This window comes from Nuphar pumila, chromosome 13 (assembly GCF_984573655.1).
Source record: "Nuphar pumila chromosome 13, dmNupPumi1.hap1.1, whole genome shotgun sequence".
NCBI lineage: Eukaryota > Viridiplantae > Streptophyta > Magnoliopsida > Nymphaeales > Nymphaeaceae > Nuphar > Nuphar pumila.
Window position 1 is genome coordinate 15,621,444 of NC_143261.1, and position 118,256 is coordinate 15,739,699.

At 37.2% G+C, this 118,256-nt stretch overlaps 5 protein-coding genes and 1 pseudogene across 7 annotated transcripts; 4 read left to right on the plus strand and 2 right to left on the minus strand.

The window, feature by feature from the left end:
* Nucleotides 1-244: 244 nt before the first annotated feature.
* LOC149817894 (type III polyketide synthase B pseudogene) lies at nt 245-1,212 on the minus strand (annotated as a pseudogene).
* A 26,985-nt stretch (nt 1,213-28,197) lies between these two features.
* Nucleotides 28,198-28,953, plus strand: LOC149817895 (uncharacterized). Its single transcript, XM_089986108.1, has one exon. It carries the CDS (start codon nt 28,198-28,200, stop codon nt 28,951-28,953), a length of 756 nt encoding a protein of 251 aa, XP_089842234.1.
* Nucleotides 28,954-49,754: 20,801 nt separating this feature from the next.
* On the plus strand, nt 49,755-68,904 carry DJ1D (Class I glutamine amidotransferase-like superfamily protein). The gene is made up of 5 exons (XM_089984232.1): nt 49,755-49,870; nt 50,046-50,162; nt 64,942-65,382; nt 66,355-66,717; nt 68,358-68,904. The coding sequence occupies exons 1-5, from the start codon at nt 49,814-49,816 to the stop codon at nt 68,544-68,546; spliced, it is 1,167 nt and encodes a 388-aa protein (XP_089840358.1). The 5' UTR covers nt 49,755-49,813; the 3' UTR covers nt 68,547-68,904.
* A 7,175-nt stretch (nt 68,905-76,079) lies between these two features.
* LOC149817897 (arginine--tRNA ligase, cytoplasmic-like) lies at nt 76,080-106,516 on the plus strand. Of its 3 annotated transcripts, XR_016427033.1 has the most exons (19): nt 76,082-76,177; nt 76,335-76,427; nt 79,023-79,165; nt 79,366-79,441; nt 86,910-87,011; nt 87,126-87,341; nt 90,058-90,138; nt 90,999-91,082; nt 91,177-91,281; nt 92,408-92,586; nt 92,891-92,975; nt 93,139-93,322; nt 93,527-93,596; nt 95,989-96,058; nt 103,752-103,841; nt 103,991-104,059; nt 104,270-104,368; nt 104,505-104,701; nt 106,424-106,516. XR_016427033.1 is itself a non-coding variant. In XM_089984234.1 (18 exons), exons 2-18 carry the CDS (start codon nt 76,392-76,394, stop codon nt 104,613-104,615), a joined length of 1,800 nt encoding a protein of 599 aa, XP_089840360.1. In that variant the 5' UTR covers nt 76,080-76,245; nt 76,335-76,391; the 3' UTR covers nt 104,616-104,788. The 3 variants fall into 3 exon arrangements, 2 of the variants coding, with proteins under 2 accessions (XP_089840360.1, XP_089840359.1); XM_089984234.1 differs by lacking the exon at nt 106,424-106,516 and having other exon boundaries at nt 76,080-76,245; nt 104,505-104,788; XM_089984233.1 differs by lacking the exon at nt 106,424-106,516 and having other exon boundaries at nt 104,505-104,788.
* On the plus strand, nt 105,504-108,507 carry LOC149817898 (protein DJ-1 homolog D-like). Its single transcript, XM_089986109.1, has 4 exons — nt 105,504-105,641; nt 106,424-106,864; nt 107,834-108,187; nt 108,353-108,507. The coding sequence occupies exons 1-4, from the start codon at nt 105,504-105,506 to the stop codon at nt 108,419-108,421; spliced, it is 1,002 nt and encodes a 333-aa protein (XP_089842235.1). The 3' UTR covers nt 108,422-108,507.
* Nucleotides 108,508-111,920: 3,413 nt separating this feature from the next.
* Nucleotides 111,921-115,425, minus strand: LOC149817899 (peroxidase 4-like). Its single transcript, XM_089984235.1, has 4 exons — nt 115,118-115,425; nt 113,731-113,922; nt 113,287-113,452; nt 111,921-112,529 (listed from the first exon to the last, which is right to left on the minus strand). The coding sequence occupies exons 1-4, from the start codon at nt 115,358-115,360 to the stop codon at nt 112,144-112,146; spliced, it is 987 nt and encodes a 328-aa protein (XP_089840361.1). The 5' UTR covers nt 115,361-115,425; the 3' UTR covers nt 111,921-112,143.
* Between the last annotated feature and the right edge of the window lie 2,831 nt (nt 115,426-118,256).

A 118,256-nucleotide genomic window follows, 5' to 3' on the forward strand; every position in this document is an offset into this window, starting at 1 on the left:
CCGGGTGGGGTCACTGACACCCAAGTATGGAGGCCAATATTTTTCAGAGATTTTCTCAAGAAAACATAAAATTTTAATCAATCACGAGACTTTTTCCTTGCGCATGCACACGTACCCAAACACACATACACACAGAGAGAGAGAGAGAGAGAGAGAGGATATATTTTTGTAATTTTTCTCGAATTGTAATAGAGAGAAGAGCATAGGATGCATATAGCAAGAAAACAGTAGAATTCAGGACAACTCACACAAGTTTCCTAGCAAGGATGCCTTCAAAGGTGATTCCCGGGCCAAAGGCCAGAATGAGTCCCCACTCACTATCCTCCTCCCCTTTCTCCCTCAACTTCAAGCTTTCTTGTATCATGTACTCCATCACATAGACAATAGTGTTGCTGCTTGCATTCCCATAGTCCCTCAACGCCCTCCTACAACTCAACTTTTCAGGCAACAGGTCAAGACTCTTCTCCAACCTGTTCAGTATGGCTGGCCCACCTGGATGAACTGCCCAAAACATCCCATTGTATTGATGATCCCCTTCAAGTAACCCTGTCTTCTTCATCAACTTCCTGCAGAAGTCCTCCACATGGTCCTCAATTATCTCTGGGAGGTCCCTTCCTCTGTCAACCTCGCATCGATGGTCTTCTCTGTGTTTGGTAAGAAGCTTTGGACTGCATAATGCAGCTCAAAAGATGGGCTCTCATTGCCTGGAATTGGATAGGTACCTAAGATCATCGCACCCGCACCATCCCCGAACAATGCTGCACCAACAGGGTCGTACGGGCAATCGACGCTTGGCAGTCGGAAGCCAAGAATGGTTGTTTCCGATGTCGCAAGGAGGACACAGCTTCCGGGATTGTTCTCGGCGATGGCCTTGGCTACCCTTAATTAGGCCAGCAACCCCACCAGAGCTGCGCCCATGAAGTAAAGGAGGACCCTGCATACTTGAGGGTTTAGGCCGAGGCCCCTGGCTAGGTGAAGGTCACCACCAGGGAGACTGGCTTCACTTGAGGAGACATACACAAGGTGTGTTATGTCTGATGTGGGTCTTCCCCATTGCCTTGTGCCTTAGATGCCTTCAATTGCCATCTGAGTTACTGCTTCATTGGATATGTCTAGCCTTTGTCTTACTGTTGGTAGCTCCTCTAGTTCCAGCTCTGGGTACTTCTTCAAGATCTCATCCGACATCACCACGTATCTTGTTTTCACTGTGGTAGATTTGCCTGGTGAAAGTGAATACATACTATATGTGAACAACACTGATAATTTCCTTAAGAAAATGGAGTGGAACTGAGTGGAGCCTGGTGAAAAATTTGGATCCTAAGAATCCTCCCACAGTATCCTAAGGGCATGTTTGTTACATGCCCTAGGGATGTCAACTGATCGGATTTTTTCAAATATCCGACAGAATCCTACTTCAATTAATTAGGTAAGCCAAAAACCTATCTTATTATAATTGAATTCAGATATGGTTTTGAATTTTGCTACATGGATATCCGGATTTGATGGACATCAGTATCTGATTACATGCAAAAGATATGATATGAGCTTTTCTCTGTCCAAACTCAAATCTGATTCCGACTGATCAGCCTCTATCCGATAAGTTTAATACAGTTTAGGCCCTATCCGACCTGAATCCGAACTGTTTACATCCCTATACAAGCCCCCCACCCTGAGATGCATGTTTCACGCAAAAGGTTTCCCTAACTGGATACATTGTGCTTTCATTATTATTATTTTTAATTAGATATTCATTTTTTTCCTGTTTACCTGTGGCTTTTTTATATTGCTCCTGTTTATAGAAAAGTCACCCGAGGGTCTGTTTGGATGCTGGAGATGAGAAGGGAGAATGGGAGTTAATAAATGCTACCTATCCCATTTACTCCTTGATGTTTTGAAGTCAGGTTTTGGGATATGGGACGGGTGATGAGAGTCCAGATGGGCCTTTTTCAACATCCGACTCTCATCATCCTTTTCAGTCCCATCTTGACATTCATCCTCTTATCTCCTCCTCCCCCCAACACTAGCTCCCAAACATAGAGTAAAACCCTGAAATGAACCATCTAAAAGAAAACAAATTTTAACGGTACTCCACTCAACAAATCATGTGTGGAGTTTTTGACTATTTAAAAAGATTACATTGTTATCAACGTTTGTCAATTTTTTTAGATTCTTCTTTTCAATAACATTGTTACATTTGCTACCTTAACCTCTCTTCATTTTAACCGTTGATAATGATAATCTTGATATTCTTGGTATTAGCTTCACACTTGATATTGTCAATATTCTTGATCTTTATCTCATCATAACTGTTTGAGTCTTATTATTGATAGTCTTGATCATGTTAGCTTCACGTGTAGCCTTATCAAAACTTCTTACGAGAGACTCATTATTGTGTCCGATATTATTAGACGGACTGATTTCACATTTGGCCTTATCAACATCTCTTGTGAGAGTCCCACTATCATGATTGAGATTGTCGTGATCTCTATCATAAGTGACCCCACATTTGACCTTATCAACATTAGCATTATCGTATCCGATATTCTTGACGCCATTATAGCATTATCGTGCCCACATTTGACCTTAGCATTTTCGTGCCCGATATGCTCGTCCTCGTCACTAGCTCTTCTGTTAACACCATCTTCTCACCTCCTTGAATGGTTCTGAGCACTTTTTGCCAAACAACCATTGCCATGGACCGACTCCCAAAAGATAGTTTATGCTTGATGATCCAGTTTGCTCATCTTAAACATACACAAGCCAATAGTTAAACCTTGTTTTTTCAATGAGCTCATTTTTCAAAATTGAATTAGCCCGATAATGACCTGTACGGCAAAAAATGAAAATTGACCCATGTCCGAATTCATATATGTTCAACTTTTTTAGGATCATTTTATCCTTTGCACGAGCGAACCTCATGAAGTTCATGCGATATATTAGTACACTCTTCAAGTATCACAAACTCTCACTAACCGGTAGACTTATACATTTTTTTGTATCTTACAAAATCTGCATAACCAAATTTATAAACTTTATATAATTGAACCTGGCGAAACTTCGCAAATATTTTACTAAATTCACATAATCAAATCTGCAAACTTCTTGTGACTGAAACATATCGAAATTTCATAAATATTTTATTAAATTCACATATATAGTATGAAGTTCATATAATTAAATTTGAAAACTTTTTGTTACTGAAAATGCCGAAACTTCATAAATATTCTATTAAATTCACATATATAGTACAAAGTTCACATAATTACTAAATTTGTGAACTTTCTATAACTGAAACCTATCAAAACTTCATAAATATTTTATTAAATTCGCATATATAGTACAAAGTTCACATAACCAAATCTATGAACTTTTTATAACTAAAACTTGTCTTAACTTTTCAAATATTTTATTAAATTTAAATATATAATATAAAGTTTGCATAACTAAATTTGCAAACTTTTTGTAACTGAAACCTTTTGTAACTTTATAAATATTACATGAAGTGCCCAAATTGGTTATGCAAACTTCGTACTATATATGCAAATTTAGTTAAATATTTGTAAAGTTTTGACAGGTTTCAGATACAAAAAGCTCATTAATTTTATTATGCGGATTTTGTCAAGTACACAAAAAAACATGTGAATCTACCTTTTAATGAAAGTTTGAGATACTCAAAGAGTGTACCAATATATCATGTGAACTTCAAGATGTTTGCTTGTGCAAAGAGTAACATGATCCTAAAAAAGTTACACATTTGTGAATTTAAACATTGGGTGGATTTTGAAAATTATAAAGCATTTCAAGAAGCTTGTCATTTTTTCCCTACAAAAAAGTCATTTTTCAAAAGTCAAAATGAAAAACAAAGGCATTTTTATATAAGTGTTAAATTATGAGAAAACACTTTAATGATAATGAACAAGACACCTTTTTTTTTGTTTTTCACAATAAACGAGCTCAGGGATTCAAACCAGCGACCCCTTGTTATGATAGTGTTCTAACCATCCTGGTATCTCATTTGTCCTCAATGAACAAAGCAATTTATGAATGGAAAACTTTTTTCTACCTATCCAGATATCTGATTTGACCTCAATGAACAAGGCAACTTATGAATGGAAAACTTTGTTTTTCACAAGAGAAGAAAATTTTGGTGGTTAGTGTTTTGGCGGTTTTGGGTTTTAGAAGGCTTTATTTTGAGTGATATTGGCTTAGAAAGTATCAGAAATCAAAAGTTTTAATAAGGTTAAAGTCAAATAATTTTTTTTGGTCAAAAATTTAGAAAAACAGAAAGAAAATTAGAATCTCAAAATTGCTTGACTAATTCCCAGCAAAGCGGTGGTTCTCTTTTGTTCAAGTATTTATGGAAGGCTTTGTTTGGGAGTCACTGAATGGAGGTCTTGGTACAGTTTCTCCAAATCTCCTCGTGCTCTCAGCTGTTTGGAAGGAGTGATCTTGCCAAAAACACTGCATTGGGAATGGAGTTGACAGCCTCAAAACCACATTTCAACACCATTCACAAGAGGATGTTTATGACAACTCCATCCTGAATGGCACGTTTTGGGAAAACCATATTTTGGCAACACATGGAAATGGTGTTTCCATCTCAATGCAAAGTGAGCTAAGTGCATCCAAAAGGGGAGTTGAAAACTACCTCCTCCGTGGCATTAGCCATTCCAGCCACTTGGTGCCTTCGGTTATTCCAATTTCTCAATTCCCTCCAACTCCCAGTTCTCAAACAGACAAACGAAACAGCATGGTATGCAATGGGGATCTACATTTCGTTGGAAAACATCAGCAAGAGGAGCCAAACCCTATTTCTTTGATTCTGAAGACAATATAACTATCTCATTCATCATACATGAGGATGGTCTCATCGTGCTTGAAGAATGAAAATGCAATTCTCTAGAAAACTGACTACTAAATATACTCTAACCAACAGCCTTAAAAAGGCAAATTGATCCAAGGAAAGCAAAAGATCAAGTTTGCTGGTACAGACTTGGCAAAAAACTGACCATCAGCAAAATCATGCTTCTACTCCTTCCCTCTTGGGGAGCCTGTTTCCGGGAAATGCGTTGCAGGAAATGTCAACGAGAGCCTTAAATCTGTAGGGCTCATGCATGGATATTTCCGGGGAGGGTGTTGTGTGTTCTCCCCTGAAGACGCAATGTTTGCTACAGTGCATGTCCAGGGGTTCGAATGAGGGGCCAAGTATATAAGCACATGGGGCTCGTATTCCCGTGTGTGTCGGCATCACTTAGCATCGGAGTCCAGTGTGATTGCAAAGACTTAAGTACCCTTTCTTGTTATTCTCGCCTTGAAACGACGGTTCGAGAAAATGACAAAAATATCCTCCATTCAAAAAAAAGAAAACGACGGTTTGAAAAAACGACAAAATTATCCTTCATCCAGAAAGTCGAGGATGATGTTAACTCTTCAAAGTCCAAACAGCGAAACAAACATGAAACACTCGCTCTTTCTTTTCCGTTTGAACTTTTTGTCGTCATCTTCTTTTTCTTCCTTCTTCGTGAAACACTGTAAAACTCTCTCTCTCTCTCTCTCTAGAGAGAGAGAGAGAAAAAAAAAATTAAGGGAGGCAAAGAGCTGACGATCCGATGGTAATTATCATCCCCTTTCTGCTAGCAGTGGCCGAAATACTGCCCTCGTTCAACGGGCAAAACCACCCCCCCCCCCCCCCCGCCGCCTTCGAGGGACACCTACAACTGAATCTTCCTCCAATACCCCTACAACGAAGTCTTTCAAAGCACAATCCGTCTACCCCTACGTCGACAATACTTTCGATCAGGGATGTGCCTTTTAAGCCACCCTGACGCTGCTCAACACAGGCGTTCGCACCCTCAAGTCTTGGCGGGTATTCATCGAGTTCTGGCACCGCGAGGTCCTCATCTCGACCTCCAGCGTCGTGCTCTCCGATAGGACCTACCTCCCCACCAACGTCGGGAATGGCACATTCCTCTCCGGCTTCCCCATCACAGACCTCAAGACTGCCATCGAGACGGCTGACGACTACAGCCTGATCACGGCGAAGATTGTGCTCAAGGGGGCGGAGTTCGGCATCGCGATTTACAATTTACAACAGTAACGATTTATGAAAATCGCGTAGCAAAAAAAATGGCAAATCTCTAAATCGAGTAGCGATTTATGAAAATCGCGTAGTAAAAAAAATGGCAAATCGCTATGTGATTTTCATAAATCGCTATATCGAGTAGCGATTTACGAAAATCGTGTAGCGAAAAAAAAAACAGAAAATCACAGAAAAGGGTGTTACGAAAACCGCGAGCAAGAAACAACCAGAGGAAACAATAAACAAGAACAATCAAACAAAACACTTTATTGTTCTTTTTCGACAGTTACAATAGGAAAAGAAAAGAAAAAATTTATACAAGGCCCCAAAAAAAATCTTCTGGGGGGCGCTGCCCCCCTACGACCCTCCGCCAGAAGCAGCCCCCTAGACCCTCGTCCGCTGACCGCGCAGCGAGACCCATGCTGAGGGAGCCCCCAGACCCCCCCCCCCTCCTGTAAGAGCAAAAACTCTAAATCAAGCTCCATAACTCATCAAGTTAAACCATGCTACAGTCAGTGTGAAGGTCAATCGGTGCTTGATGGAACAATGTATGATCGTTTGCTGGATGTGCAAAGAGGCAGAAAGAGAAGGGAGAGAGAGAGAGGGAGAGAGAGAGAGAGAGAGAGAAATGGTTGATATTCATGGTCTTCTTCAGGGGGATTCCTTTCTCGGATAATCATGCAGTCCAAATACTGGGTCTTAAATGACCATCTTCAGGGTACTTAAGTCTTTGCAACCGCTTTTTTCTATAATCATCGTTTTATGGCACCAATGGCGAAAAGGGTACTTAAGTCTTTGCAACCGCACCGGACTCCAACGCTAACTGATGCTGACAAACATGGGGATACAAGCTCCACGAGCTTATATAGGTGGCGCTCATTGGGACCCCCAAACACGCACTGTGGCTAACGGCCATCTTCGGGGGGGGGGGGGGGGGGGGGGGGCATATAACCTGCTTCGATATTTCCGACAGAACCTTCATGTTGAGCTGGATGTTCTCCTTCATCAACCCATGGATGAAAGTACTATAATTCACCTGCATATAAAAGATGATCATTAACATTAATAGCAATCTCTCTCTCACCAACGGGGCTCTGCTTGTCTGGTAGGAGCAATGAGTGCAAATAACCTTGTATCCCAATGGTATGGTTGTATATCTGGTGGGTTCTGCCTAACCCCAGCTCTCTCTCTCTCTCTCTCTCTCTCTCTCTCTCTCTCTCATGCCAGACCCTTAAGGTGAATAAATTAATTTTTCTTTTCTTTTGTCTTCTTCTTTCATGCTTTTCTCTAATGATTCTTTTGTAAAAAAATCAAATTCACTGTATCTAGCCTTATGTTTATCATTAATCTCAAAGTGGGTTTGTCAGGCAAGGTCAGATGTTGGCCTCAGTATACCCATGTCATTTGTTATCTATATCTCCCAATGTACATAAAAACATAGAAGCACATATACTATGTGCTTGTGTCATCAACAAGAAAGGATGGGGGAATGAGATGTCGGCCTCAGTAGACCCATACGTCAAATTTGTTATACCTCCCAATGTGCATAAGAACATAGAAGCAGACACACACTGTGCTTGTGTCATTAACAAGAGGGGAACGGAGGGAATGAGATGTTGACCTTACACTTGCATCATTATGTAAACCATGCAAATGCTAGACAACAACTCACTGCATTAGTTGTTTAGGGCTATGCCAGCAAATAAGGCTAAAAAAATGCACAGGCGGTTGGCTCCCTGCACATTTATTAAAAATTAAAGAAGGTCAACCACAAGATGGACTGTGAAAACCAAAAAAGGTCTTTACCTTCTCAAGAAGGTAACCAGAACCCATGAGGGTTGTAATCAGCCATTCTTGGTGGTACCTCCTAGTAATGATGCAATCTTGAGCTATGAACTATCAACTTTGGAAAGTGGCATACGGGGATTTAAACAAGCCTTTATCTACAACTAAACACACACCTACTTTTCTCAGCAATCGTGCCTTGCACACTAACACAAGGACTCAATAAACAAAAATCAAGAATGATTGAATTGATGCTCCAATTCAACTAAACACTTTGAGAAAGAGCTAAAACCAGAAAACAATAAGCATTCTTGCAAGCCAGTCAAGAAACTCAAGCATGATACACAAAGAGGGCAATTTGTTCATATCCTAATAAGGGTTTAAACTTTAAACATCACAGCGCTGCTGCAGTAATTAGATGCAGGTTCAAGTGGGAAAAAGGAAGACCATTCTTCCAAAACTTAACAGAAGTTAACTAGAGGTGGTATATCAATGTGGCTATGTGCTTATCCCTAAAAAGTGAATAAAGAATTGGAATTCACAAGGCAACCTCATGCAGATGAGATGTGTTCTGATAATGATGATACAAGGGTTAGGCAGTGAACATGTGCAACATGGAGGAGGTAGAAGTATGGAGACTTACACAAAAACCTTATGTTAACCAGGAGTTAACCAGGAACCAAAATACTTTTTTAATTGATAGAATAGTTTTGAAGCATCAACGCCACCAGAAACCCAAATACACTGATAGAATGTTTTTAAGGCATTGATTCTCGAAGTTGAAAACATCAAATACATTCAAACACTAAGTGGTCCTCAAGAACAGGTGTTCATTATGTGGGAGTTTAATCTCCAAAGGTCCCTTAAGTGGTCCTCAAGAACAGCCAAGGAAGAAATCTTAAAACACCAGTCACAGAGATTGCTATTAGTTCAGCATGCTGATTAAATGCTGGTTTAGTTATAGAAGTGCTCTTGAAGCATCAAAAACAGCAATTTCAGATAAGAGGCACATTTAAAATGCATAAGCAGGAGAATATTAATAACAGCATTTATCAATTTTATATAGGAAATCCTAACAGCATGTGTCTGATACATATTCACTGGAAGCATTTTGCTTTATGGGGAAACTTGTTTCACCGGAACCTAGCTTCAGATGTGGGAAACTCCTAACTTCCCCGAAAGGAGGGGAAGCTTTGGGAAACCTGCTTCTAAAATATGGGAAATTTGATTCCCTTTAGTGGGAAGCCTGCTTCCTCTTCGTTCCACAAATCGACTCCCTTTCGCTTCCTTAAAGTTTTGCTCACGCTTCTTGTCACTTCCCACTGGCTTCCCCCTCACTTCCTCTGTTTTTCATATTAAAAAATTAGATTTCTTTATAACAAGCTTGCACTCTTGTTTTTATTGCACGGAACCCAAGAACATTCCAAATCATAGTCCAAATGCCAATCGAAATCTATTTGAATACTAACAACATGCAAAACTTGATATAAGTTAATGAATAAATGATTTCATTCATACAACAACAACAACAACTACGCCTTCATCCCAAAATAATTGGGGTCGGCGATATGAACCAAAAAAGAAAATCATTATGGGTCTTCCACATGAATCCTTCTCCTCCAATCATTTCTATCCAATGTCATATCCTTGGTGAGGTTCAAAGCATTCATATCCTTTCCTATCACCTCCATCCATGTCTTCCTAGGCCTACCCCGACCTCTTTTAACTAATATATTTTCCCATTTCTCCATCCTTCTAACTGGAGCATCATTAGGCCTTCGCCGAATATGTCCAAACCACCGTAAACGATTCTCTCTCATCTTATTTTCAATGGGTGCAACGCCTACCTTCTTACGTATCTCCTCGTTCTGAATCTTATCTTTTATTGTATTTCCACACATCCATCTCAGCATACGCATCTCAGCTACACTCATTTTTTGAATATGGTGTCTCTTGGCAGCCCAACATTCTGTACTATATAGTAAAGCAGGCTTAATAGTCGTCCTATAAAACTTTCCCTTCAACCGCAATGGCATTCTACGATCGCACAACACTCCAGTTGCACTTTTCCATTTCATCCACCCAACCTTTATCCTATGATTTACATCTCCATCAATTTCTCCATACTTTTGAATGATAGATCCCAAATATTTGAAACAATCATCCACCGGTATTTCATTCATAATGAACAAAAATACATAAAAGAAATAAATATTAAATACATAAGAGTCTCACTACAATATACTCAAAACACACACAAAAGAACCTAAAACTACCCATCACTCTATCACCCACAATAGACACACACCCCATATATAGACAGAAAAGAAAGAGATAGAGTAAAGAGAGGAGATAGAGAGTGCTCTCTAGCCATTGGACTAGAAATCTAGCTGTTGGGCTTAGTTCCCAACACAAATCTAGCTGTTGGGGCTGAGTTCTCAACATAAATCTAGTTGTTGGCCTGAGTTCCCAACTCAATGAATATATATATATATATATATACAAAAAGGATAGAGTAATTTTAACACCGCCCTCAAACTTACGGTGACTCATTATGAGTTTGCAATTACAAAGAAAGAACCCATTACATAAAATGTCTTCATTTACTTTATCAAGTTCTTTCATTTGTTGCTTCCTTAAAGGATTCTCTTGATCTTCAATCATATGCTTCATTATACAAAGGGTCTTCATGATCTTCAATATCAGCAATATTTAAGAACTTGTAAATAGAGCTAATAAAACATCCCAACTATATACATATATATCATAAAGCATAAAAGATTTCAAAAATAAACTATATCAGTTATATATTATGGAGAAAGGATGGCCAAATGCACCAAAAATATAATATATAGAAAATATTTAATTAAACAATTTAACATTTTTAAATTTATTTTAAAAAATCAAAATTTTCAAATATGATGGTCATTGAGTGACTCACTTCAATAGATCATTTTAAGAAATCATAGTTCTTAATTCATAAGAGAACATAATTGCATATTATCAAAAGGATAAATGTTGTATAAAATATCTCAAAGATAAGCTCATAAATCATTAATTACTTCATAAATTCATGAAAACATGCATTATTCAAAGTCAATACTCATCTATCACGATCAAAGGGCATGGATTTTCAACCAACATCAATACCATGAAGAAATAACTCACAAAAGAATTTAAATCCCACAAAGGAGAGTAAATTACTTATAGATTTTCTTCCAAGAACAAATTATTTTTACACAGTGAAAAATATAAGAAATGATTCAAGTTATTCAATAAAGATTTAAGAAGATACAAATAATCATGGATCAATTAACTATTACATTTTAGAAGCTCTATTACATTGAAGCAATATTAACCATATAACTAATACATATATGAATAAATTATGCAATAGTTTCGAATCAATGAGAGCAAAGAGAGACGAGAGACGAGAGAGCAGAGAGTAGGGAGCAAGGAGAAACGAGAGAGCAGGGAGAGACAAGACAGAAAAAAGAGGGAGGTCCCCGACCCTAATTATGGTTGAGGCCTCCGTATTTGCCCCAAAAATTGGTCATATAGGGGCTTTGACCCCCATTTGACCATTTAAAAAACTGGGTGTTGAAGCGTATGCCTCAAGGCGTATGAGGCGTACACCTCAAGGGCTTTGCGCTTTTTACATGTGCCCCAAGGCACAAGAGGCCTTGCCTTGAGGTGAGGTGCACTTTTTGCACCTTGAGGCGCATTTATAACAACATTCATAGTATTTAAGATTTTACGAAACCATATATTCTTGCAAAATATAATTTTCATTACGATATTTTTCAAAAAAATATATATTCATAATTGAAATATATACTTCAAGTAAACATGTTTATCCAAAAACATGTCAAAAGACAATAATTTCCACAAATTCTAATTTTAATTAATTTAAAAACATATTCATTTTTAATAAATAGCCACAATATTTCAAATACATTTTTAAATATATACCATAAAGTCTAAAGTAGATAAACCAAAGAAAAATACATACGGAATACAAGAGTCTTGAGTCCAAGCCATACATCATTTCAAATCTTTATTTTGAAGCACAAACACAAACAAAATGCCAAGACCAAGATGCCTTGCTCTGATACCATGTCACAAAATAGCATGGAACCCAAGACATTCTAAATCGTACTCCAAAATGCCAATCAAAATGTATTTGAATACTAACAATATGCAAAACTTGATACAAGTTGTATGAATAAATTATTTCATTCATAATGAACAAAAATACATAAAAGAAATAAATACATAAGGGCCTAACTACAATAAACACAAAAGAACCTAAAACTACCCATCACTCTCTCACCCAGAATAGGCACACACAACCCATATATAGAGAAAGAAAAGATAGGAAGAGATAGAGTAAAGAGAGGAGAGAGAAAGTCATCTCTAACCACTGGACTAGAAATCTAGTTGTTGGGCTTAGTTTCCAACACAAATCTAGTTGTTCGGTTGAGATCCCAACAACTAGACTATTGGGCTTAGTTCCCAACACAAATCTAGTTGTTGGGCTGAGTTCCCAACAACTAGTATAAAGACAACTTTAGTTGACTTTACAATGAATATATATGTATATAAATATATATATATATGCATATATATAATATATAATATAAATATTATATTTATATATATATAAATATATATATATATATACATATGTACATATATTATATACATACAAAAAGGATAGAGTAATCTTAACATTTATATCACTTTATATTTGTCTTCATGTCATTTCTTATTTGCTTCCGTATGCGCTTCATATTACTTTCCATGGGTTTCATTTTCATTTTTCACACACTTGCATAATCGCATCCTGCTTCCCGTTTCAGACTACTTTTTAGCACTTATTTCCATGCTTCCGCTTCATGAATCACTTCTTGTATCCATTTTTTTTCCTGGTAACCATGGTCTGATATAGGTCATATGTTGGACCAACTATTCAATAAATAGTTACACAATTCTGACACAAAGAAGAAACTTATGAAAGCCATCAAATTTATATCAAATCCATTTCATAGTCAGGAGGTCTAATGAAAATGCAGAAATTGTTCATGTGGCAGAAGAGAAAGATGAATCAGCCAGAGTCCAGATTTGAGCTCGTGTTAGGTCATGTCATGAGTTGTAGAACTTAACCTATTGTAACAGTTCCCTTCAACTCCCAAGTCTGTTTCACGCTACTTAAAGAGTACAGAATTATCTTTTGATGACGATATGGCTGAAATTGCCTATTCATGGATCCCTAGTTGTTTGAACCTCTTAGATTCTCTACTGTGTCACATTCGTCATGCATTCACTAGAACTGATGCTAGTATACATGCAGATGGCAGAGAGAGAGAGAGAGAGATGACATTTCATACATCCATTTTGCATATGTGATTATTTGTTCAATGCATTTAAAACACAAGCCTTTGGTTGAAGAAAGAACCCAGTCAGCTAGTCTAATGCAATCTAAATCAAGAATTGAGATAAGCCATTGACCAAACGAGCTTCATTCAACAATGTCACGAGGAGCCTTTGCTTAGCTTCGCATAACAGTGTCAACATGGCACAACACATCATGGACACATCTAAACAAAAGTTGAACATAGTCAAAGACATGTCCAAGTCTGTGTTTGAGCTTTCTTAATGATACTGCATCTTAACCTTGTTGAAGACTGATATCTTTTTAGTAACTAATCTCACCAAAATATACAACTATAATACAAGCTCCTTGTGAAAGCATTAGATATAAACAAAAGCCACATGAAGCTGCCAAAAGCTATTAGCAACCATTCACAAACTGTATAAACTTCAAAACGGATAGCATAAGATAAGTTATTGGAGTTAAACCCATAACGACTTCCCATAACTTGGGAGTCCCCAAAACTAAATCGAGGCCGAATCCCAAAAGCTTCAAATAACCAAGGGAGTGGTAATGTTTCATCTGATTGGATCTTAGCTCACTGAGACACGCTTCTCGGTTAGCCCAGTTATTGAATTACTTTCATCAATTTACAAGAAAAATAGTCTCTTAAAAGAGATAGATAATCTATTATTTTGGACTTCCACAAGCATCATCAGCATATCCAATTAAGCAATCAAATCAATTGTTTAACTAGACGATATGTGGTCCCATTCAAATAGCAATCATTACTAACTGCATTGGGTATCTAAAAGGACTTGTAAGATTGACCTTCCAAAACTAAGAACTATCTTCCCATAGTCAACAATACGCTACACCACAAAAATTTCAAATTCTTCGAATCGACAAACAACATCTAGAATTTTTTTATCAGACTCGAACCCATAACAGATAAGCAATCTAAATAAACATTAAAAGACAACCCATTACCTTTCCACACCCTAATCACACAAAAACCAAAAAGATAAAAATGAGCAAATCAGATTTTACACCAAGAAAACTGAAATTTCTTAAGACAAGCAGAAACCCATGATTTTCCTAATCACCGTCAAACTAGTACCAAGATTACCAATCCAGGAACAGATAGTTAAACATAGACCAAAATGGAAGAACCCAATACGTAAAATCCCAAAAGAAAAGGAACCAACGAATGTAGAGAGATCATATTGAAAGCAAATAGAAGAAGGAGGGAGTGGTGTACACATACCCCATGCAGGCGGGTGTCGGTGTTGATCCTCTTAATCCGTAGGGAGCGCATGTCCCTCTTCTTGTTCCTGCGGTCCCTGTAGGAATACTAAAGCGCCTTCCCAACGCGCTCCCTCGCTATGCGTATGCAGTTCTTTGCCCTCCCTCTGAACCCTTTGGCGAGCTTGAAGATCTTGTCCTTGTTCATCCTTTTCTCTCTCTCTCTCTCTCTCAACCCCAAAGGGTTTTGGAAACTTTTATCAGGCAGGGGGAACACCGAAGGGTCGAATCCAGACCCAATTAGCTTTAACCAAGTCCCACGATCCATGGCTGATAAACGAGCCGAACGAACAGGGTTGTTCAACTGGGCTCGTTCACGTCAAGCCACTACTCAGCTCTGCTCGTCTGGCTCGAGCGAGTCGAGTCGAGCTCAAGCTCATACGAAACTGAGCCGAGTCACAAGCTGGCTTGTTAACTAAAAAAACAATTTTTTTAATAAGGTCCATAGTGAAAATGAAAACCCTAACCACTTGGTCGCCTACGTACCCAACTAAATCAATTGAGCTTCCATGTTTTTTTTTAACATGTATCACGCATAAATCCTATATAAGTTTATCTAAACGAGCAATACCACCGAGTTGGTATCCCATATGGTAAGCGGGGTTCTGGGTCAAGCTGAAGGCCCAGGTTCGAAGCCCTCTATCACATGGGGTTTAAGAGATATCTGGTGTAGGGTCTGCCTAACCCCAGCTTGCCTTTCAAAAAAAAAACTTAAACGAGCAGCTTATGGCTTGTCTTGCTGAGCCAACTTGACAATCACGAACGAGCTCTAGGTGAGCCAAACTAAGCCCAGCCATGAGCTGATCAGTTCTTTACCTGCTCTATCCAATGTTATCAGTATCGGTGCTTATCAGCCTGTATCGACCAAAAATTGATAAGCTTCACCCTTGAATCGGCTATTTTTTAACAAAACATAAAATAATACTTAAAAATAAATTTTTTTATATTATTTTAATAGTTTTAACATGTCATGTTATGATTGATACATAATAACTTTTTATTGTTTTGGGGCCCATACAAAATGATTAAGTTGAGTATCGGTATCAGCCGATACATCAGAATGGGTGGCCAAACGATTCAGGGCCGAAACAGATACTGACAACATTGGCCATACCGATGGTGGCTCTATTGGATCGGGGCTCTGATTGGGATTTGGCCCACTTCATAGCCCAAAATAAAATCCAATAATACACAATGTGTAAAAATATCATGATTAAGAAATCAATCAAAAGTGCATTCCCTAGTAAAAAGGCCATGTTGAATATATCCACCGGCTCAAATTGCTGAAATAAAAACTCGCACCCATGAGTATGGGTGTCAACAAGTTGGGTTTGGTTCAGACCCTAGTGGAACTAATCTTATACCTGATTTGAGATAATGGTATCACGTCCAAACCCGGTCCAATCGGTTGCACCATAAGAGAAACCATACCTGGATTCCATAAGGATTACATGAACCAAACCCCGAACCATACCGGATAAAATAATATTTTTTATCTTTTTTACATTGAAAATTTATGGTTCTTAGATAGAACTTGGGTCAGGCCTGGGTTTGGTATGAAATTTCATAAACCATACCCGGCTCCATATATTAATTGGACCCTTCTGGTCTGACCCGGATTCTAATTGGACCTTCTTATTAATTTATCACCAAACCCTGACCCTATAGTGTTTGATACAGGTCGGGTCTGGGTCAAACCTGACCCATTGACACCCCTATACCTATGAGCCTTAGATTGAGTGTAGCCAATATTCTTCCAATTAATTACAAGCCCAAAAAGTATCAGGTTGTTAACCTCTTAAAAACATTCTAACAACCCTAAACCTCAATTATTCAATAAATTTCAGTGTATTATAAAAACTTGATGCAAAACAAATATATAGAAGAAATAATCTCACTCCCTAGTATTCTTATGACACTAAATCACTATATAAAATGATCAGTAAGACCACAGGTCAATTGTCCACAGAAAATCACATAGAAATTCATGTACAACAAGGAATTAAAATCGGTTGCTTCTTTAATGGTTCAAATAATTAATTTTCACCCTTTAGACTTAAATGAAATATTCAATTTCAATACAGCATGCACATCTTAATTTTTATTAAAGAATACCTATAAATACGAAAATTAACCGCAAAGTATAGAGAAAAAAATGTCAAAAGATAGGTTCAAGTAAACTTACAAATGTTGCTATTACTAAATGTGAGAGGGAAAGGAAATAAGAAAAAAAAAACAGAAATAGAGAGGCAGTGTTTTTTCTAACAATGGAACACCAGAAATTCTCTATTCAAATTCCATTGATTTGTTTGAAAAAGTTTATCTTTCTATCTTTTTTTTAGAAGAAACACGGGAGACTATGCTCCAAAATCTATTAATAATATCAAACTTTATATACGATGATAGGACAAGATCTAAAAAATAACCTATAAACTTTATAAATTTCAAATATTACAATGAATATTATTAAATCGAATATGGCATATCCACGTATGATTGCAATTAAGTATAAAATTTTATTATTTTGTTTTTTGAGAAACAATCACATCCCTTTTTTATTTTTTATTTATTTAAAATAATCATAGTATGAGATTAGCTTTACACTTCTATACATGATCCATATGATATGACAATTAAAAAATGTAAATGAAATCTTCATGACCTAATCAATGTTCTAAATTATAATTTTTGACAATAAATAATTGATTAAAATACCTAAGCTTATCCAAATGGACAGTTGCAACTATAAACAAACATGTAATCATAATCAACAATCATAAATATAATTTTAATTAATATCATAAATAAGATCAAGCTTATTTAAATAAGCAACTGAATCTGCCAAAACAAAAATAGTTTGATTATCATAAAATTTTGGACATGAAATGAGAAAAATTTGTTTTTGGCAAGGAAAACAGAATTTAGAAAATTAAATAAGCTTTCCAATGCATCAAAATTCATTAAATTATAATATACGGTTGCAAAGTTATTGATTTTACAAGTTGACCATGTCAAGTGTTATCTGATTTTGAGTATGATCTGACCCAAGTATACGTACAAGATTTAAGCATGAATTTGAATAAATAATATATATAAATAAATAATGATATTAAAAAATGAGAAAAAGAAAATGTATATTTCACCTATCAAAGTTCTTAAATCCATGTTGATTGAAAAATAAAAAAAATAAGGCACAAGGCTATATCAACTTACTTTAACTTGAATCACCATCAAAATAGAATTGGGAGAAAACTTTTGTGTTTACCCTAGGTTTAGGAGCACACTGAAGGAGGTGAACCTCGACCTGTTTCTTGAATACATGGTACAAGGTTACCCAGAACGATTTCTCTATTACTCCTGCCTAGAGTGAGACCCTCTATTTATAAAGTATGGGGATTTCAGTCTCCGATTAAAAAAAAAAGTTTTAGTTGATGCCAACTTTCAACTACACTTTCTTAATTGATAAGGACATCCCTCATTAAGTAATAATTTTAATTAAAATAAAATTTTAAAAGTTGTAGAGATTTTAGGGATACCAAAAATAAAATTTAACAAATATAATAATTACAAACATGTCTCTAAAATAATATTTACAAAATTCTTGTCTACCAAATCATGACTTTTACTCAATATATGCATATTTGCTAGCATACTAACTAGGACCACGTTGAAAGATGTACTAGAGGTTTGGCCTTAATATAATGAGCTAACATCAGTTACCATTACGAATTAACATAAAAAAAAACTTTGCTCGCCTAGTACATAAACATACAGTACCATTATAGAACACATAGATTGTCAAATACCAGAGTTCATATAGTCAATCATATCTCGAAGGCTACTAATAAGTGTGGTTATTATTGTTTCTTTTCAATAAGGCTATCTGCTCCTAAGTATATCAAAATTCTTAATTGACAGAGAGATAATGTTGGGTCTACTGCAAGCATGTGTGTTGCATGCTCCACTATCTCTGTTGGGTTCTCAAGTAATTTTTCCATACTAGCATCGTGAGTAGGTATATCTCTTGAATGCATCATCTTCAAGAGACCCTATTGCAGAAAAATAATAAAATACACTGCATCACCCCTACTCACTCGGGCTTATACCCCTAACCTGATTTGTGATATATCAAAAGGAATGTATTCAAAGTTTTAAGGCTGACATTTTTTTGTCAAAATTGACATAACTTATATAAGTTTTCAAATGAGTTCATCCTGCAAACCAAAACTAGTAAAACTATGATAAGGTCTTCCACAAGTCATAATTGCATGCAATATAAAAACAACAATTCATGAATCTAGTCATGGTCATATTTGAATATCCGTAAATTTTATCAAAAGTTATGCAAGGCAATATAAAATATTCAACATCTTCCACTTGACCTAAATAACTTTTTGAAGATAATATAATTTCACTTTATCAATTTTTACAGTTAACAAAATTATAAGCATTGCTTTTGTGCTAAAAAAAATAGGGCAACTTGTTTCTCATAAATTTAATTAACGAATAGCAAGTTGTCATATGTTTTGACATGAAATCACAATTTTTCATAAATATTATCTTGCCCATTCACAACCTTATGAGAGAAAAATTATGTTCATTTTTTATATAAGGAGCATGTCAAACTTTAGTGTTTATAACAAGGAACATGTCAAACTTTAGTGTTTACAACCAGGCGCATGCATATGTAAGTTTTAAACTTGTGACTTGAACTTGATGATATTCACATATTTTTCTATTGGGAAAAAATTCTACATGAATCATCACAAAAGAATGATGCATATAAATACATCTCATAGATATTCATGTCAATCATATGGTTCTCAATTCATGCAAGTAGATGTGTTCATAATTTAAAAAATGCATGATTATTTACTCTTATAGTGGATAAAACAATATTAGATTGCAAGAGTACATCCACTACAGAAATATACATAATGAATAAAAGGGTAAAAGACAATGAATTTAATACTAGCATTTATATAACCATGCAATAAAAGATTTCAGACCTTATGTACAAAACATGTGATATGATATCTTTTATGTATTGCTACTTGATTGCAATCAAATGTTATAATTTTGTCTTACTTAAATATTGATTGATGATCTTACACAGACTTTTTTTCATAAAAAAAATTTCACGTGTGACATATATTGAACCTATCGAGTTAGCCTAACTGACTTAGTCCACTGACATTCTTTTTCCTTCTAGGTGGAACCGACTAAAGGTCTTTGATACCCTTTTTGGTGTGTTGTACATATAGGTGTCAACGGGTCAAGTTTACTCAAACCCGACCTATACCAAACCCTATACAGTCTGGGTATGGTGATAAATAAGAAGACCTTATTAAGACCTAGGTCCTGACCCAAAGGTCCAATTAATACATGACTTCAAGTATAGTTCATGAAATTTTATATTGGAGTCAATATAAAATTCAAGAATTTTTTATAAATTTTTCATGATTATTCAGAAATAAAAGTGGAATTTTACCAAAATATGGTGTGCAACTTTAACTGAGATTTAAATTGCATTTAAGTTTTTATTTGGCATTTAATTATTGATTTTAAATTAAATATGCATTTAATTACTGATTTAAATTGAATTAATATGTAGTTAGAATTATATTTAAATTAATAATTAATTTAGAAGGCATTTAAATAATATTTTATAATTAACCAATGAGGGCATCCCATATGAAAAGAAGGGAGAAGCTTCTTCTCCTCTCTTTCCCCTATTTGGAGTGTGGTGGTGGGGACACCCATTAGGGAAACCCTAGTAGATGAGTGGAAAAGCTTGTAAAAGTTTCTCCCTTTCTCTCTCCAACCCCCCATCCCCCCCCCCCCCTAGCCGCCACCCCTAGCTCTCTCCCTCTTTACAAAAGTTGACCTCCCTTCTATCTTTTTTCCTCATACTACAAACCCTAACCCTAGCTAATTTCCTCATTATTTGTAACCCCTCATCTCACCCTCAATTTCACTGATCTCTGAATCTCAAGATCAAGGCATGCACTCTTCCCTAGTTCATGATTTTTTGAGCTCTCTCTTTCATTGCTCTCTCTCACTCACATCTTGAAGAAGAAGATATTCACTCACCCATCTCTCCCTATCATTGGCATTTTGGAGGAGACGATTATCTCTCAACTCACTAATTTGGAGAGAGGCTATCTTTTTTCTCCCATTCACGTTTTGAAGAAGGAGGCCCTCACACCCTCTCATTCATGAATTTGGTAGAGGGGATTTTCTCTTTCACAAGTTTGAGAATTCTCACTTGGTCTTTTTGAGAATTCAATTTCTACACAAGATTTAAAAAATACTCTAACTTTATATAGTTGTAAAGATCTAAAGCATGTTAAATCTGAATTCTAAATGCACGTTAGAATTAGGTTTTTGTGTAAATCTATGTTTTAAATGCATGTTAGAATCAAATTCTAAAGAAATTATAAGTAATTCATGTATTAGAATTAGATATTTTCTCAATTTTGATTTTTATATGCATGTTAGAATTAGGGATTTTGTTAATCCTAATTTTAAATGCATATTAGAATGATGTTTCATGCAAATTAGAATTAATTTATGCATTAGAATTAAGGATTTTTCTTAATTTGATTTCTATATGCATGTTAGAATTAAGGATTTTAATAATCATAATTTTAAATGCATATTGAAATTATATTTCATGAAAATTAGAATCAATTCATGTATTAGAATTGGGGATTCTCTCAAATTGAGATTTTATATGTATGTTAGAATGAAGGATTATGTTAATATTAATTTTAAATGCATATTGGAATGATATCTTATGCAAATTAGAATAAACTAATGTGTTATGATTGGTTTTTTCTCAAATATGAATCATATATGCATGTTAGAGCTAAGTTTTATATAAATTTTAATTTATTCATGTGTTACAATCATGTTTATATGAGATGAATTTATTCATATGTTAGAATAATAGTTATATGCAAATCTGAACTTATACATGCATTAAAAATATATTTTTATGCAAATCTAAATGTATACATGCATTATAAATGTGTTTTTATGCATAACTGAATTTATACATAGATTAAAACCATGTTGTTATGCAAGTATGAAATTATTGAAGCATTAAAATGATGTCTCATGCAAATCTAAATTTAATTATATGATTGGATTTTTAATTCATGCAAATATAAATTTAACATGGTGTTTAATTTCATATTTGGTGATGTGCATATGTGTATAGAAATTTTAGATTTGATGAAATGCATATGACAATTAAAATTCAATTTTGATAATATATTCATGTGCATAAAAATTTTATATTTGATAGAATTCATGTATATGATAAAATTCAGTTTTGATAGTATGCACATATGCACATATGTTTCAGATTTGATAGAATAAATGTTTGTAAGGAATTTTCAAATTTGAATATGAGAAGTGTGCACAGAATTTTTAAATTTGAATATGTGCAAGTATGCATAGAATTTTTATATTTGAATATGTGCAAGAATGCACAAAAATTTTAGATTTGAATATGTATAAGAGTGCATCAAAATTTCAGATTTTATTATGTGTAAGTGTGCACAAAATTTTCAAACTTTAATATGTGCAAGTGTGCATAGAATTTTCAGATTTGAATACGTGCAAGTGAGCACAAAATTTTCAGATTTGAATATGTGAAACCATGTACAAAAATTCCATATTTAAGAGTGCACCAAATTTTCAAAATTGAATTAGTATTCATGTGTACATAAATTGCATATTTGAATTGGTGCTTGTATGCACAATTTTTTTTGAATTTATATGGTGCTCATGTATACAGAAATTTTTAGATTTGTTGTGATGTTTATATACAAAAAAAAATTAAATTTGGTAAGTATGTTGGTGCTATGGTTATATGCACAAAAATTCAAATATTATATATGAATTCATGCAATAATTATATGCACATAAAATCTGATTTGTTGTAGGTAATTGTGCAATGTTTATATGTACATGATAAAATCATATTTGAAATGTATGGATTGTGTCATGCCTATGTGTACCAAAAATTAGAATTTATATGTATGGTTGTGCAAAACTTGTGTGCATAGAAAATCAGATTTATTGTATGCGACTGTGCAATGTGTATGCGCACATAAAATCATATTTGATATGTGAGAAATTATACCATGTATATGTGTATCAAAAATCAGATTTTTATATATGTAATTGTGTAAGATCAGCGAATTTTCTAAATTTATAAAAATTATATTGTTGAATAAAAAGCTTTATTCTTAATTTTAATAGAAATTGACATGCATGTTAACTCTTGGTGTAATTATCATTTTAGATTTGTTATGATATAATTAACCTTAAAAATTAATTGTTATGTGTTTTTGCATATTGAACGAATATTTAGTTAATTTTTGAGTTTTAACTAGTTAGTTAATTGATTGAAAATAATTAATCTTTGCAAAAAGATCTTAAGTTTCCTACATGTTATGATTTGTTGTGAGAATTAAAGATTATTACAAAATTTATTTGATAGTAAAAATAAAATTTTTATTGAGAAATAAATTAGCTAAATTAAATTACTGTATTGTAAGCTTGGAGCATATCTAATTAGTTGGATCCAATGGGGAACCTAATAAGAGATTAGCCTATTATTATTGAAGTTCACAATATAACCAAGTTATATTTATTAAATATATATCAAAAAAATATTTGGGCATTTTTTTATTTAACATTTTTGGACTTGTGGCAATTTTTAGAGTTGGCGATTTAGGCCAATCCAACCATATAATGGGTCAAACCCCAACCCATTTTAAGGGTTCCTATGGTTATTAAGGATTGAAGAGATGTGGAGACCCCACCACCCTATTGGTTCTTTTTGAATTTTTGTAAGAGTTGTAAAAGGAGAGAAGAGTCATGCACATTTTCATGTATAAGTCATGCAAAGAGTTTTCTTGGGATAGAGGATTTTCCTTTTCTGTGATAGAGTTGTAAGCATGAGGTAAGAGTGTACCTTTGTGAAGGGTTTGACTAGGCTTAGCCCTTCATCTCCCCACAAAGCCTCTCCATTGTTCATTTTAAGCTCAAAAACTTCTATTTAAGCATTAGTGTCTGATGATACATGAAATGCATATCATTTTCATACATTATTCATGCATTTTTATGTAAATTAAAAGATAAAAACCCATGTATTAGTGGATTTAGGTGCAAGAAAGCCATGGTTCGAAATTCACTAGAATCTGAGCCAAAATAGAGAAAATATAGCACTTTCAAGGTAATTAGAGTGAACTTTAAGGTAAATTAGTTCCAGATCTGATCCAAAGAATTAATCTTGGATCATGGGCAAGATCCAAACTCAAAAGATCCATAAACCCATGTGATCCAATGCATATTCCATGATTTTTTACAAAAAACCCCTCATAGTAAGTAGTTAGGTAGTTTTTGTAATATTAAATAGTTATAGTAAGTAATTAGAAATAAAGTTTGTTTAAGGTAGTTATTAGAATTAGGAATAAGTTTAGTAACTTAAATAGTCTAGAAAACCCTAGTCAACACGTTTTTGGTCTTTTGGAAAAAGTTGCCCCCCCTCCCTCTCTCTCTCTCTCTCTCTCCTTTTGATGTTTTTCTTTCTTTTGCTTCTTCTATTTATTTGTTTTTGTTTATTCTTGGTGTATGTGCTGCCATTTTATTTTCATAGGTGTTGCAGATTGTGTGGGAGTTCTACTCGGATTCGGCTTGCCATCTACCATCACCGAGGATCGGTCGTGTTCTCCCTTCAACTGGTCCTCGTTCTTCTCTTCACCACAAACCTTCCCCTTCGTAGCTCGACTCTTGGATGATTACAGCAACTTGGAGCGTATTGCTGCCCATTTAAAATATAAAGGTGTGCTTTCCAATCATGTTAACTGCTCTTTCTTCCCCCAAATCGTCGCACAACCTTTGAGGTGAGTCTTCTCATCCCTTCCATCTAGTTAGAGTTGTGTCGAGTTGTATCATGTTCGGGCGTGGGTCTATGTTTGATTGTGTTCTTGCATGAGCAAGAACCGACCCTTTTTCTATTCAGCCAATTGGATCGAGCAACATCGATTTCAACCTTAAATGATGCAGTCGAATGAATAGTGTACATAGAATTGTTTTCCATTTTTTTTAATTTTGTTTTTAGTTAATCAAATGAGGATTTTATATTGTTTTAGAAGTCTGGTCGTGTTCTAGATGCAGCTATATCCAACTTGTAACAATCTGATCCCCAGAGTTTGTCAGTTAGAGTTAATCGATTAGGGTTGGATGTCCTTAAGCTAGTGATTCGGTTAGGGCTAATCATTAGCATTAATTTTACTAATTCTAATTCTGGATTTTAACAGCAAGTTAACATTAGTTAATTAGGTGGCATATTCTTTTATTAATTGTTGAAATCAATTGTAGTCAATTAGTTAGGATATTATTACATATTCGGTTTTGGGGTTAGTCGAGTAGTATAGCTTGTTTTACAATTTTTTATTTATGTCATTAATTTTTATTTGATCAAATTCGGTTAATTTAGGTTAATTAAATTTAGGATAGTGTATTTTAATAAGGTAATTAGTAATTAGGTTAGCATATTGTTTTTTAGTATGCTTTGACTTTTAATTAGGGTTTCTAGAAATCGGCATTTAGGTTAATTTAGGTAAGTAATTTGGTTGATTTTTTTAGACTTAGGGAGTTTCTTATTTTGAATTCATTAAAATAGTTGCTATATTTTATTTGATTTGCTTTTATTAAAGTAAGTGCTCTTTTTAGTAATTAATTTAGGAAGTCTTTAGTGTAGATAGACGTTTTTATTTCTTACCTTTTTAAACCTTGCCTTTCTTGTTCACTAGATTAATTTTAGTAATTTATTTAAGTGCTTTCTTTACTTATTAATTCAAATTAATCTTTTATTTTTAGTAATTCGAATTAGCCATAGTGGGGTCCACTAAGGGGCACCAAAATTTCTGTTTGACTGCATTGCTATCTAGGGGCAATTTCGTAACTTTAAAATTCATTTTCTGTGAATTTTGGTAGAATTTTTAGATTCTGTAAATTGGGTCTGGTAACTAAGTGTTTAAAGAGTGTTTTTGCAAAATTCTACGACTATCTGACCTCGTTTACCCATCTAAACTTCTGATTTTCCATAGTTTGTCTTAATGTGTCCTACTTGACTAGTAGTTAAATAGTTTAGTCATTTCCTTTAGAATTAGGTTTTGCTTTTTAATTCTGTTATTTTTTTGAATGTTTTTAGATTAGAGTAGGGTCTAGTTTTTTTTAGAAGTTAGAAAATTAGAATAGAGAAATTTAGTTAATTAATTAGTTATTTATTTAATTGTTTGCTTTACTTGTTTTGTAGTTTTGTAAATAGTTAGTCACTTAATGTAGTGTAGTTGTAATTTTATTAGTGTTAGTATAAGTATTAGTATTAGTATTAGTTTATTTGCTTGTTAGTGATCTGAATTCTATTAGTTACTGCTTTCTTAGTTAGGTACTTAGTTGTTAATTGTTTTATTAAAATTACATAGTGCTTTCTTCTATTCTTGTTTTAATTAAGTTAGATAATTTAGATACTAACATTATTGCTTGAGTTTGCATAGATTAGGTTATTTTGTAGGTTTTTCATGTATATGTAGGAGGCCGAGTATTGAAGATCAATATTTGGCTTCTGTAGCTTACACTGGAGTCCTAGAATTTAGATTAGGATTCTATTATTTTTATTTATTCATCAGAAGTGTACTTATGAATATTGTAATTTCTTTCATTTTTGAGATATTAATAAAGTGAGGAATCAAAGTGAATTATGCATTTCCCTTATTCCTATTCCCTGAGTTTGACTCGGTCTTGCCACTAGTGTGAGCCGATTTCTTATTATTTGGTGTATAGTTTGCACGAGTTTTTATTGAAAATATTGTTTTGAAATTTGTTTTACAAGAAAAATTACACCAAATTTTTGGTGCCATTGCCAGAAAAGAGCGAAAGGAAAATAGTTCACTTCCTTGCTTTATTAATGTTTGTGTAGTTAGTTTCTAACATAGTTAGATAGATTCAGGTTTTAACATACTAAGTACATATAGGTTCACTTTCATTTGTTTAGTATAGTTTGTTCATAGAGTTAGGTTTGTGTGCATACCTGGTCCAAGCACCAGTGTATGCAAGGGCAAAGGACTTTAGGTAACTCGTTGCATCCCTTTGTCGACAATCCTGAGAGAATTATTCATTATCCTCGAGGTCCAAGAAAAATGGATGAAATAGAGCCTGCTCTTCTCTTACGCACCCTTTGAGGGAGTACTTCCTACCCACGGAGTACACCCAAGCGTCTTGTATTAGAAGACCCAATGTAGGGGCGCCACAGTATAAGATTAAGGCCCGTGTGATACAAATGCTTCCTTCCTTTTATAGCCTTAGTCATGAAGATCCCTATAGGCATTTAGACGAGTTCCTCAAAATTTGGTCTACCGTGAAGATCCAAAACTTTGGGGACGATGCATTGAAGTTGACCCTTTTTTCGTTTTCATTAAAGGATAAGGCCAAATACTGGCTAAAATCCTTAGACACCATTGAAATAGGGTCATGGGATCAGTTACTAAAGGAGTTCTTAAAGAAATATTTTCCCATTGGTAGGACCAACCAGTTTAGGCGAGCCATCATAAGTTTTTCTGAACTAGATAGTGAGCAATTTCATGAGACCTAGAAAATAATAAAGGATCTTCTTAGAAAATGTCTCCATCATCAGGTGCCGAAATAGCAACTGGTGCAGAGTTTTTAGGATAGATTGCCCGACAGGAATCATCAGATGATCGACTCTTCATGTGGGAGGGCATTCATGTTGAAGAGTGAGGATGTGGCATGGAGATTGTTTAATACTCTGGCAAAAAATTATTTACATCATGTCTCTACTTCTCGTGCTGAGAAAGATACACCCAGCAGGACAAAGCGGGGTGGTGTCTTAGAAATTGGTCTGACTGTTGAGTTGCAGAGAAAAGTGGACATGCTTTCTCAAAAGCTGGATCAACTTCTTGTCGGCCCATCCCAAACACATACGGTGTGTGCTCTGTATGCCATTCTGGTATATATTGTCACTGATTGTCCTTCGGCAACTCAGTATCCTGAATTTATGAAGGAGCAAGTTCAAGTTGCTCAAGGATTCGCCAAACCCTTGAACAACCCATTTTCATCTATAGATAATTCCGGTTGGCGTAATCATCCTAATTTTTTATGGAATAATCTGCAGGCTTCCACTCTGATCTCTCCACCACAACAGGCTCGACCTCATTCATTCACTCAAACATATCAGAGGCCTAGCTATCCTCAAGCTTCTACTTATCTCTCCATTGCCCTACGGGAGCCTTCACAACAGACATCTTTTTTGGAGAGACTTCTTCAGGCATTTTAGGAAGTAAAAGTTTCTAACCAAAATGCCTTCAAGAAGTGCAATCAAATGTTAAACTCACATACGCAATTCATTGCAAAGTTAGAGACACAAATGTGTTAGTTAGCATAGGATCTGAACATAAGAATAGAGGGTAGTTTGTTGAGCCAAGTTGTCATGAATCCTAAGGGCAAGGAACATATGTCTGGTGGCCTGTATATGACAGTTACAGAGCAGTAACATGCCAAATCAGGTATGGCCCTTAGGAGTGGACGTGAGTATCATGTTGAGTCGAGATAGATGACAGATGATCCAGGCATGACCAAGCCTTCTACTTCAGCTCAGTCATCTCCCCGAGTTGAGGATAAGGATAGAAGTGAGTCTCCTCAGAAGGAGAAGGATCTCTCGACAAATATTCTCAAACCACCCTATCCAAAGGCCTTAGAATCCCCAACAGTCATAGGAAGGCAAGAAACCAAGGTACAGGACATGCTTGAGATCTTCAAGCATGTACGAATCAACTTATCCTTGCTTGATGCCATTCAGCAGGTGCCGACATATGCCAAATTCCTCAAGGAACTGTGTACCCAAAAGAAAAAATCCAGAGGAAAAGTTTCTACCATGGTTCTTCTAACCGAGCAGGTGAGTTCGGTGCTTCAGCATCAGACTTCATCAAAGCTCAAGGACCCTAGCATCCTTATTATTTCTTGTGTCATAGGAAATATCCAGATAGAGCGTGCATTGTTAGATCTTGAGGGAAGTGTGAATATCTTGTCAGGATATTTCTATGATTCATTTGGGCTAGGAGAGATGAAACCGACCCTAATGACACTCCAACTAGCAGATCGTTTCATTAAAGTGTTGAGAGGTATCTTGGTGGATGTGCTGGTGAAAGTGAAGGATTTCTATTTCTTGATCAATTTCATTATCTTGGATAAGGAGGGTGTGGATAGCCAGTGCCAGACTCTGATCATTTTAGGCAAGCCATTCTTGGTGACTGTCAATGCATGCATTAATTGTAGGACCGAAGCCATGGACCTATCATTCTACAACTGAAAGGTCAGATTAAACATATTCAATGCCGCTATGGGTCCAGCTGGAGATGAGGCATGCTTTCAGATTGATATTGTTCAGGAGATAGTGGAGGCACATCCTGAGGTGTACATGACATGTGATCCCTTGGAATTGTATTGTACCATAAAAGATAACCTAGCGATAGCATAGATGTGTATTCTGTTACATTTTGTACCCTTTCTTGGAGAGGGAATGTTGAACCTTTCCCACCACTTGTTGAGACACCAGCTAGATCTTCAATTGAGTCTCCTCCAAAGCTTGAGTTGAAGCCCTTACCGGATTCGCTCAAGTATGCATATCTAGGAGTCAAAGAGACATTGCCTGTAATCATTTTTGTGCACCTCACTGAAGAGCAGGAGTCTAGACCGATTGAGGTATTGAGAGAGTACAAGGCAGTAATCTGCTGGGCAATACCAGAACTTAGAGGGATAGACCCTTCCTTCTGCATGCACAATATATATTGTGATGAGGATTTCAAGCCAGTGTGAGATATGCAGAGGAGATTGAATCCCAATATGAAAGAAGTGGTGAAGAAGGAGGTGGTCAAGTGGTTAGATGTTGAGATAATCTATCTCATTTCAAATAGCCAGTGGGTTAGTCCAGTTCAGGTGGTTTCTAAGAAGTCTGGACTCACTGTTGTGGAGAATGAGAAAGGGGAGAGTATTCCTATGAGGACCACCACAGGGTGGCGAGTGTGTATAGATTATAGAAAGTTGAATGCTGCAACACGAAAGGATCACTTCTTGTTGTCATTCATCGACCAGATTTTTATGAGACTCGTCAGACAGAGCTACTATTGCTTCTTAGATGAATATTTTGGATATAATCAAGTAGTTGTTTATCCTAATGATCAAGAGAAGACCACATTCACCTGTCTGTATGACACTTTTGCATTTAGACGCATGTCGTTTGGGCTATGTAATGCTCTGACAACATTTCAGTGGTGCATGATGGCTATTTTCTCTGACATGGTGGATGATGTCATGGAGATTTTTATGGATGATTTTTCAGTGTATGGATCTTCATTTGAAGATTGTTTCTACAAATTGACAAGAGTACTCAAGCGATGTATGAAGACCAATCCCATGCTCAGTTGGGAGAAGAGCCACTTTATGGTCTAGGAGGGGATAGTTCTCAGACATATTGTGTCCAGAAGGGAGATATAAGTGGATAGAGCTAAGGTAGAGTCAATTTCACGATTGACTCCACTTACCACAGTGAGACATGTGTGTTCATTCTTAGGGCATGCAGGATTTTGTCGATAGTTCATTAAGAATTTTAGCAAAATCTCTTGACCGTTGTATGCTTTATTGTCTAAGGATCAACCCTTTGATTTTGATGTAGATTGTAGGAAGGCATTCAAGACACTCAAGGATACCTTGACCACTGCCCTGATTTTGAGATCTTCTGATTAGACGTTACCATTTGAGTTTATGTGTGATGTGTCCGATTATGCCATAGGAGCTATTTTAGGACAGAGAATTGATAGAAAGCCGTATGTGATATACTATGCAAGCAAGACTCTGTCAGATGCTCAAATGAATTACACGATGGCAGAGAAGGAATTGCTTGTGGTAGTATTTGCATTGAACAAGTTCAGGTTCTATCTTCTTGGCTCCAAGGTGATTGTCTATTCTGATCATGCTGTATTGAAATATCTTTTCAGCAAGAAAGACACCAAACCTAGACTCATTCGGTGAGTCTTGCTACTATAAGAGTTTGATCTCAAGATTCGAGACACAAAAAGTAGTGAGAACGTAGTAGCAGACCATCTTTCTAGGCTGGTATGGATTCTATAGAGGATCAGAGATCGATCAATGATTCTTTTCTGAATGAGTGGATCAGAGCAGTAGGGGCATCACAATTGCCTTGGTTTGCTGATATTGTAAACTATCTGGTGACCAGTCAGGTTCCCGTGTATTAGACTAAGAATGAGAGAGATCAATTTCTTGCGCAGGTGAGACATTACTACTAGAATGAACCAGAATTATTCAAATATTATGCAGACCAAATTGTCATGAGGTGAATCCCAGAGGAGAAGTATGAGTTTGTCTTGTATTTTTTGTCATTCCCTAGCTTGTGGAGGTCATTTTAGTAGTAGGAAGACTGCCGCCAAGGTGTTGCAATCTGGATTTTATTGGCCGACACTCCACAAAGATGCATATGAGTTTTGTAGGAAATGCATTTTATGTCAGTAGACAGGGAACATGATGCAATACTACGATGGACTCGGTACACACCGATCTACGATCCAGGATCCAAATGCGCGCGAAAGCTTATACGATGTAGAGTCCAAATAAAACTTTGAAAAACAGATTTTTGGGACATGTGCACTATGTTTCAACAAAGGCGGTTCAAATGAAAGTTGTGCATGATTTGCACAGATTTCCAACGAATCCAGAAACACTAGATTCAGAGTAAGAATGTTTGATCCACGGACTCAACACCGGGACTGCTAAACGAGTCCAACATAGATTATCAACTTTCAGAAGCAGACAATTTGAAGGGATTTTGACCCTTCAAACGTTAGAGTTTAAAAAAACTCACAACTGACGAAATGAAGGTCAAATTCAGACATTTCCAAAACACTAAAGATCATAATTTTTCGATGTTTCTACAATCCTCTACAAAATTTTGAATATCCAGAATGATATAGAAATATTATTGCAGGAATAAAAATTCAAATATTGGATAACAGCAGGAATTGATATTTTTGGAGCACAACGACAATGAGTCAACAAAATCTTCAAACATGAAAGTTGCAGGATTCGATCTTAGCTTTTCATAGAATAAAAAAATTCTAAGTTTCATGCAGGAAAACTTCAGATAACTGCAAAATACCAAATATTATTTCAAATATTCTGTAACAGAAATGAAATAATGGGCTTCTGTCATTTCGATGCCTTGACAGATTGTAATGGTGTATTGATTTTTTTCAACATGTTCGAAGAGCTAATTACAAACTTTTCCCATTCAAGCTATTTGTCGAAAGTGATGCTTATTGATTTTTACAAGGAATTTTGGTATCATGGTAAATATATTTTGCGAAAGTATTCGACATTTGAATTTTTGGAGGTTCAGGATTTGTAGTTTGGCTTGACTGCGACCATGGTGTATTCTATTCAATTAACACACGATCGAGTCTCTCCCATTCAAAAATATAAATCGACTAGGGTGCCTAGATGTTTTCTAAGGTGCTAGTACTTTAATAGTTGGTTGTCTAGTTCATGTTTTTTATTGATCAATATTGAGGATATGGCATTTATTGATCCAAGGAGGTACAATTGTGCTTAGTCGCATGAGTGTTGGTGTCTCTCTAACCACTATGCCAAGGTTCTATGTTGATGCTCGGTCATTTTGAACCTTTGATAGTTGTGATTGCTCGATAATCATGAACTTCAATGGGACGATCCTTTAATAAAATAATTATTTTGCCAATTTAGAAATGATGATAAGGTGAGTTGTTGTTCGATAGTTTTGAACTTTTGATAGTCACGATTCCTCAATAATCATAAGCTTCGATAGTTGGTTCTCTCAATAAAAATAATTTTGATAACTTTTATAATGTGAGTTGTTGTTCGTTAGTTTTGAACTTTCAATATTCACAATTCTTCGATAATCATGAGCTTTGATAGTTGGTTCTTGCGATGGAAATAATTTTTGATAGTCTATATTGATAACTCTTGAATCTTGTCAAGAGTGCAGCTTAAATCTTAATCTATGTAGAGTCTCAACGAGCTTGAGAATGCTCAGGCATTTTGTCCAAAATTTTGAAGTTGATGAATTAAGCAGCATAGCATTGTGATTTCATGCATTGACGAGCTTACAAGCTCGATGAATTCAAAAATGTTGACTTGTGTGATACACGAGTATTGAAAGCATGAAAATGATATTTGTTGCTTTATTGTTAAAGAATAATTGTTGAGCTTGGCATAATCCTATTGAATATTCCTTCGCATTATACTAGCATGTCTCGTAGCTTTGACATGGTACGTAGAAGAAAATGCTATGATGATAGATACGTTATTGCATGTGTAAGCATGATGATATGTTTCCTTGCAAAGTATGCCCTGCAATTTATTTAAGAAAACTTGTGAAATTAATATGTATCTGAATTGCGTGTGTGGTATAAAAAATTATATTCTTGTACTAATAATCCATGAAAATGCATTCATATTTATTATTAAATTCATGCATTTATGTGTCTATTATTGTTTTGATGCCCATGTTTCAGATGTTTCAGGTGTCAAGGAGCCATGATTCGAATTCTGTCTAATTCATAGTTAAAATAACAAAGTTATAGTCATTTTATGGTTTTAGATCGAATTTCAAGGAGCACTGATTTCATATCCAGCCTAAAATGCCATCTTATGGATCTTGGATCTGATCCACACGTGTTTAGTTGTCCACTCAACCCAAATTCATTGTGAAAAATTCTAAAATGTCCCTCCTCTTAGGCGCCACCTTTGTTTGTGTAAATTAGGATAGATTTAGGTATTAGTTTGAAATAATTTTAACTTAAATTGATTTTTGGTAATTTTTGTTTTAACCTAGAAAGCTATTATAAATAATATCAAGAGAAGGGCGTGAAAGCAGATTGGCCCTCTCAACAGCCCGCCCCCCTCTTCTTTTCCCCTTCTTTCTTCCTCATGTGAAACCCCTCTTCTCTTCTTCTTCTTCCCAACATCATCTTTTTCTTTTTCTTTATTCTTTTTTTTTCTTTTTCTCCCTCCTCCTTTTCTTCTTCTTCTTATCTAATTTTTTTTATTTTTTGCAGGACCAGCATGTGTGGCAGCGAATCTAGCACCTTGGATTGGTCATCCAAGGGATCGACCTCCTTCTAGCCTCCCTGATCGATTTATATCTCTTCTTCACCATCGATCATTGCCCCAACCACGTTCCAACCATGCAACGTGATGTCCAGCAGTAAGAGCACATGAGAAACACCTTTGAAAGGTGGCTGCATGCTTCACGAGACCAAACCTCACTCTCTCCTCAACCCAATACACCGAGAGACGCCAGATTGGACAGTTCAGTATCTTCTTCCTCTCTTCCTCTATCGTTAGATCTAGTTTTTAATTTTGGTTATTTTTCTGATTTTTTTTACTGATTAGATTAGATTTAATTAATTCTTATTCTTCCAGCATATATTCTGAATTTTTATTTGTGATTTTTTTTGAGAAAAAAAAAACCGATGACTAGAGTTGGCCATCGCTCAACCCAAGCCATCGGGTAGATCTAGTTAGTCTTCTTTTAAGTTTTTCATTTTATTTTTAATTTTTATTTTCTCTATTATTTAGGAGATTAATTCATTTTCTTTTCCTTTAATTCTATTAGTTAGATTTTTTTTTTCAGAAAAATAAATAATGAGAGCATTTATCAAGTTTTTGCAAGATCGTTAGTTTTGAATTTCTAGTTTTATTTTTTTTATATTGTTTTGCATATATCTAGAGATTTCAAACATATTTTTTGATTATGTCACTTGGGTTAAGTTTCTGGATGAGTCTAGTATATTTCTGCATTTTTTTGTCAGAATCCGAATCCATTTGGTTGTCTGTCGCTTTGTTTTCCCGAAATCTGTCTAGAAATATTCTGTTTATCAGTTTTGTATTCTTCAGTTTGTCGTTGTCATTTTATATAACTATTTATAGAGTTTTTTTATTTCATAAATTGCGTTGGATTCTTGAGCGTACCAGAAACATTTCTGCAAAATTTCATTAGAATCTGATACTGTTTACTTGCCTGTCTTTCTGTTTTACAAGAATTTATTTAGAACGGAGGATTTTCTAATCACGTATGGCAAAATTATAATTTTTGTAGTTTTTAAGTTTCATTTTATGAATTTTTCAGTTGGTGTCATGTCTTGAAACAGAGGACACTCTGTTTTAGATAAAAAACCAACATGGTCACATTGGGATATGTGTTTAGATTCTTTTAGTTCTTTTATTTTATGTTTAATGCTCTTATTTCTTCGTTATTAACTAACATAGTTGTGTGTAGTTCGTTGTTTTGTTTGTGTATCTTTGTTTGTGCAGGTAGCTGTCATGAGCTAGAAGCGAGGTTAGATGGTGGGCATTAAGGTGGACTCACCAAGATTCCCGACACCCGTATATAAGGATCGTGGTTCATGAGTAGAGGCATTTTTCTTTTTTCTTTTTTCTTTTTTCTTTTTTCTTTTTTCAATTTTCTTTTTTCTTTTTTCTTCTTAGTTAAGTAGGGCCTTAGGCAAATTTTATTCAGGTTGTATTAATTTTCATTTATGTTTGAACATCTTGTAATAGGTTTTCGTGCTTGTTTGCTACATTTTATTTTTGTTTTTAAGGCAATAAAGGTGTGATTTTGTGTGAAATATTTTGATTTTGTTCCCGTTCCCTGAGTTCGACCCAGACTTCACCATTAGTGTGAACCATTTTTTATTATTTGGTATTCGGTTTGCACAAAAGTTTTTATTAAAAATATTCTTTTAAAAATATCTTTTATAAAACTTACACCATATAGTATAAGCCATTCAGCATGCTTGTACTATTGAATTGTGCGAGCTTGGGTTCGGTGAGAACCCTAGAGTGCTTAAGAAGCATTGTGTTTGGAATAAACACTCATACACTTAAAATCTTTATCGCCTTTACTAGCAGAGTTCTCACATGGGCTTAAGGCACCAGAGCTCATATTGGAATGGGTCTTGTACACTAAACTGTGTCCTTTTTTGTGATTATCCCCTAAGCGGGTACATGGGCTACAAAGCCCTATTTGGCCTCATGGTGAGGCGTAAAGAAAGAATGAATCACTTAATAAGATGAACCTGATGAGTTGTGGAGCCTGATTCATTGTTTTTGCCCTTGTAGGAAGGGGGGTTCGGGGGCTCCCCCCAGCGCGGTTCCCCCTGCGCGGTCAGTGGGCGGGGGTCTAGGGGGGGCCGCCCCTAGCGGAGAGTTATAGAAGGGAAGCGCCCCCCAAGAAGATTTTTTTTTGGACTTATGTTTGGGACCCGGTTTCCAGTGGATCAGACCCTATTTGGTTAGGGTTAGGGTTGTTGCCCTTGCCTTGTTTATATTCTCGATTTTTTTTTCCTATCTTGTAACTGTTGGATAAGAGTAATAAGATTTCTCTCTGGGCGGCCGTGGTTTTTTACTCTCTCTCGGATTTGAGGAGAGGTTTTTCTACGTAAATCTGTGTTCTTCTTGTGTTTTGTTTGATCGTTCTTGTTCTTTGTTTTCTTTTGGTTGTTTCTTGCTCATGGTTTTCCTAACAACTGGTATCAAAGCAAGGTTCGTTGAAGCAAGAATGAAAGAGGAAAAGATAAAGATCGATCGGTTCGATGACAAGGATTTTGGTTTTTGGAAGATGTAGATTGGGGATCTGCTGTATCAAAAGAAATTGTATCAGCCTCTATCGAGAAAGAAACTGGAGACGATGGGGGAAGAAGAATGGCTATTGTTGGATCGACAAGCCTTAGGTGTGATTCGTTTCACCCTGTCTCGCAATGTTGCGTTTAACATTGCAAATGAGAAGACAACGACATATTTGATGGCGGCATTGTCAAATATGTATGAGAAGCCATCCGCCTCTAACAAAGTGTATATGATGTGGCGACTATTCAATCTGAAGATGGTTGAGGGTGCCTCTGTGACAAATCATATCAATGAGTTCAACACCATCACGAGTCAGTTGAGTTCAGTGAGCATCGATTTCGATGATGAGGTACAAGCCCTTATTCTACTCTCCTCTTTACCCGAGAGTTGGGGTACGACGGTAACTGCGGTGAGCAGTTCGTCTGGCCAAAAGAAGTTGAAACTCTTAGAAATTCGAGATATGATTCTCAGTGAGGATATTCAGAGAAAGGAGTCAGGAAAATCCTCAGGCGCTCCCTTGAGTTTTGAAGGCAGAGGGAGGAACTTCCAACAGGGCCAAAGTTCAAACTGTGGTAAGTCAAGGTCAAAGGGAAAGAGTAATTTGAGACCTCGTAGTGACCTTGAGTGTTGGAACTGCGATAAGAAGGGTCATCTAAAGCGGGATTGCAAAGCCCCTAAGAAGAAGAAGAACCAGGACAACGCTCAGTCTGTGAATGCAACAGTTGAAGAAACTACCTGTTTTGAGGATGTTTTGATCTTGAGCGTGGACAGTCCGATCGAGTCGTGGATTCTAGACTTAGGTGCCTCTTTTCATTCCACTCCGACAGTCCGATCGAGTCGTGGACAGTCCGATCGAGTGATGTGCATATTAGGACTGCTTGTGGGTCCAAATGAACATTACATAATGTTCGTTATATACCTGGTTTAAAGAGAAATCTGATCTCAATAGGTCAGTTGGATAGTGCCGGGTATAAAACGGTATTTGGACATGGTTTTTGGAAAATTGTGAAAGGAATCTTGGTTATTGCACAAAGAAGAAAATTGGGGACCCTGTACATGCTTGATAATGACCGGGATATTATTGCTTCAGTGAATTCAGAAGCAGATGCTAAGTTGTGGCATTGTAGACTCAGGCACATGAGCGAGAAATGGATGAAGGTGTTAGCATCAAAGGGACTATTGCCAGACTTGAAGTCTGTACACACTGGTTTTTGTGAGGATTGCGTGTTAGGCAAACAGAAACAGGTCAGTTTCTCGAAGATCGAAAGAGAACTGAGGGCAGAGAAATTGGAATTAGTACACACTGATGTTTGGGGGCTAGCCTCTGTTTGTTCCCTTGGAGGCTCACGATACTATGTAACCTTCATTGATGATTCCACCAGAAAGGTATGAGTTTACTTTTTGAAGAATAAATCTGATGTTTTTGCCACTTTTAAGAAGTTGAAAATAGAGGTAGAAAATGAGACCGGGTTGAAAGTGAAGGGCCTACGGTCTGATAATGGAGGGGAGTATGACAATGCAGAGTTTAAAGCATTTTGTGCGGGGAACAAAATTAAAATGAGTCAGACGGTTCTGAACCGACCACAACAAAATGGAGTTGTTGAGAGGATGAATAGAACTCTTAATGAGCGTGCAAGGAGCATGAGACTGCATGCAGGCTTGCTCAAGGCATTTTGGGCTGATGCTATCAATACTGCAGCCTATCTGATCAATCGGGGTCCCTCAGTCCCATTGGATATGAAACTGCCAGAAGAAGAATGGACAGGGAAGAAGGTAAATCTATCTCATTTAAGAATTTTTTGTTATATTTCTTATGTACACATTGATTCTGAGAATAAGGATAAGCTATATGCTAAGGCCCGAAAATGTTACTTTATTAGATATGGCTCTAATTACTTTGGTTATCGTTTCTGGAATGAAGAAAACCGAAAAGTAATAATAACTATTGATATAACATTTAATGAGAATGTGTTTTACAAAGACTGACCCAGTGTAGAATCAGAGGGGACAAAGAAACAAGGAGATGTGACGAGAGAGATTGACTTAGAGGAAATCTCAACAAATACCCCTGTTGAGCATTCTGAGACAGTCGAGGTAGACTCTAATACAGAGCCAACCACTCCTGCACCTGAGTTGAGGAGATCTGTTAGAGTACATAAACCTTTGACTCAGTATTCTCCATCTTTACACTACTTACTGTTGACTGACTCTAGTGAGCCAGAATATTTTTCTAAGGCAATGCAGGTGAAAGATTCGGTTAAGTGGGAGTTAGCAATGCAAGATGAAATCAAGTCTTTGCAAAAGAATGAGACTTGGGTATTAACCAAATTACCAAAGGGAAAGAAAACATTGCTGAACAAATGGGTGTACAGAGTGAAAGATGAGTCTGATGGCAGCAAGAGGTACAAGGCAATATTGGTAGTCAAGGGATTCTTGCAAAAGGAGGAGATTGACTACATTGAGATATTCTCTTCCGTGGTGAAGTTGACTACCATAAGGACAATTCTTGGTATTGTGGCTGCAGAAAACTTATACCTAGAGCAGTTGGATGTAAAATTGCTTTTCTTCATGGAGATTTGGAGGAGAAAATTTATATGGTGCAACCTAAAGGCTTCAAAAGCTAGGGTAAAGGAGACTTGGTGTGTAAACTGCAAAAAAAGCCTACATGGCCTAAAGCAAGCTCCAAGGCAATGGTATAAAAGGTTTGACACTTTTATGTGTAACTGTGGACTCCGAAAATCCGAGTTGGACCATTGTTGTTAGTACAAGAACTTTGGTGAGTCTTACATTATTTTGCTTTTGTATGTAGATGACATGCTTGTTGCAGATTCTAGCATGCAGGAAATAAACATACTTAAGCAGAAATTGTCAAAATAGTTTAAGATGAAGGACTTGGGCCCAACAAACCAGATTCTTGGTATGCGGATCACTCGGGATAGAGAGAAGGGAACTCTAAACCTATCACAGAAAAAATATATTAGAAAAGTGTTAGAAAGGTTCAGAGTTTAAGATGCAAAGCCTAGGAGCACCCCACTGGAAAGTCACTTCAAACTCTCGAAGGAGCAATCACCAAAGACAGACGAGAAACGAGAGAAAATGGCTAAGGTTCCATATGCCTCAGCCGTTGGCAGTCTCATGTATGCCATGGTGTGCACCAGACCGGATATTGCTTATGCAGTGGAAATTGTGAGCCGTTATATGACGGATCCCGGACCATAGCATTGGGAAGTTGTGAAGTGGATATTGAGATATCTAAAGGGGACATCAGGTATGACACTTTGTTTCAGTGGGAGAAGTGCAAACTTGCAAGGTTTTGTAGATGCAGACCTTGGTGGAGACATGGACGGATGAAAGAGCACTTCTAGATATGTGTTTACATTTGGTAACACCGCGATCAGTTGGATGTCAAGACTTCAAAAATGTGTTGCCCTCTCAAACACAGAAGCTAAATATATTGCTATTTCTGAGGCTGGAAAGGAGATGGTGTGGTTGAAGAATTTTCTGAAGAAGATTGGTAAGGAACAAGACAAAAGATTTCTCTTCAGTGACAGTCAGAGTGCTTTGTGCCTTGCAAAGAATCCAGTATTTCATTTAAGGACAAAGCACATTCAATTAAAGTATCATTACATTCGAGAGAAGATAAATGATGGGACATTGTCATTAGAGAAGATCCTTGGTGTCGAGAATCCAGCAGATATGTTGACAAAAGGTGTGACCACGGAGAAACTGAGGTTGTGCATTGCCTCAGTTGGACTCCTTCATTGAACATGAGGGAGGGATGCCGTTCCAGAGATTTAGAGAAGAGTTTGGGAAGAAAGATAGTTGGAGAATTTTTTCTTTGTATCAGTCTCCAAGTGGGAGATTGATGAGTTGTGGAGCATGATTCATTGTTTTTGCCCTTGCAGGAAGGGGGGTCCGGGGACTCCCCTCGACAAGGATCCTGATGCACGATCAGCGTGCGGAGGTCTAGGGGGGGCCTCCCTTGGCAGGGGGTTATAGGGGGGCAGCGCCCCCCCCCCCCCCCCCCCCCCCCTAGAAGAATTTTTTTTGGACTTATGTTTGGGACCCGGTTTTCAGTGGATCATACCCGATTTGGTTAGGGTTAGGGTTGTCGCCCTTGCCTTGTTTATATTCTCGCTTTTCTTTCCCCATCTTGTAACTGTTGGATAAGAGTAATAAGATTTCTCTCTGAGCGGACGTGGTTTTTTACTCTTTCTCGGATTTGAGGAGAGGTTTTTCCACTTAAATTTATGTTCTTCTTGTGTTTTGTTTGATCGCTCTTGTTTTTTGTTTCCTTTTGGTTGTTTCTTGCTCGTGGTTTTCCTAACAGAACCTTGTAACCCATTCACATGGTTTACTTGGAGAAGTAGACGGTACAACCTCGAGTGGCATTAGTGCCCGTAGGTTCACCAACGGGTCATATAAATCTTTTGGATGGATCGACGTTCCTCTGGTTTCCAATCACTCAGAGTTAGGAAGGCTAGAATTATCAGTGTATCCTAGGTGATATACCCCATATACTGCAATCTAAATTTTCATATATCCATTGTTGCTAGACCTTTGCAGATCTTCCCTCGGCAATGGGTCATCTGCTTAGGAGTCTATGTTCGTGTTGACACTTCTGATATTTAAAATGCTTGGAATAATGTACATTGAAGTGATCACCACCAACGATAAAGAACCCCACGTACTCGGGACAATAAATGTATGAAAAAAAGACTTATGGACACACATTATGAATTATCTTTGATTTTAGATTTCTATACTTGAGATAATCATTTGTGTAAAGCATGATTATATTTGTTGTTTGATGAAGCTGATATATATGTTTTAAATCATGATGTCTATATCAAATGATGATGATTGCAAAATTAATTGAATATGTTGAGCCTGTAAAACCCTTATGTTTGGTATTACCTCACTTGCTTGAAAGAGTTTGATCTCATTTCATGAGGATACAGGTGATGAGTGATTTGATGGTGTGATGACAGGATATGGAGGCGGAGCCAGAGAACCATACTTATATATTGTTCTGATTCTAGGATATCTTGAGTTTTAGTTAGATTGAGCCTGTACTCTGTTAATTAAATTTTTGTGATACAATGTTTTCTAGGAAATGTCCCATTTGAATTATTGCTACCTTATTTCTATGTGATGAACGATAATTTTGAATTTTTGTTATATTGGATTTCATGATGAAAATTATGTATATGCAGATCTAGATTCGAGTCTTAAGAAGAATTAGATCCAATCTCAAATAGTTGTTTTATTGTAACCCACCCAGAATGTATAACTTTATTTAAAAAAAAGAAATTCGTAAATTTTTTAGTTAGAATGTTGGGGCATTACAGATTGTGCAATGCTTATATGCACAAAAAATCTGATTTGTATTATACTATTGTGTAATGATTATGTGCACAAAAAATCTAATTCGATGAATATAAATCATAACATGCTTATGTGCACTAAAAATCAGATTTAATGCCATGTGATTTGTGCCTTGTTGAGGTACATAGAAAATCAAATTTTGATGCTTATGTTGATGTTATGTTTATGTACACAATAAATGTGTTTAAATATCATGTTTGTGATGAATACATGTTAAGCATGTTGTTATATGTCATTATATTAGAATGATTCATGATGTTTTTATGTCACATGATATGTTGAGATGCAACATAATATTATGTAAATGCTATGCAGTATGAAACACATGCATGCACTTGTGATGCTCATAAATGAGGTTGAGTTCAAGGGAACCAACGTGATGCAGTATTGCACATATGAATGTGGCATATAATTATTGTATTGTAAGGCATGAAAAAACATACATATACAATGCTCGTGAATGGGAGTAAGTTCAAAAGAACCAATGTGGTGCAGATTTCCACATATGTGTATGACATATAATTCTTGTAATGTAAGGCATGCATGTACAATGCTCATGATTGAGCTTGAGTTCAAAGGAACCAATGTGGTATAGATTTGCACATATATGTGGCATATGATTTTATCATACTGTATGGCATGAAAAAAATGCATATACGTAGTTTCTCTCTAGAACGAGCAAGGAGTTGATGAGAAACCATGGGGTGTGATAAATGCATCAAGCTATGAACAATATAAATACATGCATACATGATTTGATGATCGCCATTATAGGCAATATGCTCATATGGGTTTAAATCAATTTAAACCTACGAAAATGAATAACAGATTACCCTGGATAGGTACTTGGGTTATTTTAGCCTTGAGCTGCCTAAAGAAATAAGACACATGTAATATAAATTGACTCATAATAATGAATAGGACCCAAAGACTCATTCATTTTCATGCTTACCTTAGAGAGGATGGGTGATACAACCCCATGTGTGACCTATTTTTGATATTTTGTAAGAGTGAGGTGTCTCACTTGGTCTCCAGTCCTTTGGGATATAGGAGATCAGACTACCAATGTGTTATAGGTGGTAGATCCATACCTTCTATAAAAGTTCAGATTGCATCCTAATTGTTGCACGCCTAGCAAAGTTCTCCTGGTCATAGACCTCCCCCCGCTTAGCTTACTAAGTAGTTAGATATACAGGAAATGAAATAACATAGCATAATAAAAAATCGTTGTGGTCTCTTTTGTCTCGGGGTGTCCCACGAGTACCTGATTGGAGTGTTAAGCAAAAGAAACAAAGACCTTGTAATCACAATTACCTTGTATTGAAAATATGCCTTAATTATGTTATAAATAATTATGAATATTGGTATGATATGAGATGGCAAGGTAAGATAGTCATTGGTGAGATTATGAAATAGTTTTGGTGAAAACTATTTTATTATCTTATGTTGAATTTTGATATTTAAAGCATTCAATTGATGTATCATGCTAACTTGTATCCTGAATGAATGAAGGTTATGTATGCTTAAGTTATGTGCAACTTGCATTGTTATTGTACTTACCATACTCGAGGAATCTGACCCTATATAAATCATTCAGGTGATGAGTAGTGACTTTGCGAGTGATGGCAGGATGTGATGGAGGAGCCAAGAACCATACTTTCTTTAGCATCTCGGGGAAACACTTGACTTAGATTTTTTCTAAGTCATCAACAATTTATTTTAAGTTGATGTATTAAGACTATTACATTTTTAATTTGAATTAGATAGTTTGTTTACTTATAGGAATAGTTTGAAATTTTGATTATGGATCATATGTTATGTTTCAATTTCAAATTCTTTTTAGTAGAATTGAATTACGAAAGTGGGCGTGGACCCAAGTCCAAGGGACTAGGATCCAGTCTCACGAGGTTAAAAATAATTGTGACCCACCAAGATTTATAACTAAAGACCAATTAGAATTATTCTATTGTATTTGATGTTTTGTCATTGGGTAGTCTCTTTCTAGAGTTGGATTCTATGGAGCTATTAAATGCCAACACACAAACTGACTCTCTAGAACTTAGTTTTGTAGAGCAATGTCTTATGGACTTGTCATTGGTTGTCGTTTCTTGAACATGTTGTAAATAACTATTAAACGATAGCCCTTACGCATAAGCTGACTCTTTAAATCTTAGATCGGTTAAGTCAATGCTATAGATGAGACCTCACATTAAATTATACATTAAAAAATGCTAAATATTTGGGTTAAAATTTTGGGGCATTACGCTCAAACCCAACCCGAGTTTCGATTAAGACTCATAATTTTTCATTATAAAATGATAAAAAAGTAGTATTTTACCATGTATGGCCCAAGTATGGTTTATGCAATTCTTATTGGGTTCAGGTATGATTTCTCTTGTTGTGGGTCCCATTAGACCCATGTCCATACCCAATATCATATCCAAAAATCAGAGCTAAGTATGGTTTCAGCTAAACCCAAACCAAACCAAAACAAACCAAACCAAACCTGTTGACACCCCTAGTTGTACTTGTCTTAGTCGCCCAACATAGATGCATCACATTATATTTCATTGTTCGTACCTAGCTCATTATGTCAGGGTCTCGTTGTGTTCTATTGAGACATCATCTTAGTCATGCCACTTGGGTAAAGTGGGCATATGCTCATTACAAATGTCATGTCGACTACAAGGTAATCTATTGGTTAACAACAATTAATCTCGTTGAAAAATATGACGTACACAAGTTAACATATAATATTGACATATAAAATTCATGCTCATAGTTTTCTTTTATCCTGTTTTTTAATCTTATATCATCATTAGGATTAAGACCTTTATTGTTATTATATTATGAGATTTTCAAAATTATCATGTTTTGTATATTAATTCTCAACCTAAGTAGTTTGTCTCAGATAAAGGTAAAGAACTCGGTAATTACAACATAGGGAAACAATAAGCTCTATCAAAGTAAACAATGATTAAAAAATCTTTTTTTATTAATAGAGATCAAATGACTAATCACAATTTACCTATATAAAGATGAAGATAGATGATATTGCTCCAAATTAACATTGTGGTATATATAATATTAACATTGATTTATATAATGATTCACACAAAACATGTCAATTTTTGTCTTGTATAAAAGAATTAAGTAAGTTGAATACATTGTGGGCTTGTTGAATAGTTTCAATGACTTTTAGTTTTAGCATGCTTTATATGCAACTTGAAATCATTGAAACCATAAAATTTAAAGACATAAATTTTACATTTGAAGAATGTCACATCATAATCATTGGCTTACTAAACAAGTATTTTATATTTTTTAATATAATAATTATTTTTATGATGCGTGGTGACTCCCTGGGGAAAAGGGTAAGCCTACAAAGTTTTATGTTGCCAGAACAACGGCCATAAGTATGACTAGCATAGTCAGTGCGGCTAGATATTCAACTTTGCGTGGTGACACCCTGGGGAAAAGGGTAAGCCTACAAAGTTTTATGTTGCCAGAACAACGACCATAAGTATGACTAGCATAGTCAGTGCGGCTAGATATTCAACTTTGCGTGTGGTTTCTTCATGTAATTATCAAAAAAATAATTGCTTTTATGTTTCAACACAAGTTAAAGTGTATCTTTCTTATACATCAAATAATCATTCATTATTATATTGACGTTGTTATGGACGATAAAACAAAAGTTATGATTTTATGAGCCAAGAAAATATCCATATTATGAAACGTTGATTTGAAGTCGCATAATATCCAACATATGTATCAAAATCAAAGGATTCAAGAGGGGATTCCACTAACTAAACAATATAAATCACATGGTTAGTTTTATAATAAAAACAACAAAAAAGTATAAAAGTGAAAGAAAAAACTACATTTGAACATCATGAAGACCTAACCAAATGTTATCCCTTTAATTTTGTGTGACAACCTAATTGTATATAAAGATGCAACCCAGTACAAAGCACATGAGTCATTTTGTTGGTTATAATCCAAATTTGATCAAAGTCATATTCAATGATATATACAAATTTTGTAGTGATTACTTGTGATGATGAATGGATTACAGGGCACAAGTGTAATCCCTAAATGAGTTATGAGTGGGCAATCATTTTGTGAGTATTTCAATTAACAACCAAATGAAAGTCAATATATGCATCTCTCTCTCCACATACACGTACACACATGCATGAGTGATGCAAATTTTTTTTTTTTTTGATATTTACACGGAGAAACCGCCCCCAGGAAAAGATGTGATGATAGCAGGACCATATCCAAATTGTCCAACATGAATTAAGAAGTCTTCTATGGGCTTCCAAAGTTTCCAGAAGAATCAAGTCCCACCAGATTAATAAGTCCCTAACTAAAAAGAAGTCTCATGTTGATCAAGAGTCCAAAGTTGTTAATGTAGCTCTTAATGAGATAACCCTAATTAATGAGGACACTCAAAAACATGTTCAAGAATGTATGGACTCTAAGCTCATGATTCATGAAGAATTATAGAGTCCAAAACCATAATATCCTTTTTATATAAACACAGCACAACCTCTTCTATCTGCATCTTCATCGTGGATGTAGGTCAATCCAGACCGAACCACGTTACAGTGTGGGCTTGTGAGTTTCAATATTTTTCTGTGTTCTTTGCATTTTCAAAAGAGACCTAGCCATGCTGGCCCGATCTGCCATACTTATGGTACAATGTAAAACTCCATGAGCTTACCACTTGCCCCTATAGGGAGTTGCGTGTGATGAGAATATGTGAACTGGCTTTTTAGTTTTTTTTTTCCTCTGTAATTTTGATCTGCTTGATTTGATTTTATAAGGATTGACTCTTTAATTGTTGGCTTTGGACACCCCCCCCCCCCTGAGTAGTATTAATATTTTATATAGTTTGAAAATCAACGATCCAACATTTACATAAATATTTAAGGTTAAAAACGTCATGTTTTTTATTAAACATGATACACATCAATTCTTAGCAAATCAATCATGTTGAATACATATACAAGATTGGTTTGGCAAAAAACAAATGCTAAAGAACTCCCAAAAACCTAGTTTGTTTCTCTTTGAAACATTGCATGTTTTATCTAATTCTAACTATAAAGATGGGATTTACATGCATGATTTTATAGGAATCAGTTCTTAAATCATTTGGTTCTGCCCCCAAATGGGTTTGACATAGTGGGATGGGGCCTAGGCTGCTAGGCAGACGAACTAGGTTCAAATCTGATGGATGTCACAATCACTCTTTGCATAAGCCAAAGAGTGATGACTCTTTCGGGGCAAAGGGTATGCCGATAGAGTTATGTTGTCAGGACAGTGATCGTAAGTAGCCAACACAGCTATGTCTTTGTTTCTCGGACCGGTTTCTTTGTGTAAATAGGAAAAAAAAATTATTTGGTTCTCATACATGGGTAAGGTTTTATACCCTACAAAATCAACTGTCTAAAATGTTGAATATGACTAAAAAAAAATCGTATTTTTTTATGAGAAACAATGTTTTTCGGGTGTTGATTTCTAGCAAACCACCTGACTCACCTAATTTTATTTATTTATTTATTTATTTATTTAACTTTAAACATTTTGTTTTATAAGGTGTTATAGAGGGTTGTTTAACTGCCATGTAAGAAAAATTGTCAAATTGTAAAAGCAAGGTACGAACGTGCAACCGTACAAGAAAACTTGGCTCACGATAACTTGGAAGAGGTAAGGTTAAGCCTGGACACAACACCCAGAGTTTATTCACAAATTACTTTTCGGCCATCAATCTTTGGGATTTATACCGTACGTGATTTGAAGCCTAAAGCCAATTTCGAATTCGGATTTTGAATCAAATGAAAAAAAAGTAATACCTGATCCAAGTCCACTGACCTCTTAGCCTCATTTTCTCATCGGTCCATAGAGACAAAACCTAGGACTGGTAACAACAGTTCAATCTCAAATTAAATCCATATTGATAGAAAGTATTTCAGCGATCTCTACAATCCGAGTCCGAGCGGTTCGTAATAGGTTCGACATTTAGCATTGTATGTAATTAGGGATGGGCTTCAGCCCAGCCCGGCCTGCTAATGGACTAGGCCGACCGGGCCCTGCCTGCTTACTAACGGGCTGGGTTTTGGTCCGGTTATTAACGGGCTCAGGTTTAAAGAGAAACCCATGGCCCGGCCCATTAGCCCATCGGACCAATGTAAAGCCCCCGGCCTGACCCAATCTTAAATGCTGACTGAAATTATAGGTTGACGAGAGGATAGCAAGTTTTCATGCAACTAATTTCTAATTAGTACAATTAATTAGGTAAATAGTAATAATTAACAAATAGAAAGTTTTCATGCAACTAATTAGATAAATAATAATAGCTATCCAAATTACTATGTAACAAATTACTACGTAAATAGTTTATTTTTAAAAAATTTATATTATTAAAAAATTAATAAATAATTCAGGCCCATAGAGACAGCCCAGTAGCACGCGGGACTGCTCGAACCCAACCCATACATATAACGGGCCGGGTCGACTTGACCCATCGGGTGGACTGGCCGGTTGCTCGCCCCTATATGTAATGGAGGTGGATCATCCATTCCATGCAGATGGAAAGCTGTATGCCACATCTGAATCCAATTATTAATTGGATGGGTATCCCACTAATCATATTCTAATGTCAAATCGATATCTGATCAGCTGACCTCTTTATCTAGGGAAGCAAATGGTTCTGGAACAACTAAATACATGAAGAATAAGATCAAAATCAGATCTGAAACAACTAAAAATTGTTCAACTCCCACCCTCAATCCGACCCATTTGCATTCCTATCCTTATGGATCCTTGCCAGCCCCGCTACAAATATTTGCAACTTTGCTGCACAGTGGAATCGGTGTTTCAGAAAGAAATGGACTTAGGACCTAAGGATCCCAACATTGTGTGGCTGATTCAAACGGCAACTTGATCAGAATCTGAAAAGCTCCTATATGTGCAAACAAGGCCCACTATCTATGCTTCATGTAGTTGGATCTGATCCTTTTCCACTTCACATTTGAATTTTGTTGGGATAGTCTATATTCTCATTGAAAGGGTAGGGTGTATTGCTAGAGACTAACAATTATTTTAGCATGGAGGTATTTGATGATGCATTAATTACTCGTAAATATAATATATTTTTATTATATAAATGCATCATTTATAAGTTTAGAACCCACACTTAGATGCATATAGATGTCATTGAGTTACGGTTCGAATTTCGTTCGAATCGGACTTAAAATGAGAGAAATATCACATTTTTAGTGAAACGGGTCAGACCTCGAGGCAAACCGGAACATTTCGGATCCAAAAAAGCCATTTGGGCCTCGGATCTGAAGCAAAATGTAACTCATTTCAACCCATATTAGCCTCATCCACGATTTTGCAAAATAATTGCTAAAACCCTCCTAAAAAAACGCCTAACAATATTTTTTATTTTTAATTTTTAATTTAAAAATAGCGAAAACTTGAGTTTTTGATATAAAAGATAACAAAAACCCTAAGCAAATTATTTTTGCTTAGGAATTTGTGCCCCTAAACCTGAATTGCAGACCATCATCTTCTTCCTCCTTGGCTCATATGGCCCACCTTCTTTCCCTTTGAGTTTTGGGTGGTTTTGCTCAAACCCATCCCATCAGGTCTTAACTTATTTGCTATCAGGGCTTTATATTGTGCACAAGCTATCTATAACAGTATCAGCTTTACAGGAATAAGATCCTTGTCGCAAACCCGATCCAGTGAACCTGCACTGTGTCAATATTCAACCTTGGGTCCACTTCTGGGTCTTCTCGACCGGATATCCAAGCCCCATCAAGTATCCAACTCGACGCCCACTCATACACACTGTCCCCAGTAACCCAGTTGTCAGTAGTCGGGTCTTATGGAGTTGAACACATGTCAAGATCCAACCCATTAAGAGAAAAAATCAGCAAGAGTGGCATTTTAGAAAATTCCTAATTATCAAGTGGTATTTCTCCGGAGGTCATCCTACAAATATTTTCACCAACCTCTCCCACTGTGAAGGACTAGCTCAAGCTAGAGAGAGAGAGAGAGAGAGAGAGAGAGAGAGAGAGAGAGAGAGAATGGCGACCCAGAAATCCGTTCTAATTCTCTGCGGAGATTTCATGGAGGATTACGAGGTTGGTTTGTCTCTATTTTGTGGGATTTCGGTTGTTTTCTGGTGAATTTTTTCTTCTTTCACAAATCATGTCTTCTTGAATTCATTGCCTCTGTTTTTCTCTTCTCTTCATTCTTAATACAATATTTTTTTTCTCTTTGCCGCTTGTGTTTCTTACTTTCTTTTCAATGTTGAAGGTGATGGTGCCGTTTCAAGCATTACTGGCATACGGGGTCTCCGTCGACGCCGTCTGTCCGGGGAAGAAGAAGGGCGACAAATGCCCGACGGCCGTTCATCAATTATTTGGCCATCAGGTCATCGTTTGCTCGGTTGCCCATCAATTTATTTCTTGTGTTCTTCATATGTGCATGCGTGCATGTGTGTGTTGTTGGGGGAAAACCAAGAATAGCGAAAGCACTTCGCCTCTATGTGAGTCTCATAGAAAATTCAACAAATACTTGTTAGGAACAATCACATAAACCTCAGGTATGGCAGGCTGAACCAGCGCGAACAGGTCTTCGACCCCAGATGTGGTTTCTTCGAGTAACAAATCTATAAAAAAAAAGAAACCCCAACTACACCAGATCTCATGCAACCGCCTCCATCAAGACAAACATATACAATTCAATGGCAATTCGTCTATGTGTATTATGGTTTGTGATCGAGTTTCGAGACGTTTGTATTGGTCTCTGCCTCTCTGATTTGTATGTTGTTAGGAATGCATGCATCCATGGGCGGTCTTTTAACTGTAAAGACTGTTCATTGTTTATTTAATTTGTACTTTCTCTCGCTAGTTGCATATAGTATTCATGGTTAGATATTTCTGGTGTTGTTTGAGAATCACCGTTCTCGGAGAAATTCAGTTATTGTTGTTTCATGATTCTTGAATTCGCGAGGCAGTGACTGTTGTTGAGAAGTTAGTTGAAATCATTAGTATCCTTGCGGGTACCATCATAACGGACGGTTCCAGGTGGCCACAACACTATTTGACATTCGAATTTATGTTTGATTTCCTGGAGGATTTCCTTGACAATTTTGGATTCCTTGAATGTAAAAGGGAATTTGATCTCAAATTCATTGGAAAGATGAGAGAAATGATTTGGTTTGCGGTGATGTACCTAAGAAAGTAACAAAATAGCTGCCCCGTGATTAAACGTATTGGTTAGATGCTAATTTTACTCACTCATTTTTGGGCTACAGGTGATGTTATGCTTTTGAGAATTTTTTTTTCTTTCATAGCATGATCTGCTTACAACTGAACGAGTCCAAATGTGCACATGTTCATGGGAATTGTGCTTGCACTATATTTTGAACATGGCAAGCTGAAATGATCTTTGTTAGGTAGATGGGTTTAGAAATCGACTTGCTGGGAATCGGTGGGAAGTTAAGGTGAATTAGGTGTTGGATGTAAGAAGAGATGATGAATTAATTCAAAGGAGAAAACAATTTGGGGACTATTCCTTTACGGAGTACTTTTGGACTTTGATGATGTGGAATAGTCTCATATTGAAGAATCTTAAAAAGGTTGTGGGGTTTATAACCTACATGGAGATTCTATCACTTGTTCGAAAGAACAAGGGGATGGGATGGTTACGCCGCGCCGTGTCGGGTTTGAGTTCGGGTAATTGGCTCTTTAGGTCCATATCCATTATCTAAGTCTAATGTTCTTTTTGTCCCGCATTAATTGTTTTATTTTTAACTCTTTGGATTAAATAAAGATGATCGTTTTGTTATAACGTCACGTCTGTTCGAAACCAGTGACTCATCAGAGTCCTGTTACCGAGTTACGTCTATTCGTAATGGGCAACTCATCTAGAGTCGCGTCTATTTGAACGGTTCTCTTCCACGTCTTTTCAGAGAATATAAAACGTGGTTAAAGGGGTTCAAAGAGACGAACAATTCTACAGTGAATGTTCTCCCTTCTTCTCTCTTTGCTTTCCTGTAAATGGGAGTTTTGCAACATTTGTTTACAGAGGTTGTTTTCGAAGGGCGATCTACTATCGGAGTGCACCGATCCATATCGCTGAGGCTATTGTATTCTCGGGGAAGGACACTAGACCCTTCTTGCATCGTATGTGGAGGCGAATCTTCTCAAGTATTTTTATACGTCTTAGCCTATTGCAGGATATTAACATGTTTTTATTGTTGTTCTTATTCTGTTCTTTACATATGTTTGATCTATTGTCCTCGTCTGAATTTTGGTTTAAAACAGAACATGACATGCTTGAACCTTGTTATGGTTTGAATCAATTGTTTTATATACATATCATGTTGTATTGTAATCTGATTTGCATTATGATACTGTTTTTTAATCCAACAGTCTTATAGAAGATTCTAAGCATGTCGATTTCATCTAGTTTTATACTGAAAGTAGACATGTCCAGTATGCCTGAAAAGTTAGTCGGTTAGAATTTCAAGCGCTGGCAAAAACGCATGAAAATCTGGTTCACGACTATAGGCTTGATTTTTTTTCTATAGTTCGAATGCCCTACGGTTTCTGATACTGATCCTTATCCCGCCACTGTTACTGCGGCTGTAGAGTGGAAAAAGAAGGATAATATATGTCGTAGTTGCATTCTGTTGGCTCTGTCCAACACTTTTTGTGACGTATACAGTTCCTCTTCTACCACTGCTAAAGCTCCATGGGATCAACTTGACAAAAAGTACAATACCGAAGACCAAGGTCTTGAAAAATGCTCTGTTGCCAAGTTTCTGAAGTATCAGATGGTTGAGGGCAAATCGGTAACTGAACAGGCACATGACTTTCTGCTATTGCTTCATAGTTTGGCTGAGGCAGATATGAAACTTCCTGAGAAGTTTTAAGTCATGACCATCGTGGAAAAATTTTCTAAGTCTTGAGTAGACTTTGGCATGTCTCTCAAGCACCGTAGAGAAAATATTTCTCTGGATGATCTAATGGTAGCCATAGCCATTGAGGAAGAGCATAAGAGTAAAAAACAAGTTGTGATGTCAACTGAATAACCTAAAGTTAATATGATGACCAGATCATTTAAAGGCAAGGCCAAAAAGCTAAACCTGCAATGAAAAACCAATTCAAACCCAATTTATGTCCTTCCAAAAAGGCCAAAGCTCATGGGACCACAGATGGTACTCCTCAAGTCAAGATGGTGACTGAGGATGTTGGGACCAGCGCTGGGTATGTTTCTGTTAACCCTCAAATCTATCATGTTTATGAGCCAACTGAGTGGCTGGTTGACACTGGGGCTAATGTGCACGTTTGTGCTGATAAGTCTGTCTTTGGCTATTATCAGGTTGCTGCAGGTAGATCTGTAACTATGGGCAACTCTACGACTGCAAAGGTGTTGGGGATTGGACGCATGAACCTGAAGTTTCTTTAAGGACGAGTTCTATCTCTACACAGAGTACACCATGTGCCTGTAGTTAGAAGAAATATTTTAAGTGGTACGTGTCTAGGTAGGGAGGATTATGAATTTAACTTTAAATGTAATAAAGTTGTTATTTTACATTCTACAACATTTATTGGCAATGGGTATTTAGATGATGGTTTGTTTAAACTTCATGTTGAGCATGTTTGCAGTAATAAATTAGAGAATGATATTTCTTTTGATTCATTGTTTAATGTTGCTTACAATATAGAATCATCTAATTTGTGGCATAATAGATTAGGTCATGTGAATTTCAATTCTGTAAAACGCATGATGAACTTGAAGATGATTCCTGAACATTTCATAGATAAAACTAAAAAATGTGAAATTTGTGTAGGAAAACAATGTAGGAAACCATTCCATACGATTGTTTGAGATTCTGAAATATTGGATTTGGTTTCCACAAATATCTATGAGTTTAATAGAGTGTTAACTAGAAATCATAAAAAGTACTTTATCACTTTTATAGATGATTGCACTAAATATACTTATGTGTATTTGCTTAAATCAAAAGATGAAGCTTTTGATAAGTTTCTTATTTTTAAGAATGAAGCAGAAACACAAACTTGTAGAAAACTTAAAAGATTGAGGTCTGATAGAGGAGGAGAATATACGTCTAACAAACTTGATGAATATTGCAAATCCGTTGGCATAGTTCATGAGTTTACCGCTCCATATTCTCCTCAATCTAATGGGATTGCAGAAAGAAAGAATAGAACCCTAACTGACATGATAAATTCTCTACTTGGGAGTTCTAGATTACCTATCTATATATGGGGAGATGCTCTATATACGGCTTGTCATATTCTGAATAGAGTTCCCCAGAAGCATAAGGATAGTAGCCCATTTGAACTCTAGAGAAATAAGAAATCTAGCTTAAAATACCTCAAATTGTGGGTGTGCCTTGCAAAGGTACTAGTTCTAGAGCACAACAGGAAGAAGTTGGGTCCTAAAACCGTAGATGCTGTCTTCTGAGGTTATGTAGAGAAGAGCTATGCCTATAAGTTCTTAGTAATTAAGTCTGAGATATTTGGCATAGATATAAACTCTATTGTTGAGCTTCGAGAAGCTACATTATTTGAGGATGTATTTTTCATGAAAGTTGGTGTACCTCATAATCTTTCTTCTTTAGATTTACCTTCAACTTCTAGTTCCATTCCCGAACATGTGGAAATGATGACAGATGCGAGGGTTGAGCCATCTTGTTCTCACTCTTGACCAAATGAGTCTGAGGAAGTGGTTGAACCAAGAAGATGCAAGAGACCACAAATTACCAAGGATTTGAAAAATGATTATATCACTTACCTTATCGACGATGATCGTCCCACTTTCCGAGATGTAATGGCTTCATCTGAAGCAAGACATTGAAAAGAAGTCATAAAGAGTGAAATTGACTGCATCGTCTCTAATAGCACTTGAGAACTGGTTGACCTCCCTCGTGGTAGCTCTACTATTACGTGCGAATGGATCTTTAAGAAGAAGTTAAAACCAGATGGATTCATTGATAAGTACAAGGCTAGACTGGTTGCCAAGAGGTTCAAACAAAAGGAAGAATAAATTATTTTGACACCTATTCTCCGGTTACACGGATGACCATAATTAGGGTGCTTATTGCACTGACTTCTATTTATGATCTCTCGATTCATCAATTGGACGTGAAGACTGCCTTTTTGCATGGCGATCTTGAATAAGAGATCTATATGGATCAACCTGAAGGTTTTGTGGCTCCTGGTGATGAAAATAAATTTTATACACTTGTTAAGTTATTATATGGACTAAAACTAACCCCTAAATAATGGCACGAGAAATTTGCTAAAGTTATTTTATCTTTTGACTTTATTGTCAATGAATCTGATAAATGTGTTTATTGCAAAGTTAAAAGTGATGCATGTATCATTTTATGCCTGTATGTAGATGACATTCTATTGTTTGGTTTCAATATGAGAATTGTGAATGAGACGAAGTCGTTTCTTAGTGGTAAATTTGATATGAAGGATATGGGTATTGTAAATGTGATCTTAGGCTTAAAGCTGACTCGTTCAACTGATGGAATAACTATTTCTCAATCTCATTATGTTGAGAAAGTACTTGAGAAATTTGGCTATAATAAAGGAAGATCTGTAGCAACTCCGTATGACCCTTCTACTCCTCTTTATAAGAATACGACTGGTGTTCATGTGTCTTAATTAAGGTATTCACAAATTATTGAAAGTTTGATGTATCTTGCAAATTGCACGAGACTGAATATAGCATTTTCTGTGACAAAATTAAGTAGATACACAAGTTGTCTAAATCGCACTCATTGGAAGGCATTGGACAAGGTACTTAGGTACCTAAAAAGAACTATTTTCTTGAGTTTGCATTACAAGAGATTTTCTGTCACACTTGAGGGATATAGTGATGGGAGCTGGATAACCATGAACTCTGAAAGTTATGGCGTAACAGGGCATGTATTTACCTTAGCTAGCGACACAATCGCCTGGAGGTCAGTAAAGCAAATCATCTTGTCACAGTCTACTTTTGAGGTTGAACTTTGTGATTTAGATATCACAAGAATGAAAGCTGAATGGTTAAAGGGACTTCTAGAAGAACTTCTTTTAATGAGCAAACCAATTCCTGTGATATCTGTGCATTGTGATAATATGACCACAATTGCAAAGATTAAAAGCACAAAATACAATAAAAAATAAAGAAGACACATCGAAGTCAGAATAAAATCTGTAAGGGAACTGGTGTCTCAGCTAGTGGTTGTTGTGGACTATGTTGGATCCAAAGAGAACACAACTGATCCATTAACGAAAGGACTAGATAATTCATTAGTCCTAAAATCCAGAGAGGGGATGAGACTGAAACTCATCAGTAGTTCATATACAGTGGCAACCCAACCTATCTGAGTGGAGATCACACAAAGTAGGTTCAATGTGGTAATAAAAGTTGTAGGGTGAACTGGATAGCACATTTTTAATGTGATACTATGTATCCATGTCTTTTTTCCTGATTACTCTGAAAAGGTAATGTAGCTGTAAGTAAAGGAAGAGTGAAAACTCTGAATGGGTTCAAAGTCTTCTAGGTGAGATGTTAACAGTGCATCTCTAGAGAAGCCCAACTATATGAGTGTGATTGTGTGACCGCAGTTTAAGGAATTGGGTTATTCCTGAAATTACTCATGAAACAGGATTCGGGCGCATGGCCAATAACGCATCGCCCCTAAAGATTACAACCAGAACCTTTATCATGTTGTTGCTAATGGATACTTTTACACCAAATGTTTAAGTTAAAGACTTTAGTTCACTTCGCTCTTGTGGGAGTAAAGTTAGTCAACTGAGGTAGTGGTTAAAACCGAAAGGTACCATTACTGAAAGCATGATATGTTCTGCTGAAGATTACTCCATCTTGCATCTTTGTTTTCTCCTGTTTTCATTCTTTGAATTTGTGGGGGAATGTTGGATGTAAGAAGAGATCAGGAATTAATTCAAAGGAGAAAACAATTTGGGGACCACTCCTTTATGGAGTACTTTTGGACTTTGATGACGTGGAATAGTCCCATATTGAAGAATCTCAAAAAGGTTGTGGGGTTTATAACCTACATGAAGATTCTATCACTTGTTTAAAAGAACAAGGGGATGGGATGGTTACCACACTCGCACGCGTGCGCGCCCGTCGCGCAGCGTCGTGCCAGACTCGGCTCAGGCTCAGGTTCGGGTTCGGATAATTGGCCCTTTAGAGCCATATCCATTATGTAAGTCCAATGTTTTTTTTGTCCTACATTAATTGTTTTATTTTTAATTCTTTGGATTAAATAAAGGGATCGTTCCATTATAGCGTTGCATCTGTTCGGAACAGGTGCCTCATCAGATTTGCATAATGGTTTGCATTACATAAAAACATCTACAATGAACAGAATAAGAACAACACTGAAAACATGTTAACCTTCTGTAATAGGTTAAGGCGTATAAAAATACTCCTCTTAAAGAAGATTAACCCCCACATACGGTGTAAGAAAGGTCCAGCGTCCTTTCCCTCGGATACAATAGCCTCATCGATCTGGATCGGTACACTCCGATAGTAGATCGCCCTTCGAAAACAACCTTTGTGAACAAATGTTGCAGAACTCCCGTTTACAGGAAAGTAAAGAGAGAAGAAGGAAGAACATTCACTGTAGGATTGTTCGTCTCTTTGAACCCCTCTAACTACGTTTTATAGTCTCTGAAAAGACGTGGAAGAGAACCGTTCGAACAGACATGACTCTAGATGAGTTGCCTGTTACGAATAGATGTAACTCTGTAACGGGACTCTGATGAGTCAACCGTTCTGAACAGACGTGACTATGTAACGAAATGATCCCCTTTATTTAATCCAAAGAATTAAAAATAAAACAATTAATGCGGGACAAAAAAAACATTGGACTTTGATAATGGATATGGCCCTAAAAGGCCAATTACCCGAACCCGAACCCGAACCCGAATCCGAATCCGAATCCGAATCCGAACCCGAGCCTGAGCTCGGTTCGGCTCGACTCGGTACGGAACGATGGGGCAGACGTGTGTGCGCGTGTGTGGTAACCATCCCATCTCCTTGTTCTTTGGAACAAGTGATAGAAGCTCCATGTAGGTTATAAACCCCACAACCTTTTTGAGATTCTTCAATATGAGACTATTCCACATCATTAAAGTCCAAAAGTACTCCATAAAGGAGTGATCCCCAAATTGTTTTCTCCTTTGAATTAATTCCTCATCTCTTCTTACATTCAACATTCCCCTACAAATTCAAAGAATGAAAACAGGAGAAAACAAAGATACAAGATGGAGTAATCTGCAGCAGAACATATCATGCTTTCAGTAATGGTACCTTTCGGTTTTAACCACTACCTCAGTTGACTAACTTTACTCCCACAGGAGCGAAGTGAACTAAAGTCTTTAACTTAAACATTTGGTGTAAAAGTATCCATTAGCAACAACATGATAAAGGTTCTGGTTGTAATATTTAGGGGCGATGCGTTACGGGCCATGCGCCCGAATCCTGTTTCATGAGTAATTTCAGGAATGACCCAATTCCTTAAACTGCGGCCACACAATCACACTCACATAGTTGGGCTTCTTTAGAGATGCACTGCTAACATCTCACCTAGAAGACTTTGAACCCATTCAGAGTTTTCACTCTTCCTTTACTTACAGCTACATTACCTTTTCAGAGTAATCAGGAAAAAAGACACAGATACATAGTATCACATTAAAAATGTGCTATCCAGTTCACCCTACAACTTTTATTACCACATTGAACCTACTTTGTGTGATCTCCACTCAGATAAGTTGGGTTGCCACTGTATATGAACTACTGATGAGTTTCAGTCTCATCCCCTCTCTGGATTTTAGGACTAATGAATTATCTAGTCCTTTCGTTAATGGATCAGCTGTGTTCTCTTTGGATCCAACATAGTCCACAACAACCACTAGCTGAGACACCAGTTCCCTTACAGATTTTATTCTGACTTGGATGTGTCTTCTTTATTTTTTATTGTATTTTGTGCTTTTAATCTTTGCAATTGTGGTCATATTATCACAATGCACAGATATCACAGGAATTGGTTTGCTCATTAAAAGAAGTTCTTCTAGAAGTCCCTTTAACCATTCAGCTTTCATTCTTGTGATATCTAAATCACAAAGTTCAACCTCAAAAGTAGACTGTGACAAGATGATTTGCTTTACTGACCTCCAGGCGATTGTGTCGCTAGCTAAGGTAAATACATGCCCTGTTACGCCATAACTTTCAGAGTTCATGGCTATCCAGCTCCCATCACTATATCCCTCAAGTGTGACAGAAAATCTCTTATAATGCAAACTCAAGAAAATAGTTCTTTTTAGGTACCTAAGTACCTTGTCCAATGCCTTCCAATGAGTGCGATTTAGACAACTTGTGTATCTACTTAATTTTGTCACAGAGAATGCTATATTCGGTCTCGTGCAATTTGCAAGATACATCAAACTTTCAATAATCTGTGAATACCTTAATTGAGACACATGAACACCAGTCGTATTCTTATAAAGAGGAGTAGAAGGGTCATACGGAGTTGCTACAGATCTTCCTTTATTATAGCCAAATTTCTCAAGTACTTTCTCAACATAATGAGATTGAGAAATAGTTATTCCATCAGTTGAATGAGTAATCGTTAAGCCTAAGATCACATTTGCAATACTCATATCCTTCATATCAAATTTATTATTAAGAAACAATTTCGTCTCATTCACAATTCTCATATTGGAACCAAACAATAGGATGCCATCTATATACAGATATAAAATGATACATGCATCATTTTTAACTTTGCAATAAATACATTTATCAGATTCATTGACAACAAAGCTAAATGATAAAATAACTTTATCAAATTTCTCATGCCATGGTTTAGGAGCTTGTTTTAGTCCATATAATGACTTAACAAGTCTACAAACTTTATTTTCTTTACCAGGAGCTACAAAACCATAAATTTGATCTATATAGATCTTTTCTTCAATATCGCCATGCAAAAAGACGGTCTTCACGTCCATTTGATGGACCCAGAGATCATAAATGGAAGTCAGTGCAACAAACACCCTAATTGTGGTCATTCATGTAACCGGAGAAGTGTCAAAATAATCTATTCATTCCTTTTGTTTGAACCCCTTGGCAACCAGTCTAGCCTTGTACTTATCAATGGATCTATCTGATTTTAACTTCTTCTTAAAGATCCATTTGCACCCAATAGTAGAGCTATCACGAGAGAAGTCAACCAGTTCTCAAGTGTCATTAGAGACAATGAATTCCATTTCACTCTTTATGGCTTCTTTCCAATGCCTTGCTTCAGGTGAAGCCATTGTATCTCGGAAAGTGAGAGGATCATCCTCGATAAGGTAAGTGATATAATCACTTCCCAAATCCTTGGTAATCCGTTGTCTCTTGCTCCTTCTTGGTTCAACCACTTCTTCGGTCTCATTTGGTCAATAGTGAAAACAAGATGACTCAACCCCCACATCTGTCATCATTTCCATATGTTCGGGAATGAAACTAGAAGTTGAAGGTACATTTAAAGAAGAAAGATTTTGAGGTACACCAACTTCATGAAAAATACATCCTAAAAAAATGTAGCTTCTCAAAGCCCAACAATAGAGTTTACATATGTGCCAGATATTTCAGAATTAATTACTAAGAACTTATATGCATTGCTCTTTTCTACATAATCCAAAAAGACAACATCTACGGTTTTAAGACCCAACTTCTTCGTGTTGTGCTTTGGGACAAGTACCTTTGCAAGATACTCCTACACTTTGAGGTATTTTAGGCTAGATTTCTTATTTTTTCAGAGTTCAAATGAGCTACTATCCTTATGCTTATGGGGAACTCTATTCAGAATATAACAAGCTGTATTCAGAGCATCTCTTCACATATAGGTAAGTAATCAAGAACTCTCAAGCATTTATCATGTGGAGCGGTAATTTTAGGCTTCTATTCTTTCTTTCTGCAATCCCGGTAGATTGAGGAGAATATGGAGCGGTAAACTCATGAACTATACCAACGGATTGACAATATTCATCTAATTTGTTAGACGTATATTCTCCTCCTCTATTAGACCTCAATCTTTTAAGTTTTTTACCAGTTTGTGTTTTTGCTTCATTCTTAAAAATAAGAAACATATCAAAAGCTTTATGTTTTGATTTTAGTAGATACACGTAACAATATTTAGTGCAATCATCTATAAAAGTGATAAAATACTTTTTATGATTTCTAGTTAACACTTCATTAAACTCACAAATATCTGTGTGCACCAAATCCAATATTTCAGAATCTCTAACAATCGTATGGAATGGTTTCTTATATTGTTTTGCTTGCACATAAATTTCACATTTTTTAGTTTTATCTATAGAATGTTCATGAATCATCTTCAAGTTCATCATGCATTTTATAGAATTAAAATTCACATTACCCAATCTATTATGCCACCAATCAGATGATTCTATATTATATCAACATTAAACAATGAATCAAAAGAAATATCATTATGGAAGCAGAAGTTGAAGGTACATCTAAAGAAGAAAGATTCTGAGGTACACCAACTTTCGGAAATACACTCTTAAAGAATGTAGCTTCTCGAAGCTCAACAATAGAGTTTACATCTATGCCAGATATCTCTGACTTAATTACTAAGAACTTATAGGCATAGTTGTTCTTTACATAACCTCAAAAGACAACATCTATAGTTTTAGGACCCAGCTTCTTCTTATTGTGTTCTAGACAAGTACCTATGCAAGGCACCCCCACACTTTGAGGTATTTTAAGCTAGATTTTCTATTTCCTTAAAGTTCAAATGAGTTACTATCCTTATGCTTCTAGGGAACTCTATTCAGAATATGGTAAGCTATATTTAGAACATCCCCCCACATACAGGTAGGTAATCCAGAACTCTCAAGTAGTGCATTTATCATACTAGTTAGGGTTCTATTCTTTCTTTTTGTAATTCCATTAAATTGCGAAGAATATGGAGCGGTAAACTCATGAACTATGCCAACGGATTTGCAATATTCATCAAGTTTGTTAGACGTATATTCTCCTCTTCTATTAGACCTCAATCTTTTAAATTTTTTACCAGTTTGTGTTTCTGCTTCATTCTTAAAAATAAGAAACTTATCAAAGGCTTCATCTTTTGATTTAAGCAGATACACATAACAATATTTAGTGTATCATCTATAAAAGTGATAAAGTACTTTTTATGATTTCTAGTTAATACTCCATTAAACTCACAGATATCTGTGTGCACCAAATCCAATTTTTCAGAATCTCTAACAATCGTATGGAATGGTTTCCTATATTGTTTTGCTTGCACACAAATTTCACACTTTTTAGTTTTATCTATAGAATGTTTAGGAATCATCTTCAAGTTCATCATGCGTTTTACAGAATTGAAATTCACATGACTCAATCTATTATGCCACAAATCAGATGATTCTATATTGTGAGCAACATTAGACAATGAATAAAAAAGAATATCATTCTCTAATTTATTACTACAAACATGTTCAACACACGAAGTTTAAACAAACCATCATCTAAATACCCCTTGCCAATAAATGTTGTAGAATGTAAAATTACAACTTTATTACATTTAAAGTTAAATTCATAACCCTCTTTAACTAGACATGAACCACTTAAAATATTTCTTCTAACTACAGGCACATGGTGCACTCTGTGTAGAGATAAAATTCATCCTGAAGGAAACTTAAGGTCCACGCGTCCAATCCCCAACACCTTTATAGTCGTGGAGTTGCCCATAGTCACGGATCTACCTGCAACAACCTGGTAATAGACAAAGACAGACTTATCAGTACAAACGTGCACATTAGCCCCAATGTCAACCAGCCACTCAGTTGAGTCATAAATATGATAGATTTGAGGGTTAATAGAAACATACCCAACGCTGGTCCCACAGTCCTCAGTCACCATCTTGACTTGAGGAGTACCATATGTGGTCCCATGAGCTTTGGCCTTTTTGGAAGGACATTCCTTGGGTTTGAATTGGTTTTTCATTGCAGGTTTAGCTTTTTGGCCCTTGCCTTTAAATGATCCGATCATCATATTAATTTTAGGCTGTTCAGTTGGCATCACAACTTATTTCTGACTTCTATGCTTTTCCTCAATAGCTATGGCTACCATTAGATCATCCAGAAAAATATTTCTTCTACGGTCTTTGAGAGACATGCCAAAGTCTACCCAAGACTTAGAAAATTTTCCACGGTGGTCATGCCTTGTAACTTCTCAGGAAGTTTCATATCTGCCTCAGCCAAACTATGAAGCAATAGCAGAAAGTCATGTGTCTGTTCAGTGACCGACTTGCCCTCAACCATCTGATACTTTAGAAACTTGGCAACAAAGTACTTTTCAAGACCTTGGTATTCGTTATTGTACTTTTTATCAAGTTGATCCTATAGGACTTTAGCAGTGGTAGAGGAACTGTATACGTCGAACAAAGTGTTGGACAGAGCCAACAGAATGCAACCACGACATATACTATCCTTCTCTTTTCACTCTACAACTGCAGTAACAGTGGCGGGATCAGGATCAATATCAGAAATCGTAGGGCATTCGAACTCCAGAACAGAAATCAAGCCTATAGTCGTGAACCAGATTTTCATGCGTTGTTGCTAGCATTTGAAATTCTGACCGACAAACTTTTCAGGCATACCGGACATGTCTACTTTCAGTATAAAACTAGATGACATCGACATGCTTAGAATCTTCTTTAAGACTGTTGGATTAAAAATCAGTATCATAATGCAAATCAGATTACAATACAACATGATATGCATGTAAAACAATTGATTCAAACCGTAACAGGGTTCAAGCATGTCATGTTTTGTTTTAAACCAAAATCCAGACAAGAACAACAGATCAAACATATGCAAAGAGCAGAATAAGAACAACACTGAAAACATGTTAATATTTTGCAATAGGCTAAGGCGTATAAAAATACTCTCTTTAGAGAAGATTCGCCCCCACATACGGTGCAAGAAGGGTCTAGCGTCCTTCCCTCAGGATACAATAGCCTCAGTGATCTGGATCGGTGCACTCTCATAGTAGATCGCCCTTCGAAAATAACCTTTGTGAACAAATGTTGCAGAACTCCCGTTTACAGGAAAGCAAAGAGAGAAGAAGGGGGAACATTCACTGTAGGATTGTTCGTCTCTTTGAACCCCTCTAACCACGTTTTATAGTCTCTGAAAAGACGTGGAAGAGAATCGTTCGAACAAACGTGACTCTAGGTGAGTTGCCCATTACGAATAGACGTAACTCTGTAACGAGACTTTGATGAGTCACTCATTCCGAACAGACGCGACTCTGTAACGGAACGATCCTCTTTATTTAATCCAAAGAATTAAAAATAAAACAATTAATGCGGGACAAAAAGAACATTGGACTTAAATAATGGATATGGCCGTGGCGGCCGGGCGCATGCGTGTGTGTGTGGTAACCATCCCATCCCCTTGTTCTTTGGAACAAATGATAGAATCTCCATGTAAGTTATAAACCCCACAACCTTTTTGAGATTCTTCAATATGGGACTATTCCACGTCATCAAAGTCCAAAAGTACTCCATAAAGGAGTGGTCCCCAAATTGTTTTCTCCTTTGAATTAATTCCTCATCTTTTCTTACATCCAACACCCTTTTTGTTCAGTTTGAATTTATGATGTCGATAGTGGTTCTGCTTTGTATAGCTGTTGAATTCAGAAACCCCATGGTAGTCTTTTCAACTGGTTACCAATTAAGTTGGGGTTTCTGCTGCTTGGTTCAATTACTAGTCTCCAGCAATGTTTTTCGGATGGATTATATATATGCATTATACATGACACACCTGGCAGAGCAGATACGGAGAAAAAAAATCAGTTACTGTATCCTTGGGAAGTGTCTAGAAGATGTTGTATAGCGCTTAACCTCAAAAATCCGTATGACCAAAATCCCTTGTACATCCTTAGTTATTCATTATTGGTTGTAGTGATGGATTGATAAAAGCATCCCCTCATTTAAGTACAAACAGTTGGTATCACCACTGGCATGGAATGATAATATATATTTTCTTTGGTTGGTTGCAAGAATGTTTATGGTTTTTCTCAATTCCTTTTTATATCTTTTCTTTGACTCCTCCGTTTTCTTGAGCTGCAGACATACTCTGAAACAAGAGGTCATAATTTCACTTTGACAGCGACTTTTGATGAGATTGAAGAAAGCAAATATGATGGCATAATTATCCCAGGAGGAAGGGCACCAGAATATCTTGCCATGAATGAATCTGTTCTGAGTTTAGTTGGAAAATTTTCCAATGCGAGAAAGCCAATTGCATCTATCTGCCATGGACAGTTGATTTTGGCAGCTGCTGGACTGATCAAAGGGCGGAAATGCACTGCATACCCTGCTGTAAAACCTGTTTTGATTGCTGCTGGTGCTGAATGGGTGGAACCCAAGTCAATGTCAGAATGTGTTGTTGATGGCAATCTCATAACTGGAGCAACATATAAAGGACATCCCGAGTTCATACGTCTTCTTGTCAATGCATTAGGTGGCACTATATCCAACTCAGAAAAGAATATTCTGTTCCTCTGCGGGGTATGCATGACCAGAACCTGTTTCTTTAAGAATCGTTTACAAATTAATATAATTTTGTGTATTTCTAGAACTGTGAAGAAGATGTATGGTATGTTTATAATGTTTTACATGCTTAATATGCAAGGTAACATGGTCATTCTTGTTGCATTTGTTGATTTCTAGTGTGAGCATTTAACTCATTGCCTATGAGATGCGCTAAAGGATTTAAGTAGGTGATATGATTTGGACAGTATGTCTTCAAGGGCTTTTTGGTCTTTAATCTCTTGTTTTCTTCTTCTTCCCTTGTCCCTCTAATTACCTCATCTGGAAAGGACAGTTGTTACCTGAGCCACCGGTGACCCCTCCAGAATCTGCAGGTATGGTATTCTAGCACCTCAAGGACCATGACTCTTGCATCTCAAGGTTGCGACCCATCATTATTTTCAGGACAGCTGCACCTGATAGTCTTCTTTCTTGTCATTTCCTTTCATATTCATATCTTCACATACCTTTCTCTTCACCTTCCTATATTCTAGCAGTAGCAAGTGAAGTAACTGGAGGGAGAAAGGAAGAAAAAGAAACAAAGAGGATAAAAGTTTACATGGTTGTGATGAAGTGTTTTTCTTTCTATCCTAAATAAAGTAAATTTACAGCCTTTAGAGCATTTTCAATGCAGTTGACCATGACTGCTCTCCTACTAATAATCAGTAACTATGCAACTTAAAGTACCAGAATCCATTGTTGGTAATACCTTTCTGCAACAAGCATAATGTGTAAAGTTGTTGTTTTGCAATAGGTTTTATCAACAAGCATAATGCATAAAGGTATCATCCTAGGTAATATTCAAAAGCATGTCAATCTGATTAAGATTTTTTTATTAGTGTTGGTTTGTGGAAAACATCTGCTTCTACTGACTGGCTTAGTTTACATCTTTGTGTGCATGTACTTCACCTTTTTATTATCTCAAATGACATAATTGTTCTCATCCTATAGGATTTTATGGAAGATTATGAGGTTATGGTTCCGCTTCAATCTCTCCAAGCTCTTGGTTGCCGGGCAGACACTGTCTGTCCCCAAAAGAAAGCAGGTGAATCGTGTCCGACTGCTGTCCACGATTTTGAAGGTGATCAAACTTACACTGAGAAGCCAGGGCATGATTTCGTGCTCAATTCTAGCTTTGAAAGTGTAGACTTTGATGACTATCATGGGCTTGTGATTCCTGGAGGGAGAGCACCTGAATACCTTGCACTGAATGACAAAGTAATAGACCTGGTGAAGAAATTCATGAACGCTGGTAAGCCAGTTGCATCGATTTGCCATGGTCAGCAAATATTATCATCTGCAGGTGTGCTAAAGGTATTGTTGTTACTTATCTAATCCATGTAACTTTTATGCTTTCCAGATTGTGTCTATGCCAATTTATTGATGTTGATAGCTATTAATTTCACTTCACTCCTTTTTGGTCTTCTGCTTCTTGCTCATCTCTTTGCCAATTTTTCTAATTGGTTGCATGAATGTTTAGGTGCATCTTACTTCCAGACTCCCTCATTTATTTGAAAAGAAATATACCTCTTCTGCTTCTACTGTAGGGTATACATTCTTTGTTAGTGGCAATCAGAATGACCTGCATGATAATGAAAAATCCTCCTAGGGAGATAAACTTCAGATCGGGGTTGGGTGATGGGCCAGCCTGTTGATAGGCTGTGGTCCGGTTCAGGCAATGTCAGAGCTCGATCCCAGTCTAGGCAGGCAGGGACAGAAGCTGGCCCAGCCCTGGTCTGTTTTGTACTGGGATGATCAACGGGCTCATGGCATGCTGGGTCTAAGCCCCATCCAGGCTGGGCCAGGGTCCAAAATACTTGCTCAAGCTCAGCCTGATGTCCACCCCTAGATGCAGCTACTTTAAGCCTGCAACCCTTATCAACCATAATGTGCAAAGACAGAGTAGAAGAATAACTAGACTGTGCAAGAAGCATGGTTTATCACAGAACAGACTATATCATCACATATGCTAGCAGCAAGGATGTATAAAGTAGGTTGGAGTCTTAGAAGCTATTCACGATTATATTTTCATTTGAAACCTTGTCAGTTAACAAACTGCACAAAGACTACCAAAGAAAAGTGAAAGAAAAAGAACAGAAAAATCCTCCAAGTCTGTTGTGAAGGAGTTAAAGTTTTAAATGTACTTTTATACCAGTAGTGATCTTTGCTCACGTCATGATCATGAACTTCTTGTGCTCTGACCCTTTTTATGCGATTATAATAGTGAGATATAGTTTCCATAAATGCATTAAATACAGGTTTGTGTCTTACATGTGAAAATATTTCTAAAAGGACAGTTCTTGACTACACGTATTTTCTAACTGTCTAGCTGGCTTTCAGTGCTGTTACCATGCCAGACGGTGGTAAATTGAGGCTTGAGTAAAAATTAAAATCTATTGGATAGTTCTTGTTCACTGCATGGTATGACTTGCATAATGGCATATCACTTATAAAAGAAAAAAAAAAGATGATGGTGTATGATATTTAACAATAATGTACTGGTTTGAGAGCTATTTGCAAATAGCTTTGTTTTGGACATCCATCCTGACCATGGAAGATGCCTCAATAAAGAGGCTGTGGCACTTGGAAAGGTATCTACACTTTTTTTTTCTCAATTTCTCCGAGTGTCTACTCTTTCATTATCATGCCAAACATGCTGCTTAAGATGCTCATAACTGGTGAGCAGACCAAGTTGCTGGGTAGCCAGGAGCTTCAGCTATAAGAAATTCTCATTTTTAACTTGCTCACAATCAATCAGAGAGTTCGATCTTCACCATGCAAAAGATGACATTTCCTCCCAATTCTGTGTTTATATATACTAAACTTTAAAAACATTGAATTCTTTGAGTAGCTGAGTCATATGGATTTCAATAGCGGACAGACCTTTTCCATTGCCATTTCTCGAGCTATCAGTGACAAATTTTATCATGGCAATTCTGCCGTCTTCATTGCAGGGAAGGAAGTGCACTGCATACCCTGCTGTAAAGCTCAATGTGGTGCTCGCGGGAGCTTCCTGGTTGGAGCCCAATCCAATACACCGGGCCTTCACGGACTCTAATTTGGTGACAGCAGCTGCTTGGCCTGCGCATCCGGAGTTCGTTTCTCAGTTCATGAAATTGCTGGGCATACATGTGAGCTTCTAATGTGAAACTGCCTTTGTGCTCTACTGAACGCAGTTTGTACCTGTGATTTCCTACGTACGGTGATGCGATGTTGGTTTTAGTAGCATCATGTAAGAATAAAGCTTCTGGTCTGTGCCCTCTTTGGTACAAAATGTCTATAGCTGTTAATGGGATATCTTTAGATTTCTGAAATCCTTTAATATCCTATGTAGTTCCTATTTGCCAATCTTGATGGGATACTGTTTGTGTTTTTGCCAGAGGCAGAGCTTGTGTATAGTTAGATGTGTTATTCGATCTTAGAAGGATCGATCTTCTCTCCATCTGTTTGTTGTGATATACTTCTTTCTGTGAATACTAATAAACATGTTCATGTGTTTCAGTTTGTGGTTCCATGTGTCCAAGTTCATGAACTTTGTCAATTTTCGGGAATTCATTAACCAGTCATTTGATTTACTGTCTTTGAGTCACTGAGTAAACTCAATTAGGCCTTGACTGAATCCATGGCAGACTTCATATTCATACAGAATTTTGTCATCTCTTCTCCACTTGCAGCTCATCTGCTAGGAGTGACTTGTGAATGTCACAAGTTTGAAACCTACAGGTGGCATCCTTTGCCGCAAGGTCACATAAGGGTGTCACTCTATCCGGCTTTTGCTGGACTCGAGAGGGTATGGACTGGATCCAATTGTGAGTTGTGAGCCGTGAATGGAGCACTAAAGGACCGTGAATGGAGAGTTTAAATTTGGGTACACACAATACAAAATCAAAATAATATGGGAGAGTTTAAATATGTCGGTTGTTACAAACATTGGAAACATGGCACACAGTTTCTTGTACAGTCCAAACAAACATTGGCCTTTAGTACAGTTGTTACAGAACATACGTTGTCTGTGATGTTCGTTATATCCAATCTTGGACGAGGCATCAAACAAGCCCTAATGGACCGTGAATGGAGTGGCTGGAGCATAATCCCATCCAATTTGAGTGAGTGGTGATGTCAAGGTGGTAATCAAAAGTCCAGTAGTGGACTTAGTGCACAGCATTCGAGCTTTTTTTTGGAAGGGAGAGGTAAAAGCAACACAGTTCCAAAGCATTGTTTTGTAAATTCGATGGGACATAGATTAAAAAGATTACCTGTCAATCATATTTTTTTACCAGAGATCCATCTAAATTAGCTAGATCAGGAGTGACTTGTGATTGTATTCAATTTTGGGGTAATTTGAGAAAAATAAGAATTCATATTCTTAGATGCAAATGCAAAAACATAAATAAATCATAAAACCCTACATGCAAGAAGATAAATAATCAATAAACCATAAGTAAGCCAAAGAACCTTAAATTACAAGAATTAAGAAGATCAAAGAAAAACTGGCCTAAACAAATACAAGAAAAATCCTAATCAAATTAGGTATAAGAAGCCCACAAAATTTTAAGCTGCCAGGACAATGATCGTAAGTACGACAACCAGAGCTAATACAATTAGGTCTCTGTTCATGTGGCACTTTCTTTGTGTAAATAAAAAAAAAAAAGTATAAAAAGCCCTAATTAACGAAATTTGATTCAAACCCATAATCAAAGAAATTCAAAGAAAAAAAAAACCTTAATCAAATTAAACATCTACAACTCTAATTCAAAATATTTGATTCAAAGCCCTAATCAAAGAAAATAAAATAAAAGACTCTAACAAAATTAAATAACAAAAGCCCTAATCAATGATAATAAAAAAAATTATAATCAATGAAAATTAAAGAAAAACACTAAATTAAAAAAAAAAACTAATCAATAAGAAAAAATCTAATCAATGAAAAAAACACGATTAATGAAAATAAAAAACCTAATCAAAGAAAAAGGGAGGGGGGATGAGCGAAGGTCAGGTTAGACCCCCTCCGTTTTTTTTAAAGTCGCCTGCCTTGTTCTCAATGTAAAAGGGAGGGGGAGGGTTGGAACGGTGTTTCACCCTGCATCCGGCGTTTGATTGCCGCAGCATCCCGCGCGAAGAAAGACCCCCTTAGGATAAATAGTTAATCAGATTTTGGGCTTGGTATTCCTCAACTAATTCGGAGTCCCATTCAAACAAGCAACATCGAATTATACATCCCACCCAGGTCCAACCTGTTATACTCTGAGCCGTGACCAAGAGAGTTTTTTTACCGGCTTGGTATTAAACCATGAGTCAAATCCTTCTCACCCAGTACACGTCTCCCTGGGGTGGGACGTTGCAGGTTCAAAACCCTTTGGTAAGTTGAATAATAACTGGTGGCGATCTTCCCAACCCCTGCTTGCCTTTAAAAAATAATAAAAAGAATGCGTGACCTGTGAATGTCACCAAGTTGACAGGAGGTTACAAGTTCGAAATCCACAGGTGGTATTTTTAAGGTCAGAACTGGGTGTACTCTTGAGTGGGTGGAGACAAACGCCAAAAAATGATATAAAATTATTATATTACCTTTGTTTCCATCACATTGCTGGGCTTTTTATTGTGAATATTGCACAAATATTTGTGCATTAAGCACCTGATCACTCTCTTTCTTGGAGACAGACCTGTCAGTTGTGGGGCTCAAGGCCTGATGGAGGGCTATCATGTGCTTAATACACAAAATTAGTGCCATGTGATTGCACCGGATCCAGACTCGTTTTTTATCACTCAAAAACACGTTACCAAAGTAGAGGATGCAGACTTGTTTTTCTCTTCCAACAATGGCAGTCTACAAGCTTCTAAAATGACAAGAATTTTCCATATAGTTGACCCAAGTTGGTAGCTTACCAGACCCACAGGGCAGTTAACTTGGTCCAGCCGGGGCATGTCCAAGTCGGACCCAGATCCACATCCGTTTCATGAACTTTGTTCGGATGGTTTTCATGTCTGTCGGGCCAGGTCCAATCCAAGACTCTAACCTTATCCTGGTCCAATCACCAACGCTAACGAGAACCGCGCCTACAGAGGATACAATAGTCAATTAAATGAATAGAAAAGGCTGAATATGTCATTTAAAGAAAACCGGCTAAGCAGGGACGCTGACAGTTTGATTCTTGGCACGGTGTCATCCTTATCTCTACAATTTTTTTTAAATCCGAGAAATAAGCGAAAATTCATTTCAGCTCCTGCCTCTTGCCTTAATCTCAAAAGAACGATCCCCACTATTCTAAAATTACTGTTATAGGCCACCAGTTTTATACAAGGATGCACAACAAATCAAGCTCGGGTTGTAAATGGGTTAAGTTTGTACTAACTCTAACGTTATGATCGAGCAAAAAGTCAAGTTTGATCGGCCTACCGAACTCGATAAGGCTCGATAGATTTGATAAGACTCGATTCATTTTACAGGTAGTTTGGTCCTAAAAGGTGGCAACCTTGTCCTATCTTTCCTTTTAATTTCTTATAGAAAATGAGCTAGGGTTTTCCAGACCGATCTCACCCTCGCCTTGACGTCCATCATTGTGCCTTGTTGCTTGTCAATTGTCACCGCTCCTTGCTACTTTCGGCCTCCTTAATGTAAGCCTTTCGGTCTCTCTCTTTCTCAAATTTGATCTTTTCTTTCTTTTTCTGGGTCTCTTTTTTTTTTTTTTTCTTTCTCGCTCTTAGATTTACTGTCTGAAGAAGCGGTGACAAAAAAAAAAGGAGAGAGAAGAAGCTGGTTGTCAACTAATTCACTTCACTTGGCTTGGCTAGGTTTAGGCTCAGGACAAGTTTGAGTTGAGCGTACATATGAGCCAAGCTTGTACATGCATGCCAAGCCAGGCTCGAGCCCGCGTGCATCCTTAGTTTTCTGAATAGTGATATAGCTGAATATTTGATTGAGAAGGGTATTATTGTAATTTGTCTTATCCTCGACCATTGTTTAAGAATTTCGTATCAGAAAAAACCCATTTTCGAAATTAGAAGCAAAAGGTTGGCTCCGACATGAAATTTTACCTATACGATAAGACTATAAACAGAGAGGACGCCTCCACTGTCCTTTTGTGAAAGCAGTGAGAGAGAAGAAGATGATGGAGAAGCGGATGAAGCAGCCACACACGAAGCCATCGGAAGCGGCGAGAAAAGATCGGAAGTCGGGGACGGGAATGAGCGGGGCGCCCAAGAAGGGAGGCCACGGCGGCAAGTTCACGTGGTCCGGCGACGAGGCCCAGCTCGCCGGCCAGGAACCCATCGTCGCCATCGACCCCAAAGACCCCAACTACGTTGATCCGGAAGACTAAGCCTAAGTTTGCTTTTTAGTAGCAATTTTCATCTTCTTCTTCCTTTATTTTCGTTTTTCTCAGCTTTGTTTATGTGATTGTGCGGTGTTAGCCACACAAGGAATGTGTATTTATGGTATCCTCCTCTTGTAAAAATGAGATAAAATTGGAAGGAAAAGCTAAAATCCATGCATTTACGTATCTGTTTTTTTTAAATGCTCCAAGAGATCCCTCCCCCAAATCATCACCCACGGAAAATTGGCTGGCCTCCAGTTGATAAAAGTCGTGCTTTTGTAGGACTCGAGTAGGATTATTTAAGATCTGCCGATCCGACCTGAATTTACGTGTGATTGGCTCAAATCTAGATCTCGAGCCAGATTTGGATTTCATATTCTAAAGTAAATATTGAAATTAACCCCTAATAAATGGATTCAGTATGGGATGGGATCGCTGGTCCGACGGTCTAGGTTCAAATCTCATGGGCGTCATTTAGGGATGGCAGTAGACAGAGGGGAAACGAAACCTCGCCCGTTTTGCCCAGTTTGAACCAAGGATGGAAGACATAAAATAGGGATACAGGGATGGAGGTTAAAATCAAAACCCACGTAAGGATGGAGGCGAGGATGAGCTTACTCTTTTTTCTGTCCTGTCCCGTTCTCTGCTTTGCACTTTCCCGTCCCTAATTTTTTTTTAGGAATGGTAATAGATAAAGGGAAAACGGGGATTCAGTCAGCTTCGTTCTGTTTGAATGGAGGATAGAAGACATGAAACCAGGATGAAAGTGGAGATGAAGGTTAAAATCAAAATCTGTGCAAAGATGGAGGGCAGAATTTTGAGACCGGGCGGAGTCATCTCCCGCGGCTCCGCCCTCGCCTCGGAATACTGCACGCTTAGGGACAGTGACCATGGCAAGCAGCAGAGCCAGTGCAGTTAGGTTTTTGTTTCTCAGTATAAATATCAAAAAATAAATTTAGGTTGATTGGATTTGGACCTCTGACCCAAACCCGCACTGTTTATACATCCATGACCATGGGCTGATAGCACGAAGCCTACTAATGAACGTTTTCACTTCTAGGGTTTCAAATGGATCCTGATCGGATAAACTCAACTGCATCCGGTTTCAGGTCCGATCCGAGTCGCAAGGAGCCCGGCCTCGGGTTCTGGTAAAGGATTCCATGGGGGTTTCTGGTTTTCTACAAAATCTCTCATGGTATTGTGGGTTTAGTTAGGGGAAAGGACTGCAAGGAAATGCCCTTGATTAAAGTTCGCACAAAAAAACAAAGAGGATTCCATTTGTCTGCACATAATCTCAGAAAAGGCCTCGTATTTTTTTTTAATTTCCTGATATGAGCCGCTATTTTCTAGAAACTGTCAAACACAGTCCTCCTCTTAACATCAATCGTTAACTCGGGTTAAATCTCAGATAAAGTGAGGCAAATGACGATAATACCCTCAAATGACTAAAATGCATACCGGCGAATCAATGTTGTCAAATATCGTTTCAGTGCTTGAGTCGTTTTGAAAACTCTTTGGGTGTGAATTGGCCGATTTGAACTGGGTACTGAATTAATCTGAACGGATCAAAATAATATTAAAATTCAATTAAAAGCTGACGTGTTAAAAAAAGTTAAATTAATATTAAAAATAATTAAGCTATTTTCATATTATTTATTGAAAAAGCTAGTTTAGGCCAGTTTTGTGGCCGGCAGGGTGGTTTCGAGGGTTCTGAGATGAAGGTACCAGATCAAACCCTGCTGGGGCACGGGTGTGCCCATAGCTTTTAAAGGTAGGCCACTTCAGGCAGGGTAGACGTGGGACCTCCTCTCACCTGAGATTTTCCTCGCTTGGGCAAGGATTCATCGTCACGAAAAAAAACTACTTTTCACATTTAGAAATAGTTACGTGAAAAAGTCGAAGGTGCGCCAAAATAATTTTCTTTAAAAACTTGTTAATTTTCTTTTCTTTTTTTTTTATGTTTTATGGGGTCAAATTCATTTTAAAGAGAGAGCATCAGGTCAGATGCAGTTTTAACAGTAAAATGTCATAGCTGCCTTGGATGCCGTTCATCCATGTGATGAACACAACCAAAGCATCATAGATGGATAGACTGTTAATTGGATGGCTTCCACAAAATTTTCAAGAGCCATTCATATTTTATGTTTTAGATGAACGACATCTACAACACCAAAATTCATCAGTTTTTTTTCCCATGTGAAAACCGCATCCCGCAAAACACTGTAGCAAGGACTCTCGTCCCTAGGGCCTATGCTGGGCTTCAGCTTATGCAAAGAGATAGTGCTTGTAGGAATCGAACCCTGAGTGGTGATCTGCCAGCCAAAGCGGGCTCCAACCATGCTAACCCTTTTGGGGCCACCAAAATTCAACACAGTTCAACAACAACAACAACAACTACGCCTTCATCCCAAAACAATTGGGGTCAGCGATATGAACCAAAAAAGAAATTCATTTTGGGTCTTCCACATAAATCCTTTTCCTCCAATCATTTCTATCCAATGCCATGTCCTCGGTGAGGTTCAAAGCATTCATATCCTTTCCTATCATCTCCATCCAAGCCTTCCTAGGCCTACCCGACCTCTTTTAACTAATATATTTTCCCATTTCTCCAACCTTCTAACTGGAGCATCATTAGGCCTTCGCTGAATATGTCCAAACCACCGTAAACGATTCTCTCGCATCTTATTTTCAATGGGTGCAACACCTACCTTCTTACGTATCTCCTCGTTCCGAATCTTATCTTTTATTGTATTTTCGCACATCCATCTAAGCATCCGCATCTCAGCTACACTCATTTTTTGAATATGATGTCTCTTGGCAGCCCAACATTCCGTACCATATAGTAAAGCGGGTCTAATAGTCGTCCTATAAAACTTTCCCTTCAACCGCAATGGCATTCTACGATCGCACAGCACTCCAGTTGCACTTTTCCATTTCATCCACCCAACCTTTATCCTATGATTCACAGTTCAAACAAGAAAAAAAAATAATAGTGTTTTGGCTGCCGTTCATCACATGGATGAAGGTAGATCTGACCTCATTTGCACTTTCATTTTTTAAATTCTGAAGATATTGTGTCATAATACTTCCATCACACACGAGAGAGAGAGAGAGAGAGAGAGAGAGAGAGAGAGAGAGAGAGAGAGAGAGTTTGATATCACGATCGTTTTAGATGACCAGATGGAATGGATCAGGTGGGATGCAGGGATCCGACCTACTTAATGCCCCTTATCCAAACGATTCGAACGTTCAGGTCCGAGTCGGATCGAGTCCTGGTTGTCGTCGATCGAGCCAGCCGAGGAACCGGATTGTGGAATTACTCGGCGAGGAATTGGGTTATGCTCTAAGGCAACGGTCTTGGGAGGGAAAGAAGGCCGATAAGAATGAGCGCCGTCGCCTCCTGTTCCCTTTCCACCTCTCCCTCCTTTCTCTCCATTAATCGCCGACTCCGACGCCAACCAGTTAAGCCTCCACCTCCTTTCTTCTTCTCCACGAAAACCGCTGGTTTTCTTTGCGTTCTGGGGTTTGGGTAAAGAATTCTGGTTTGATTTTTGTTTTTTTGTTTAAAAAAAAACGTGGTGAAGTGATATGGTTTTAATGCATTGGGTGAAATTTCAGAGGGGTTGCTTCAGGGAGACGGCGAAAAGGTTCGGGAGGAAGTTTAAGGTTTTGAATATGAGCTCCGAAGCTTCTAATTCTAATGCAAACCAAGTAAGCGATCCCCCTTCTTATTTGGGTGGTGTTTTTCTCCGTCTTTTTATGAGTGTTTGAGCAATAGATGGTGCTTAGTTAATTGCCTTTTTTTGTTTTGATTGCGGTGTTCTGAAATTGATTTGTGAAAAAGAAGTATGGGTTTGGCGTTTGGATACGTTTGAGTTGGGGACGAATGGCGTTGCGTCTTAGGATGTTGTTTGGATGCTGGGGGAATTTCAATGCCTTGCTTTGTAACGTCTGACATGGTGTCTTTGGAGGAGTTGCAGTTCTTAGTTTTGGCACTCGCGGCCGTGAAGCATGGCCCTTTTACTAATGTTGAATTTGCAATACCAGATTGAATAAAGGAACTTGTTGCCCACTTGCAACTTTGGAATTGGAAATCCAAGTCCCAATGTCCAGGATTTCGAACACCATGCATTCAAACGCATTTCTAAATGCCGTTTTATGCCCGGTAGTTTTTGCAGAGCTTTTGGTTGATTTGAGTTCGGGGTTGCGTTTTGTTATTCAAAATTTTTGGTGTATACAGATAGTTTTTGCTGAGTTTTTGGTTGATAAGGAATCGGGGTTACGTTTTGTTATTCTAAATTTTTGGTACTAAATGATATGCAGTGGATGTTTTGATGTTACTGCTTTTGTAGTGTGAGATAAGGCATGCATTGAAGCCTAAACGGCTTCACTAGGGATTTGGGTTCAAGCAGGATTGGCCCATTTTGGTTAAAGGCTTATCGGTGATTGGTAGGAAGCTGGATACATGGCGTTTCGTGGGGTTGTTCTGGGGTTGCTTTGTTTCATCAAATTGGTGGTTGTTTTGTTCTATTCTCCTGGATTTTTTTTGTGCATTTGATCTTCATAAATGAGTGGTAATCAAGATTTCCAAGTGTTGAGTGGAGCTGTAAATGTTGGGCAAACTAAGGTTGTTTGTTTGCCGCCTGAGAAATAAATCAAAGATGGAAAACAATATGTGTATTGAGGCAGTTGCGGTTGCTATTATTAGAAGCCTCATGTGTGTAGCGCCTAACTAGTCAAAATAGAGGATACAAAAAAATCCTCCAGCGACTAATGTTTTCCTTGCCTATGCCAATGTCTGGGCATTCCCGGTACTCCACTTCACAAGAGATGGGCAGTCCTCCACTGTAAAAAGCGTTTGTATTCTCTCCTTTTTAAGGGCAAATCTCATTTCTTGGTCAGTGTGCAATTTTGTTTTTGTTTTTTTCAAAATTCTTGGTTTCTATGTAGTTTATTTATTTTAAATTTTTGTTGATGGTCTATGTGGCATAGTTACGGCTGTGGGTACGGGTACACAGGGTATGATACCAAAATTTCTGAAACGAGGATTATGGGGGTTTCAACTATATATATGTAAATCAAAGAAAAAATCCTAACTATTATACATTATGCAAAATGCTTTACACATGAAGTTGTAAAGTGTGTATACGAACTAAAGGCCTAAAACGTATTAAAGAAATATAAGTAACAATTAACATTGGACTCATTTTACACATGAAGTTGTAAAGTGTGAATACGAACTAAAGGTCTAAAACGTGTTAAAGAAATATAAGTACACAGGGTATTATGACACAGGAATTTCTGAAAGGAGGATTATGGGGGTTTCAACTATATATATGTAAATCAAAGAAAATTTCCTAACTATTATATATTATGCAAAATGCTTTACACATGATGTTGTGAAGTGTGTATACGAACTAAAGGTCTAAAACGTATTAAAGAAATACAAGTAACAATTGACATTGGACTCATTTTACACATGAAGTTGTAAAGTGTGAATACGAACTAAAGGTCTAAAACGTGTTAAAGAAATATAAGTAACAATTAACATTGGACTCATTTGATTCTGGATGTTAACTACACGTTTGTTGGATCATTAAATGGATAAAATAGGTTGAATCAAGTTCGAAACTCATTTGACCCTACCAGTGTGGGTACAATATGGGTACGAAGGGCTGGTAGAAGTACCCATGTTACATAGTGAACAGTCTAATGAGCCATATTTTGTCCTTCACTAAAATGCTTACTAATACATTGTCTCACTCATGATGGTGTTGGTAGAGGTATTCCTCCTGAAAATTTAGAAGTGGTTATTTTAACAGAATAGTGGAAAAAATGTGGCAAAGTTAAAAAAAACTCACAGTTCTAATATGAAATAGTGAATCCAAAAGTTATTGCAAAAAAATTCTGTACCAAGATGATAGGTTAAAAATAGCAGTTACCAATTAATTAAATGATTTTCTTTTCTTTAATGTGGAACTGATCTATTTGTTCCAATATTTGTTACTATGCTAACTTGCTAAGTATCTAGGGAACTAGAACCATGATTGAGTTTGAAATTCTTTTGTCTCTGGTGGGAAATTGATTTTTGTGGACCATTTGAGATGTCTGTCATCTCATGTTTCAAGTTGTTCATTTCTATGTTGCTTAGTTGCTTTTCTGGTTATGAAGTTTGGCATTATAAGTCAAACATTCTCTTTTTCTTTTCAAAATTTCATTTGCAAGTTTGATGGTTCTAAAAGCTACATGATTCACTGTCTCGTGTGGCTTTTGGTGTTAGGTTTAATTTTTTTTCTAATGATACAGGAGCAAGTTAAAGATGAAACTGGAAGTGTCAGACAATTACTCTCTAATTTGTTTAGGGAGTCTCTTAGAAGAACAGTTCCTGATGAACCCGACATAGAGCCATTGATTGCTATTTGCACTGCCAGATTTGGTGATTATCAGTGGTAAATATGATCACGATGAGATCATTCCGAACTGCAGGGATCATTTATGATTTTCTGGTTTTAATCTCAATGGCAACAAATAAGCTATTTAGAATTCTGATTAAGGTCCTCAGGTCATGTTATAGGTGATGGGTTCTTGAGAAGCATTTAATATGTCACTATTTCTGAGGGCGCTAGTCTTAATTGCTTTTTTGATGCAGTAATAATGCTATGAGCGTGTGGTCAAGGATAAAAGGAAAATCAACCCAATTTCGTAATCCTAATGGTATTGGACAGGTAAGTGACTTGTTCTGATGAACAAATTCTTTTTCAGTCAACAATAATATGATATAATTGTTTGAGAATGCTTTGTTGTGTGGAAATATCTGTTGGCATAATTTCTTTGCCCGTTATGTTTCTAGCTTTCTTCATAAAGTGTATTCTTGAATTATATGTTATGGAACATCTTCTACATATCATGCATATGAAGATTGAAGAACGCGTGTAGAATAACTTCATTTTTGTATCCAGTAATATTTTTGAGGAGAATGACATAACCTGAATATCTGCATCTTGATATGAGGATACTTCCTGAAGGCAAGTGTTCTTTGGTAGTCGCTGGCTAGCCATGGGTTTTCTTGTTACCTTTGATGTCTAAGTAAAAACATATTGCCTAGTAAATGATAGAAGCAAAATTCATGATATGGCCATCGTATGTATCCAATCATTTAGAGAATGGAGAAGCACCATTCGAAAGATAATTTCCCTGACATTTATATCTTGCTGTGGTGGAATGCTGGCAATCTATCTGACAATAAAACTCCTTTGTAGATATCTTATTGCAAGTAGATCTTCCCTATATACATGCAGAAAAGAGAAAAAGGGAAACCTGGAACCATGGTGAAGGAAACAATACATTACTAACAGAGAAGTGATATCTTGACCCAACTTTAGGTTTGAAAAAATAAGGCTTGTTTGGATCACACTGTTGATGACAAGGTTTTATGCTGATTCAGATTCTAGAACAAGTATTCGACGGCCTATGTCACATGGGTGCGGGTGCGGGGATGCGGCACTTCCAAAAAACCCGGGTGCGGGGGTGCGGCAAAAAAAAAAAACTGGTTATAAGTCCTATATATATATAGGACTTATAACCAGTTTTTTTTTTTTGCTGGTGTGTTTGTTTGAAGACTTGTTACCCACGTTCTGCTTGTTGTGTACTTTGGCGCAACGGGACAAAATTGATGAACCAAAAGGATTGGCAATCTGATCGACTCAGTCTGCTGCGTTCTTCTGACTGTCATGATTCAATCATGTCTGAAACTCCCTGGTCTTCACGAAAAAAAATATAAGCGAAAGGTTTGATGTGGTTTGTTGGAGAGAGAGTCTTCACGAGGCCTACGACTCCACCGCCACTGCCTAGGGTTCTTCAAATTTCATTTTATATACAGTTGCACACAGATCTCCAGTCTGGACTCTGGACGACAGCTAAAAGAAATTTATTGGATTTGACATGTGGAAAAGAGAGGTCTACACCAGGCTACGGCTAGAGCACCCATCTCGTCAGGAGAAAAGTGAATACTAATAGCCACCAAGGCTACCACCACCATTATCATTTATTATGGAGAGAGAAAATCCTTGACGAAGAAAGATCTGGATGGCTGAAGGATAAAGACTTTAAAAGGCTCTTGAATTTTGGTTTTAATTTTTGAGGAAGATGGATCATCATTTCCAAGTTAACAGTATGTTTTCCAACGCTGCAAATTCATTGTTCGGAGGCAGGAATAGCATGGGATGCCAACAAAGCTCGTCAGATGTTGTGGACACAAGTGCCCCCTTTATAAAACAAGAGCAGCAGCAACAAGCAAGCATCGGCTGTTCCGTCCTTTCATTCTCTCATCACTACCTGCAGGGATCCAGCAAAGGGTGGGGAGAGGTGAAGAATCTGGAAGTCCTCGTCAGGGAATAGGCAACTCTAAAGAGACCGAAGCTATCAAGGCCAAAATCAAAATCAAAATCCAGCAAGGGGCGGGTCTCGCTGCACGGTCAACTGTCAGCAGATTTTTTTTTTTTAAATTCCACAGCCCATTTCACAGGGCAATTTAAAAAAAAATAAAAATAAAAAATTGGACCAAAATGACCCTGGGTGCGGTCAACGCACCCAGGGTCGGGTTGACCGCACGCGCACGCGCACCTGCATCGCGTCGCGTCGACGCGGGTGCGACACCTGTCTGGCCGAATCCCTGTGACATAGCTGACGGCATTTTTGGAGCTAGTTTTAATAACCTTGTTTCTTGAAAACTTGATTTAGAGCTGGTAACATCATATCATCAAATTATTTTAGGGCATTTAGTTGACAAAAAATGGTTCATATTTAAAAAGATAATTGTGATGATCTCTCTCTCTGTCATTCTATGTTTTTTCCTATTCTTTGACTTAAATGTAATCACCGTCTTCGTCATAATCATTGTGTTTTACCTTACATCCTAGAAATGATCCTGTGGATGTCCGTGTGTTTTGGTAATCTGAAAGTATTTTCTCTGGCTTTGATTGGTCATTGCTTCATATATATAATGTGAAGTTCTTGTTAAAACATATGTAATAATACCATAATACCCGATAGGGGTATTATGGTCATTTCACAAAGTACCCCATAGGGGTACTTATTTTGTTTCTCGTATTTCACTATTTTTTAATTTTCTTTTTATTTTTATTTTTGTATTTTTTGGATACCGAAAAGGGGCCCCACAATGGAGTCGTTGGGGCCCCCAACGGTCACATATGTGACCGTTGGGGGCTCCCAACGACTCTATTGGGAGCCCCTTTGGTCTCCTCTTCTTATAAATAGGGGGAACCCCCCATGTATGTTGTATTGCTCTTGAGAGCTCCTCTTCAATAATAGTGATATTATTTTTCATGTGTGTAGCCTTTTTATAAGGCCCTTTGTATATCCCTTAGTGGATTTTCTCTCTTGTGCTTGTTGCATTTGTCCGTGTGGGACATAGTGAATGCTTTAGCATTCTTGGTTTCTTCCGCTTATTTCCTTACATGGTATCAAAGCCATAAGATCTTCTAAAGGTAAAATCTTGTCTCTCTCTACTTCCTTTCTTTCTCACATCTTCTTTGTGTAGCAATGGAAGTCAAGATCGATCTATCATTCAAACTCAATGGAAAAAATTACATGATGTGGGCATCCGCAATGGAGAATAATCTCAAAGGCAAGAAGCTTTGGGGTTATGTAATGGGAACCGTTCCGGAACCCCAACTTAAGCTCACAAAGATGGAAGGAGATCAAGAGAAAGCACTTGAAGGCGATGCTCGTCTCAAGGCCATTGAAGATTATAATCATCAAATGGAAGATTGGGAGAGCAACCATGCAAAAATCCTTGCATGGTTTATAAATAATGTCGAACTTAAGGTATGTGCAAATATTGCAAAATTCCGCCGGGCAAATGAAGCTTGGTTTTTTATGAAGGGTATGTTTACCCAAAAGGATCTTGCAAGAGCTTATTTCTTGCAAGAAAAAGTAAGAACCACAAAACAAGGCGACATGAGCATACAAGATTACTATAGTGCTCTAAATCCTTTGTGGGATGAATTGGCTCTTTTAGAGCCTAAATGGGTATCTATGGAGGATGTGGTTCTAAGACAAAAACAAATGGAACAAGATAGATTGTTTCAATTTTTATTTGGACTTCGTCCCGAATTTGAACAAGTGAGATCCTCACTTCTCCATAGATCCACGTTTCCTCCCTTAGAAGAAGCTATTGCCGAGATTACTCAAGAAGAGACTAGGCATAGCATGGGTAAAAGCATAGAGGAAGTTCTTGCCGTATCTAAACCCGGCAATCATGTTAAAACATACAAACCACCTCACTTTGGTAAGCAAGGGAGTGGTGGAAGAAAAATGATTATATGTCACCATTGTTATGAGCCGGGACATATTAAACCCGTTTGCCCAAAGCTAAATGGGGCATTCAAGCCAAAGGTGGCTTCCGTTGAAGAATCCACCACCAAAGAAGATGACGGCAAGAACGGGGATCTCAAAGACACTCTTGGACAAATCTCCTTGGCTCTTCAACAAATCTTAAAGGTCACTTCTTCCACCTCCGGTGCCGCCATTGCCTCATCATCACCTCCCGGTACGTACTCTTGGATTTTAGATTCCGGAGCTTCTTTTCACATGACCCCTCATGAAAATGCATTAACCAATGTGCACATCAATTCAAAAATGTCTTGTGTCTCTACGGCCGATGGAACTTTTCTCAAAATAAATGGTGTTGGAACTCTTGATTCTAAAAATGTTCAAAATTTCCTTGTTCCAAAAGTTAGAATAGTTCCAAAATTAAATCTTAACCTCTTTTCCGTTTCTCAAATAGCCGACCATAGATGTGAAATATCTTTCTCATCCCAAGGGTGCTTTGTGCAGGATCTCCGGTCCGGGAAGCGGATTGGGCAAGGCCATAGGAAGGGAGACCTTTATTTTATGGATAATTTAATGCTTCCAAATACCTCATTTTGTACTTATGTCCAAGACAAAAATATTGAAACTTGGCATAAAAGGCTTGGACATCCAAGTTACTCTAAAATGTATCTTTTTCCTTTTGGACACAAGTTTTGTAAAGAAAAAGATATCAATTGCAAAGATTGCATTTTTGGCAAAATGAAGTCTACTCCTTTTCCTATTAGATCCTTTGTGACAACAAGACCTTTTGAATTGGTGCATTCCGATGTTTGGGGGCCATCTCCGGTTCTATCTAAAGGTGGTTATTCATATTATGTTACTTTTATTGATGATTATACTAGATATGTATGGATTTATTTTCTTAACTTTAAATCGGAAGTTTTTAACTTCTTTAAAGAATTCCATGCAAAAATTCAAAATCAATTTCAAAGTCAAATATCCATTCTTAGATCCGATTCGGGTGGAGAATACTTATCAAATGATTTTCAAGCATATCTAAAACAACATGGCATTTGTCATCAAAAATCTTGCCCAAGAACTCCTCAACAAAACGGTCTAGCGGAAAGAAAACATAGGCATATTTTGGAAACCACTAGATCCTTACTCATTTCTAAAACTATTCCTAAAAATTTTTGGGCCGAAGCCGTGTTAACCTCCACCTATTTAATCAATAGGATGCCATCTTCAAAATTGAATAATATCTCTCCTTATGAAAAACTTTTTAATATGACACCCGACTACAATCGTCTTCGGATTTTTGGGTGTAAATGCTTTGTTCTTTTACATAAAAGAGATAAATTGTCACCTAAAGCAATAGAATGTGTATTTTTAGGATATGGTGAAAATCAAAAAGGCTATAGATGCTTTGATCATAAAAACAATAAGTTATTTGTCTCCAAAGATGTAACCTTTTTAGAAGATGAAAATGGATTTGACATATTGGAAAAATCAAATGAAATTGATTATATGTTTATCAATGATCTTTTAGAAGATTCAAATGATGACTCTTTGAGTCATCCGGAAATTTTAGAAAATACTCATGATTCTCATGATGATGATGTATCACCAACTAATGGTGACAATCTCCAAGTATACACTCGGCGTGAGGAAGCCCAACCTATTAGTGCTTTAGAAAAATTCTTGCGGCTTAATGAACCCCTAGAAGAAACCTCCCTTAGGCGTTCTTCTAGAGAATCAATTCCACCTAATAGGTTTGTCTCATATGAAACTCTTTCACCAAAATATAGAGCTTGTCTAATAGCCTTGCATTCTTACTATGAACCCTCCCATTATAATCAAGCAAAAAGTATACCTCATTGGGTTGAAGCAATGAAAGTTGAACTAGATGCTTTAAATAAAGCTAAAACTTGGGAAATAGTTCACCTTCCTCCAAATAAGAAAGCTATAGGATGTCGATGGGTCTACAAAGTCAAAACAAAAAGTGATGGTTCCCTAGAGCGCTATAAAGCTAGATTAGTTGCTAATGGATACTCACAAGAATATGGCATCGATTATGAAGAGACTTTTGCTCCCGTGGCTCGCATGACAAGCGTTAGAACTTTAATTGCGGTAGCATCATCTAAGAAATGGCCTATATTCCAATTAGATGTTAAAAATGCCTTTCTTAATGGTCAGTTGAATGAAGAAGTATATATGGATCCTCCGCCGGGAATCAGTGTTAACCAAGGTCAAACCCTTCGGTTATTAAAAGCCTTATATGGTCTTAAACAAGCCCCTAAGGCTTGGTATGATAGATTTAGTGCTATCATGTTACAATTGGGATTTCGCTCATGTTATACTGACACTGCTCTTTTTGTTAAAAATGAAGGTAATAGTATCATCATCCTTCTGCTTTATGTTGATGATATGATCATCACTGGCAATGATGAAAGCGGTATTCTTAAAGTTAAAAATATGTTAAAACATAATTTTGATATGTCTGATCTGGGTTTTCTCAGGTACTTTCTTGGCATAGAAGTTGCATACTCTCCTCGAGGGTATATACTGTCACAGATGAAGCTTGCTGCAGACATATGTTCCAAATCTGGGATTTCAGATGATAAAAAGGTGGAGACTCCCGAGGTTATCAATGCTAAACTACGACTGGAGGATGGAGTTCTGCTGGACGATCCTACGCCCTACAGGCAACTCATAGGCTCCCTCACCTATCTGACTATCACCAGGCCCGATATTGCTCATGTTGTGCACTCTGCAAGCCAATTTCAGCATGCTCCTACATCTGTGCATACGAGTGCTGTGCTCCGGATCATTCGATATATTAAAAATACTTTGACTAAAGGGCTATTCCTATCCTCAATCTCTTCCTTAGATTTACTAGCTTATACTGATGCTGACTGGGGAGGAAACCCAAATGATCGAATCTCAACTACTGGCTTTTGTGTATTCCTAGGAGATTCGCTAATTACTTGGAGGTGCAAGAAACAGCAGAAAGTCTCATTGTCTTCTACTGAAGCAGAATACAGGGCTATGGCAACCACTACAATGGAGCTGGTGTGGCTTCGAAGTCTTCTTCAAGATATGGGAGTCGAAATTACCGGGGCTTCGAAGCTTTGTTGTGACAACAAAAGTGCTATCTACATTGCCAGCAACCACACTTTCCATGAGAGGACGAAACATATTGAAATGGATTGTCATTATGTACGTGATGAATATCTTCGTGGGACAGTAACACTGCCATATGTCACTTCAGAATATCAACTTGCTGATTTCTTCACCAAAGCCCTGCCTGCTCCTCGCTTCTTGTTCCTCCTTGGCAAACTTTCGGTCATTCCCCCGTAAAGTTTGAGGGGGGGTGTTAAAACATATGTAATAATACCATAATACCCGATAGGGGTATTATGGTCATTTCACAAAGTACCCCATAGGGGTACTTATTTTGTTTCTCGTATTTCACTATTTTTTAATTTTCTTTTTATTTTTATTTTTGTATTTTTTGGATACCGAAAAGGGGCCCCACAATGGAGTCGTTGGGGCCCCCAACGGTCACATATGTGACCGTTGGGGGCTCCCAACGACTCTATTGGGAGCCCCTTTGGTCTCCTCTTCTTATAAATAGGGGGAACCCCCCATGTATGTTGTATTGCTCTTGAGAGCTCCTCTTCAATAATAGTGATATTATTTTTCATGTGTGTAGCCTTTTTATAAGGCCCTTTGTATATCCCTTAGTGGATTTTCTCTCTTGTGCTTGTTGCATTTGTCCGTGTGGGACATAGTGAATGCTTTAGCATTCTTGGTTTCTTCCGCTTATTTCCTTACAGTTCTTTTTCTGCTTATTTGCAGGAAATTGTGAAGAATCTTCCTCCATCTGAAATGATTGAATCAACATTTGTTGCTGGACCTGGATTTGTAAATGTTGTGCTGTCTAATAAATGGATTGCCAAGGTGATTGGGTAATTTCTATTGCTATACAAGGAACAAGATCTTCATATCTTTGTGATTATGTGAGTGATGATATGCTTGAGCATATTTGTAAGGCTGATTGTTTGTTTCTTGCAGAGAATAGATATGATGCTGGCAAATGGAATTGATACATGGGCTCCCGTTCTCCCTGTTAAGACGGCAGTTGTAGATTTCTCCTCACCAAATATTGCAAAGGAAATGCATGTTGGTAATTTGAGATCCACCATTATTGGTGATAGTATAGCTCGGATGCTAGAATTCTCTAAAATCGAAGTCCTTAGGCGAAACCATGTTGGTGATTGGGGTACACAGGTACTTAAATATTTATGAACCATGATATGTGGATCTGTATCTGAACTACTATGATTATGGCATCTCTACTTATCTGAGTTATGAAAGGTTAATCATCTGCCTTGCCCATAAAGTGGGCATCTGGCTGTTGATTACAACTTGTTTGATTGGTGCAGGATGGTTTCTGAGACCTGCTTTGTGTTTATTGAAGTGTCAAATACTTGAAATTCTGACCAAGCAATGTACTACTAGATTTATTCATTCTTCCCTCTTGTTGAACAAAAAATGAAAATTTTCACGTGACAGCATGTGTGCATCAACAATTAGGTTTGCAATCATATGGATCCATCAAGAGTATGATATATGGAGAACAAACAATGAACCTCTGAAATTAGGCTTGCAATCATATGGATCCATCAAGAGTATGATATGTAGAGACAAAACAATGAACCTCTCACATGCAGGCCTCATATCTCTCTGTGCTCCTGTCGGGTTTATGTTTAATTTTATCTGGTGATCTTCTCACTATTTCCCAAGTTTGGCACTCATGTAAAGCCTGAATCTTCTCATTCATAGCTTCTACCCACCTTTTATTTTTAGCAGCTTGAAGAAAATACCTTGGCTTATTCTGCTTCTCTGTTTCAGTTAGAAATATGTGGTGATCTAGACTAAAACTTTCATAACCAACATACCTCTCAATGGGATGCCGAATCCTGGTGGATCTTCTCAAAGGTATTTGATTTGGCAATGAACCTTATCTGATGTCATTTCTTGAGCCACACCTTGCTGCACCCGATTCTTTTGGTCTTCGGGCAAAGCTTCCTCTTCTTGTTGTGGGAAATGATAAACAAAAGGCCTATAAATCAATTGTTCTGTTTTGCTTATTTGCATGACAATCTGTTGAAAAGACTAAGTAACTGTAAGCATCAGATGGCTGTGAGGATCTTGTAAGCAATTAATTATTAAATGTAAAGTGTAACCTACTTAATACCAATCAAAATTAGACAAGAATTAAGTAAATAGCTTGCAACTCCATTCTATTCCTAAGTCGACTCGATTTCATCTATCTTTTTGGTCCCCTGTTCTTGATCCATGTAAGTACTCCTTGACGCAACCAGTGGTACTTGTCCTTCATCTTGGCTGTATTTATGCACCCATATGACTCTGGCTTTGAACTCAGCTGACTTTTCATGCTACTTGCACCACATTTTTGTCCTTGAAATTTGGAAGTATTGTAGAAAAAGGAAGCTGTAGATATGATGAGATATTTGAGATGCACAGATAATCATTAAACTTCAATAATGTGACAAGAAATTGTAGCCCTCTGGATCTGGCATATAATCCTTGTCCACACAAGCAACTTCAATCTCCTGACTTGTTTTTGAGTTTATGTATCATATAGCAATTAGCAATGCATGTGAATGGGATCTTTTGGTAATTATGACTAGCTATGCCTTTGGATTTGCATATTTGTTATGGATATGCTGCACGTAGGCTAATCTGGAATGAGGAAGGAGTATGCAGTTGTAGACTGCATCATGCTCCCCAACTTTGAGAACATATCCTCCAGTTTTAAGCTGCTCTGACAATCCGACATTGAGTTTCTCTTCTTCCTTTCTGGAGCCTACATAAATTCTGAAAGTAAGAAAGCAATAGCAGTTCCTGGAGTTTGCTCATAAATGGCTGATGAGATCTCAAGCACGTTATAACTGTATCTTACTGATATTGATTGGTGTTGAAATAAGAATAGCTGCCATAATTCCTAAGAATTGGATCCCTTATCGACTCACTCAGCTTTCAGAATTATTACAGTTACCTGCAGTCATCTTTATACCAATCATATAGAGGAACAAGCTTGAAGATGGTTACACATATATAGATTATAGACACACACACACACACGATCATTTTATGTTTAACATATCTTCCATTTAAAAATTCCACAGAAATTTAGTAATTATAACTCTGGAGTATAAAGTAATGTAAAAGGAAAGTTGTAGGTATAAGATCATGAGTTTTTCAAGGAATCTCACCTTCACGTTAAGTTAATATTAATCCTTATGGCTATAATTGCAAATAAATGGCCTAAATCTTGATATCTAGGAACTTTAGGGATCTTAAGTTCTTAACTGTGTTATAGCAGATGGTGAGCCAACCCACATTGGGCTATATGTCGGGTATACAAAGAAAAAGGAAAAAGGCTACACATTCCGTTGTCCATGATGACCAGAGCATCTCCATCCATGTAGACCAGCGGAGAATACATGACCCCCGAATCAGAGATAAGTCTGGCTCTGGTTGAGTTTATGACCTGATGCTGCGCTGACTTCCAAAAGCCATCAGTATCTTCCTAGGTCAAAACTCAATGGGATATTGTGTGTTTGATACAACTTCTTCATGAGTTTTTGTCGTGTATATATATCCCCTATGCGTATCTGATATATCTGTTTGTTTCATTGCTTCATCTGCTTTGTGTTTGATTGCTGTCATGTGATCTGTTTATTAACTGGATTAAACAGTTGTCATTACTTGTTTATTATCTAAGGAGAAAGAGAAAGAACAAAGTTGCCATTGTTTTTTGTGAAAATGGATGGTTATTTTCTTTTTCACTTTGTTGGCTGTTACCAATTCCCAATAAAAAGTAATTACCTGCCAGAGCTGGGCATAATCTGTACTCGATCGAAGCTTCAATATTGTGATCATTTTACAATATTCCCTATATCTCATTTTCTTGCAGTTTGGCATGTTGATTGAGTATTTGTTTGAGGAGTTTCCAAACTGGGAGGATGCTGGTGAGCAAGCCATCGGTGATCTCCAGGTAAGAGTTAACCATGATACTTCGAATGTTTCCTTTTCTGTTTTTTGGTCTTGACATTTGATAACGTGCATTCTACTATTCACTTCATTTTATTGAAATTGTGTGAAAAATGCACACTAATTGCTACTTTTACATTCAAGTAGAGTTGGGACTGTTAAAACCTTTGGTTTGTACTTTTAATGTGCTTTTGTTTGTGTCTTTTTAGGTTGAGTTTTGTCACCTTTTTTTGCCTTGAAATTTTCTTTTTTCTTAAACAACCATTTAGTTTTGAACTTTTACTAATTATGAAGACATCAGTGTTTGGTAAACAGAAAGCCCATCATGGATTGTTATGTTTTAGCTTCAGCCTGTATGTAAAGAATAACGAGACCTAAGTTATTTTTCTTTTCCATTTTTTTATTTGCCAAAGATTAGCTTCAGTAAAAAGAGTTGAGACGATAAAACATTATTGTCAGGCAGCAGTAAGCTCTGTGCTTCTTGTGAACCAGCTCAAAGTAAGACTTGATTTACTTTCGAACTATATTAAAAATAGTTTTCAAACTAATAAAGAAAATGGATATTCTAGAACAGTGATGATGATCATTGCATTTTATCTTTCACATTTTAGGGGATAGATACCTTTATTTGAACATGAAAAAAACAGCATCTTCTATATCCATATTCTGAAATGTAGTTATCATGTTTAGGGAAACCAACTTTATGCTCGGTGGTGTTTATGTTTTAACATAGTTCCATAAAGTTACTCTTCCTTTGTGATTCATTCAAGTTATTGTGCAATATTTGTTCTTTTTCCCCCTCTTCAATTCTGAAAGTCTACTTTAAGCTTTATTTCATATCAGCTATAACCAGCAATTTTACAGGAATTTTACAAGGCTTCAAAGAAGAAATTTGATGATGATACAACATTTAAGGAAAGAGCACAACAAGCTGTGGTTCAACTCCAGGTGGGCATTTGATAAATAAATAAATAAAGCCACACACACACACAATCGTTCTGCCATAGAATTTACCATATTCTCTTATGATTTTGTGTTGCAGGGGGGGGAATCTAAGTATAGGCAGGCATGGCAGCAGATATGTGAAATCAGCCGTCGGGAATTTGATCAGGTCTATCAACGTCTAAGGGTTCGCTTGGAGGAAAAGGTAAATATGCTTTGAGATTCTAGATTGGAGGCCATGCTTTTTGGTTTTGTTTGATTGCTCGTGTTGCAGTAACTATTTTTAACATGTCATATGTCCTAAAGCACATGCACATGCTGCTGATTCATGACAGGGCCTATCTTTGGTTGAAGAACCAGACTTAAAAAGTGTCTGATAGTGTGTCCTTTTTTTTTCTTTGTTTAGTACATGTTTTTGAGTGGCATTTTATCAATTCATCGTTGTACATCTATTTATCATTAATAAGTTTCTTTACTTCTCGAGAATGAAAGCTCTCAAATCATAACTAGTTATCATTAAGAAATATTTATGAAGTTATGTCTGTTGACAAATTCTAAAATTAAGAATATGTATGAAGTTATGTCTATGAAGCTTACAGTAGAAGATGTAAAAGGCAGTGAACTTTATAAACGACAAAGTAATGAACATGGTGTGAGTTGTCTTAAACATGTTTGACTCTGTTTATAACTTGTGTTGGCATGGGTATGTCAAGCTCAGGTTCACGTATACATATTTATTTTACATGATTTTTGTTACATAGGTGGCAGCAGTGGCCAACCTTTTATGCATTGCCCACCTAGAAAATTTTACATGATTTGTTGGTTGGCATATCAAAAAGTTGCAAGTACAAGACTGGATGAACTCTTTGCGGCAGATTTCATGAATCACAGTGGTCTAGGGCACAAAAGAATCATACTAATGTCACACCTTGTCATAAGATATTCAATAAATAAAAATAGAAAATGGAGAAACTTTGTGAAAAGAAATGAAACTTTAGAAAATTGAATAGGAATAAACAAGTTATAAATCATATCTAAATAAAGAGGAAAACATAAATACGAAAGCAATTGAGTAACAGGTGAAATCAACATGGTAACTGGAACTCATAACATGTCCAACAAACAACTTGCATGAATTCAATTCAAATACAAGGACTTTGCGGTCCAAGGTAACTGTAATATGACTGCATGGTTCACTGATTTGTATGAACAAGGACTAAACCAATTACTACGTAGCTTCACCCCCATTGATATTAGACGTTCACCCTTCATCTGTTTGCATGAAGTAAAATAGCAGATTCATTCTTGGAAATGTGGAAATGTTTGTTTAGGGTGAGAGCTTCTATAATCCCTATATACCTGGCGTTCTTGAAGAATTAAATGAGAAAGGACTGATTGAGGAAAGTGAAGGTGCAAAAGTGATCTTCATTGAGGGTCAAAATATTCCATTGATTGTAGTAAAGAGAGATGGTGGCTACAACTATGCCTCTACTGATCTTGCAGCTCTCTGGTGAGTTCTATCTATTGCAGTTGATGTCATTATTTGTTTTGATTTACAAACCTATGCTGTTGGTTGGAAAACTTATGAATTTTTATTTGGTATTAATATTTATGAATTACAGGGCAAAATATTTTCCAGAATATCTTTTTCATTTGCTGTAGTTTTTTGGCATAATTATCTTTGGGAGGACTTTTAAGTTTGAATGTCACCTATGTTGCATCTGTTTTATTGCATAGCTGAAATTTTTTGCACGATTTTCTTCCTAGTTACAATGGTGAATGCTTTTGTTTTACACTGCTACTTTGATGTGTAGGTACCGCCTCAATGTAGAGAAAGCTGAATGGATAATATATGTTACTGATGTGGGTCAATCACAGCATTTTGAAATGTTTTTTGCTGTATGTGCTCATCCAGAAATCAGCTGTATATTAGTACTGAACTTCTGTAGAATGTTTTATATTGAACTGGACTGTGTTGTTTCAATGAATTTCTCGAGTTTAACAGTATACATTGTTGAATAATAAGTTGGAAAACTCTTGCATTCTCTGTCATTGATTACAGGCTGCAAAACGTGCTGGTTGGCTCCCTGATGGTGCTTCATTCCCTAGAATGAACCATGTTGGCTTTGGCCTGGTGCTTGGTTCAGATGGAAAACGTTTTAGGACCCGTAGTTCTGAAGTTGTTCGATTAGCCGAGTTACTCGATGAAGCCAAAAACCAAAGTAAAGATGGACTTGTTACACGTGGTGAGCGCTTAAGACTCTTTGAGCCACTTTAGATCATTATATTCAAGTTTCCATACATTATCTGCAATATTTTCCTGATTATACGAGATCATTATTTAGCCAACCATGGTCAAAGTGATGTTTTCAGATAGCTTTGTAGAAAAAAATTCATGTTTCAATTTGTTTATGGATCACAAGTTCACAACTGTACAACCTTTTGGTCAGGTAGAGAAGAACAATGGACTGCTGAAGAGCTGGAGGAAGCTGCTGAAGCTATTGGTTATGGTGCTATAAAGTATATATCCTTGCTTCCATGTTGGACTCCTTGGTTTAACTGCTATTGCTACTGTACCACTACTATTACTAGTGTTTATGCGTGCATGTACTTGCACAGTCATCTGTGTGCATCATAGTCACTGATATCAGCGATATTTTCAAAATACCATGATATTATCAATGTATTTTCAGCAAACGATATTATAGGTAAAATATCACGATATTTTGAAAATATCACCAATTTGATAATATCACGATATTATCAATTATTGTTACTGTTTTCATTTATTTTCTACATCTTAAATGTGTTTTTCTTTTTTCTTTTGCATTTTTACTTATTTTTTATTATATTTGTATTTTATTATCTAAACATGATATTTTCTTGCTTGTTTTTGTTATTATTATATATATATTTTTATTTTTTAAGCCCTTAGATTTTACTGAGTTTTTTTTCTGAGATTTATCTCCAAACCTATAATATCGCAAGAAATAGCCTCGCCGAGATATAGCCGATACCGATATTTTTGACTATGGTGTGCATATGGGTGTAGGGGTGGGCATCGGGCTGGCCCAGCCCCATTTAGAGCTTGGTTCATCGGGTTTTAAGCAGAGTTACCGGAAGCGCCTAGTCGCATGGGGAAGCGAACTTCCCCGAAGCGCGAAACGTCACGCTTCCGAAACACGCTTCCCCATTTTTTTTTTAATTTTTTTTTTCACTTCCCCCTCGCTTCCGGTTCGCTTCCTAGGTCGCTTCCGAGACGGTTCGTAATTTTCTTCTAAGTCATCCCCCGCTTCCCGGTCCCGCTTCCCGGTCCCGCTCCCGCTTCCCGCTCCTGCTTCCCCGACTGGTAACTCTGGTTTTAAGTGCAGACCGGTTCTTAACGGGCTCGGGTTTGAAGAGCAGCTTTGAGAGAACCAGTCTACCATAAGGAAGTACCTACCTTCTTGGCATACCTTGTAGTGAGGTGGCACTTGGTGTTCTTTACTATGGAGGCATCTTTCCCTCGTCGGCAATAGTCTCCTTCAAGACCATGTCCTCGGAATCAGCTTCTGACCTTGTCTATTACTCATTTTTTGGAACAGTGTTGGTAAAGTGGCCTTGAGTACCTTAGATACAATATCTATATTGTCTTATGACTTGTCAGCAATCTTGGATACATTTGTTCGTCGTGAGTAGGGAAAGTGCTACATTTTGTAAGTTTGGTAAGTGTGCCAATTAATGCATCACAAACCATGGTATATTTACAAAATTTCAGGTTTGAGAACATGATGAACTTGTTTTCTATACACACAGACGCCCATGTATGTGTGTGTATTTGTGTAACTGTGAGTGGGGAAAATAAAAAAAATCTTCTTAAAAGAGTTAGGTCTACATTTTATAGATTTACCAGACTGCCAACCAGCACGAGGCAAAGCATGGTACTACAGTAATTATGAATGGAAGAATAAATTAACTTATTTTATGTGTGTGTGGCTGTGTGGGCATGTGTGCAAGTCGGGGACTTTTCAATAGATGTAACTGAGATGGTTTGAATTTGACCATTTTGCTGCATGGATATTGTTTACAAGATTGCTTGATAAATCATTTGGATCTATTTTTTAATAATATCTCTATGTTTTCTCTCTCAAAAAAATCATTTGGATCTTATAATCTATTTTATGCTTCTTTGATTCTTAGTAGACATTGCATTTCTTTTATGGGATTCCCAATATGTGCTCAAATAAAATTAAACTATCTGCATAAATAAATATTGTCAATAAGTTATTCTTGATTTTTGGAGTCATGGAATTTGATAGGTATTGCAATTCCATTACTCATATTCATTTTAAAATGGGCCATACACTGTGATCTTGTATCAGGAGTGTTAACGAGGGGTGACCGCAGATGGCCCTAACCTTCTGCCTTCTACATGAAGTTGCGGCTATTAATGATTCATACCCACAAACCCTTACCATTGCATCAAGAATTGACCCTCAATATGTTTAATTTGTTTAATGCTGTTTAAATGTAGCTGCCCGTGGCTCTAGTTGTCTGATGCTTGCCTTAGTAGATATACATCTAAAAAGCTAGTTTTTGTGTTCTTTGCTTTTGGTTCATATATATTCTTGCAAGTTCAAAGGATGCCACTTCATAGAGAAGGGAAAAATCATGGCATAAATTTATTTCCCATGGACTGGGAAAGGTCCTTATCTCATCATGCATTGATAGTCTTCAGAAGGTCATATATGTTGAGCGGATAGCTTGACTAGTATATGCTTAATTCAATGAGCTGAATATGTTGTAGGCAACACCTGTTTTTCATCTCTAGCTGTTGGCATGTACGTATGGAAAAGCTACAAGCCTACAATTCATATTTCCAGTTCTTGATGTGCAAAATTTTTCTTTTGATCACAGAGTATTCGTGTTACAGGTACGCTGACTTGAAGAATAATAGGCTGACTAATTACACATTTAGTTTTAGCCAAATGTTGGATGTTCGAGTAAGTCACTGTTCTTTTTCTTGTATTTGTTCCCTTCTATCTTTTCATATTTAACTAGTAGAAAACACACAAATGAGATACTATCCTGTTTCGTCTTATCTCCTAACTCTTCCAGCTGCTAGTTTAGATAAATGTTACATTCACAGAGCATAAGCATGAGTGGACACTCCAATGAAACTAGAGCCATGAAAACCTTCATTGTCTAGACACGTAAAGTGTCACTTTTGGACATATTGAGGCTTTGGCATTTATACATACGTGCATGCATATGTGCATCCAATGCATGCATTCTTACTCATATAAATATACGTAAAGCTAGATAAATGAACACAAATAAGGCATTTCTGAACTTTACAAAGAGTAAAGCATGTTTGAACATTGATTGACAGAGAGAAGGTACCGATTAATAATGTAATTGATGAAAGTAGAAGTCAATAAAAGATTAGTTTTTTATTTCTAATTTTTCCTTTGGTTAATCCAATAAAACCATGAAGATATGGCCGATCCCAAGTCATCGAAATGTTTGAAATTTTAGACAAATAACCATGGAAGGCATAAGCAAAGCCTGTGGTCCACATATGTTGGTTTTGTTGTTTATGTCACAAACTAACAGATTTGAATACAGTTCCCCAGCAGGATTGCCTAGGTAACATGGAGGAAAATGATCAGACAGTTGCAAAAGAACTAGATAGCTTTATAATTAGAGTAATTTAAAAGTTTTTTTTTGTTTATCATTGAAGTAATTTAAGTTATACACTGCCGGTCCCAAGCCCGGATAAAGGAGGAGGGTTGCGGTAGGCCTGTGACAGCCAGCATAAAAACTTGGTCATACCCTATGAAAATGAACCAATATGAGAATTTCGTTGGGGCGTTCCCTACTAAGCGACGCGCTGTACTCTCTAGGCCCGGAGGCAGTGATAAATGGGCAAGGGTTGCTAGGTCGTCGCCCAGAAGCAACGCGTCACACCGGCGCCCGGGTGTGGTGTCAAATAGGCAAGGGTTCCCTCACTTTGTTGGACGGGTGGGGGTAAAGAAGTTAGTCCAAGACCATAAAATTAGGTTAGCCACTTGGAACATAGGGTCTTTAGCTGGTAAGTTGGTAGAGTTAGTAGATGTTATGTGTAGGAGAAAGATTGATATTTTATGTCTCCAAGAGACCAAATGGGTAGGTGAGAAAGCAAAAGTAATAGAACCTTGGGGATATAAGATTTGGTATACAGGAATAAATAGGAATAGGAATGGAGTAGGGATTGTTATGAGTCGTCAGTTTATAGATAATGTAGTTGAGGTCCGTAGGAAGGGTGATAGAATTTTACTTATTAAATTAGTATTAGGTACGGATATTATTAATATTATTAGTGTTTATGCACCTCAAGTAGGTTTAGATGATTCTATTAAGCATCAATTTTGGGAAGATTTAGATGGAGTAGTACAAGGGATATCTTATGGAGAAAAGCTTTTCATCGGCGGTGACCTTAATGGACATGTAGGCATTAGTAGGGATGAATTTGAGAGTATCCATGGAGGCTATGGTATAGGAGAAAGAAATGAAAGTGGAGATAGGATTTTAGATTTTTGTTTGTCTTATGATATGATCTTAGCAAACACTTGGTTTAGGAAGAGGGAGTCTCACCTAGTAACATTTAAAAGTGGGGTTAATACGAGTCAGATAGATTTTTTCCTACTTAGAAAGAGAGATAGGGGTTGTTGCATCGATTGTAAGGTTATACCGGGAGAAAGTGTAGCTACACAACATAGAGTCTTAATTTTAGATCTTAGAATTAGACAATGTCGCAAAAGGGATAGACATAGGATAAATCCTAGAATTAAGTGGTGGGCATTGAAAGGAGCTAAACAAGGAATGTTTGTAGAGCAGGTAGTTAAGGAAGTTGATTGGTGTCTCAAGGAGGATTCAGAATCAATGTGGAATAAGATAGCGGGTGGCATGAGAAAAGTGTCTAAGGAGGTATTGGGTGAGTCTAAAGGCGGTGCACCACTAGGTAAGGATACATCATGGTGGAACGAGGATGTCAAATTAGCTATTAAGGTTAAAAGAGAGTGTTATAGAAATCTAAGTAAGAGTCGTGATAATGAGAATTTGGAGAAGTATATGATAGCAAAGAAGGAAGCTAAAAAAGTAGTTCGAAACGCGAGGGCTAAGGTATATAAGGAGGTTTATGACAAGTTGGATACCAAAGAAGGCGAGAAGGATATTTATAGGCTTGCAAAGATGAGAGATAGGAAATCGAGGGATTTGGGTATGGTTAGATGTATCAAAGATGAAACACAAAGGGTTTTAGTCAAAGATGAGGAGATTAAGGAGAGATGGAAAGATTATTTTGATAAGCTATTTAATGATAGTCATGCTCAAGATCTTGGAGACTTCTCCATTCCTTTTCATGAGATAAATCGTGACTTCATGCGCAAGATTCAAAAGAAAGAAATTGCAGAGGCTTTGAAGAAAATGAAATCAAGAAGGGCAGTTGGCCCAGATGGTATACCTATCGAGGCTTGGAAATGCTTGGGAGAGAAAGGTTTAGAATGGTTGACAAATCTTTTTAACTTGATTTGGCGAACAAATAAGATGCCTAATGAGTGGAGGAAGAGTACTTTGGTGCCTTTATATAAGAATAAGGGTGATATACAAGATTGCACAAACTATCGTGGTATACAACTCATGAGTCATACTATGAAACTTTGGGAGAGGGTGATTGAGTCTAGGTTGAGGAAGGTTGTCATGATATCGGAGAATCAATTTGGTTTTATGCCTGAAAGGTCAACTATGGAAGCTATACATCTTCTTAGACAACTTATTGAAAGATATAGAGAGAGAAACAAAGATTTGCATATGGTTTTTATTGATTTAGAGAAGGCATACGATAGAGTACCTAGGGACATTCTCTGGTGGACAATCATGAAGAAAGGTGTTTCTCTCAAGTACATTAGTATAATTAAAGATATGTATGAAGGAGTAGTAACCAATGTCCGCACTTGTGGAGGGGTGACAACCAATTTTCCGATAACAGTTGGGTTACATCAAGGATCTGCTTTAAGCCCTTTTCTATTTGCGATAGTGATGGATGAGCTTACGAGATCAATTCATGAAAATGTACCGTGGTGTATGTTGTTTGCTGATGATATTGTTTTGATTGATGAGTCTAGAGCTGGGGTTAATGCTAAGTTAGAATTATGGAGACAGACATTAGAAGCTAGAGGTTTTAAGTTGAGTAAGAGTAAGACTGAATATATGAAATGTCGGTTTAGTAAGCAACGAAGTAGTGATGGGAGTATAGTGAAGCTTGGTGAGCAAGAAATACCGGTGAATGATTATTTCAAATATTTGGGATCCATCATTCAAAAGTATGGAGAAATTGATGGAGATGTAAATCATAGGATAAAGGTTGGGTGGATGAAATGAAAAAGTGCAACTGGAGTGCTGTGCGATCGTAGAATGCCATTGCGGTTGAAGGGAAAGTTTTATAGGACGACTATTAGGCCCGCTTTATTATATGGTACGGAATGTTGGGCTGCTAAGAGACATCATATTCAAAAAATGAGTGTAACTGAGATGCGGATGCTTAGATGGATGTGTGGAAATACAATAAAATATAAGATTCGGAACGAGGAGATACGTAAGAAGGTAGGTGTTGCACCCATTGAAAATAAGATGCGAGAGAATCGTTTACGGTGGTTTGGACATATTCAACGAAGGCCTAATGATGCTCCAGTTAGAAGGTTGGAGAAATGGGAAAATATATTAGTCAAAAGAGGTCGGGGTAGGCCTAGGAAGACTTGGATGGAGATGATAGGAAAGGATATGAATGCTTTGAACCTCACCGAGGACATGGCATTGGATAGAAATGATTGGAGGAAAAGTATTCATGTGGAAGACCCAAAATGAATTTCTTTTTTTGGTTCATATCGCTGACCCCAATTGTTTTGGGATGAAGGCGTAGTTGTTGTTGTTGTTGTTTGTATTGAAGTAATTTAAAAGTTATCATGCCGTTTGACCTAAGGGACAAATATGTTTTTTTTAAAACAAACCTGAGTGATGAATCAAAACTTTTATTTGTTTCTTGTTAGTATGTAGGTCTAATTTGATTTTTGGGCCATTATGTAATCCATTATCCTAGATCTTAGAAAGCAGTTTATTTGATTATAGAGAAAAAATAGTTTAAAAACTTGGTGGATATACTTAGTGATGTTGGACAGATGTGATATGGGTGCTTCAGAGGCTTGACACACCTGTGTTGATGCGGTGCGATACAGGTGTGGCAGCCAGTGCAATCAGCTGGGGTCAGCTATGGCCAACATGCACCTGGCCCTTGTTCATCAATCTTTTTTACTTGGCCAATGAAGATCGAATCCATTTCCATCAAATTTTTGTCATAATAGAAAAGGGGGTTGAGGGTCCCATTTTTTCTTCATATCCATTTCCTCTAGTGGTCTAGCAGTGCTTGACTTTTGGAGAGCCCCTCCCTTGTGGATGGTCGGCCTTCTGGCGAACCCCTTCCTATTAGTGGGGACCTCTCTCACTCTCTCTGTGCAATCTCTCATGCCACTTTTAGCAACCTTGTTGCCAGAAGGAGGGCAACCCCAGTCACTTCACTCTCCCTCTTTCTCAGTGGGTTCATGAACCTCGGATTGGGATCTCTCTCTCATGAGGCCCAGGCCCCGGTTTGTTTGGACCTGAGTCTCTTGTCCAGGGTTCAGGGTCTCATCAGATTTCTATCTGATTGTGGTTTATATATACATATATATATATATATATATATATATATATATATATATATATATATATAGAGAGAGAGAGAGAGAGAGAGAGAGAGAGAGAGAGAGAGAGAAACCCTGGTTTGTTCAGGTCTGATCAGACTTCTGTCTGATCATGGTTACACACACACACACCTGCACCCATCATTTTAAAATTTCCTGTGTTATACCCAGTGCACCGGTGCTGCACCAATGTGACATAGGTTGCAAATATGCTGATGGCATACTTGTTAGTAGAATATTGCATTAATGTTAATTAAGGGCATATTTGTAATTTTTTCCATTCAAATATAGATTATCAATGAAAGGACGTTCAGTTGTATCTTCTCAGCAGGCTGCATGATTATTGCCCTAATTCCTCTCTTATTCTTCTCTGCTTCTCCTCTTATTCCTTACATGGTAGTGGTATTAAAGCTCTCTCAACTCCAATGAGGTCATGCTGCCACCTGTAAAAAGGTGTTGCTTTTGTGATAATGCAAGGTAAATGACATTTTGGGGAGAACTTCCATAACATTAAAAGTGGCAGCAAGCTGTAAGGACTTACTTTTTTTCACACATTCAGCTTGGTAAAAAAAAATCCTATTCCATTGTGATGAATCACGAGAGGTATTACCCAAGTATCATATCATTACCCGTATCGGTCGGGCCCAAAGTAACATTGTATCGTATCATATCGTAAAATTTTAAATAAAAAATCCAAAAAAATCAAGAAAAATCAGAAAATTATCAAAAATTTTAAAAAAATCATAGCACATTAAACAATGATAAATTGCACAAAATACAACCATAAATTACATATGAAGCATTTATGTCTCCACGAGCTGCTATGAATGCCATGCATATCTCATAAGAAAAATGTAAATTGTGAAATAATAAACAACACTAAGCTAACAAATCATAAGATCCATAATGGTGCATGTTTATATCAACAAAAACAAAATCCCCAAGTGTTTCTCGATACTTAAAAATTTTACATGACCAATTTTTTTTAAGTTAAAAAAAATGATGACTTCTTCTTGCAAGAATTCAAGCCCTAAATTACTCTCAAGTTCTTTAGGAGTGAACACAAGCTCACCTTAAGGAGTTTTCTTATATATTAAAAAAAAAGAATTGAATGCAACATAAAATACACTAATTGTGTATCGTAAGATACACCCTTTATTGGGCTGTTACGATATACCCGATACGGGTAGGATACACACCAGTATCTCGATACGGGTGTGTATCGTATTGATTAGGCCCAAAGTAATAATACATATCATACCGTATTGTACAATCCGATACTTACAACACTAGTATTACCTTAAATTTGGTCAATGTACTGTAGTGATGTTGTACTTGCTAGAAAGAAATTAGTCGTGTTACCATGTTACCTTCATTCTATTAGGTAAGCCTAAAAAGAAAAAAACTTTGTTTGTGCCTCGATGGCAGCCCTTCTGTCTTGATTCTCATTTCAAGGCAGATATCTCATTTCTTGAGTTTCTGGCTGTGCCAAAATATATGTTGTGTTGTGGGTATCCTTGTTCAAATAAACATACTCAGGTTTTTTATATCAAAGTATATTTAATTTCTTAAAGGCGCCCTTTTTGTAGAATACCATTGGTCAATTTATTGATATCCTATGAACTCTTGCCTAGCTGCATCATGGGGGTAATTCTTCATCTTGATTGCATTGTTTGCTTTTGTTTCTTAACTTACTTCTATAGTTGCAAATTTTGTTCTCAGGGAATTTCTCAGCAATGGAAATTCTCGGGAGATTTTGAAAAAAAATTGTTTTTTTCCGAAAAATCTTGGTTACTTAAAAAAATTAAAATGGCAAAAATAAGATGAAATAAAAAAATAAATTATTTTACACTTCTAAACACTACAAAAAAATTAACAATACATACAACTAAGAACTAATAACTTGTTAATAACAATTACCAAATAATAAATAACAACTGACAAACAAAACATCAACTATACCAAGTAACAATCTAAAATGTTCAAATTTAAATTACAATCATACATTAAACAATTCATTCACAAAGTTTTCAAATGCAAACTACAAAAATGTAATTTTCAATCATCATTAGAAAAAGTTAAATATAATATTCCATCTGTCATTGTCCTCTAAAAGCTCCACACAAAGCTTTGAGCTAACTCTCAATTGGAGATACCATATCATTTTCATTTTCCAAGTTTCCAACGAAATATGAAATCTGCTGAACAAGCATGTGGCGGAAATCCTTTGCAATGAAATCCTGCACAAATGGTGAAATAAAAAGAAATACACAATGTATTTGTGTTTTTCTCAAAAAAGAGAAGAAAAGAAATACACAATGTGTGTGTGTGTGAGAGAGAGAGAGAGAGAGAGAGAGAGAGAGAGAGAGAGAGTTGCTGCAGTTGTGGCTTGTTGAAGGTTCAGGCAGGGCCCTTTCTCCACCTCCAAAGCTGTTCATTAGTTGGAGGAGATGGGAGAGGCTTTCAGTTCAAGACGCCGTTCAGGCAGGCCTTCAGGGGACGTGGATGGACTGATCTTTTTTACCTTTTCTAGGTATAGCTATTTACTTATTTAGGGTCAATGGTTTGTTTAGGCTTTGGATATGGAAATTTAGTCCCATATCAATGAGACACGAAGAGCGGCCCTCCCTCCCCTTCTATAAAATCCCCCTCGGAGCGTGACATGTTCTCATGCTGTAAAAGCGAGCCTGCGTTCCTATGAGAGCTTGATACATTTGGTGTTAAAACCAAAGCATTTATATCACTTGATATTAAAAAAATGCGATATAAATGTAAGATATTAAATCTGAGCGATATTTTGTAAATATCACGTATAATACAGGAAAAATGTGGAAAAGATATTTACCACATTTTTTTGCACGAAATTGAAAAAATTGACGATATTTATGACTATGCTTATTTCTGCCTTTCAATTATGCAGGGAAATACTGCTGTATACCTTCTTTATGCACATGCTCGTATTTGTTCTATTATAAGGAAGTCTGGTAAAGACATAGAGGAGCTGAAGAGTGTAAGTCGTGTTCTCTAATTGATGCAGTTGCTCCTCGGATAGCTGTAGCAAGATTTTGCTGGTTAATTTATTTTTCTTGATTTCTGTTCCTAATCTTAAATATTACCCTTAACTTTGTTGACACCTGTCATTTTTTTCTTTGATTGAAGGGAGGAAAGATCCATATTGTGCATGATAATGAACGGATCTTAAGCATTCATTTGATCCAATTTTCTGAGGTAGGAGTTATGATTAGGTGTTTATGAATGTACTATATTAGCTTCATTTAAAACTTGTGCTTCATTAAGGCATGTTCCGGTTCCCTTTCTCTTTTTTTTTTCTTTTGTAGTTTAATTTACTTTTTTTTATGGCTATGAGTTTTTTTTTTCTTTTGCAGTCTAATTTACTTTTTTTTATGGCTATGGGTTTAACAGTTTGTGCATTTTCAGATAGTTGAGGATGCTCTCACCAATCTCCTCCCAAACACATTATGCGAGTACCTGTACAACTTGTCAGAAATTTTCACAAAATTTTATTCCACATGCAGGGTATCACTTCAATATTTTACCTCCTTGTAGCAATTATTTGGCATGCACTCTATATTACTTTTTTGTGAGATAAACATGAGATTGTCTCATTGAAGGAACTTTTATTTATTTATTTATTTGATGTCATACCTTGCAGGTGGTGGGATCTGAGGAGGAGACGAGTAGATTATTGTTATGTGAGGCCACTGCAGTAGTCATTAGAATATGCTTCCATCTCCTTGGAATTGTGCCTCTCTATAAATTGTAGAGAAAAATTCTCAGCATTCTTTCAGTTGAGTTGCCAATGCCAATTGCGAATGAAAGTTTTTGTTTCTCGAAGTTAGTCACATTCAGGTGATATGCACTGTCATTTGTCCCAGCATCTACCTTTTTGTTTGATGCACAAAAACATGGGAAAAATATACTTCAAGAAATTTAGCACCCTATTCATCCTGCTCTTGCTGCTCCAAGGCCACATAGAGAGGCCAATTTCTGGTCTCAAGCCAAATTGTCTTAACACCATTAAATATGGTCAAAGAGAAACCATACCCAAATCTTATAAGGATTACATGAACCACACCCAGACCATACCTAATAAAATAATATTTTTATCATTTTTACATTGAAAAATTGCAGATCTTAGTTGGAACTCGGGTGAGTCCGGGTCTGTTATGAAATTTCACAAACCATAACTGGCTCTATATATTAATTAGATCCTTTGGGCCTGACCCAGATTGTAATCGGACCTTCTTATTTATCACCAATCCCTGACCCTATAGGGTTTGCTACGGGTCAGGTCCGGGCCAAATCTGACCCATTGACTCCCCTAATTGGAAATAACTCGAATCTGTAGATATTGTTACGAACCTTGTCCCTGCTATCTACAGCTTGGAGTTATTTTATTTCCATCTTGATGGCTGCACAAGTTGTCATGAGCTGAATGTAGCAACTCGTGCAGCATCTGGAGTGCGGACTAGACAAGCCTTCAAGCAAAGGTTTAAGAGGTGGATGAGCACGATCTATGCAGCAGAAGACTCGCAAAACGTGTCGCTAGCAGGGCAGCGAGTAAGGGGCAGCCAAGGGACAAGGCTACCACTGAGAAGTGGATGCCTGATATATGCAAAATGCACTTAGGAGAGCCTGAGGCAAGTAGCTCATGGGTGAGGCGGCAATCGAGTTTCTCGGGAGAGAATCAACAGACAAGTCACATGCAAGATTAGGTTTATCACAGCGTGGTGCAAGGCCCAGCAACAGGAGATGCACACCGGACAATCCAGTGTTCAACAAACAAATTGTATTAATAGGAATGGCACATACAAAGCATCCAAGGGAAGGTCCTGAAGTGTACAAATGATTGAATGCTTGTTTAAGACTTCAAAGGTTTTCTTGGTTCTGGCTGTGACTGCAAGATATCTAGGTGATTTAGATTGGACACAAAGCAGGGACAGCTGGAGAGTAGCAGAGGGGAAGGATAGATGAGAGTATAGAAACCTCCAGGAGGGTTTTGTAGTGTAAGCAATGAAAGAAAGAGAAAATCTTGTTTTCTCCTTTGAATTAATTCCTCATCTCTTCTTACATCCAACACCCTTTTTGTTCAGTTTGAATTTATGATGTGGGTAGTGGTTCTGCTTTGTATAGCTGTTGAATTCAGAAACCCCATGGTAGTCTTTTCAACTGGTTACCAATTAAGTTGGGGTTTTTGCTTCTTGGTTCAATTACTTGTCTCCAGCACTGTTTTTCGGATGGATTATACGCAATATACATGACACACCTGGCAGAGCAGATACGGAGAAAAAAAATCAGTTACTGTGTCCTTGGGAAGTGTCTAGAAGATGTTGTATAGCGCTTAACCTCAAAAATCCGTATGACCAAAATCCCTTGTACATCTGTAGTTATTCATTATTGGTTGTAGTGATGGATTGATATAAGCATCCCCTCATTTAGGCACAAACAGTTGGTATCACCACTGGCATGGAATGATAATATATATTTTCTTTGGTTGGTGGCAAGAATGTTTATGGGTTTTCTCAATTCCTTTTTATATCTTTTCCTTGACTCCACTTTCTTGAGCTGCAGACATACTCTGAAACAAGAGGTCATAATTTCACTTTGACAGCGACTTTTGATGAGATTGAAGAAAGCAAATATGATGGCATAATTATCCCAGGAGGAAGGGCACCAGAATATCTTGCCATGAATGAATCTGTTCTGAGTTTAGTTGGAAAATTTTCCAATGCGAGAAAGCCAATTGCATCTATCTGCCATGGACAGTTGATTCTGGCAGCTGCTGGACTGGTCAAAGGGCGGAAATGCACTGCATACCCTGCTGTAAAACCTGTTTTGATTGCTGCTGGTGCTGAATGGGTGGAACCCAAGTCAATGTCAGAATGTGTTGTTGATGGCAATCTCATAACTGGAGCAACATATAAAGGACATCCGGAGTTCATACATCTTCTTGTCAATGCATTAGGTGGCACTATATCCAACTCAGAAAAGAATATTCTGTTCCTCTGCGGGGTATGCATGACCAGAACCTGTTTCTTTAAGAATCGTTTACAAATTAATATAATTTTGTGTATTTCTAGAACTGTGAAGAAGATGTATGGTATGTTTATAATGTTTTACATGCTTAATATGCAAGGTAACATGGTCATTCTTGTTGCATTTGTTGATTTCTAGTGTGAGCATTTAACTCATTGCCTATGAGATGCGCTAAAGGATTTAAGTAGGTGATATGATTTGGACAGTATGTCTTCAAGGGCTTTTTGGTCTTTAATCTCTTGTTTTCTTCTTCTTCCCTTGTCCCTCTAATTACCTCATCTGGAAAGGACAGTTGTTACCTGAGCCACCGGTGACCCCTCCAGAATCTCCAGGTATGGTATTCTAGCACCTCAAGGACCATGACTCTTGCATCTCAAGGTTGCGACCCATCATTATTTTCAGGACAGCTGCACCTGATAGTCTTCTTTGTCATTTCCTTTCATATTCATATCTTCACATACCTTTCTCTTCACCTTCCTATATTCTAGCAGTAGCAAGTGAGGTAACTGGAGGGAGAAAGGAAGAAAAAGAAACAAAGAGGATAAAAGTTTACATGGTTGTGAGGAAGTGTATTTCTTTCTATCCAAAATAGAGTAAATTTACAGCCTTTAGAGCATTTTCAATGCAGTTCACCATGACTGCTCTCCTACTAATAATCAGTAACTATGCAACTTAAAGTACCAGAATCCATTGTTGGTAATACCTTTCTGCAACAAGCATAATGTGTAAAGTTGTTTTTTTGCAATAGGTTTTATCAACAAGCATAATGCATAAAGGTATCATCCTAGGTAATATTCAAAAGCATGTCAATCTGATTAAGATTTTTTTATTACTGTTGCTTTGTGGAAAACATCTGCTTCTACTGACTGGCTTAGTTTACACCTTTGTGTGCATGTACTTCACCTTTTTATTATCTCAAATGACATAATTGTTCTCATCCTATAGGATTTTATGGAAGATTATGAGGTTATGGTTCCACTTCAATCTCTTGGTTGCCGGGCAGACACTGTCTGTCCACAAAAGAAAGCAGGTGAATCGTGCCCGACTGCTGTCCACGATTTTGAAGGTGATCAAACTTACACTGAGAAGCCAGGGCATGATTTCGTGCTCAATTCTAGCTTTGAAAGTGTCGACTTTGATGACTATCATGGGCTTGTGATTCCTGGAGGGAGAGCACCTGAATACCTTGCACTGAATGACAAAGTAATAGACCTGGTGAAGAAATTCATGAACGCTGGTAAGCCAGTTGCATCGATTTGCCATGGTCAACAAATATTATCATCTGCAGGTGTGCTAAAGGTATTGTTGTTACTTATCTAATCCTTGTAACTTTTATGCTTTCCAGATTGTGTCTATGCCAATTTATTGATGTTGATAGCTATTAATTTCACTTACTCCTTTTTGGTCTTCTGCTTCTTCCTCATCTCTTTGCTAATTTTTCTAATTGGTTGCATGAATGTTTAGGTGCATCTTACTTCGAGACTCCCTCATTTATTTGAAAAGAAATATACCTCTCTGAAGCAACCCCTCTGAAATTTCACCCAATGCATTAAAACCATATCACTTCACCACATTTTTTTTTAAACAAAAAAACAAAAATCAAACCAGAATTCTTTACCCTAACCCCAGAACGCAAAGAAAACCAGCGGTTTTCGTGGAGAAGAAGGAGGTGGAGGCTTAACTGGTTGGTGTCGGAGTTGGCGATAATGGAGAGAAAGGAGGGAGAGGTGGAGAGGGAACAGGAGGCGACGGCGCTCATTCTTATGGGACTTCTTTCCTTCCCAAGACCGTTGCCCTAGAGCATAACCCAATTCCTCGCCGAGTAATTCCGCAATCCGGTTCCTCGGCTGGCTCGATCGACGACAACCAGGACTCGGTCCGACTCGGACGTTCGAATCGTTTGGATAAGGGGCATTAAGTAGGTCGGATCCCTGCATCCCACCTGATCCATTCCATCTGGTCATCTAAAACGATCGTGATATCAAACACTCTCTCTCTCTCTCTCTCGTGTGTGATGGAAGCATTATGACACAATATCTTCAGAATTTAAAAAATGAAAGTGCAAATGAGGTCAGATCTACCTTCATCCATGTGATGAACGGCAGCCAAAACACTATTATTTTTTTTCTTGTTTGAACTGTGTTGAATTTTGGTGGCCCCAAAGGGGTTAGCATAGTTGGAACCGGCTTTGGCTGGCAGATCACCACTCAGGGTTCGATTCCTACAAGCGCTATCTCTTTGCATAAGCTGAAGCCCAGCATAGGCCCTAGGGACGAGAATCCTTGCTACGGTGTTTTGCGGGCTGCGGTTTTCACATGGGAAAAAAAACTGTTGAATTTTGGTGTTGTAGATGTCATTCATCTAAAACATAAAATATGAATGGCTCTTGAAAATTTTGTGGAAGCCATCCAATTAACAGTCTATCCATCTATGATGCTTTGGTTGTGTTCATCACATGGATGAACGGCATCCAAGGCAGCTATGACATTTTACTGTGAAAACTGCATCTGACCTGATGCTCTCTCTTTAAAATGAATTTGACCCCATAAAACTTTTTAAAAAATAATTAACAAGTTTTTAAAGAAAATTATTTTGGCGCAATTTCGACTTTTTCATGTAACTATTTCTAAATGTGAAAAGTAGTTTTTTTTCGTGACGATGAATCCTTGCCCAAGCGAGGAAAATCTCAGGTGAGAGGAGATCCCACGTCTACCCTGCCTGAAGTGGCCTACCTTTAAAAGCTATGGGCACACCCGTGCCCCAGCAGGGTTTGATCTGGTACCTTCATCTCAGAACCCTCGAAACCACCCTGCCGGCCACAAAACTGGCCTAAACTAGCTTTTTCAATAAATAATATGAAAATAGCTTAATTATTTTTAATATTAATTTAACTTTTTTTAACACGTCAGCTTTTAATTGAATTTTAATATTATTTTGATCCGTTCAGATTAATTCAGTACCCAGTTCAAATCGGCCAATTCACACCCAAAGAGTTTTCAAAACGACTCAAGCACTGAAACGATATTTGACAACATTGATTCGCCGGTATGCATTTTAGTCATTTGAGGGTATTATCGTCATTTGCCTCACTTTATCTGAGACTTAACCCGAGTTAACGATTGATGTTAAGAGGAGGACTGTGTTTGACAGTTTCTAGAAAATAGCGGCTCATATCAGGAAATTAAAAAAAAATACGAGGCCTTTTCTGAGATTATGTGCAGACAAATGGAATCCTCTTTGTTTTTTTGTGCGAACTTTAATCAAGGGCATTTCCTTGCAGTCCTTTCCCCTAACTAAACCCACAATACCATGAGAGATTTTGTAGAAAACCAGAAACCCCCATGGAATCATTTACCAGAACCCGGGGCCGGGCTCCTTGCGACTCGGATCGGACCTGAAACTGGATGCAGTTCAGTTTATCCGATCAGGATCCATTTGAAACCCTAGAAGTGAAAACGTTCATTAGTAGGCTTCGTGCTATCAGCCCATGGTCATGGGTGTATAAACAGTGCGGGTTTGGGTCAGAGGTCCAAATCCAATCAACCTAAATTTATTTTTTGATATTTATACTGAGAAACAAAAACTTAACTGCACTGGCTCTGCTGCTAGACATGGTCACTGTCCCTAAGCGTGCAGTATACCGAGACGAGGGCGGGGCCGCGGGAGATAACTCCCACCCATCTCAAAATTCTGCCCTCCATTCTTGGCAGATTTTGATTTTAACCTTCATCACCACTTTCATCCCGGTTTCATGTCTTCTATCCCCCATTCAAACAGAACGAAGCTGACTGAATCCCCCGTTTTCCCTTGATCTATTACCATTCCTAAAAAAAGATTGGGGACGGGGAAGTGCAAAGCAGGGAACGGGACAGGACAAGAAAAAGAGTAAGCTCATCCTCGCCTCCATCCTTACGTGGGTTTTGATTTTAACCTCCATCCCCCCCTTTATCCCTATTTTATGTCTTCCATCCTTGGTTCAAACTGGGCAAAACGGGCGAGGTTTCGTTTCCCCTCTGTCTACTGCCATCCCTAAATCAAACTGGTACAGGGCAAGATTTTAACCTTCATTCGCAACGATACTGACAACATTCACATGCTTCCAGGCACACACAACCCAACACAGCCATCAGGATAGAAAAGAGATAAGAAATGAAACACCATGAACCTGACTATCACCTGAAGAAAAACTGGTTCAGATGCATTTTCACCAAACACGTCCTTTGTTTGGCTATAGGGAGACGTTGGACAAACACCTGATGTTTGTGAAAGAGTTTTATTAATTGATGTCTTAAATGCGAAATAAAGGAAAATTTTCCGTAAAGGAAATCTCTGGTGGTGGTAATATAATGGCAAGCATCATTTTTTTTTTCAACAAAATAATAAGGCATTTTATAAGGCTAATACTGACTTTGACACATTTATAAATTTACGTTTTCACACTTATGAGTTACTTATATTATTTTTTGTTTTTGAAGGAGAGTTACTTATATTCAATTATGCAATCCTGAAAATATCATGATATACTTAATTGATAGGAAAAAGGTAATTAACTTTAAACTTTTGATCACAGAGTATGCTTTATACTACGACTATTAATCTCTCAAGACATCATGACGAAGTGCCAACTTTGAATATTTAGTTACGGTACTTGTTAACGCACCTCCCTTTGTAAGATTCTCTGTTTAATTGCGTGGTTCAAGTAAATATTATTGAACCATGGTCTTCATCATTTTGATAACAGAGTTAGCCATATATAATGCTAGGCAGGCAGTCTAGGTTCAAATCCCATAGGGGTCATCTCTTGCGCAAGCAGAAGTGTGGCGACTCCTTGGGGGCAAGGGGTGAACCCACAGAGTTTTACCCTGTAGGATAGTGATCTTCAGTACGGCAGGCAGAGCCAGTGCAGATAGGTCTCTGATCCTGTGGGCGGTTTCTCCATGTAAATATCAAAAAATAATATTTCTAAGGATATCGTTTGAAAAAGGAAGAAAAACAATACTATGAATAAGAATACACATGCAATACAATAATATTCAATAATACGATTTATTCCCTTAAAAAAACACAATCCAATACCATACAATAATAAAGAATAATGAACAAAAAAAATAAGGGTGGCCCTCTTCAGAGGCCAATTATTACAAATGGTGGCTTTGCCAAAAACAATCAAACAAGACATACACAAAATTTCTTCTACAACCTATTATCAATCACTAATCAAGCCTAAGAAAAAGTGTGCATGAGAAAAAAGAAAATCAATTGACAGCTCTACACATTTTCCTTACTTGTCCTGCAGAGCCAGTGAGGGGGGTGATATCACCCATCTTCACCATTGCTGCTGCAAAATCAGTGTAGAAAATGGCACGATTCTTGCTGTATGTGACAACCAGTGTGTCCGTGGAAGCCCCACTGAAAAGGACTTGGTCCGAGTCAAGAAGGCCCTTCCTTTGGATTAAGTTCTTGAAATAGTTCTCATCAAAGCTGGTGGGTGTCACTAAATCAAGTGGAGCTAATGTGGAGTCTCCACTATTGAAGGGGCAGTGGCGTCTCCTGGTGCTTGCAAATCCAGCATCAATGTTGGTGCCATTGTAGATGCGATCCCTAAACAATGCACATTGAGCCTGTCCAATTGTATGGGCACCTGCATTTTTCAATTTGTTTAGGTGGGTTCATGCTTTATAACTAGAAAGAAAAGTAAAATGAGATGCAGTCGACTGTATGCAAGTTGCATGGGTATTAAGATAAAAACTTATTGCTTCCCAAACTTTTGCTTGCATATTATGTGTTGAAGAATCACCCGCATGTCTTCATTGTGTTGCAGTAATATTTGAATGTTTGAACGCATATACAAAGCTGAAGTTTTAATGAAAGTGAAGAAAGCATATTGACAATATTTTGGAGTTAAGTTCCAAAATATAATGGTGGTCATGAAATTACTAAAATTTTAAGTAAAAAATATAAATGTAAATATAAAATTAAGAAAACATAAAACCATCACCACTGATATCAGTGATATAGATAAAATATGATCACCATACTATCTCACCACGATGAAAACAAAATTAAATAAATAAAATATCATGATATTTCATGATAGAAGAAATTTAAAATATACTGCGATAATATCATTATGACATCACCCTCAAAGTTTCAATTTGTTTTAAAATTCCATTTTCTATATTTTGAACATGATTTTTACTTTTCATTTTATCCTTTTTATATGTTAAAAACTTCCATACCTTTTATTTAAAAATGTTTGCAAAAAAATATTTCAACCTGTTATTTTCTTATTTCTTGTATTTTTTTTATTTTAATTATACAATTTTCTTTCTAGAGATTCTTTTTTTAAGATTCATAGAAAAAGTGTGACCATGCATAAAGAACCCCATAATAAGTACCTGAGAGTGCAACCATGTCTTTCTCACTGAGGCCTTTGCTCGAAAACAGTTGGATGAGCTCGTCAAGTGTAGCAGTAAACAAGGGAAGGTTGTTCTCTGCATCAATTTTGTTGGCTGTCAAAGAGTCCCTCCGGCCCAGCTTCACTTCCCATTTTGGTCCCCCCATCTGTTCATTTTTTGTGTCCAACCATATCAAATATATCATATATCTTAACCATCAAACAGAATCAAATAACAATGTTCTTTCTATACATTCTTTTCTATTTTGCATGATGACCAACTTAGCCAAGATATTTGAAAAATGCTGCTGGCAGGATAACCATGGCAGGCTGAGCCAGTGCAACCAGGTCTTCATGCCCGGTGCGTTTCTTGAGTTTAAAAAAAAAAAGATATGTGAAGGCGATGGTTATGATACAAAAAAAACTACTCTTTCACTGTACTTACGGCTTCAGATGAGTCTCGTGCTGCAACTGCAAGAATGTCAGCACAGGAAACAACCCCCGGGCATAGTCTTTCCACCTGAGACTTTATGTTGTCGATCACCTCGAACCCTCTAGCAGATTCGAAGTTTTGAATTGCAGTCTTCTCGCCTTCGAAGGAAGAGGCGTCGTCCAGCAGAATCGACGCATCACATCCCTAAGTATCCAACAACTCAATTAGTTATAAACTGCTAAAATTCATGGCAAACCATATATAATTGAAGAGGATGGCGATGGTAAATTTGAAGTATGAAGAAGCATGATGTAAGCAACTTTGAAGCTTTATCTCTTGGAAGAAACATTAGTAAAAAGCAAAAGAACATTTGGATTCCTTTGAGGCGAAAAAACTCGAGAACTTGATCACATCCAAATTGGAAAACTTTATTTCTTCAAGAAAAAAGAAAAAAAATCTTAAAAGGAAATGTCAATATAACCAAGAAGAAAAAAGAAAAAAAAAATAATAAAAAGATGGCTGATACAAACAAGGGAAAACTAACTTGGTGTCACCAATCATACATACTGAAAATATATATATATAGAGAGAGAGGGTGTTGATAATACAGCCGACGCTTTTCCACCACTGATCCTGCAAGATCAGCGGCAGAAAAGTGTTTTTTTTAAACAAGGACCCTTTAGTGGCGGTTGTGACTGTTGCTAAAGATTGCAAAAACTGAAAAAAAATTATGCGGATGTGCTGGGTGCAGCCGACTCACATTGGACGTGATGCCCGGCACGTCTGAAGTTACTCTCCTCTCTCTCTTTCTCTATAAATAGGGTTAATATTTGGTGCCCTTGAAGGCACCAAATTATATAATACTATTGAGATAAAACTCATAGGTTCAAGCTTTATCAACTCAATCTGACCACATAGATATCTTAAAGAAGGTTTGTTTGCTAAAAACACTTAGATATTGTTATTTCTATCCAAAAATATAATCATGAAATTTTAGTGCATTGTAAATCGTTTATTTTTTTAATACCTTAAAAAACCTGCTTATGTGTCACAATCATATGATTCAAAACTCATTTTCTACTGAACTAACATTGTATATCACATCCATAAAATTTAATTTATAAAAAAAACTAAAACATGATTTTCAGCTCAATAGTTTCATATAAGGTGACTTCAAAGGCACCAAATATATATATATATATATATATATATATATGATGACGAAGTTTTTCACCAAAACTGGTAATCTCTGGGTGGGATCATCAACACCCACCCTCACGGTGCCCACCAGTGAAAGGCAGTGAAAATCAAACTTGGGATGAAGGCGTCAGCACTCCATGCTTGCTACCATTCCGGGAAATTGGTATAAAAAAAGTTAAACAAAATGAAATATGCTTACATTTACGAAACAATCATGAAAATGGAGGCGAACGAGTGAAGCACCCATGCGGCGCTCTCTGGAAATGGCGGTTCGAATGGCGGTGCGGATGGTGGTGAGAGCGGTGGGGCAAGAGGACTCATAAAAGGAGGAAGAAAGCGTGGCGTTGCACAAGGCCAAGCACCACGCCATCACAACAAAGCCACCCAGTAATGAATCCCTGGAGACCCTCCTCATCTCACATTGGGTGGAAGAAGAACCCATTTTCCCTTCACCTCCTTATCAGATGTTTTTCTGACAGGCTCTTCTGCTTGTATTATTCCTCGACTTGATTTTGTTGGGGAAATGCATGGCAAGGAGTACGTATTTATACTCTCTCTCTCTCTCTACCCAAAACGCGTTGCTGACGCCCAGTTTGGTGTCTTGACCCGAGCAAGTTGGCTGCCTGCAAAGATGTTGTAGGCAGGAGTCAATGAAAAGAAAATTCAATGGGATTAGATTATTATACGTACATTTGATGTGGGCGTTCTTATTATACCTCGATGCAATAAATGAGATATAAGAAGGTGCCATACTCCATCTCTGATGTGCAAGTTTTGCATTGAATAAAGCACCACCATCCTTTTCATGGGCAAGATGGTGATAGCCCACATTGGGATTCGATTAATGTTTGAAAATTTTAAAAATAAGACATTAAAGTTTCGTTTGTGTAAATCAAGAACATTTTTTCTTTTCTTAAAATTAAGTGCGGTTATTTGGATTCTATGTTAGGTTATTAGAGAAGTATGACCTTTTTACTCTCCAACAATTAGGATATACTTTTTGGTAATATATGGCCATATGCCAATGTGAGTTTGAGAAACTTATGGATCAGGAGGATTGGAATTGTCAGCTTTAATTAAGATACAATGATGTTCACAGCATCATGCCATAGTGAATTGGTCTAACTAAAAGGCTTTGACCATAGATGGGTGATTCTAGGAGCTCACCTTGTCTCTGCTTGCACCAGTTCATGGAACCTTCCTCTCTCCTTCTCATTTGTTGGTTGTGGACCTGTGGTCAGAGGGTCAGCTAGGTTCGAACGTTGGCTTGTTATTGCCAACTTTCATGTCAGTCTTGCTCTAGCTGCTGGGTATGATAAGTGATATGTCAAAGCACAAATTTTTTTGTGCTGTGAAATCACAATCGTCCAAGACCTTCATCACCACCATTCATTGTTCAAACAGTGAGGCCCAACATAAAGGTGCTGATGTCATCACTACGACCTAATAAGTAAATGAGGTGTAGTAGTGGGGTTGGGCTTTGGCTATCATAGGAGCGGTTAAGGTTCGAATTCTGAATATGTCACCTCTTTCCAGCATAGATGCCTTCCTAAGGGAGAAGGTTTTAGTTTTGGAGTTGTATGCCATTAGGATGATGACACAAATGGGACATCCCTACACAAGCTGAATAACTCATGGTTGGTCTTGTCTCAACTAAGGGTGTCAATGGGTCGGGTTAGGTTTGAACCTAGGTAGAATCAGAGTTGAACCCGATTTTCAGGTATTGTATCTGGTTCGAGTATAATCAGGTTCACTATATAAGAAAAACCATACCTGGATCGATAAGAATTACATGAACTAGACCCCAACCATACCCGACAGTAAATGCATATTTTTTATTATTTTTACATTGAAAAATTGAGAGTCTTAATCGGAACTCGGGTCAAGTCTGGGTCTGGTATAAAATTTCACAAACTACACCTGAGTCCATGTATTAATCGGACATATCTGTCAGAAGTTGGGTCTTCTTATTTATCACCATGCCCGAACCTTGGTTCTGGTAAACCCAATCCGTTGACATCCCTAGTCTCAACCTTAGAATAATACGTCAAGATTCTTAAGCTGCTGAAGAGACATCCCTGAAGGCTTCTTTCACTTCAACTTTTGTTATAGTCCTTTATATAAGGCAAAGAAATGGTCGAGATAGTGATCCTGAACTTATGGTTTTTTTTGAAAGGCTAGCTGGGGTTAGCCCGGCCCGGACCAGTTATTATGCAACCTACCACCGGGGTTTGAACCAGCAACGTCCCACCAAAAGGAGACGTGCACTCCTACCAACTTGATAAATTATTGAAATGATGAAAATGAGCTTGGTGGTATTCATGTGCTAAGAGACATTAGCAGCCATAATATTTTTGTAACTACTAAAAAAAATAATAATATTTTTCCAACACCTTCCAACTCTGCCTAGCTGTAAGTCATTTGTCTCTTGAAGTCATTCTTACTTGCAGCATCCTTCTCAATCTGCACTGAAGCTCCCTGTGTGAAAAGTATAAGGTCAAAATTTTGAACGGTTTTGTTGGTTCAATGCCAAGGTCAATTGTGGGATTCGGGCTAATGGGTTATGCCCCATTTGCACTGAAGCTCCCTGTGTGAAAGGTATAAGGTCACAATTTTGAAATGATTAAAATCCAATTTCGGGTCCTAAAAACCGAGTTGGCCCCAGTTTGGACCAATTTATAATGTTTATTCTTATCACTTTTGATCAACGAAATCGTGTCAATAAAGAGATAGATTAGCTGGATCCTGCTGTTTGCCAACATGATTTCTGCTTTACCAAAACCGGTTGAATTGACCAACCGATCTGTGTGGCTCTTGGTTCGAGAGAGCCACATGCTGACCTTGACTGGGTCTAGTTTTTTAGAAAGTGTATCATTATATTATATAAAGAAAAGCCATTGGGGCTCCGATTGTTTGGTAGGAGCTGTTAGTGCACGTCACCTTGTGTTGGGACGATGCAACTTCAAATCCCAATGGTACTTGTATAACTGGTGGGGTCTGCTTAACTCCAGCTTGCCTATCAAAATTTTTTAAAAAAGTGCGAGGGCATTATTGAAATCTTGCACTTATAAAAGAGAGACAAAGAGTGGTTGTCAGAATGGAATGGGAGTTTATAAATTGTTCCTTTTTCTTTTATGATGAGTAGGGATGGCAGTGGACAGGGAGGAAAAGCGGCTCCCGCTTTGCCTCGCCCCGTTTGGACCGGGGATGAAGGGCATGAAACGAGGATAAAGGTTAAAATCTATCCCTGTGCGGAGATGAAGGCAGGGATGGACTTAAGCTTTCCCTCGCCTCACCCCATCCCCAATCACTCTAAAGGATGGCAATAGACCGAGGGA

Bases quoted from the DNA above. Each gene is read 5' to 3' on its own strand.
- LOC149817895 (XM_089986108.1), top strand. From the start codon at position 28,198: ATGACAGATGATCCAGGCATGACCAAGCCTTCTACTTCAGCTCAGTCA.
- DJ1D (XM_089984232.1), top strand. From the start codon at position 49,814: ATGGCGACCCAGAAATCCGTTCTAATTCTCTGCGGAGATTTCATGGAG. The intron at 49,871-50,045 runs GTTGGTTTGTCT...TCAATGTTGAAG, and splicing joins ATTTCATGGAGGATTACGAG to GTGATGGTGCCGTTTCAAGC. The intron at 50,163-64,941 runs GTCATCGTTTGC...CTTGAGCTGCAG, and splicing joins ATCAATTATTTGGCCATCAG to ACATACTCTGAAACAAGAGG.
- LOC149817897 (XM_089984233.1), top strand. From the start codon at position 76,100: ATGAGCGCCGTCGCCTCCTGTTCCCTTTCCACCTCTCCCTCCTTTCTC. The intron at 76,178-76,334 runs GTTAAGCCTCCA...GTGAAATTTCAG, and splicing joins GCCGACTCCGACGCCAACCA to AGGGGTTGCTTCAGGGAGAC. The intron at 96,059-103,751 runs GTAAGTCACTGT...TCAATTATGCAG, and splicing joins GCCAAATGTTGGATGTTCGA to GGAAATACTGCTGTATACCT.
- LOC149817898 (XM_089986109.1), top strand. From the start codon at position 105,504: ATGGGTGAGGCGGCAATCGAGTTTCTCGGGAGAGAATCAACAGACAAG. The intron at 105,642-106,423 runs GTATTAATAGGA...CTTGAGCTGCAG, and splicing joins CAGTGTTCAACAAACAAATT to ACATACTCTGAAACAAGAGG. The intron at 106,865-107,833 runs GTATGCATGACC...CTCATCCTATAG, and splicing joins ATATTCTGTTCCTCTGCGGG to GATTTTATGGAAGATTATGA.
- LOC149817899 (XM_089984235.1), bottom strand. From the start codon at position 115,360: ATGGGTTCTTCTTCCACCCAATGTGAGATGAGGAGGGTCTCCAGGGAT. The intron at 113,453-113,730 runs GTAAGTACAGTG...AAAAATGAACAG, and splicing joins CACGAGACTCATCTGAAGCC to ATGGGGGGACCAAAATGGGA. The intron at 112,530-113,286 runs GTACTTATTATG...TGAAAAATGCAG, and splicing joins AGACATGGTTGCACTCTCAG to GTGCCCATACAATTGGACAG.